The following is a 144,179-nucleotide window of genomic DNA, read 5'->3' on the forward strand; positions in this document are numbered from 1 at the left end:
AAAAAAAAAAGGAAAAACATATTATTCATAGCTTATATTCCTCTTACATTTCAATGTCTACAACATATTTATCCTTGCTGCCCTAGAACACTCAGATTATTCAAAATTTATACTCCTTTGTCTACATCATATTCGTTCTTGTCATCCTTTCTTCATCTAACAGATACAATCACCAGTCCACACAACGCTACTAATACGTCCACCACCCAACACACCTCATCTAAGACTGCACTAAGATTCTGTCACAAGACTAAAGATTGTTTAAAAGTAACGTAACTTGCGCTCTCTCTGACCTGCATATCGATGACATACAAAGATCAAAATGAGGAGACCACCTCACACCTTGTTTGATACAAAGGACTTGCTATGCAACCAGGCCTGCTAGTAATTTTTGCGTGTGCTGGTATTGAGCTGAGGCTACATGCGAGTTGTAATGGTTCTTTATTTACGTGACCATTACGGCACTCCAACTCCAGTTCTCGATACCAGTAATTTCGTACAGACATATTTTTGTGACAGTATTCACATTTGGTTTTATTAATGTATAGGTACTCCGATGTATCGATATATTGCAGTGATATGGTTCTTGTGTGTATTCATTTCTGTGAGACTGTCATAATCTTTGACTTACTTGTAACCGTTTTGGCACGAATGCGCGCAGAGCAGTCTTTGTTTCACTTTGCAGAAGTTAAGTTGTTATTTCGATTTGTAAAAGAACAGTTGAAACGTCCACTTTGAACAATTATACAGGACTGTGCTTAACCTGACACACAATATTTTTAGCGCAACGCAATCTGACTTTCAAAAATCCCTACAAAAGAATGGCCCTGACTAACATTAAACTATACCTTCCAGAAATCACTTACCTCACAAAAATCTTCATTACTCGAACTACTGCAATACAGCGAGCGCCACTACTGCCAGCTAAATAAAAAATTCAAACTACGGGAGGCACTAACTACTGATAGGGATAGTTAGCAAATGAAAGATATTAATAGAGAACAAACAATGTATTTACCTTAATAGTCATAATATATGTAGCAGTTCATGACAAATTACAAAACTCCGCCATCTCTCTCCCCACATCCACCACTGCTGGCGGCTCACCTCCAACTGCGCAACGCTATGCGCTGTTCACAGCCAGCTGCCTAACACTACAATGGCGAGTATTACAACAATGCAAAGCAGCCACAGACTGCACACAGCACAGCCAGTGATTTCATACAGAGGTGGCGTTACCAATAAAAAAATCTAAACAGCCTACTTACACAAAGTCTTGTGTTTAGTTAAAGTGGAAATTAAATATATGAAGATTGATACAAAACTGTTTTCTTGACAATTAAAAAGAAGTATATGAGAATTTACAAGAAGTTTAATAAAAATGTGGATCGTGAACACCGAGTCAAAAATTATTTCTACCATACCATTGTTCTGATCTGGGATTCTTTGATCATTAAGGATTTCCTGAAAAACGCATTTGTTAGGTCTTCAAATATTGCTAAAATACAGATCTGGACGTTCTAGCAGTCAAAGTGGAATCACCCTAGAATCAACAAGATGAGCCATAACATCTTCGACGAAATCTACGTGGGAATACATTCGAGATAAGTGCCAAAATTAGTGACTTTTTTTACAGTGACTTCATTATTTCCATTCTGACGATACCATCCACAGTCAATAACTTTGTTGTTGCCCGATAAAGCGAACATATGCTGCGTGAGCAAAATTATTAATCTGATTTCTAACCTACTTAGAAAGTGGTGGTATTGCTAGACAGTGAAGTGTCATATTAAGTTGAAACTAGTTGCGTGTGATTGTTTGGAACGGACAACCACGTATATGATGTGAGTACTTTCAACCTCCGGGAGATCTCGTGGTCGCTGGCTGCGCAGACAATGTGGACAGAGCGTGCTTGGTCCGAATTTAATCGATGTTGGGGAAGAGTAAATTTGATTTGTAATACGCGGCGTGTGACTTCGTTATCTTGTTCATGAATCACTATTTTGTACGGGAAATATTTGACTGTACTAGAACTAAGAATGTGCATGTGAAAACAACTGCCCCGGTAGGGACTTTCTGAGAGTAATGATATTTTCACGGATTCAGTTATGCTTTAACTAAACCGCAAAATTTGGGATTAGCGTGCTTAAGTATTCCGTGTGGGTCTATTCTTTTCTACTTCGAACTGTCGGGGATGTAGAAGACGTTAGGAAGCTGATGTCTCAATACGTGGGAATGTTCTTAGCGCAGAATAACATCGCGTAAGAAATCAACCGTTTTCTAGGTAACGTTTCCCGCCAGGAGTAGGATTTGGCAAAATAATTGTCAGTACTTTAAGATATCAGCAGTTTTAGCAGAAGAAAAATGAGACAGCTGTCTGTTTCCCGGCAAGAGAGGGTTTTGTGAGTAAATAAATGTTGAAAGTGCACAAAGTGTTGTGTCTAGGCAAGACAGCCTAGACACAATGCGAGGAAGCCGAAAGGCACGCGCTAAGGTAAAGCAGGATGGCGGGAGGTCTGAAACAGGATACGTAATGAATGCTATAAAGAAAAGTACGTAGCTTCTGTAATACTTAACTTTAATCCATCCTTTTGGTACATCTGGAGATTGTGGCGATACAAGTGAGACTCTTCAGATACATGCAATGTTACTAATGGCGCCTTGCTAGGTCGTAGCCATTGACTTAGCTGAAGGCTATTCTAACTATGGGCTCGGCAAAGGAGCGAGGCTTCGTCAGTATAGTCGCTAGCTACGTCGTCCGTACAACTGGGGCGAGTGCTAGTCCGTATCTCGAGACCTGCCTTGTGGTGGCGCTCGGTCTGCGATCCCTGACAGTGGCGACACGCGGGTCCGACATGTACTAGTGGACCGCGGCCGATTTAAAACTACCACCTAGCAAGTGTGGTGTCTGGCGGTGACACCACACAAAGAATATAGAGTGACGTTCATTTTAATTTGCAAACAGTATGATGCTGCCACTTCCGCCATTTTGTACCACCATGACCGCCATTATCAGCACGGCAACGCTGCAACACGCCATGAGCGTGGAATAAGAGGGATTTTGACAATCATTCAATGAACTGAGTGGCTCACCTTGCGTAACTCTCATTGATATACACTCCTGGAAATGGAAAAAAGAAGACATTGACACCGGTGTGTCAGACCCACCATACTTGCTCCGGACACTGCGAGAGGGCTGTACAAGCAATGATCACACGCACGGCACAGCGGACACACCAGGAACCGCGGTGTTGGCCGTCGAATGGCGCTAGCTGCGCAGCATTTGTGCACCGCCGCCGTCAGTGTCAGCCAGTTTACCGTGGCATACGGAGCTCCATCGCAGTCTTTAACACTGGTAGCATGCCGCGACAGCGTGGACGTGAACCGTATGTGCAGTTGACGGACTTTGAGCGAGGGCGTATAGTGGGCATGCGGGAGGCCAGGTGGACGTACCGCCGAATTGCTCAACACGTGGGGCGTGAGGTCTCCACAGTACATCGATGTTGTCGCCAGTGGTCGGCGGAAGGTGCACGTGCCCGTCGACCTGGGACCGGACCGCAGCGACGCACGGATGCACGTTAAGACCGTAGGATCCTACGCAGTGCCGTAGGGGACCGCACCGCCACTTCCCAGCAAATTAGGGACACTGTTGCTCCTGGGGTATCGGCGAGGACCATTCGCAACCGTCTCCATGAAGCTGGGCTACGGTCCCGCACACCGTTAGGCCGTCTTCCGCTCACGCCCCAACATCGTGCAGCCCGCCTCCAGTGGTGTCGCGACAGGCGTGAATGGAGGGACGAATGGAGACGTGTCGTCTTCAGCGATGAGAGTCGCTTCTGCCTTGGTGCCAATGATGGTCGTATGCGTGTTTGGCACCGTGCAGGTGAGCGCCACAATCAGGACTGCATACGACCGAGGCACACAGGGCCAACACCCGGCATCATGGTGTGGGGAGCGATCTCCTACACTGGCCGTACACCACTGGTGATCGTCGAGGGGACACTGAATAGTGCACGGTACATCCAAACCGTCATCGAACCCATCGTTCTACCATTCCTAGACCGGCAAGGGAACTTGCTGTTCCAACAGGACAATGCACGTCCGCATGTATCCCGTGCCACCCAACGTGCTCTAGAAGGTGTAAGTCAACTACCCTGGCCAGCAAGATCTCCGGATCTGTCCCCCATTGAGCATGTTTGGGACTGGATGAAGCGTCGTCTCACGCGGTCTGCACGTCCAGCACGAACGCTGGTCCAACTGAGGCGCCAGGTGGAAATGGCATGGCAAGCCGTTCCACAGGACTACATCCAGCATCTCTACGATCGTCTCCATGGGAGAATAGCAGCCTGCATTGCTGCGAAAGGTGGATATACGCTGTACTAGTGCCGACATTGTGCATGCTCTGTTGCCTGTGTCTATGTGCCTGTGGTTCTGTCAGTGTGATCATGTGATGTATCTGACCCCAGGAATGTGTCAACAAAGTTTCCCCTTCCTGGGACAATGAATTCACGGTGTTCTTATTTCAATTTCCAGGAGTGTAAATTCATTGACGCGTCACCCGTTGTGCGACATAGCCTTTGAATACCAATGGCATGTGATAGGGAATTAACTTACGTCCGGTATTCGACGGTATACGGAGTGTAACAGAAATGTAGGGCAGAGATTGGTCGGCACATTTCTCACAAGTATACGAAGAAATTATGTTATACGAACATGGGTCTAGAAACGATTTCTTTCCATGTTGCAACTAATTTTCTCCTATATGTGCGTGTCACCTTGCGACGTACGTCATTGCTCGTTTACAAATGTGTGAAACCTTATGGGACTTAACTGCTAAGGTCATCAGTCCCTAAGCTTACACACCACTTAACCTAAATTATCCTAAGGACAAACACACACACCCATGCGCGAGGGAGGACTCGAACCTCCGCCGGGGACCAGCCGCACAGTTCATGACTGCAGCGCCTTAGACGGCTTGTTAGCAGGTAACATCAACTGCTCAGTACGACCGTTGCAAACACACGAGTTGCTACGTAGAGTTGATCACAGACTTGGCTCGTGCAATGCAAAGAGGGCAGGCGCCCATTTCATGTACGAATTAGCTGACATTGTTGGTGGCTGTTTCGCAGAGCCTAACTTTCTTCCACCGAGGCTCAACGGACAAAGTTATCGTAATGTTCTGCCCGATCTGTTAGCAGGTCAGTTCCTACATAGTACATTCGGTGATAGACGGACCTGTTCCCTGGCCTTCACGCTCTCCGGACCTAAACCCACTGGACATTTATTTGTGGGGGCATTTGAACGCTCTTGTGTGTGAAACCACAGTGCAAGACGTTCGGGGTCTCCTTCCCGCATTATGGAATGCTTCGGAAGCATACGCAGTACTCCAGGGATATATCAGCGCATCCGAGTCATTACGACGGCGGGTTGACACGGAGGGCATATTGAACACCTCCTGTGCGAAAGAGTTGGATGTGATACGGTGGTGCATACTGTTCGTGTGTGTTTCCCGTGATTAATGAGTCGGAGAAAATGAGCTCTCACATGGGAATAAAACGTTTCCACACCCATGTGCACGGAACATAATTTTTCGTCTATGTGTGAGGAATGTGTCCTGCAACTCGTGCCGTACATTTTCGTTACATCCTGTATATTTATCACAAATTGCGAGGATACGCAACAGCGAGCGGATATCGGTATTCGTGACTAGTCTGCAAACCACATCGATCAGTTCAGGTCGAACGGTCGCCATCTGAGGCATGCCTTACAAGCACAAAGAGGAAGGGGGTTGTAGTACAGGGTGCTCATAAAATTTTGTTTGTTAAGGTCTTAAATTATATACAGAACGTAATACACTATGTGATCAAAAGTATCCGGACACCCCCAAAAACATACGTTTTTCACAGTAGGTGCATTTTGCTGCCACCTACTGCCAGGTGCTCCATATCAGTAACCTCAGTGGTCATTAGCCATCGTCAGAGAGCAGAATGCGACGCTCCGCGGAACTCACGGACTACGAACGTGGTCAGGTTATTGGGTGTCACTTGTGTCGTTAAATAAACAACGTAGCAGGTACAGGTTATTGTACCCTGCAGAAACAGCAAATGTGACCGCCGATTGTAACTGACAGCTGCCCCCACTCTGTGAAGCGCGCACTGCGACCTGTGTGCAGCCTGCAACAGCCAGCTGGCCAGGTCCACGGCGCATGCGGTTGCGTCCATCACTCTGCCACACACAGAGCCTGCGCTCATCAGAGAAGACAACACAACGCCATTCCTCTACCCGTCAACTCTTTCACAACACCGGATTAGCCGTACCCGGCTGTGTCGTGGTATCGCTTGCTAGAAGCAGATGTTTTCGAATCGCCTTGATGACGCAGTAACTGTAAAAAGTACCGATTTTTTCAGCCCTGCATTATTTTGGGCTGACCGTGTCGCTCACGCAGTTGATTGATACTGACGTGCGCCTCTCTCTACTGCACAGATGTGCAGAACCAGTACAACTGTTTAACGGACGCAAAATATTAATGGAAAGGACAGATGTAGTTGCATGGCGGTGCAGATTTCTGCGCAGGATCGTGGGTGTGGAATTCGAAAGTATAGTGTGGTTAGATGAAACTTGGGTCAATGCCAGCCATTCTTTACGTAGAGGCTGGAATGATGGAACGCCCGAGGGGACAATGGCAGTGCCTGTTGGCAAAGGAGGGCGTATTATTGGCTTACATGCAGGAACATCGAAAGGTTTTGTGCCAAACTGCTTGAAAATGTTTCGGTCAAAAAAGACGGGAGATGACCATGAAGAAATGAACAGTGTAGTATTTCAAGAATGGTTCGAGACATCGCTTATGACGAATCTGACAAGTCCATCAGTGATTGTTATGGACAATGCGCCTTATCATTCCGTTGTTCACGATAAGGCACCAACCTTGGCAACAAAAAAAGACGATATCATTCAGTGGTTGAAAGAGATTTAAGGAAGGCGGAACTGCTCGAAATTGTGGCACAAAAGAAACCCCAATTTCCAACATATGTAGTTGACGAGATTGCTAAAAGGCACGGGCATGAAATCGTTCGGCTTCCTCCATACCACTGTCACTTCAATGCAATTGAAGGAGTGTGGGCGCAGATAAAAAATTACATTGCTGCAAACAATAAAAAATTCACGATCTCTGAAGTGGAAACTCTCCTTCCAGCAGCTATCAATAAAGTGACAAGCGAGACGTGGGCTAAAATTGTAAACAACACTGCAAGTGCCATCAGAGAGGCGGCCAAAACCGAAGGGGTTGTGGAAGAATGCATCGAAAATTTAATTATACATCTGGGAGAGAGCAGTGATAGTTCGAGTAGTGCTGAGGAAGACAATGTCAAATCAGATTCTGACAGTGATGTGAGTGATGTTTTTCCATTACAGTAACTACAACGTATTCAGGAATGTAAGGAGGGAGTTTGCTATCGATCTACAACCAGATCTTCATATTGTGAGTACTTTCTTCAGATTATAACTCTTAATACACTGACCAATTATTCTGTAGCTTGTAGTAGAACAAATTAATAATGCTAATACTTAACAATGGAAACCAAAACTGCTAATGTTCAACAACTTGCGAAAATAGTTTTCATTTCAGTTGTGAAGTTTAACAAATAACTTTATTATGTTTCAGCATCTTAGATACTTGTACTAAATAGCTCTTATCAGTTTTCGAGTTAATATATTTCAAGCATCAACTTTAAATAAATTCACGCGTACCAATACGACTTGTATTTTGTCTCGCTTTTATTTCTGCTGCTAGAGAATGCGTGTAGCAGACACGGCGCCGCGTGCTGTGAGCCACGTTCGGCAACAGCGCCGTCTGCCCGCCGGAACTGTCACTACCAATCACTCGTCTCACGGAGTATAGTATTTTACGTACATCACTCACATACGATTCAAAGAACGTCCAACTCCAGTACAGCACACTTTACTTTACATCTACAGAAAATATAGTAACAATATTTGAAAATTTAAAGCGAAAACATAAAAATTTGAATGAACTATGAACAAATACCGTTATACCCGGTCTAGACGTGTGGCAATGTTCCACAACCATTGTAGAAGCAGTGACAATACCGAGGTTCAAATGGTTCAAACGGCTCTGAGCACTACGGGACTTAACATCCGAGGTCATCAAAAATGGTTCAAATGGCTCTGAGCACTATAGGTCTCAACTGCTGTGGTCATAAGCCCCCTAGAACTTAGAACTACTTAAACCTAACTAACCTAAGGACAGCACACAACACCCAGCCATCACGAGGCAGAGAAAAACTCTGCCCCCGCCGGGAATCCAACCCGGGAACCCGGGCGTGGGAAGTGAGAACGCTACCGCACGACCACGAGATGCGGGCCCGAGGTCATCAGTGCCCGCGAACTTAGAACTACGTAAACCTAACTAACCTAAGGACATGTCACACATCCCCGTGCCCGAGGTAGGGTTCGGACCTGCGGCCGTAGCAGCAGCGCGGTTCCGACAATACCGAGGCACTGTGCCTTGAATGTGCAGCACTCCGACCATTACTGCATCCAGCTTCCCACAGGGCAACGACGCGACCCTATTCAGATGCTTGAAACTGTTCGACAGGAGTAGGTAGTGAGCGGTCGGGCACGGTTTCGCCCTAGAGTGAATGTTGCAACTCCAGTTGCAGCCTGCAGAGTCGAAACTGCAGTGACCGCCGTCTGGTCGCCCACCATTGTTTACATTGAATGACTAACACGACTGCCGCTCAGCAGGCCTATACAGCGTGTTTGCGCCTGACTGTAACAGGACGTAGAGAATGCTCCACTCGACAATTTGAGGGAGGGACCTGGGGTCGGAGAAGCCAGCTTAAGGAGATGTGGAAGTAAACTTGTTTACCGCTTTCTTAGCATTACTGTTTTCGATCTTAATTAACACTAATTTGCGTACAAGTTTACATTTACTGTGCCGCCTACTTCCATGTACTTTCTCTATTTCCTGCATGGAAACGAGGACCAGGAACCTGATTATTCGGAGGTCGTGATGCAGGTTTTGTTTACTTTACTTGTCCATAAGGTGGTCCTGTTGTATCGTATTTACATTGTACCATGAGAGCGCGTGCCCCAAATCGACGACAGACTGTGATGTAACAAAATAAAAGTGATGTTGTTATTCAATGGAAAACTTGGAATTTGAGATTTCCCTTACTGTTTTATAAATCACAATTGCCGTAAGAATCAGGGATTGACCATTGTCATAAAATATTGCATTATGACATGTGAATAGTCTTTACTTGCGGTTTCGCGTGGCTTGAAGCAGTCACGGCTAGCGCGCTATTGATTAAGAAATTGCATTATCGTCTTTCTAATTACTTCATGATAGTAGATACGATCATACCCGGTCGTGAAGTTATTGTTATGACAAAAAAAATTTCCTAAGGGCCCAGAAAGTTCTTAAGGGCGCAAAAACAAAACGGAAATTCAATATCAAAGCTGATGCAAGTAGACGATAAAACAGTTTTCTTTTTGTCAATGTAACACGCACATTGGACTGCTGATCTTTGTTGTGGCGTAGCAAGACAGCCACGCCACGGAAGTAGCCGAATGGCACGCGCTAAGCTCACGCAGATGGGCGTGAGGTCTGAAACAGGATAAGTAATGAATGCTATAAAGAAAAGTACGTAGCTTCTGGAATACTTAACTTTAATCCATCCTTGTGGTACATCGCTCTTGATGAGACAAGTGAGACTCTTTAGATACAAGCTATGTAAGGTTACTGGCGCCTTGCTAGGTCGTAGCCATTGACTTATCTGAAGGCTATTCTAACTATCTGCTCTGCAAATGAGCGAGGCTTCGACAGTGTGCATCGCTAGCTACGTCGTCCGTACAACTGGGGCGAGTGCTAGTCCGTATCTCGAGACCTGCCTTGTGGTGGCGCTCGGTCTGCTATCACTGACAGTGGCGACACGCGGGTCCGACATGTACTAATGGACCGCGGCCGATTTAAACCTACCACCTAGCAAGTGTGGTGTCTGGCGGTGACACCACAATCTTGGTGTCTGTAATCTTAGCAAAACGCATACTTAAAATGAAAATAATACTGAGGAGATGATAGGAATGAGCACTGCCAACTGATTCAGCATTTCCAGAAGAGCCGGCGGGTGTGGCCGAGCGGTTCTAGGTGCTTCAGTCTGGAACCGCGTGACCGCTACGGTCGCAGGTTCGAATCCTACCTCGGGCATGGGTGTGTGTGATGTCCTTAGGTTAGTTAGGTTTAAGTAGTTCTAAGTTCTAGGGGACTGATGACCTCAGATGTTAAGTCCCATAGTGCTCAGAACCATTTGAACCATTTCCAGAAGAAATTTTTATTATAAGTAAAACGTATATCGTACGGTAGATTTTCATGTCCGTTTCATGTCCATTGAGCGCTCTTTTATACAGTCATTGTCCTCTTGAGTCACTCGTGCATCGTCACGATAAGTTATAACAGTTCTTTTTTTTACACTTCACTCAGACGTAACACGTTTTTATACATTTAGTAAAAATTAGATCAGACTGCCACAAATCTGCGTCCGTCTTACTTAAGAAAAACAGTACAAGTCTTTTGCGCTCAAGGCTTCATTTGTTCTCCAGCGAACAAAATAGTGAAGAATCGCATATCCATCCGTATTCTTATGTTTATATTGCCGCCCAAAGACAACGAATTACATTATTTAGGATATTCCACCGTCGCTTTGCGACATCTTATTATACATTACTCATTCTTTATAAACAAGTATTTGCCGTCTGGCTGGAAGTGTCAACTATTTGTTGTTTTAATGAAGCCAAAAATAGCGAATATCACAAGACCCATTCATTACTCAGTGCCGTTCAGAGACGTACAGTACAGTACGATGGAGCAGTAGCGGTACTGTTTCGCAGAATTCGTTGATATGATGCACCTCGGGTGCGGAGAAGTTCGTTGCAATGCTCTCACTGCTAAAGAGTTGTCCAGGGAACAATTTCCTAACAGGCATCACGACGAGTGTTTATCTGCTCTCGATCGAGCAGTGCGGGAGACTGGTTCACACGGGTGACCTGCCAGCGTGGGTTCCACTAGCGGACCCCAGTACAAGTACAAGTACTCGTGGTACTGCGCGTGAAGTGACGCGGCAAGTGCTGGCGTGTGGCGAGCGAGTGCTCCGCCCACAACGAGCCCGTGCAATGTTTGTTTTGTATCTCGCCTGGAGAGTCGGCCGAATGTAGGAAGCTAGGAGGAGCAGGTGAAGCCAGCTCTCCTTGCTTTTTCGGCATGACCGTGGCTAATATTGCTGCACAAACTACTATGGGAAAATTTGATTAGAAGATCTGCTGAGGTGCAAGACTTCCCCATTTCGTCCAACCATTTCAGTGCTGGAGAGCCGAGGGAATACTGCCGATTTAGGGGGAAAATAAGCTGAAGATGTGAGTAGAAGTTTGTTGTGGGAAGGGCATTGGAGTTGGGAAGTTTGTGCATCAATGTTGGCCATAGTGCTGCGGTGCTGTAATGGTCGGCATTCCTGCATATGACGCATGGGGATCTGGGTTAAAGCCCGGCGGTGGCACAAACTTCGATTCATATCTTCAGATTCCATCATTATCGTAGATAAAGATGAGACTTAAATGTCGTGGAGAAAAGTTAATTGTAAACAGGAATAACCCTTGACGTTCCAGGGGCGGTTTCACAAACCGGTAGTGTTTATTGTTTGTTACTCTGTTGCGTAGGTTTAAGGTAGGAGATTACAGCGTTTGTAGTTGTTCATTCCCGAAGCTTTCCTTTGTCAGTAGCCGCTTTAATGTGACGTGAAAACTATACATATCACGAGCGGTCTCTGAGACCGCACCTGCGACTTTGCGTTATAGATTCATTAGACGAGTCTTTACCTACTGTTTATGTTACTGACCCTGATTTTCGGAATACTGTTTTAAAATGGTGTGAGGACAGTTTAGAAAGTGCTGTTGGATTAGATGGTGACAACGTAATTGAAAGTGGTTAATGGAAGAGCTCGACCCCGTAGAACCAGGGTGTTTGATGTCCTGGAGGAGCAATTTGGCGACCGCATTCTGGCTCTGGGCTACCCAGAGGCCACTGGCATGAGCCTCGACTGGCCAATATCTCAAAGGTGTTCTGTAGGATTCAGATCAGGACTCTGTGCAGGAGAGTCCACTACAGCGATGTTACTGTCGTGTAACCACATCTGTATCTGAACACATGCGACTCCTTTTTGCACAGCTATATTAAGGACCAGGTGTACTGCAATAATCCTAAAACCATTGCTGAGCTGAAAACACCCATTCAGGAGGTCATCGACAGCATCCATGTTCCGACAGTTCAGCGGGTCATTCAGAATTCCGCTATTCGTCGGTGCCACATCATCGCCAGTGATCGTCAGCAAATCGAAAATGTCATAACCTAAATACGAATGTCTGTAGTTTGTAACTAATTTACATTCTTTTCATACAGATCAATATTTGTCACCCTGTATTAACGTACTTCCATGGAAACTGTAAATGCTCCTAATTGCAAACCCCCGAAAGTTTTTGACCGAATGTTTTGAAATTTTGACACAACATTGCACCCATATACGCATGTGGCTAGACAGGGTGGTCCATTGATAGTGACCGGGCCAAATATCTCACGAAATAAGCATCAAACGAACAAGCTACAAAGAACGAAACTCGTCTAGCTTGAAGGGGGAAACCAGATGGCGCTATGGTTGGCCCGCTACATGGCGCTGCCATAGGTCAAACGGATATCAACTGCGTTTTTTTTAAATAGGAACCCCCATTATTATTACATATTCGTGTAGTACGTAAAGAAATATGAGTGTTTTAGTTGGACCACTTTTTTCGCTTTGTGATAGATGGCGCTCTAATAGTCACAAACGTATGAGTACGTGGTATCACGCAACATTCCGCCAGTGCGGACGGTATTTGCTTCGTGATACATTACCCGTGTTGAAATTGACCGTTTACCAATTGCGGAAAAGGTCGATATCGTGTTGATGTATGGCTATTGTCATCAAAATGCCCAACGGGCGTGTGCTATGTATGCTGTTCGGTATCCTGGACGAGAACATCCAAGTGTCCGGAACGTTCGCCGGATAATTACGTTATTTAAGGAAACAGGAAGTGTTCAGCCACATGTGTAACGTCAACCACGACCTGCAACAAATGGTGATGCCCAAGTAGGTGTTTTAGCTGCTGTCGCGGCTAATCCGAACATCAGTAGCAGACAAATTGCGCGAGAATCGGGAATCTCAAGGACGTCCGTGTTGAGAATGCTACATCAACATCGATTGCACCCGTACCATATTTCTATGCACCAGGGATTGCATGCCGACGACTTTGAACGTCGTGTACAGTTCTGCCACTGGGCACAAGAGAAATTACGGGACGATGACTGGCTTTTTGCACGCGTTCTATTTAGCGAAGAAGCGTCATTCACCAACAGCGGTAACGTAAACCGGCATAATATGCACTATGGGGCAACGCAAAATCCACGATGGCTGTGACAAGTGGAACATCAAGGACCTCGGCGCGGTAATGTTTGGTGCGACATTATGGGAGGAAGGATAACTGGCGCCCTTTTTTTCTCGATGACAATCTAAATGGTGCAATGTATGCTGATTTCCTACGTAATGTTCTACCGATGTTACTACAAGATGTTTCACTGCATAACAGAATGGCGATGTACTTCCAACATGATGGATGTCCGGCACATAGATCGCGTGCGGTTGAAGCGGTAGCATATTTCATGACATGTGGATTGGTCGTCGAAGCACAATATCGTGGCCCGCACGTTGACCGGATCTGACGTCCCCTGATTCCTTTCTGTGGGGAAAGTTGAAGGACATTTGCTATCGTGATCCACCGACAACGCCTGGCAATATGCGTCAGCGCATTGTCAATGCATAGGCGAACATTACGGAAGGCGAAGTACTCGCTGTTGAGAGGAATGTCGTTACAAATATTGCCAAATGCATTGAGGTTGACGGAGATCATTTTGAGCATTTATTGCATTAATGTGGTATTTACAGGTAATCACGCTGTAACAGCATGCGTTCTCAGAAATTATAAGTTCACGAAGGTACATGTATCACATTGGAACAACCGAAATAAAATGGTCAAACGTACCTACGTTCTGTATTTTCATTTAAAAAACCTACCTGTTACCAAGTGTTCGTCTAAAATTATGAGCCATATGTTTGTGACTATTACAGCGCCATCAGTCACAAAGCGAAAGAAGTGGTCCCACTAAAACATTCATATTTCTTTACGTACTACACGAATATGTAATAAAAAATTGCGGTTCCTATTAAAAAGAAAACGACGTTGATATCAGTTTAACCTATGGCAGCGGCATCTAGCGGGCCAACCATAGCGCCATCTGGTTTCCCTCTTCAAGCTAGACAAGTTTCGATTTTTGTAGTTTTTTCGTTTGACGCTTATTACGTGAGATACTTGGCCCAGTCACGATCAGTGAACCACACTGTATAGATTTAGGTTCCATGTGAGGCAACAGACATATTATGCACCACATGACTGATGCAAGAGGTATACAGTCAACGTTCCAACGCTGATATACCCCAGTATGTTTTAGACGTTACGGAATAACTGCACGTACATCCTTTCACTGGTATTGGTGTACTGCTCCTACCTAGCAATGCATCTGGATTGATTATGAAATGATACAGTGTAGAGATTATCTATAGGTCTTTTATTAAGGTTTGGTGGTGCACTGGTCACTTGCACATATGGAATTGGAATTGGTGCAGTTAATAGCAAACATTTAAAAAGAACGAATATAGATATTCTGATGTATTTTGTACAGTATCGCAAATGATATGTTTTTTATATTGAGGAGTCTTTGACTGGTGTACATCTACATCTACATTTATACTCCGCAAGCCACCCAACGGTGTGTGGCGGAGGGCACTTTACGTGCCACTGTCATTACCTCCCTTTCCTGTTCCAGTCGCGTATGGTTCGTGGGAAGAACGACTGCCGGAAAGCCTCCGTGCGCCCTCGAATCTCTCTAATTTTACAATCGTGATCTCCTCGGGAGGTATAAGTAGGGGGAAGCAATATATTCGATACCTCATCCAGAAACGCACCCTCTCGAAACCTGGACAGCAAGCTACACCGCGATGCAGAGCGCCTCTCTTGCAGAGCCTGCCACTCGAGTTTGCTAAACATCTCCGTAACGCTATCACGGTTACCAAATAACCCTGTGACGAAACGCGCCGCACTTCTTTGGGTCTTCTCTATCTCCTCTGTCAATCCGACCTGGTACGGATCCCACAATGATGAGCAATACTCAAGTATAGGTCGAACGAGTGTTTTGTAAGCCACCTCCTTTGTTGATGGACTACATTTTCTAAGGACTCCCCCAATGAATCTCAACCTGGCACCCGCCTTACCAACGACTAATTTTATACGATCATTCCACTTCAAATCGTTCCGACCGCATACTCCCAGATATTTTACATAAGTAACTGTTACCAGTGTTTGTTCCGCTGTCATATAATCAGTGTACTGTAACACTGTAATCGACTGCACGTGTTTAAAGCCATTAAATCTATTTGATGGTATGGTCGTTACTACATATGAGAAACAATAACACCTGCGGTCACAGTATGAGGAGAAGTTGCATGTACACGGATGAAAGTGTCGTGAGCTGGCAGGTCACCTATATGGTGGCGATGGACAGCGGTGGAACAGCAACTGTATAACAAAGGGACGGCGGCAAATCAGCGACGAGACAAAGACGGGTCAGTGATTGGGCAGTGAAAGGAAAGCGAAAGGACAGGAATGGAAGACTGACAGGACAGTGGCAGGGGGCGATAGGGTCGGCCAGGTGGTCGATTTGAGGGAAGGGACAAGACAGCGAGGTCATCTGTCCCGTTGGGGTAGGGAAGGTTGGGGGAGGAAGTCGGTCACGACCTTACAAAGGAACCATCCTGGCATTGGCCCAAAGCGATTTAGGGAAATCACAGAAACCTAAATTGGGATAGCCGGGCGCAGGTTTGAACTGTCGCTCTCCCGAATGAGAGTCCACCTCACTCAGTGGTGATGGGGGAGCAATGGTATAGTTGTAAGCTTATCAGTCCGTCGCTGACATTGACGACTGCAAACCTTCTTTCCTTCCCGTCTGGGCAAGCTGTGCAGTGACTAGAATACATGTAAAGTTTACTGGGACTGGATAAATGCTAGCTACATTTTAATTTGATATTCCCCACAACTGACAAAATTTACATAAAAATTTGAAGCTCTTCGTCCACCCACATACTCCTGACAATGGCACATTAACAATTTACAATTACGTGCCCCTATTACCGGCAGCTGCGTTGATAAATACTCGGCCCCTCGCAAGGATAACTTCTAGATCGAGAATATTAGGTAAGTTGTTGGAAGTGGTTATGCGTTGGTGAAAATCTCGCTTCTGAGCTCGCAAAGAGCTCTGACCGCAGAACTCTGCACGGAATACGCGTTGATGCAGTGCTGCGATACAGACCGTTATATCTCCCTTCGAAGACGATGGCCAAGACGCCGTCTCCAAGTCCGCACCGCTCGATGGCTGAAGGCGAAGTCCGTCTACAATTCTCTCGTCTCCCACGCGTACGAAAACGCGGCGGAAGAATACTCAGTTTCGGTCAATGTCGAACGCCGTATCATCGCCGAAATCCCTCCACTGAGATCTACGCAATGATCGAGTAGGTCTTAACGCCCCTAGGAAAACGAAATTCCCGTCTTCGCCACATGTTGCCCAGCACAGGTGGCTCCGGATGCTGGGCTATCCCAAAAGCTCAGTATTGTCCCGCGTTTCCGGAGACCGCTACCTGCCGCCAACGGCGGCCCGGCAGGCTACGGCCATCTGCAGACTCTACATTCCACAATTCTCAACTTCCGACGCTTTTCACCAACGCTTTAAGTTAGTGGCGCAATCCTGCAGACATTCAGGCAGTACTGCTCGAGAGTGCATCATATTTATCATAATTCAGTAGAGTCATGATATGATGCCCTCGCCAGTCCCTTTATTACTAACACTAATGTTGGTATGCTAAGTTGTCTGTGCCCATGTCCTGAGACCTTACATAGTGACAGAACAGTGATGAGGCAGGAATTTGACAGCAACAGAACAGCTACAGGTCAGCAATGCATGAGTGATGGGACAGTCAGAGAACAGTGGTGGGAGAATAATGGGAAAGAATTGGGGAAGCACTGAGACAGAGATGGGAGAGCAATGGGACAGTGGCAGAACAACGATGGGACAGAGTTGGGGCAGAAACGGTACAGTGACAGGACACAGCTTGGAGAGTAATGGGAAAGAGTTGGGGAAGCACTGAGACAGAGACGGGAGAGCAATGGGACAGTAGCAGATCAATGATGTGACACAGTTGGGGCAGAAATGGTACTGTGACAGAACACTGCTTGGAGAGTAATGGGAAAGAGTTAGGGAAGCACTGAGACAGAGACGGGAGAGCAATGGGACAGTGGCAGATCAATGATGGGACAGAGTTGGGGCAAAAATGGTACAGTGACAGGACACTGCTTGGAGAATAATGGGAAAGAGTTGGGGAAGCACTGAGACAGAGATGGGAGAGAAAAGGGACAGTGGCAGATCAATGATGGGACAGAGTTGGGGCAGAAATGGTACAGTGACAGGACACTGCTTCGAGAGTAATGGGAAAGAGTTGGGGAAGCACTGAGACAGAGACGGGAGAGAAATGGGAGAGTGGCAGATCAATGATGGGACAGAGTTGGGGCAGAAATGGCACAGTGACAGGACACTGCTTGGAGAGTAGAGGGAAAGAGTTGGGGAAGCACTGAGACAGAGACAGGAGAGAAATGGGAGAGTGGCAGATCAATGATGGGACAGAGTTGGGGCAGAAATGGTACAGTGACAGGACACTGCTTGGAGAGTAATGGGGAAGAGTTGGGGAAGCACTGAGACAGAGACAGGAGACCAATGGGACAGTGGCAGATCAATGATGGGACAGAGTCGGGACAGAAATGGTACAGTGACAGAACACTGCTTGGAGACTAATGGGGAAGAATTGGGGAAGCACTGAGACAGAGACAGGAGAGAAATGGGACAGTGGCAGATCAATGATGGGACAGAGTTGGGGCAGAAATGGTAGAGTAACAGGACACTGCTTGGAGAGTAATGGGAAAGAGTTGGGGAAGCACTGAGACAGAGACGGGAGAGCAATGAGACAGTGGCAGATCAATGATGGGACAGAGTTGGGGCAGAAATGGTACAGTGACAGGACACTGCTTGGAGAGTAATGGGAAAGAGTTGGGGAAGCACTGAGACAGAGACAGGAGAGCAATGGGACAGTGGCAGATCAATGATGGGACAGAGTTGGGGCAGAAATGGTACAGTGACAGGACACTGCTTGGAGAGTAATGGGGAAGAGTTGGGGAAGCACTGAGACAGAGATGGGAGAGTAATGGGACAGTGGCAGATCAATGATGAGATGGAGTTGGGGCAGAAATGGTATAGTGACAGGACACTGCTTGGAGAGTAATGGGGAAGAGTTGGAGAAGCACTGAGACTGAGATGGGAGAGCATTGGGACAGTGACAGATCAATGATAAGACAAGGTTGGAGCAGAAATGGTACAGTGAAAGGACACTGCTTGGAGAGTAAAGGGGAAGAGTTGGGGAAGCACTGAGACAGAGTTGGGAGAGCAATGGGACAGTGGCAGATCAATGATGGGACAGAGTTAGGGCAGGAATGGTAAAGTGACAGGACACTGCTTGGAGACTAATGGGAAAGAGTTGGGGAAGCACTGATACAGAGACAGGAGAGCAATAGGACTGTGGCAGATCAGTGACGGGACAGAGTTGGAGCAGAAATGGTACAGTGACAGGACACTGCTAGGAGAGTAAAGGGAAAGAGTTGGGGAAGCACTGAGACAGAGGCGGGAGAGTAATGTGACAGTGGCAGGTCAATGATGGGACAGAGTTGGGGCAGAAATGGTACAGTGACAGGACACTGCTTGGAGACTAAGGGGGAAGAGTTGCGGAATCACTGAGACAGAGACAGGAGAGAAATGGGACAGTGGCAGATCAATGATGGGACAGAGTTGGGGCAGAAGTGGTATGGTGACAGGACACTATTTGGAGAGTAATGGGAAAGAGTTGGGGAAGCACTGAGACAGAGACAGAAGAGCAATGGGACAGTGGAAGATCAATGATGGGACGGAGTTGGGGCAGGAGTGGTACAGTGACAGGACACTGCTTGGAGACTAATGGGGAAGAGTTGGGAAAGCACTGAGACATAGACGGGAGAGCAATGGGACGGTGGCAGATCAATGATGGGACAGAGTTGGGGCAGAAATGGTACAGTGACAGGACACTGCTTGGAGAGTAATGGGAAAAGATTGGGGAAGCACTGAGACCGAGAAAGGAGAGGAATGGCACAGTGGCAGATCAATGATGGGACAGAGTTGGGGCACAAGTCGTACAGTGACAGGACACTGCTTGGAGAGTAATGCGAAAGAGTTGAGGAAGAACTGAGACAGAGACAGGAGAGCAATGGGACAGTGGCAGATCAATGATGGGACAGTGTGGGGGCAGAAATGGTACAGTGACAGGACACTGCTTCGAGAGTAATGGGAAAGAGTTGGGGAAGCACTGAGACAGAGACCGGAGAGAAATGGGAGAGTGGCAGATCAATGATGGGACAGAGTTGGGGCAGAAATGGTACAGTGACAGGACACTGCTTGGAGAGTAGAGGGAAAGAGTTGGGGAAGCACTGAGACAGAGACAGGAGAGAAATGGGAGAGTGGCAGATCAATGATGGGACAGAGTTGGGGCAGAAATGGTACAGTGACAGGACACTGCTTGGAGAGTAATGGGGAAGAGTTGGGGAAGCACTGAGACAGAGACAGGAGAGCAATGGGACAGTGGCAGATCAATGATGGGACAGTGTCGGGACAGAAATGGTACAGTGACAGAACACTGCTTGGAGACTAATGGGGAAGAATTGGGGAAGCACTGAGACAGAGACAGGAGAGAAATGGGACAGTGGCAGATCAATGATGGGACAGAGTTGGGGCAGAAGTGGTAGAGTAACAGGACACTGCTTGGAGAGTAATGGGAAAGAGTTGGGGAAGCACTGAGACAGAGACGGGAGAGCAATGAGACAGTTGCAGATCAATGATGGGACAGAGTTGGGGCAGAAATGGTACAGTGACAGGACACTGCTTGGAGAGTAATGGGGAAGAGTTGGGGAAGCACTGAGACAGAGACAGGAGAGCAATGGGACAGTGGCAGATCAATGATGGGACAGAGTCGGGACAGAAATGGTACAGTGACAGAACACTGCTTGGAGACTAATGGGGAAGAATTGGGGAAGCACTGAGACAGAGACAGGAGAGAAATGGGACAGTGGCAGATCAATGATGGGACAGAGTTGGGGCAGAAGTGGTAGAGTAACAGGACACTGCTTAGAGAGTAATGGGAAAGAGTTGGGGAAGCACTGAGACAGAGACGGGAGAGCAATGAGACAGTGGCAGATCAATGATGGGACAGAGTTGGGGCAGAAATGGTACAGTGACAGGACACTGCTTGGAGAGTAATGGGAAAGAGTTGGGGAAGCACTGAGACAGAGACAGGAGAGCAATGGGACAGTGGCAGATCAATGATGGGACAGAGTTGGGGCAGAAATGGTACAGTGACAGGACACTGCTTGGAGAGTAATGGGGAAGAGTTGGGGAAGCACTGAGACAGAGATGGGAGAGTAATGGGACAGTGGCAGATCAATGATGAGATGGAGTTGGGGCAGAAATGGTATAGTGACAGGACACTGCTTGGAGAGTAATGGGGAAGAGTTGGAGAAGCACTGAGACTGAGATGGGAGAGCATTGGGACAGTGACAGATCAATGATAAGACAAGGTTGGAGCAGAAATGGTACAGTGACAGGACACTGCTTGGAGAGTAAAGGGGAAGAGTTGGGGAAGCACTGAGACAGAGACGGGAGAGCAATGGGACAGTGGCAGATCAATGATGGGACAGAGTTAGGGCAGAAATGGTAAAGTGACAGGACACTGCTTGGAGACTAATGGGAAAGAGTTGGGGAAGCACTGAGACAGAGACAGGAGAGCAATAGGACTGTGCCAGATCAGTGACGGGACAGAGTTGGAGCAGAAATGGTACAGTGACAGGACACTGCTTGGAGAGTAAAGGGAAAGAGTTGGGGAAGCACTGAGACAGAGGCGGGAGAGTAATGTGACAGTGGCAGGTCAATGATGGGACAGAGTTGGGGCAGAAATGGTACAGTGACAGGACACTGCTTGGAGACTAAGGGGGAAGAGTTGCGGAATCACTGAGACAGAGACAGGAGAGAAATGGGACAGTGGCAGATCAATGATGGGACAGAGTTGGGGCAGAAGTGGTATGGTGACAGGACACTATTTGGAGAGTAATGGGAAAGAGTTGGGGAAGCACTGAGACAGAGACAGAAGAGCAATGGGACAGTGGAAGATCAATGATGGGACGGAGTTGGGGCAGGAGTGGTTCAGTGACAGGACACTGCTTGGAGACTAATGGGGAAGAGTTGGGAAAGCACTGAGACATAGACGGGAGAGCAATGGGACAGTGGCAGATCAATGATGGGACAGAGTTGGGGCAGAAATGGTACAGTGACAGGACACTGCTTGGAGAGTAATGGGAAAAGATTGGGGAAGCACTGAGACCGAGAAAGGAGAGGAATGGCACAGTGGCAGATCAATGATGGGACAGAGTTGGGGCACAAGTCGTACAGTGACAGGACACTGCTTGGAGAGTAATGCGAAAGAGTTGAGGAAGAACTGAGACAGAGACAGGAGAGCAATGGTACAGTGGCAGATCAATGATGGGACAGTGTGGGGGCAGAAATGGTACAGTGACAGGACACTGCTTGGAGAGTAATGTGGAAGAATTGGGGAAGCACTGAGACAGAGACGGCAGAGCAATGGGACAGTGGCAGATCAATGATGAAACAGAGATGGGGCCGAAATGGTACAGTGACAAGACACTGCTTGGAGAGTAATGGGAAAGAGTTGGGGAAGCACTGAGACAGAGACAGGAGAGCAATGGGACAGTGGCAGATCAATGATGGGACAGATTTAGGGCAGAAATGGCACAGTGACAGGACACTGCTTGGAGAGTAATGGGGAAGAGTTGGGGAAGCACTGAGACAGAGATGGGAGAGCAATGGGACAATGGCAGATCAATGATGAGACAGAGTTGGGGCATAAATGGTACAGTGACAGGACACTGCTTGGAGACAAATGGGGAAGAGTTGGGGAAGCACTGAGACAGAGACAGGAGAGAAAAGGGACAGCGGCAGATCAAAGATGGGACAGAGTTAGGGCAGAAGTCGTACAGTGATAGGACACTGTTTGGGGAGTAATGGGAAAGAGTTGGGGAAGCACTGAGACAGAGACGGGAGAGCAATGGGACAGTGGCAGATCAATGATGGGACAGAGTTGGGGCAGAAATGGTACAGTGACAGGACACTGCTCAGAGAGTAATGGGAAAGAGTTGGGGAAGCACTGAGACAGAGACGGGAGAGCAATGGGACCGTGGCAGGTCAATGATGGGACAGAGTTGGGGCTGAAATGGTACAGTCAAAGGAATCTGCTTGGAGAGTAATGGGAAAGAGTTGGGGAAGCTTAGAGACAGAGACAGGAGACCAATGGGACAGGGGCAGATCAATGATGGACAAAGTTGGAGCAGAAATGGTACAGTGCCAGGACACTGCTTGGAGAGGAATGGGAAAGAGTTGGGGAAGCACTGAGACAGAGACGGGAGAGCAATAGGACAGTGGCTGATGAATGATGAGACAGAGTTGGGGCAGAAATGGTACAGTGACAGGACACTGCTTGGAGAGTAAAGGGAAAGAGTTGGGGAAGCACTGAGACAGAGACGGGAGAGCAATGGGACAGTGGCAGATCAATGATGGGACAGAGTTGGGGCAGAAATGGTATAGCGACAGGACACTGCTTGAAGACTAATGGGGAACAGTTGGGGAAGCACTGAGACAGAGATGGGAGGGCAATGGGGCAGTAGCAGATCAATGATGGGACAGAATTGAGGCAGAAATGGTACAGTGACATGACACTGCTTGGAGAGTAATGGGAAAGAGTTGGAGAAGCACTGAGACAGAGACAGGAGAGCAATGGAACAGTGGCAGATCAATGATAGGACAGAGTTGGGGCAGAAATGGAACAGTGACAGGACACTGCTTGGAGAGGAAAGGGAAAGATTTGGGGAAGCGCTGAGAAAGGGACGGGAGAGCAATGGGACAGTGGCAGATCAATGATGGGACAGAGTTGGGGCAGAAATGGTACAGTGACAGGACACTGCTTGGAGAATAATGTGAAGGAGTTGGGGAAGCACTGAGACAGAGACAGGGGAGCAATGGGACAGGGGCAGATCAATGATGCGACAGAGTTGGGGCAAAAATGGTACAGTGACAGGACACTGCTTGGAGAGTAAAGGGAAAGAGTTGGGGAAGCACTGAGACAGAGACAGGAGGGGAATGGGACAGTGGCAGATCAATGATGGGACGTAGTTGGGGCAGAAATGGAGAAATGGCACAGTGACAGGCCACTGCTTGAAAAGTAAAGGGAAAGATTTGGGGAAGCACTGAGAAAGAGCCGGGAGTGCAATGGGACAGTGGCAGATCAATGATGAGATAGAGTTGGGGCAGAAATGGTACAGTGACAGTACACTGCTTGGTGAGTAATGGGAAAGAGTTGGGGAAGCACTGAGACAGAGACAGGAGAGCAATGGGACAGGGCAAATAATGATGGGACAGAGTTGGGGCAGAAATGGTACAGTGAGAGGACACTGCTTGGAGACTAATGGCCAAGAGTTGGGGAAGCACTGAGTCAGAGACAGGAGAGGAATGGCACAGTGGTAGATCAATGATGGGACAGAGTTGGGGCAGAAGTGGTACAGTGACAGGACACTGCTTGGAGAGTAATGGGAAAGAGTTGAGGAAGCACTGAGACAGAGACGGGAGAGCAATGGGACAGTGGCAGATCTGTGATGGGACAGAGTTGGGGCAGAAATGGTACAGTGACAGGACACTGCTTGGAGAGTAATGGGAAAGAGTTGAGGAAGCACTGAGACAGAGACGGGAGAGCAATGGGACAGTGGCAGATCAATGATGGGACAGAGTTGGGGCAGAAATGGTACAGTGACAGGACACTGCTTGGAGAGTAATGGGGAAGAGTTTGGGAAGCAGAGAGACAGAGACAGGAGAGCAATGGGACATTGGCAGATCAGTGAAGGGACAGAGTTGGGGCAGAAATGGTACAGTGAAAGGACACTGCTTGGAGACTAATGGGGAAGAGTTGAGGAAGCACTGAGACAGAGATGGGAGAGGAATGGCACAGTGGCAGATCAATGATGGGACAGAGTTGCGGCAGAAATGGTACAGTGACAGGACACTGCTTGGAGACTAATGGGGAAGAGTTGGGGAAGCACTTCGACAGAGACAGGAGAGAAATGGGACATTGGCAGATCAATGATGAGACAGAGTTGGGGCAGAAATGGTACAGTGACAGCACACTGCTTGGAGAGTAATGGGGAAGAGTTTGGGAGGCACAGAGACAGAGACAGGAGAGCAATGGGACATTGGCAGATCAGTGATGGGACAGACTTGGGGCAGAAATGGTACAGTGACAGGACACTGCTTGGAGACTAGTGGGGAAGAGTTGGGGAAGCACTGAGACAGAGACAGGAGAGAAATGGGACAGTGGCAGATTAATGATGGGACAGAGTTGGGGGAGAAGTGGTACAGTGACAGGACACTGCTTGGAGAGACAGGTGAGCAATGGGACAGTGGCAGACCAATGATGGGACAGGGTTAAGGCAGAAATGGTACAGTGACAGGACACTGCTTGGAGAGTAATGGGAAAGATTTGGGGAAGCACTGAGACAGAGACAGGAGAGCAATAGGACAGTGGCAGATCAATTATGGGACAGAGTTGGGGCAGAAATGGTACAGTGACAGGACACTGTTTGGAGAGGAAAGGGAAAGAGTTGGAGAAGCACTGAGAAAGAGACGGGAGAGCAATGGGACTGTGGCAGATGAATGATGGGACAGAGTTGGGGCAGAAATGGTACAGTGACAAGACACTCCTTGGAGAGTAATGGGAAGGAGTTGGGGAAGCACTGAGACAAGACAGGAGAGCAATGGGACAGGGGCAGATAAATGATGCGTCAGAGTTGGGGCAGAAATGGTACAGTGAGAGGACACTGCTTGGAGAGTAATGGGAAAGAGTTGGGGAAGCACTGAGATAGAGACGACAGAGCAATGGGACCTTGGCAGATCAATGACTAGACAGAGTTGGCGCAGAAATGGTATAGTGACAGGACACTGCTTGGAGACTAATAGGGAAGAGTTGGGGAAGCACTGAGTCAGAGACAGGAGAGGAATGGCACAGTGGTAGATCAATGATGGGACAGAGTTGGGGCAGAAGTGGTACAGTGACAGGACACTGCTTGGAGAGTAATGGGAAAGAGTTGAGGAAGCACTGAGACAAGACAGGAGAGCAATGGGACAGGGGCAGATAAATGATGCGTCAGAGTTGGGGCAGAAATGGTACAGTGAGAGGACACTCCTTGGAGAGTAATGGGAAAGAGTTGGGGAAGCACTGAGAAAGAGACGGGAGAGCAATGGGACAGTGGCAGATCAATGATGAGACAGAGTTGGGACAGAAAAGGTACAGTGACAGGACACTGCTTGAAGAGTAATGGGGAAGAGTTGGGGAAGCACAGAGCCAGAGACGGGAGAGCAATGGGACAGTGGCAGATCAATTATGGGATAGAGTTGGGGCAGAAATGGTACAGTGACAGGACACTGCTTGGAGAGTAAAGGGAAAGAGTTGGGGAAGCACTGAGACAGAGACGAGAGTGCAATGGGGCAGTGGCAGATCAATGAAGGGACAGAGTTGGGACAAAAATGGTACAGTGACAATACACTGCTTGGAGAGTAATGGGAAAGAGTTGGGGAAGCACTGAGACCGAGACAGGAGAGGAATGGGACAGGGCAAATCAATGATGGGACAGAGTTGGGGCATAAAGGGTACAGTGGGATGACACTGCTTGGAGACTAATGGGAAAGAGTTGAGGAAGCACTGAGACAGAGATGTGAAAGCAATGGGACAGTGGCAGATGAATGATGAAACAGAGTTGGGGCAGAAATTGTACAGTGACAGGTCACTGCTTGGAGAGTAATGGGGAAGAGTTGGGGATGCACTGAGACAGAGACAGGAGAGGAATGGCACAGTGGGAGATCAATGATGGGACAGAGTTGGGGCATAAGTGGTACAGTGACAGGACACTGCTTGGAGAGTAATGGGAAAGAGTTGAGGAAGCACTGAGACAGAGACGGGAGAGCAATGGGACAGTGGAAGATCAATGATGGGACAGTGTTGGGGCAGAAATAGTACAGTGACAGGACACTGCTTGGAGAGTAAAGGGAAAGAGTTGGGGAAGCACTGAGACAGAGACAGGAGAGCAATGGGACAGTGACAGATCAATGATGTGACAGAGGTGGGGCAGAAGTGGCACAGTGAGAGGACACTGCTTGAAGAGTAAAAGGAAAGAGTTGGGGAAGCACTGAGACAGAGGCAGCAGAGCAATGGGACATTGGCAGATCAATGATGAGACAGAGTTGGGGCAGAAATGGTACAGTGACAGGACACTGCTTGGAGAGTAATGGGGAAGAGTTGGGGAAGCACTGAGACAGAGTGCAATGGGACAGTGGCAGGTCAATGATGGGACAGAGTTGGGGCAGAAGTGGTACAGTGACATGACACTGGTTGGAGAGTAATGGGAAAGGGTTGGGGAAGCACTGAGACAGAGACAGGAGAGCAATGGGACAGTGGCAGATGAATGATGGGAGAGAGTTGGGGCAGAAGTGGTACAGTGACAGGACACTGCTTGGAGAGTAATGGGGAAGAGTTGGGGAAGCACTGAGACAGAGATGGGAGAGCAATGGGACAGTGGCAGATCAATGATGAGACAGAGTTGGGGCAGAAATAGGACAGTGACTGATAGGTCGGTGAAAGAATATTGACTCGACAGAGTTGGAAGCAGGAGTGGGACTGTGATGTAACTGTGACAGAACAGCGGCGGGGCAGTCACGGGGCACAGCCGGGTCAGTACTGGGCCACTGGCGGGACAGCGGCTGGAGGGTCGGCGAGCTGGCCGTGCGCGGCGCACCGCAGCCCCGGAGCGCAGCGCGGGCCGCCGCCCTGCTGGACGGCCACGCGGCCCACAAAGAGGCGCCGCCGCGCCTGATTGTTCGCAATTGGCGGCCGCGGGCATCCGGTGGGGCTGCCGGGGCGCGACCTCGACCCACAGCTGCGGCCGGCCAGTGTGCAGCGTGCCGTGTCGGTCGGCCGCTCCCAGCCCAGCTGCCAGCCGCCTGAGAGGCCGGGTAGCGCCCCGCACCGCCAGACCCGCGCTGTGGCCACGGGGCACTCGCTGTGGGCACCGTGCCGCTGCTCTGCGCGGGGACAGCTGATCACCGTCTGCTAGACAGGGTGTCGGTGCTGCTTCCGAGCCCGGTACAGCTGCGATTGTGCGTGACACGGAGTCGACGAGCCCTCGCTAGCTGGCCGGAGATGCACACGTCACACAATCCCAGTAAATTACAGCAGCTACGTCTGCAGGTGCAGATATATCTCCTAATAGCATCCCAGAAGTCTTCCGTCAGGTTCAGACTGGGGGAATTTCACGGCCGAGACATCAGCGTTAAGCCGTCGGCACACGGACCGTGCATCCGAACGTTGAGCGTTGAGCGTGCCGAGTTTCTGACGTCATAGCGCGGAATAGCACGTGCGGGAGTCTTTCCGAACGTGCAGAGCAACATCTGGCTTGTCAGATATTCCCAGCGTGCGTGTGAACGTTGACCAATGAGATGGCACAACGCCACCTACGTCACACGCACGCCGTTTCCCTTCAGTACAGAGTTGTGAGGCGCCATATTGGCATCCATTTCAAGCCTATACGTATATATGCCGTTTCTGAGCACCAGCAAATTGAGAATCACTGGAAAACCCGTTGTTAACTCTCTGATTCGTTCCAATAAAATAATGAGAAACATGATATTCGTGGCAAAAGAATTATTGTAACTTGCGTATTATGAGAGTAGGCTATTTGAAGGCAGCAGCACACTGAAGATACCCCCAAAACGCATTGTTCCTGGTACAATTTGTTATAATTAAATTTCAGTTAGTAACATATCTACGATTAAGGTTTGAGCAAACGGCAACATAATATGATCAGGTGGTTTGTGTGTGTGTGTGTGTGTGTGTGTGTGTGTCTGTGTGTGTGTGTATAGTTGGTTTAGCGCCCGCACGGTAGCTCAGCGTGTTCGGTCAGAGGGTTTGCTGCCATAAAAAAAAAAAAAAAAAAAAAAAAAAAAAACTGTGTCAATCGATCAACAACGAACTTAAAAGGGTGTCTTACGACGTCCGCCACGAGCACATCAACGAACAAAAGCGAACAAACTGAGATCTAAAAGAAAAGAAAAAAAAGCTTATGGAGTAGCGTCACTGTCTTGGAGCGATTTGTTCGCCGGGGCTTTGGTTCGTATCGTAACATTTCCCAATTTTTTTTTCCCTAACATTCGCGTTTTTATTAGGTTAGCATACTTTATTATTTGTTTAATATAAGTATATAGCACAATATTTGATGTTATATAAATACAAGTTCACCTTTTTTGGGGGGGTTACTTTGTTCTATTGGCTTAATCTACAGGACAGCTTGCGCTACTTGTATAAAGATATTTTGCTCCTTTTTCTTTTACGCTTCGTAATTCACATGTTGCAAAGATTCTGCTACTGGGTGGGAACAGTGATCAAGTAAGACTATCCTTGAGGTTTTACTAAAATGTGGGAATGATGAAATAATGTTTATCTTATGCGGAGAAGTGTTCCAAATTTGTACCGCACTGTTTGTAATGGAACTTTTATAAGCGTGTGTCCTTATTGATTGGACATGGTACTTTCCTTTTCGTGGACGATGGAGGAAAAGTGCGTTTTAATACAGCTAACGTGGGAATTTTACGCGCTCCCGTTAGGTAAACAGTGTGCTTTAACGAACCAGAAACATCCCTCACTTGCCGCCGGAATGTGTTGCGATCGCGTATACCACGTTGGGGCCCACGTACCGTATGCACAAGACGCATCGTTCTTGAGCGTTTAGCAGCACTTTGGACTTGGCACGCTCAACGTTAACGTTCGACAGCACGGTCCGTGTGCCGACGGCTTAACACTGTCCCCGCTGACCTACGTCCGTGGTGCGGTGCGTGTCGCGAGCACACATTCGCCAGGGTGACGGCGTATCTGGACACAACCGCCCATCTGGTGTACGAGGAACGGATTCATCCGACCAGGTGACACGTTTGCAAATGGTTCGCGGCCCGATCGCTTTGATCCTGCGCCCACTTCCATGCTATTCGACAATGGCGCCGGGAACCCGTAGGTGCTCAGCTAGATGCGCTGAACTGTGTGACCTCAGACGCTCGTGGCTGCACCTGCATCTGTACCGCACTCTGCCGTCGGATCTCCGCCTGTGCTGCTTTACAGAGTTGTTGTTGTTGTTGTGGTCTTCAGTCCTGAGACTGGTTTCATGCAGCTCTCCATGCTACTCTATCCTGTGCAAGCTTCTTCATCTCCCAGTACCTACTGCAGCCTACACCCTTCTCAATCTCCTTAGTGTATTCTCTTGGTCTCCCTCTACGATTTTTACTATCCACGCTGCCCTCCAGTACTAAATTGGTGATCCCTTGAAGCCGCAGAACATGTCCTACCAACCGATCCCTTCTTCTAGTCAAGTTGTGCCACAAACTACTCTTCTCCTCAAGTCTGTTCAATACCTCCTCATTACCTATGTGATCTACCCATCTAATCTTTAGCATTCTTCTGTAGCACCACATTTCGAAAGCTTCTACTCTATTCTTGTCCAAACTATTTATCGTCCATGTTTCACTTCCATACATGGCTACACTCCACACAAATACTTTCATAAACGACTTCCTGACACTTAAATCTATACTCGATGTTAACAGAGTGGCAGCTTCGAAGTTCTGTGGTAAGCTGTGCACAACACTGGGGTGCCTACTCGCGGTGTCACAGTCTCCAAACACTTCCAGCAAATGCTCATGACACCAGCACGACAAGAGCGTACGACCAGCATCGCCGATTCTGAGATGGTCGTTCCCAGGTACCAGACCTTAACAGTCTGCTCTTTATCTATGGCACTGATGGAAGCTGAATAAGTGAATTGAAATTTGTGCATCGGCTGGGACTTGAATCCAGCACTCCTTGGTTGCTAGGCGCGAATGCTAGCCAGTACACCGCAACAGCACTATGGGTAGCAGACCTGCACGGAGTACGTTAGTCCAATGCTATCCCTACCACAAACTTCATTTCACAACTTCCGATTAATATGGTAAATAAAGGTGAGACTGAAATGTCTCGATGAAAATTTGATTACAGCAAATATATAAATCTGGCCTTTGTCACTAACATCAGTGGATTTTCCAACACGCGGCCCCGATCGTCCGTAAAATTGTTATCGATAGCTGTATTTTCGTTGTTCGTGCAGTGATATGCATCATCGTGCACCAAGCTTCAATTTATTACGTCTTTACTGCTGCCTCTATTCGCAACACATTTCACAGATGGTAGCCACGTAGGACACTGGTTGCGCCTGCAAAATTATGTTATTTAACGACACACAGTTCAGCAGATATGATGTCATAAACATTGATCTGCGATAAAAGGAAACTGCAGGGCGAAATTCGCCGAAAATACAGACGAAACATGTTAAATATATGTGACATGTGCATATACAGGCAAACACATGCGTCAAAAGCTACTCCTAATCGAGTCGACCAATTCCGTCCTAAATTGCTACACATATTATTTACTGTCTGGGAAGGAATACTCTGGGGAGAAGAACCAACAGTCTTTTACCGGCTGATCAAAAGGTCAGTATCAATTTGAAAACTGAATAAATCATGGAATAATGTACATAGAGAGGTACAAATTGACACGCATGCTTGCAATGACGTGGGGTTTCATTAGCACAAAAAAAAAGAAAGAATACAAAAGTTCAAAAAATGTCCGACAGATGGCCCTTCATCTGATGACAATAGCAATAATTAGCATAACAAAGTAAGACAAAGCAAACATGATGTTCTTTACAGGAAATGCTCAATATGTCCACCACCATTCCTCAACAATAGCTGTAGTCGAGGAACAATGTTGTGAACAGCACTGTAAAGCATGTCTGGACTTGGCGTCGGATGTTGTCTTTCAGCATCCCTAGAAATGTCGGTCGATCACGATTCACTTGCGACTTCAGGTAACCCCAAAGCCAACATAGAAGGTATTTCAAACTCAGGCTCGACAAAGTACAACAGGCGAGAGTTTGCTCCCCTTGCGAATCAAGTTAAACGGCACACCACGCCGCTGTCCACACTATTAACCGTGAAATCACGGTGCGGCCTTCCAATCGGGCCCCACCCGGCGTCCAGACGCAAACAACCCCAGCCGAGCCGAACTGCCTCCACGCCAAGGCAGACACCTTTCTCCTCCTCGCACGCCTCCAGCTAACAAAGCTCCGGTCAGCGAGCGCTCACGGAAACAACCGCCTGACGCCAAAGCGCCGCCTGAGTGAAAACTCAGCACGAAGATCGATACGGACCTGGAAATAAGCGAGCACCGTTAACAGTTTCCACCTGTTCTGCGGTCTCCCTCTACTTCTGTATCCATCCGCTGGTTTTCACAATCCTGCAGGTTCTTGCACCTTTCACCAGCAGAACATGCCCCGCAAGCTTTCGGCCTTCTTTCAGCAACGATTTTGTGCAGTAAATAGCCATCGGAAGGACGATAGAGGATAGAGCGTTGGTAAGGGAATAAAATAAAGTCGGATAACAGAAATAGTTACGCTACGCCAAGAGACACTTGCGCCGACTGACGTACATAAAAAAAAATTGTTCAAATGGCTCTGAGCACTATGGTACTTAACATCTGAAGTCACCAGTCACCTAGAACTTAGAACTACTTAAAGTTAACTAACCTAAGAACATCAAACACATCCGTGCCCGAGGCACAATTCGAACCTGCGACCGTAGCAACAGCGCGATTCCAGACTGAAGACGTGCCCTTAGCGCTAGGATTTCACCCGGAACAAGTCCCGCCCATTCACCCCCCTCCATGCCTATCCGTAGTGTAAGGCCCTCCCCTAAACAGCCGCCAGTTCCGCGAACTGGAAGCTACAGCGAAGTTGCTATCATCTCAGTCCAACACACGTTAGACTGCGATGAAATTCAGTAATGATAAGAAATTGAAGTTTTTCTGGATAGTAATACAATATGAATGTGTATTAATAAAGAAATAAAAATATTTATAGAGAATTGAAAGCATCGCCAGCAAGAGAAAACAAAAAAATAACGTGATGTTATTTAAGGGCAATAATGACAAATTTTCATTAACTAACTCACTTATTATAATACGTTCATTTGAGGGATACAACAGAGCAAACATACGATGCGAAAACAATGGTCTTCAATCTGTTATGTTGGTAGTAAAACCACGGAAGCAGTCGAATAACTCTACTGTCTAAAATCAACATTATACAGATATAAGTCAAAGTCGTTTTGTTTATGTAGGCCCTCATAGTAGCTCACGAACATTAAAGAATATAAGAACACCGTAAAGTAGATATGCTTAATGAAAGCAGTAAGATATTTGCTTAAATGTCATATTTCGTTAGTATTTGTATGGGTAATGGGTGAATTGTAACTTGTAAATTCTTTCAATGCCATCCCTGCGCATTGTAAACAAGGTTATAAAGAATTATGGCTGTTTCTGTGTGATTAGTGTCCTATATGCAGTTGAAAACGTTTCAGGAAAATAATCTATCGTTATTCTCTGCCCTGTCTGTTTTTAACCAATAGATTTATTAATTTCGTAAATGTCATTCAAACCATTTTTACAAATAATAATGATGATGATATGTTTGTTTGTCACGGAGTAGCTATGGAGGAAATACATGCTGCAGTGTTTCACATATGTAAAACGTCCTTCATGCGGTGCAAAGTAATTTTGATGCCCTTTGGAAGTATAGTGAACATTGGTGCTTCCAGAATGAGATTTTCACTCTGCAGCGGAGTGTGCGCTGATATGAAACTTCCTGGCAGATTAAAACTGTGTGCCCGACCGAGACTCGAACTCGGGACCTTTGCCTTTCGCGGGCAAGTGCTCTACCAACTGAGCTACCGAAGCACGACTCACGCCCGTTACCCACAGCTTTACTTCTGCCAGTACCTCGTCTCCTACCTTCCAAACTTTACAGAAGCTCTCCTGCGAAACTTGCAGAACTAGCACTCCTGAAAGAAAGGATATTGCGGAGACATGGCTTAGCCACAGCCTTGGGGGATGTTTCCAGAATGAGATTTTCACTCTGCAGCGGAGTGTGCGCTGATATGAAACTTCCTGGCAGATTAAAACTGTGTGCCCGACCGAGACTCGAACTCGGGACCTTTGCCTTTCGCGGGCAAGTGCTCTACCAACTGAGCTACCGAAGCACGACTCACGCCCGTTACCCACAGCTTGTTTCACATATATTGTCTGAGTTCTGAAACTGAAGTGTCAAGTATGCTGTGGTTCCACTTTCTCCAAGCAATTTATTCTTTTAGGGTAGGGTTTTCCAGTTTTAGTTTTGGGTGCTTTTTTTTCGCATAGAAGCATGTTTGTTCATAGGCTGTTCATGTGAATACTGAGTTCTCGTATTTAAAGAATTCATTGCTAACTTGTTTTCTCTTATGTTTGCTGTGGAAGTAGCTGGCACAGCTGAGACCATACCTTCTAACTATCTGGCAAAATTTAACACCTAAGAAGATATTAATTTAGCATTCACTCCAAAAAGTCTGAACATTATGTCTGTTTGCATAATCTATTGTAAATCTATTTCACACGCAATACACGATGAAACACTTTTAACAAGCAAAACACTTCACACGCGAAATATGTTAAATAAATCGGCTAAAAGAACAATGCTCTACCGCAACGTGCAGCCGAACGCGGAAACCACATGGGTCAACTGAAACGATGCCCAGTCCACGAACAAAGACTGGGAAAACCGGGGGTGAACCGGTGGCCGGCGGGGGTGAGTGCCGGGGGTGAACCGGTGGCCGGTGGGGGTGAGTGGGCGGGACTTGTTCCGGGTGAAATCCTAGCGCTAACGATTCCTGACTGAAGCGCCTAGAACCGCTCGGTCACACCGGGCGGCGACTGTCGTATCCACGGGTGTTGGGTATTTCTGTTTTTTTTATTTTTCCTTCACTGCCGCAGGCTGCGCCGGTCTGAGTCGTTATGGCCACCCTGGCCAGTTACTGCGGGCCCATTCACGTCACACCACACCACTGGCGGGAGCGCGCGTATGCTGTCTGGCTGAGCAGATTATGAGGGCCAGCGCCCAGCGACCAATAAAGCGACAGCTGGGTGGGGGCGAGGGTGGGGGTGGAGTGTGTGTGTGTGGGCGACACGGAGCGGGCAGGGGGCAAGAGGCTCGGCACCATCCACTGTGCTTGAGCTCACTGCAAGCTACCGGTAGCTCCCTACCTGCTGTGACTATAAGAGGATCACATCTACGAACATTTTATTTAATATGGCACTAATGCGGGGCCCTGATAAATAACGCTCAATCCCAAAGCCACAACTCTCGCGGGTATACACTAGCTAATGTAACGCCCCAACGACCACCTTAAAGTCTATTAAGAAAGAACATAAAATAGGGAAAGTTATCTTGGCAGTTACGACATCTTTGCCTATGAGCAACAAAAAAATGGTTCAAATGGCTCTGAGCACTATGGGACTTAACATCAGTCCCCTAGAACTTAGAACTACTTAAACCTAACTAACCTAAGGACATCACACACATCCATGCCCGAGGCAGGATTCGAACCTGCGACCGTAGCGGTCACGCGGTTCCAGACTGAAGCGCCTAGAACCGCACGGCCACACCGGCCTGCTATGAGCTAACACGAAAGAGTTTTGTTAACAACTACATTGTACACCACTGAGCATATTTTTTTACCAAAAGAGAAAGAGTCCAAAGTCATGTCATCAGAGATAACTTTTATGTGGAAGAGAGTTGCAAGCGCGACGAAGAAATTCAATGCGCCTACAGTGCTCTTCGACAGAAGAAGTCGCTTGCTGGAACTCGTCCAGTGCAGACGTACGAGAGCAGTTCTGATCTGAATTATTCAGATTGCGAATCGTGACGAGATTGTTTTCGAGTTTAGAAGTGTTTGTTGCGCGACGGGATTCACGGCTTAAGAAACTGATTTTATGAACTGAGACAGGAACAGATAGACTCATTTAACCGTGCACTATGGGTTTATTGAAATCTAATAACGGAATTAGTGAACATTGGACTTGACTTTAAATTAGTTGGACCTTAAGGAGAAGTGAACATTCTATGAAAGAATACACGCAATTAGTCTTGAATAGGACCCAGTACACGACATCATGAAGATAAAACAATTACGCTAAAGTGTTGAGTTGTGGTAATTGCCAAGAAACTATAACTCAACCGGAGTGACTTAACTAAACTATTCCGAGTGCGTGTGGTGCGGGAGTTATAAGTATTTAGTGACAAAATAACAATAAACTGTTCGTTACCAGTTAAATACCCGGTGTGGACTACATCATTAAATAGTTTGATAAATGACTAAATCAATGACTACTCGTGAAAGACTATTTCATTGAAGTGCAAATATTCACGTCATTAGTTGAGAAGTGAACTTTAAAATATTTTCGTTTTACGACGCAATCTTACAAAGACTGAATCAAAGAGTATCTCTGGATCTCGCTGCATACCAGCACAACAATTCCACAGCAACGAGACAACAGCGTAAGAAAAAACTGTTAACTTGAATATTTTCTTGCATTCAGTGGTGTGTGCTATGCGAACGAGAGAAGAATTAATAACTACTGCAAATCCGGGCAATTAACAATACAATATTAATAATAAAAAGCATCAATTATACGAGTTCGCATAAGTGGAAACGCTGCGGACTTGTAATTGAGATACAACGACTACGCGAGGAACGCCTTTTCGGGAGCTTTTCAGGTTTTTTCCTCCCGTTAATCTACGGGGACTGACGTTATATCGCATCGTGTCTGTACTCTGCCGCGAGAGCCGTGGCAGCAGCAGCTCTACGGCGTCGACTACTTCAGCACGCGGTTGGAGTCCGGGGGCACGAGCCACACACTAAGTAAATTAAAAAAAATAACAGTTACTTTGAAATTTCATTACTTACTCATCAATACAGGGTGACACAGAAGAACGGGAACATTTCAACAATCCAATAAAACCAGAAGTGACGAAGGAAAGAAATTGCATTCATAGTAGTTGAAACCTTACAACTTTGCCACTTACGAAACATCATTGCATTTATCATTTTTTAAAAATTATGTCCTTTAGATGGCGTCCTCCTGTAGGAATACATTCGTGAAATCAGCTGTTGAGATTCCTCATTGACCGCTGCAACATCTCAGCTGCGATACTGTGAATTGCATCCAGATTTCTCTGTTTTAACTTATCCAGGTTCTTGGTCGAATCGTGTAGACATTGCCCTTAAGGTAGCCCCACAAGAAAAAGTCACAAACGGATAAATCTGGCGATCTAGGGGGCCAGGGAATGTTACCGAATCGTGAGATCACTCACACGGTTGCCGGACAATTCCCGCACATACATGCCATCGATTGCCGTGCAGTGTGTGATGTCGCTCCGTCCTGTTGAAACCAGGCTTCTTGAACGTTCGGAAAGTCGTTCAATGCAGGTGTAACGAAAGTTCGTAACATCCTCACGTAACGATCGACATTGACAGTTATTGTGTTTCCCCGTTCATCTGCGGTAAAAAACGGTCGGATAATCCCATGTGATGAAACACCAAAACATACTGTCACTTTACTAGCGTGTAAAGGCGTTATTAGGATTTGTGTAACGGTATTTCTATTTATTCGCATAACCTGTGAGATGAGAGTGTGCCTCATCTGACATCCACAAATTGTTTAGAAATTCATCGTCATTGTTTATTTTTGCTATCATTTGTTGAGAGAATCGTAATCGTAACCGGTAATCGTTGTCTTTCAATTGTTGCACCATCTGTAGTTTGTACGGATGAAGTTTTAAATCGAGATGAAGAATTCTGCGAACACTCTCCCCGGACATTCCAACCACTGCTGCTCCCTTACGAATTGAACGGCGTGGTCTCCGTAAGACAGACCCGGGTACATCAGTGTTCGCTGGAGAACGCACACTTCTCGGTTGTCCTGTTGGTTTCTTCTTGAGGACAAATCCGTCTCCTCAAAGTTATTAATCGAACATTTTATCGCGTGTTTCGACGGAACGGTATCATGATGTCCTAAATTATAAAAACGTCAAAACTCCCTCGGCGGCGCTACCAAACTATCATTGTTTTTACAAAACATTTCTATGGCCAAGGCACACTGTTGTCCGTTCCACTGATCCACGACTACTGAAATGGCGGACTGTTTACTCGCAAACTGTCACGGACCCGCAGTGCTGCCACCTGTCCAGGGTTGCCACTACTGATTTCAAACATTCCCGTTACTCTGTGTCACCCTGTACTATACGTAGTGAGAGATTACCATTACTTTTATTTAGCTGTAACAGTGAAAACCTACACTAAGCTGGAACGCGCCGTATCTTCAGTTCTTAAATTACACTACTGGCCATTAAAATTGCTACACCACGAAGACCACGTGCTACAGACGCGAAATTTAACCGACAGGAGGAAGCTGCTGTGATATGCAAATGATTAGCTTTTCAGAGCATTCACACAAGGTTGGAGTCGGTGGCGATACCTACAACGTGCTGACATGAGGAAAGTTTCCAACCGATTTCTCATACACAAACAGCAGTTGACCGGCGTTGCCTGGTGAAACGTTGTTGTGATGCCTAGTGTAACGAGGAGAAATGCGTACCATCACGATTCCGACTTTGATAAAGGTCAGATTGTAGCCTATCGCAATTGCGGTTTATCGTATCGCGACACTGCTGCTCGCGTTGGTCGAGATCCGATGACTGTTAGCAGAATACCCGGGTTCCCGGGTTCGGTTCCCGGCGGGGGCCGGCCGAAGTGGCCGTGCGGTTAAAGGCGCTGCAGTCTGGAACCGCAAGACCGCTACGGTCTCAGGTTCGAATCCTGCCTCGGGCATGGATGTTTGTGATGTCCTTAGGTTAGTTAGGTTTAAGTAGTTCTAAGTCCTAGGGGACTAATGACCTCAGCAGTTGAGTCCCATAGTGCTCAGAGCCATTTGAACCAACCCGGCGGGGTCAGGGATTTTCTCTGCCTCGTGATGACTGGGTGTTGTGTGATGTCCTTAGGTTAGTTAGGTTTAAGTAGTTCTAAGTTCTAGGGGACTGATGACCATAGATGTTAAGTCCCATGGTGCTCAGAGCCATTTGTTAGCAGAATATGCAATCGGTGGGTTCAGGAGGGTAATACGGAACGCCGTGCTGGATCCCAACGGCCTCGTATCACTAGCAGTCGAGATGACAGGCATCTTATCCGCACGGCTGTAACGGATCGTGCAGCCACGTCTCGATCCCTGAGTCAACAGATGCCGACGTTTGCAAGACAACAACCATCTGCACGAACAGTTCGACGACCTTTGCAGCAGCACGGACTATCAGCTCGGAGACCGTGGCTGCGGTTACCCTTTACGCTGTATCACAGACAGGAGCGCCTGCGATGGTGTACTCAAAGACGAACCTGGGTGCACGAATAGCAAAACGTCATTTTTTCGGATGAATCCAGGTTCTGTTTACAGCATCACGATGATCGCATCCGTGTTTGACGATATCGCGGTGAACGCGCATTGGGAGCGTGTATTCGTCATCGCCATACTGGCGTATCACCCGGCGTCATGGTATGGGGTGCCATTGGTTACACGTCTCGGTCACCTCTTGTTCGCATTGACGGCACTTTGAACAGGAGACGTTATATTTCAGATGTGTTACGACCCGTGGCTCTACCCTTCATTCGACCCGTGCGAAACCCTACATTTCAGCAGGATAATGCACGACCGCATCTTGCGGGCCCTTCTGGAACACCCAATGTTCGACTACTGCCCTGGCCATCACATTCTCCAGATCTGTCACCAATTGCAAACGTCTGGTCAATGGTGGCCGAGCAACTGGCTCGTCACAATACGCCAGTCACTACTCTTGATGAACTGTGGTATCGTGTTGAAGCTGCATGGGCAGCTGTACCTGTACACGTCATCCAAGCTCTGTTTGACTCAATGCCCAGTCGTATAAAGGCCGTTATTACGGCCAGAGGTGATTTTTCTGGGTACTGATTTCTCGGGATCTATGCACCCAAATTGCGTGAAAATTAATCACATGTCAATTCTAGTATAATATGTTTGTCCGATGAATACCCGTTTATCATCAGCATTTCTTCTTGATGTATCAATTTTAATGGCCAGTAGTGTATTATCAAGAAAATTTTATTTCGTACGAAATACACTGCTGAACAAATGTTTGGAATACTACCGTTAATTGTTGTCTACGACACTAGAGGTCGCGTTGACCCAGGCACACCATGCGTTACCCAGGTAGCGGCCAGACACTGGACGCCTTTTACTGCTGGCGCTCTTCGTGGCCCTTCCCCACTCACGTAAACACACCGCGAGCACTCCAGTACGAACGACAGCCTCGTCCAGATTGTGTTCGGCACTGCGGTATCGTGCCACGTAGAGGCGTACAACAGTTATAGACAGAGCCAGGCTGGTTGGTCGATTCGGGGGAAGGGACCACACAGCGAGGTCATCGGTCCCATCTGATTAGAGAAGGAAGTCGGCCGCACGCTTTCGAAGGAACCATCCCGGCATTTGCCTGAAGCAATTGAGGGAAATCATAGAATCAGGATGGCCGGAGGCGGGACTGAACCGTCACCATCCCGAATGCGAGTCCAGTGTGCCACCTCGGTCGGTGACGGAGCCACGGTACTGGCTTTACTTTCAGCATGAGATACGCAGCAAGGCGTGTCCGATCTGCTGTGTCTCACACAAAGCGGCGCGTCTGAGGTGTGGACAAAGTACAGAGAGGCGGGAAATGTGAACGACAGACCTCGCAGTCGTCGTCCTCGTATGACAACACCAATGCAGGAATTTTTTCCTCCCTCTACATCTAGATCTACATACATACTCCGCAATCACCATACGGTGCGTGGTGGAGGGTACCTCGTACCACAACTAGCATCTTCTCTCCCTGTTCCACTTACAGAACGAGGGAAAAATGACTGCGTATATGCCTCTGTACGAGCCCTAATCTCTCTTATCTTATCTTTGTGGTCTTTCCGCGAAATATAAGTTGGCAGCAGTAATATTGTACTGCAGTCAGCCTCAAATGCTGGTTCTCTAAATTTCCTCAGTAGCGATTCACGAAAAGAACGCCTCCTTTCCTCTAGAGACTCCCACCCGAGTTCCTGAAGCATTTCCGTAACACTCGCGTGATGATCAAACCTACCAGTAACAAATCTAATAGCCCGCCCCTGAACTGCTTCTATGTCCCCTCTCAATCCGACCTGATAGCGATCCCAAACGCTCGAGCAGTACTCAAGAATAGGTCGTATTAGTGTTTTATAAGCGGTGTCCTTTACAGATGAACCACATGTTCCTAAAATTATACCAATGAACGGAAGACGACTATCCGCCTTCCCCACAACTGCCATTACATGCTTGTCCCACTTCATATCGCTCTGCAGTGTCACGCCCAAATATTTAATCGACGTGACTGTGTCAAGCGCTACACTACTAATGGAGTATTCAAACATTACGGGATACTTTTTCCTATTCATCTGCATTAATTTACATTTATCTATATTTAGAGTTAGCTGCCATTCTTTACACCAATCACAAATCCTGTCCAAGTCATCTTGTATCCTCCTACAGTCACTCAACGACGACACCTTCCCGTACACCACAGCATCATCAGCAAACAGCCGCACATTGCTATCCACCCTATCCAAAAGGTCATTTATATAGATAGAAAACAACAGCGGACTTACCACACTTCCCTGGGGCACTCCAGATGATACCCTCACCTCCGATGAACACTCACCATCGAGGACAACGTACTGGGTTCTATTACTTAAGAAGTCTTCGAGCCACTCACATGTTTGGGAACCAATTCCATATGCTCGTACCTTAGTTAGGAGTCTGCAGTGGGGCACCGAGTCAAACGCTTTCCGGAAGTCTAGGAATATGGCATCCGTCTGATACCCTTCATCCATGGTTCGCAAGATGTGAAATAAAGGGCGAGTTTCGTTTCGCAGGAGCGATGCTTTCTAAAGCCGTGCTGATGCATGCACAGCAACTTCTCTGTCTCAAGGAAATTCATTGTATTCGAACTGAGAATTTGTTGGAGAATCCTGCAACAAACCGATGTTAGGGATATTGGTGTGTAATTTTGAGGATCCGTCCTTCTACCCTTCTTATATACATTAGCCACCTGCGCTTTTTTCCAGTCGCTCGGGACTTTACGTTGGGCAAGAGATTCGCGACAAATGGAAGCTAAGTAAGGAGCCAATGCAGTACAGTACTCTCTGTAAAACCGAATTGGAATCCCATCAGGACCTGGCGATTTATTTATTTTTAACCCATTCTGTCGGCTCGCAGGTGCCCACAACATCAGCTGCCAGAAATATTGGAAATGACTTCTCCCAGGCAACGGGGATTCGTGTCTCAGACCAAACAATGCGTAGAGGACCGTATCAGGATGGTCTCCATTCCAGAAGTCCAAGTTTTGCACTGAGCCAACGCCACCGACGCAACATCGGACGGTTGGCAAGTCTGCTGAGGAGGCCAGGATCCGCTTACGAGTGAACACTAGACGTGTCAGGATTTAGAGAAGCGTTAAACGACACCAGGAAGTCCATAAATTTGCAGGTGGCGGTGTAATGCTCTGGCCGGCAATAATGCTAGGACAGCGGACCCCTCTATTTCCCATCTACGGCATGGCTGGTACCCAATACCTCCAACAGCTCCTACAAACTACTGTAAAGCCCTACAGACGTGAAGTCGGTGACAACTTCATCCCAGTCGATGACAATGGGAGACCGCACCAAACTCTAGCAGTGTCTCGGTATCTTCAGAGATGCACCATCGACCGAATGCACTGGTCAACACAGTCCGCCAAGTGTGAACGCAACTGAGCATGCATGGGGCCAGTGCACAGCATCCGAATCCACCTGACCATCTTCACGACCTCACCGAAGCTGCAGTTGTGGAGAGGGACCTCGTACCCAGAGGTAAACTTGAAGGTCTCATCCAGAGCATGCCTCTCAGAGTGGAAGAACTCACCCACGCGAGGGGAGGACATACTAAAGACTGGTAATTATCGTCATGAGATAAAGATTTTCAATTTTTTTGTTATCAAGATTATCGTATTGTGAGAGAACCTGCTTTGTTTTGTAACGAGTTTTTGTTGCTAGCCAAAACCGTTCTTGTTCGCAGAAGGAATTACGTTTATGTTGCTAATAAGGTATTGTACAAACGTCAGTGAGTGTTCATAAGAAGTCACTGTAGTAAACTCTATGATATTCCAAACTTTTGTTGAGGTGTAGTAATGAGATAAAACATTGTAATGTCCCATAATTTATGTTAAGTGTAAAAGAGGTCCATTTCAAGCCAAAATTGTCTGCGGTTTCTGGAATTTGAATAAGATCACTGAAAATATTTGACCGTGACGCCTCTGAGGAAAATCATCGAACCTCCTCAACGTATTGTCGGAAAATGCAGATTGCTCTTTCAGATATACAGTGTGGTTCAATGTCAGTGAAGCCGACTCCACACTCTTCCACAAAAACCTTGTCTTCAAGATGTGCCACTTGTCAGAAGATATTTTCGAAATTAAGTTGTGACTGGGACTGTATAAATAATACTACGACTTTGAATGACACTTTCCTGTCAGATTACGTTTTCACCATACATTTACATTAATTCATCAGTAAACAGCAATCAGAATCAAATAAGGAATGCAAAGCGAGTCCGAATGAGAAGGCGAATGCTAATGAAAGAATCTACAATGTTTCATCACTTATACAACAATTGCGTAAAAACATTCTCGTCGCGATATCACGTAGTTTGTATTAACGCTCTGTGATTTAGGTTCTCTTTGCTCTTATACACTGAAGAGCGAAAGAAACTGGTACAGCTGCCTGATATCGTGTACGGCCCCCGCGAGCACGCAGAAGTACCGCAACACGACGTAGCATGGTCCCGACTAATGTCTGAAGTAGTGCAGGAGGGAACACTGACACCATGAGTCCTGGAGGGCTGTCCATAAATCTGTAAGAGTACGAGGTAGTGGAGATCTCTTCTGAACAGCACGTTGCAAGGCATCGCAGATGTGCTCAATAACATTCATGTCTGGGGAGTTTGGTGGCCAGCGGAAGTGTTAAAGCTCAGAGTGTTCCTGGAGCCACTCTGTAGCAATTCTGGAACTGTGGGGCGTCGCATTGCCCTTCTGGAATTGCCAAAGTCCGTCGAAATGCACAATCCACACGAATCAAAAATGGTTCAAATGGCTCTGAGCACTATGGGACTCAACATCTGAGGTCATCAGTCTCCTAGAACTTAGAACTACTTAAACCTAACTAACCTAAGGACGATACACACATCCATGCCCGAGGCAGGATTCGAACCTGCGACTGTAGCGGTCGCGCGGTTCCAGACTGTAGCGCCAGAACCGCTCGGCCACCAACAAATGAGTCCCATAGTGCTCAGAGCCATTTGAACAAATGTAAGGATGTAGAGGCTTATCTCACGAGGGGTAAGATAGATATTGCCTACAGTAATATAAAAGAGACTTTTGGAGAAAAGAGAACCACTGGCATGAATATCAAGAGCTCAGATGGAAACCCAGTTATAAGCAAAGAAGGGAAAGCAGAAAGGTGGAAGGAGTATATAGAGGGTCTATACAGGGGCGATGTTCTTGAGGACAATATTATGGAAATGGAAGAGGATGTAGATGAAGATGAAATGGGAGATAAGATACTGCGTGAAGAGTTTAACAGAGCACTGAAAGACCTCAGTCGAAACAAGGCCCCATGAGTAGACAACATTCCATTAGAACTACTGACGGCCTTGGGAGAGCCAGTCACGACAAAACTCTACCATCTGGTGAGCAAAATGCATGAGACAGGCGAAATACAAGAAGAATATTATATATATATATATAATTACAATCCCAAAGAAAGCAGGTGTTGACAGATGTGAAAATTACCGAACTATCAGTTTAATAAGTCACAGCTGCAAAATACTAACGCGAATTATTTACAGACGAATGGAAAAAACGGAAGAAGCCGATCTCGGGGAAGATCAGTTTGGATTCCGTAGAAATGTTGGAACACGTGTGGCAATACTGACCCTACAACTTAGAAGAAAGATTAAGGAAAGGCAAACCTACGTTTCTAGTATTTGTAGACTTAGAGAAAGCTTTTGACAATGTTGACTGGAATACTCTCTTCCAAATGGTGGCGGGGGTAAAATACAGGGAGCGAAAGGCTATTTACAATTTGTATAGAAACCAGATGTCAGAGTCGAGGGACATGAAAGGCAAGCAGTGGTTGGGAAGGGAGTGAGACAGGGTTGTAGCCTGTCTCCAATGCTATTCAATCTGTATATGAGCAAGCAGTAAAGGAAACAAAAGAAAAGTTGGGAGTAGGTATTAAAACCCATGGAGAAGAAATAAAAAGTTTAAGGTTCGCCGATGACATTGTAATTCTGTGAGAGACAGCAAAGGACATGGAAGAGCAGTTGAACGGAATGGACAGTGTTTTGAAAGCAGGGTACAAGATGAACATCAACAAAAGCAAAAGGAGGATAATGGAATGTAGTGGAATTAAGTCGGGTGATGCTGAGGGAATTAGATTAGGAAATGAGACACTTAAAGTAGTAAAGGAGTTTTGCTATCTGGGGAGCAAAATAACTGATGATGGTCGAAGTAGAGAGGCTATAAAATGTAGACTGGAAAGGAAAGCGTTTCTGAAGAAGAGAAATTTGTTAACATCGACTATTGATGTAAGTGTCAGGAAGCCGTTTCTGAAAGTATTTGTATGGAGTGTAGCCATGTATGGAAGTGAAACATGGACGATCACCAGTTTGGTATTGGAGGGCAGCGTGGAGGGTAAAAATCGTAGAGGGATACCAAGAGATGAACACACTAAACAGATTCAGAAGGATGTAGGCTGCAGTAAGTACTGGGAGATGAAGAAGCTTGCACAGGATAGAGTAGCATGGAGAGCTGCATCAAACCAGTCTCAGGACTGAAGACCACCACAACAACAACACAACATGCCTATACGAGTTTCTTTGGCGCTTCAGTGTATAATCTTATGGACTGAACTTGAGCATTAACTATTATTACTTGTAAGTAACTCTGTCTCCATCTGAACAGGCCTCAGAACGCCCAATGGTACCGATCGACCGCTGTCTCGTTGGCAGCTGATAGGCGTTACATCCGTTATATTCTGCGAAGGGAATGGGCTTGCTCTGAACTTTGGAAAAACGCAGTACATCCACTTTCCTCCTGCAAGGAGTACAGTTCCTTCAATAAATATAACGCATGACCAGAAGTCAGTAGCCAGGTTAGAGCACACCAAGTTGAATATTAATTGGAAAATTCATATTTTGGATATCCTAAAGCGCCTAGGTTCGGCAAGTCTTGCAATCAGAATAATTGCCAATTTTGGGGCAATAGAAATTAGTAAGCTAATATACTTTGCATAGTTTCGCTCTCTGATGACATATGGGATAATATTTTGGGGTATCTCAACACTTTGGCAAAAAGTATTCACTGCTCAAAAGAAAGTGTTTAGAATAATGTGTGGGGCACATCTTGTAGGAATCTGTTTAAAAGGTTAGGTATTCTTACAACAGCCTCACAGTACATTTACTCAGTAATGAAATTTGTTCTGAAGAACATGGACCAATTTAAAAACGACAGTGACATTAATGAAAGAAAGACTTTACACTATCCTCTACCGAACCTATTTTTGGCAGAGAAAGGGGTCAAATATGTTGCTGTAAAGCTTTCCGAAAAATTACATGAAATAAAATGTCTGACAGACAGCAGTTATAGTTTCAAAAATAAATTGAAATCCTATCTCCTTGACAAAGCCCCCTATACCATGCATCAATTCTTCAATAGGAATAAATAAATCTGTATGTATAATATATGCGTCTTGTGCCGTTTAAGGGAGTGGGCGAGGTAATAAAGAGAACCACCTTTATTCGTGTGTGCATTTCTTATGCCATTAACACGTTCCACATCGGACTGCATTTTCTTAGGATTCTTCCAATGAATCTCAGTCTGGCATCTGCTTTATCAACTATTAATTTTATATGGTCATTCCATTTTAAATGACTCCTAATGCCTACTCCCAGATAATTTATGGAATTAACTGCTTCCAGTTACTGACCTGCTATTTTGTAGCTAAATGATAAAGGATCTTTCTTTCTATGTATTCGCAGCACATTACACTTGTCTACATTGAGATTCAATTGCCATTCCTTGCACCGTGCGTCAATTCGCTGCAGATCCTCCTGCATTTCAGTACAATTTTCCATTGTTACAACCTCTCGATATACCACAGCATCATCCGCAGTGAACTTCCGATGTCATCCACGTGGTCATTTATGTATATTGTGGATAGCAACGGTCCTACGACACTCTTGCGCACATCTGAAATCACTCTTACTTCGGATGACTTTTCTCCATTGAGAATGACATGCTGCGTTCTGTTATCTAGGAACTCTTCAATCCAATCAGACAACTGGTCTGATAGTCCATATGCTCTTACTTTGTTCATTAAACGACTGTGGGGAACTGTATAGAACGCCCTGCGGAAGTCAATAAAACACGGCATCTACCTGTGAACCCGTGTCTATGGGCCTCTGAATCTCGTGGACGAATAACGCGAGCTGGGTTTCACACGACCGCCTTTTTCGAAACCCATGCTGATTCCTACAGAGTAGATTTCTAGTCTCCAGAAAAGTCATTATACTCGAACATAATACGTGTTCCAAAATTCTACAGCTGATCGACGTTAGAGATATAGGTCTATAGTTGTGCACATCTGTTCGACGTCCCTTCTCGAAAACGGGGATGACCTGTGCCCGTTTCCAATCTTTTGGAACGCTTTCTGGAGGATGCAACCATCAATGGTGCGCGGTACAGTGCCACTCCGTCGAAACTGAGAGAGGGGATTCGCAAAAAGCGGCCTGGCCTTCTCAGATCCGGCGTTGTGCTGTTGGATGACAACGCGAGACCACACACGGCGACGGCGATGCAAAACCATATTGCAACTCATGGTTGGGAGCGCCTACGTCATCCGCCTTACAGTCCGGATCTCGCACCAAGTGACTTCCATCTGTTTCCTGCTTTGAAGAAGACTCTCGGCGGAAGGCTCTTTGGCAGCAATGCTGACGTCAAACAAGCCGTTCAACGCTTCTTCCGTATGCATCGCCCTGATTTTTTCCTGGAAGGCTTTTTGAACCTTATAAACCGGTATGACAAATGTCTCAATGTACTTGGAAATTATGTAGAAAAATAAAGATATCTCTCATCTTTAACGTCTCATTCTCTTATTTTTTCCTTTTACACACAACTCTAACCACAGTCGAAAGGGGAAACTTATTTTCCAACTCCTCCATGCAATTTTAATTCCTAGGTATTTAGTTGAGTTTATGGCCTTTGTATTTGACAGACTCATCGTGTAACGGAAGTTTAACGGATCTCTTTTAGCATTCATGTGGATCACCTCACCAACTGCCAGTTCTCGCGCCATACAGTTAGTTGTGTTTTCTTAATTGTGCCTGGAGGCATTGCAAAGACGTTTTTAATTAATGTAATACTGGCAAAAGTCATATCTGGTGGGAAGACAGCCCCCGCTGTAAAATCGTCTGGTATTGCTGCAACACGTTTAGAAGGCGGCTAAACTGCTTACGGTACATTCAAACTTCCCCTGATATAGTGATGGCACCTAAAGCATCTATAATGTTTCTATGCCAAGTACACTATTTGATCAAAAGTATCCGGACACCCCCAAAAACATACGTTTTTCATATTAGGTGCATTGTGCTACGTACTCCATATCAGCGACCTCAGTAGTCATGAGACATCGTGAGAGAGCAGAATGGGGGGCTCCGCGGAACTCACGGACTTGCAACGTTGTCAGATGATTGGGTGTTACTTGTGTCATGTGTCTGTACACGAGATTTCTACACCGCTAAACATCCCTACGTCCACTGTTTCCGATGTGATAGTGAAGTGGAAACCTGAAGGACACGTACAGCGTAAAAGCGTACTGGCCGACCTCGTCTGTTGACTGACAGACCGCCGACACTTGTAGAGGGTTGTAATGTGTAGCAGGCAGACATTTGTCCAGACCATCGCACAGGAATTTCAAACTGCATCAGGATCCACTGCAAGTACTACCACAGTTAGGCGGGAGGTGAGAAAACTTGGATTTCATGGTCGAGCGGCAGCTCATAAGACACACATCACGCCAATAAATTCCAAACGACGCCTCTCTTGGTTTAAAGAGCGTAAACATTCGAAGACCGAACTGTGGCAAAACATTGTGTGGAGTGACGAATTGCGGTACACAATGTGGCGATCCGATGGCAGGGTGTGGGTACGGCGAATGCCCTGCGAACGTCATCTGCCAGCGTGTGTAGTGTGAAATTCGGAGGCAGTGGTGTTACTGTGTGGTCGTGTTTGTCATGGAGGGGGCTTGCACCACTTGTTGTTTTGCGTGGCATTATCACAGCACAGGCCTACATGGACGTTTCAACCAACGTCTTGCTTCCCACTGCTGGGGAGCAGTTCGGGGACGGTGGCTGCATCTTTCAACACGATCGAGCACCTGTTCGTAAAGCGCGGGTAAGGTTCTAGGCGCTTCAGTCCGGAAACGCGCAGCTGCTACGGTCGCAGGTTCGAATCCTTCCTTGGGCATGGATGTGCGTGATGTCCTTAGGTTTAAGTAGTTCAAAGTCTAGGGGACTGATGACCTCAGATGTCTTGCTTCGTGACGAAAATTATCGTACGCACCTAGTATTGTGAGAATATATTACGGTATAGCTTTCGTGCCGTTTATTCCAGCAAAGCTTGATATTGGTCACTGAGCGAAGCTAGCAGCGAATCGTGCAAAATAAATGACAGCTGAAGGTTTCAACATGAATTTTAACAGTTATTTGGCGGCCTACTATCCCCACCTGCAGACATACATAAACGTGTTTCTACAATACACCAGTGTAATTTAAGGCGCAGCTAATTCGTAAAAATGACGCACATGCGCCTACAATGGTCCGATGATGTCATTGTTGTTGTTGTGGTCTTCAGTCCTGAGACTGGTTTGATGCAGCTCTCCATGCTACTCTATCCTGTGCAAGCTTCTTCATCTCCCAGTACCTACTGCAGCCTACATCCTTCTGAATCTGCTTAGTGTCTTCATCTCTTGGTCTATGATTTTTACCCTTCACGCTGCCCTCCAATACTAAATTGGTGATCCCTCGATGTCTCAGAACATGTCCTACCAACCGATCCCTTCTTCTAGTCAAGGTGTGCCACAAGCTCCTCTTCTCCCCAATTCTATTCAATACCTCCTCATTAGTTATGTGATCTACCCATCTAATCTTCAGCATTCTTCTGTAGCACCACATTTCGAAAGATTCTATTCTCTTCTTGTCCAAACTATTTATCGTCCACGCTTCACTTCCATACATAGGCCAAAGAAATCTGCGCGGCGAGCACGTACTGACATGATCCAGAGGCCAAAATAAATAAATACAGACGTGATCTATCCGCTGTGCGGTCAACCATTCATTACTGACCGTTAGTTTCGTACTTGTTAGCGATTCAAATCTGACAGTATAGCGTCACACTAGGAAGTTGGACCGCCTAGCGAGTAGACGCATTGGAGTCGGGAGAGCAGTTCGGCGCCGTGACTCGGCCGGCAGGGGGACAGCTCTACTGGCGCCGGTGTTTCCAGCAGGACGCCGGCGGCTGTGGCTGTGGGGTGGTGTCGCTCTGTCCTTCCCCCGCCCTCATCGCACTAATTGCCTGCTTAATTGAGCCGATTCATTAGGCCTCCTTGTGTACGGAAGCAGCAGCCTCTCTTCCCATTACTCCGGACGCATCGCGCTTTGGCCGCTAGCAGCAGGCGATGACGCTCGGTTCTAAAAGAGCGCCTCTTCCGGAAATTTACATTTACTCCTTAACGCGTGAGTTTGTGTTAAAAAAAAAAGAAGAAGAAAACGAAATACACGACTCAAGGGGCGGCACACACAGCTGTGGTACGGGGGGTGGGGGCCGGGGAAACGTGCGAGGGCAGCGGCATTCGTACTTACACACAGCGACTTTAAAATGCTTTTTCTTTCCAGTCTCTGATCACAAACGAATTCTTTAGACGATGACCGGTTTCAGTCTGCAACGACCATCTTCAGACCTAAAATATATAAATATATACATCTAGTGAGCAGTGTGTCTTTTAGCATAAAATAGCAATATGTATCACAATATACTGTCATACACCAGGAAAATGTACAGATAAAATATGGTATAACGTACCTTTTTTACACCATGTCCTAAAGTGATACGGCCATAATGGCATCGTCAAAACATATAAATATAATCAGCATTGCATCGTCACATAGATTTAAACTATGGTGTAGAATACGCCACATCGTACACATGGTGATTATTGCCAACTAGCTACTGGGGTACAGTACCAGCCAGAAACCTGTTTGCCTACGCCATCCCTAGATGTCGCTACTGTGGCCTTGCTTATGTGTTGTCAGCATTTACGCAAAACATAATCTGATAAAAGCACATCAGATAAAATGCATGTAGCAGGCTTATTAAAATTGATGACTATCATACAAACCAAGTGTGATACATTAAAAGATGAATGCAGTTACCCATGTAAAATTATTAAAAGAAAATATATGAAGAGTATAGGTTCGAACTTTTTTTAAAGGTGAATTTACGGTCAACAATTAATATAGCGTAATACATTGCCTATGGCAACCTATAAATTGCTTATGAAAGGTAAGATGCCTATAAGACAGCTGAGAAAGAGACAGATCAGTGAACAGCGCCCTCTAGGATCTTATGTAGGCGCGCACCGATCGCAAGAACTTAACCAATAGAGAGGAACATGAAAGGGAAGCAGTGGTTGGGAAGGGAGTGAGACAGGGTTGTAGCCTCTCCCCGATGCTATTCAATCTGTATATTGAACAAGCAGTAAAGGAAACAAAAGAAAAGTTCGTAGCAGGTATTAAAATCCATGGAGAAGAAATAAAAACTTTGAGGTTCGCCGATGACATTATAATTCTGTCAGAGACAGCAAAGGACATGGATGAGCAGTTGAACGGAGTGGACAGTAAAGGAGTTTTGCTATCTGGGGAGCAAAATAACTGATGATGGTCGAAGTAGAGAGGATATAAAATGTAGACTGGCAATGGTAAGGAAAGCGTTTCTGAAGAAGAGAAATTTGTTAACATCGAGTATTGATTTAAGTGTCAGGAAGTAGTTTCTGAAAGTATTTGTATGGAGTGCAGCCATGTATGACAGTGAAACATGGACGATAAATAGTTTGCACAAGAATAGAGTAGAATCTTTCGAAGTGTGGTGCTACAGAAAAATGCTGAAGATTAGATGGGTAGATCACATAACTAATGAGGAGGTATTGAATAGAATTGGGGAGAAGAGGAGTTTGTGGCACAACTTGACTAGAAGAAGGGATTGGTTGGTAGGACATGTTTTGAGGCATCAAGGGATCACAGATTTACTACTGGAGGGCAGCGTGGAGGGTAAAAATCGTAGAGGGAGATCAAGAGATGAAAACACTAAGCAGATTCAGAAGGATGTAGGCTGCAGTAGGTACTGGGAGATGATGAAGCTTGTACAGGATAGAGTAGCATGGAGAGCTGCATCAAACCAGTCTCAGGACAGAAGACACAACAACAACAACATCTTTTACTAAAAGGACAACTTGTAAGGAACCCTACAGTGAGAATTAAGGGCTCTCCAGTTCTTTGGTGACGTGAGGCGCGCTACTTTGGGAGTAACTCAAGGAGCCCTACAAGTACTCAATAACCTAACTCCCATTGGTCAAAAAGATCCCATCTTCCCTCTCATTTAATAAAATTATAGCATAACAGCATAATAACATCAATAGTGGGTTACAGCTCGGGAGTTTGGGAGTACAGGCTCACGAGGGTGGTGCCCGCCTTGTCAGAGATCATTAAGATGAGTGGGGGCCTACAGGACGTCTCCAGGTGGGGCCCAGTTAGTAATATTGGGGCTCAGTCCTCTTGACATCAAAATGAGAGACAAGTAGCATGGTTTTGGGCCATGAAAGGGGGACATCGGGAAAACATGGGACATTTTAGGCGTTCGGGTTGGGGATAAGAGTGCGATTAGCAGAAGAAGCGGTGTGCAGGAGTCATGGGAAGTTGATGACACTGGTCGAAGAAGATTCCAACTTTTACCAGAGACGTGAGAGAACGGTCAGGTATGACGCACTTTGAGCCAACTCGGGGACTGTTCCATTTCCTCGATGGACACGGGCCCTATCCGACATCCATGTCGCTTTGGGAGGAGGGCGACGCCTGCGTGCGGCTGTGGCGCACACCAGGGAACTCCCGACCACGTGGTTTACCAGAGCTCCCTTTACAGTGCGCAGCAGCCGCCTTACGGCATCAACTACCGAACAACGACACGTATATACTGTTGACACAAGAGGTTACATTTCGTGCATTAAACACCCTAGCAAACGAGATATCGCGAAACGGTCTATGGGAATATCCGAGGGACAGTCGTGAGCAGTAAGAAATAAGCAAATGTGTCCCAGTACCTCGACCCTGTACCGCCAATGCGTGGATAGGTCGACTACCACCACAGTTGGAATCCGCCACGCACAGGACTAGGGGAACTAGGATGCAACAGTACCGAACTAAAACAAGCACCAGAATTGCCGAAGGTCAGAATGTTAGTAGGTACGACTTAGAACTAGGAAGCTGAAAGCAGGATCCTGCAGCGATATGCAGGTCATCCTTAGGCTGCCTAGTGTCTGAGGCGCGCGCAGCGGGATTAGCTCGGTGGGCAAGGCCGCCAAGCAGGTTCCTACACTCCACTCACACACCCCTCGCGCTTCAGGCAGTGTACAGGGGTAGCTATTAAGCGCACCATTAGAATAAGTAGAGTAATAATAACAGTAAATTAATTGCCCATTGTAACACTATTGTAGCTTACCTGTAAACGTTGTAAATAGGCTGTTAATAATATTTTAACATTTAAGGACTCACTAATTATGTGAGGTGGTGGGACGTATATGTACAATATAAAGATCAAGAATAAAGAATTCCTTAAAATAATCCCTAAGAGTACGAGGGGTTGCCGATCTCTTCCAAACAGCATGTTGCAAGGCATCCCAGATATGCTCAACAACGTTCATCTCTGACCTTCATTGCTTACATATTCCGCCCTCACAATCATATTCCGCACATCAAGACACTTCATTCGAACCCAAACTCGAGAAGATAAAGTCAGTGTTGTATGAATTCACGTAAACGATATGCAAATAACTAGTAAATCGCAAGTGCGCACCGAGGTTGAAATACTCGAGGCTGGCGTACACACATACATTCCAGACACGAGGGTCGCAGGGGCTTTTCGTTTGGAGGACACAAACCGCACGCCGGGGGGCCGGTCCCTTCAGAGGACGAGTCAACCTATCTATGTCGGCCGGCGACCGCCCGTAGAGCAGACAGTATTTGCCCGAGTGAAAGGGAGAATGACCCTATGTTCGGCTCAAAAGCAAATTCCGCCCAGCTTACGCATTCTTTACAAACATAGCACGCAGTTTCAGAGGTTTGGACAGGGAGACAGCAAACGCCAAACGCCGATGCTACAGATTTCCGGATTGGTCGCCTTAAAGGAAACGTCATTCTCCCATTTTAGAAGAGCAATGCAGATTGGCAGACGATATTCCTGACGCCTTGAGCTCAAGGAATAATGGAAGAGACCGAAAGATATACCCCTTCACGTCTGGCACGGAGAGGGGCCGTTCCGTTGTCGGTCTTGGAGCGAGGAACGAGTCTCTCCTCAGTACTTCACTGCGAGAGCACCTCTGTCGAGAGCGAATCGGAGTGCGACTCTGTATTGGGTCCTTGTGATTAAGCATTGTTCACTGTGTTCGCCGCCACACTTATTGTGGACTGTGAATGGACAGAGTTATAGTTAAACGACTGTGAGCGAATTTTTGAGTGGCATCATAGTGGACTGGTTATCTGACCGGTGTACCACGCCAATAGTTAGACTAGGGGCGAATAGGAGTCCTCGACTTCATCAAGGCGTAGGGAGAGTTTGATTGGCGAAGGTCAGTCCAGATAGAACGAGAGTTATCTTATTTGTCAGCAGCGAGCGGCGCAGACAGCAGTCATCACAGCTTACGGTATTGTGCGCTACAGCTGTTGCGGGCCCCATATTTCCTCCACAACAGTACACTTCACTGCATTTCACACGCGACAGCCTCGACCGTACCTAGCAACATTCTAACAGATAATTATTCAAGTTGAGAAGGTGCGGCTCTCAGCCATTCTGCCAAGTCAATGACAATCTTAAACTTTGTATAGAAATTTCATTAGCGAATCCTATCCTTAAGAGGTAACTTCACATTCCGAAAAGAACCCGGAAATAACTTGTTCAGTTCATATCTAAAAGTGCCCTTGTGATTTCTCAGAATTTTTCCAAAATAAATAATAATTTTCGTTAGTTTCATGTTTTTCTTACACTAAGTAGCACTACTCCAGTACCCAAGTATCCCACTAGTTATGTAAGAAATTTTGTGAATTTTTGTGTCATTTCCTTACAGCGGAAGACTCCAGAAGATATTTATTGCTGAAAGTTTTTCAGGCATTTCTCTTTAGAACGTTAGGAGTGTCTGACTTCTATAGTAGTGTGGGGGTGGAAATTGCATCTTGCAGGAGCCACAGGGTAAAGGGTACATCTCAGATTAATCCATTGCGCAGAATGACAGAATAGCACCCAAACTCACAAGAGTGTTCCTAGAGCCACTCTGTAGCAATTCTGGTTGTGCAGGGTTTCGCATTGTCCTGCTGGAATTGCCCAAATCCGTCGGAATGCACAATGGACATGAAACGATGCAAGTGATCAGGATGCTTACATACGTGTCACCTGTCACAGTCGTATCTAGACGTATCAGGAATTCCGCATCACTCCAACTGCACACGCCACACACCATTACAGAGTCTCCACCAGCTTGAACAGTCCCCTACTGACACGAAGGGCCCATGGATTCATGAGATTGTCTCCACACTCGTACACGTCTATCCGCTCGATACAATTCGAAACGAGACTCGTCCGACCAGGCAACACGTTTCCAGTCATCAATAGTCCAGTGTCGGTTTTGACGGGCCCAGGCATTCATCAACGGTACACGAGTGGGCCTTCGGCAGCGAAAGCCCATATCGATGATGTTTCGTTGGTTGGTTCGCGCGCTGGCATGTGTTGATTGCGGAGCAGTGAAATCTTCTGTCACGGTGAAAGATTCTCTAGAGTCGTCGTAGGTCCACGTTCTCGCAGAATCTTTTTCCGGCCGCAGCGATGTCGGAGACTTGATGTTTTACTGGATTGCAGGTATTCATGGTTGTTGTTGTTGTTGTTGTGGTCTTCAGTCCTCAGACTGATTTGATACAGCTCTCCATGCTACTCTATCCTGCGCAAGCTTCTTCATCTGCCAGTACCTGCTGAAACCTACATCCATCTGAATCTGCTTAGTGTATTCATCTCTTGGTCTCCCTCTACGATTTTTACCCTCCACGCTGCCCTCCAATACTAAATTGGTGATCCCTTGATGCCTCAAAACATGTCCTAAAAACCATCCCTTCTTCTAGTCAAAGTGTGCCACAAACTCCTCTGCTCCCCAATCCTATTCAATACCTCCTCATTAGTTATGTGATCTACCCATCTAATCTTCAGCATTCTTCTGTAGCACCACATTTCGAAAGATTCTACTCTATTCTTGTGCAAACTATTTATCGTCCATGTTTCACTTCCATACATGGCTGCACTCCATACAAATACTTTCAGAAACGACCTCCTCACACTTAAATCTATACTCGATGTTAACAAATTTTCTCTTCTTCAGAAACGCTTTCCTTACCATTGCCAGTCTACATTTTATATCCTCTCTACTTCGATCATCATCAGTTATTTTGCCCCCCAAATAGCAAAACTTCTTTACTACTTTAAGTGTCTCATTTCCTAATCTAATTGCCTCAGCATCACCTGACTTAATTCCACTACATTCCATTATCCTCGTTTTGCTTTTGTTGATGTCCATCTTGTACCCTGCTTTCAAGACACTGTCCATTCCGTTCAACTGCTCTTCCATGTCCTTTGGTGTCTCTGACGGAATTACAATGTCATCGGCGAACCTCAAAGTTTTTATTTCTTCTCCATGGATTTTAATACCTACTCCGAGCTTTTCTTTTGTTTCCTTTACTGCTTGCTCATATACAGATTGAATAGCATCGGAGAGAGGCTACAACCCTGTCTCACTCCCTTCCCAACCACTGCTTCCCTTTCATGTCCCTCGACTCTTATAACTGACATCTGGTTTCTATACAAATTGTAAATAGCCTTTCGCTCCCTGTATTTTACCCCCGCCACCATTTGGAAGAGAGTATTCCAGTCAACATTGTCAAAAGCTTTCTCTAAGTCTACAAATGCTAGAAACGTAGGTTTGCCTTTTCTTAATCTAAGATAAGTCGTAGGGTCATTATTGCCTCACGTGTTCCAACATTTCTACGGAATCCAAACTGATCTTCGCCGAGGTCGGCTTCGACCAGTTTTTCCATTCGTCTGTAAAGAATTCGTGTTAGTATTTTGCAGCTGTGACTTATTAAACTGATAGTTCGGTAATTTTCACATCTGTCAACTCCTGCTTTCTTTGGGATTGGAATTATTATATTCTTTTTGAAGTCTGAGGGTATTTCGCCTGCGTCATACATCTTGCTCACCAGATGGTAGAGTTTTGTCAGGACTGGCTCACCCAAGGCCATCAGTAGTTCCAATGGAATGTTGTCTACTCCAGGGTCCTTATACCGAGCGAGGTGGCGCAGTGGTTCGGCACTGGACTCGCATTCGGGAGGACGACGGTTCAATCCCGCGTCCGGCCATCCTGATTTAGGTTTTCCGTGATTTCCCTAAATCACTCCAGGCAAATGCCGGGATGGTTCCTCTGAAAGGGCACGGCCGACTTCCTTCCCCATCCTTCCCAAATCCGATGAGACCGATGACCACGCTATCTGGTCTTCTTCCCCAAAACCAACCAACCAACCAGGGGCCTTGTTTCGACTCAGATCTTTCAGTGCTCTGTCAAATTCTTCAAACAGTATCGTATCTCCCATTTCATCTTCATCTACATCATGTTCCATTTCCATAATATTGCCCTCAAGTACATACGCTTGTATAGACCCTCTATATACTCCTTCCACCTTTCTGCTTTCCCTTCTTTACTTAGAACTGGGTTTCCATCTGAGCTCTTGATATTCATACAAATGGCTCTCTTTTCTCCAAAGGTCTCTTTAATTTTCCTGTAGGCAGTAACTATCTTACCCCTAGTGAGATAAGCCTCTACATCCTTACATTTGTCCTCTAGCCATCCCTGCTTAGCTATTTTGCACTTCCTGTCGATCTCATTTTTGAGACGTTTGTATTCCTTTTTGCCTGCTTCATTTACTGCGTTTTTGTATTTTCTCCTTTCATCAATTAAATTCAATATTTCTTCTGTTACCCAAGGATTTCTACTAGCCCTCGTCTTTTTACCTACTTGATCCTCTGCTGCCTCCACTACTTCATCCCTCTGCGCTACCCATTCTTCTTCTACTGTATTTCTTTCCCCTGTGCCTGTCAACTGTTCCCTTATGCTCTCCCTGTAACCCTGTACAACCTCTGGTTCTTTCAGTTTATTCAGGTCCCATCTCCTTAAATTCCCACCTTTTTGCAGTTTCTTCAGTTTTAATCCACAGTTCATAACCAATATATTGTGGTCAGAGTCCACATCTGCCCCTGGTAATGGCCTACAATTTAAAACCTGGTTCCTAAATCTCTGTCTTATCATTATATAATCTGTCTGATACCTTCTAGTATCTCCAGGATTTTTCATGTATACAACCCTCTTTTATGATTCTTGAACCAAGTGTTTGCTATGATAAAGTTATGCTCTGTGCAAAATTCTACCAGACGGCTTCCTCTTTCATTTCTCACCCCCAATCCATATTCACCTACTGTATTTCCTTCTTTCCCTTTTCCTACTTTCGAATTCCAGTCACCCATGACTATTAAATATTCGTCTCCCTTCACTACCTGACTAATTTCTTTTATCTCATCATACATTTCATCAGTTTCTTCATCATCTGCAGAGCTAGTTGGCATATAAACTTGTACTACTGTAGTAGGTGTGGGCTTCGTGTCTATCTTGGCCACAATAAGGCGTTCACTATGCTGTTTGTAGTAGCTTACCCGCACTCCTATTTTTTTTATTCATTATTAAACCTACTCCTGCATTATCCCTATGTGATTTTGTATTTATAACCCTGTATTCACCTGACCAAAAGTCTTGTTCCTCCTTCCATCGAACTTCACTAATTCCCACTATATCTAACTTTAACCTATCCATTTCCCTTTTTAAATTTTCTAACCTACCTGCACGATAATAACAGTAAATTAATTGCCGATTGTAACACTACTGTAGCTCACCTCCAAACATTGTAAATTAACTGCTAATAATATTGTAACATTTAAGGACCCACTAATTATGTGAGGTGCTGGTATGTATATGAATAATATCAAGATCAAAAATAAAGAATTTTTTTAAAAGTCCATAAGAGTACGAGGGGTTGGAGATCTCTTTCAAACAGCACTTGCAAGGCATCCCAGATATCCTCAATAATGTTTGTGGCTGGGGAGTTTGGTGACCAGCGGAAGAGTTTAAATCGACAAGAGTGTTCCTGGAGCCACTCTGTAGCAATTCTGGTTGTATATGGTTTAGCATTGTTCTGCTGGAATTGCCCAAGTCCGTCGGAATGCACAATGGACATGAAACGATGCAAGTGATATGGCTGGATGCTTACATACGTGTCACCTGTCACAGTCGTATCTACACGTATCAGGAATCCCGTATCACTCCAACTGCGCACGCCTCACACTATTACAGAGCCTCCACCAGCTTGAACAGTCCCCTGCTGACACGCAGGGCCCATGGATTCATGAGGCTGTCTCCACACTCGTACATACCCATCCTGTCGATACAAATTGAAACTAGACACGCCCCACCAGGCAACATGTTTCCAGTCACCAACAGTCCAGCGGCGGTGTTGACGGGCCCAGGCATTCATCAAGGGTACACGAGTGGGCCTTCGGCAGCGAAAGCCCATATCGATGATGTTTCGTTGGATGGTTCGCCCGCTGACACTTGTTGATTGCGGAGCAGTGAAATCTTCTGTCACGCTGAACGATTCTCTAGAGTCGTCGTTGCTCCCCGTTCTCGCAAGATCTTTTTCCGACCACAGCGATGTCGGAGACTTGATGTTTTACCGAATTTCTGGTATTCACGGTACAGTAGTGAAATGGTCACCACTTCATCGCAGCCTCGGATATGCTGTGTCCCATCGCTCGTGCGCCGACTATAACACCACGTTCAGAAGTACTTATATCTCGATAACCTGCCATTGTAGCAGCAGTAACCGATCTAACAAATGCGCCAGACACTCGTTGTCTTACGCAGATGTTGCCGACCGTAGCGCCGTATTCTGCCAGTTCACATATACAGGGTGGCGCGCGAAATGTGTTACCATTTAATTTTTGAATATAATCTTTATTGTCAATACAATCTGAAAGGAATATATACTACAATGAAGAGCTGTCCGTGGAGATTTGTTTTAACTCAGCACATCCTCAATATGTCCACCATTTCGTTTCCTAACTTCCTTCAAACGAACACTGTAGTTTGTGATTACCCTACGCAACATGTCTTCCGTAATTTCACTACAAGCTTGAAGAATAAGTCTTCTGAGCTCCATTAAATCACGTGGACGTTTCGGGAAATTTTTTTCCTGCGACCTGGAAACCTGAGTGAAATGTTCCGCATGTCGAAATGCTCGTGGAAAAACTCCTAGATAGTGTTAGCAGTATGTAGCCTTGCTCCATCTTGCACGAACCACTGTGTGTTGAAGGGCAAGGCATTAGCAAGAAGCTGTGGAATGAAGCTATTGCGAAGCATGCTCAAATAACGCTCGCTGTTAACAGTTTCTTCAAAGAAAAAGGTTCAAAAATGGTTCAAATGGCTCTGAGCACTATGGGACTCAACATCTGAGGTCATCAGTCCCCTAGAACTTAGAACTACTTAAACCTAACTAACCTAAGGACATCACACACATCCATGCCCGAGGCAGGATTCGAACCTGCGACCGTAGCGGTCGCGCGGTTAGACTATAGCGCCTAGAGCCGGTCGGCCACACCGGCCGGCTAAAGAAAAAGGGTCCAATAGGTCCGTGACTGGAAATTGCTGCCCACGCTTTAATCCTCGGAGCATAATGTTGTCGTTCATAAAGCACTTGTGGGTTTTCAGTGGCCCAAAAGCGTACATTTTGTTTGTTAACCACACCGTCTAAATGAAAATGCGCCTCGTCTGAAAACCAAACGTTGTTGAGAGTTTCTTCCCTATCCTCCGCCCACTGAGCGAACAGTAGTCTTTGCTGCTTGTGTTCTTCACTGAGCTTCTGTGCACAGGTCATCTTGTATGCGTACATACGGAGCTCACTATTAAGAATGCATTGAACGGAGCGTCTGGTTATTCCCAGTTGCACTGCTGCCTTTCTACACGATTTCCCGGGACTTCGCTGTACAGCAACTCGTACCGCTTCAATATTGTCTGGTGAACAAACAGGCTTAGGCCGAGGTCGCTTCGCTTCCAATACTGATCCTTCCTGTACAAATTTATCGTACAACCTGTGGATGGTCTTCTTGCAAGGGACCCATCGTGTGTTAAACAGTTGTCGAAAACGTCTCTGAGTCACAACAAGGCTTTTCGTTTCATGAAAAAGTAACACATTTGCCAATCGTTGCTGAGTCGTCAGTCTTCCATTGTCAGCCATTGCTGCTTACTAGTCTCCTAGCGGCAGTATCGCGAATTACACGTCATTTCGTAACTCATTTGTTTTTCCAAGCTCTGCTGGTACTGCTGTAGAGATCCCAGCGGGATATCTAATGTGCGTCGTAAACTGTGAAAGAAACAATTGGTAACACATTTGGTGCGCCACCCTGCATCTGTGCTTGATTACGCATACCAGTTTTCTGGCGCTTCAGCGTAGTTACGTACAACGATTTTACTTTTGGCCAGATTACTATTGATGGATATAGGTTCAACCTTTTTTGCAAAACACTGTTTTTTCTTGCAAACGAGATATAATTTTCAGCACCCTAGTGCCACCATCAGTGGATTTTGGTTATTGGGAACTTATCTAATAGAAGGGGGCCGAAAGACAATTTTTGTTCGTTTCTGTTCTTACCGTAGTTTAGAGTGTATGGCTTCACAGGACCATCTGCGTGGCGTTCTGCAATGATAGCTTGTCATCTGCAAAGCAAACGATGCAAATGCGAATTTTATCAGGGAATTATCCTATCCCTTGATGTTTTAACAACGTGATTTTGGTGTGGTAACGCGTTTTGTGTACATAGTTGTTACTTTTTGTTGTGACTAATACTTCTCATTTCGCGTTCCGAGGGCTCCGCACTCATTAATTAAATGTACTTTGAGTATTTTCGGTTTTGTAGCCGCCTTTTCACTTCGCAAAATGCGGTGCATACGATGTTCTTGTGTGTTCTAACAAGTTTTAAGTGAGTGCACTGCGCTCTGTGAAGGCACATAATTCAAAGTATGAAATGGACTTTACAGAAAAGGCAACAAAAACAGCTAAAGCAGCTAACACACAAACACACACACACACACACACACACACACACACACACACTCACGCGCGCGCGCGCGCACCGACAAACATGTTCACACATACAGAAAAAAACAAAATTCAGACTACGCGCCAAACTCACAAATGAACACCCACAGGGTTAGGACAACCAACAACATCCTGTTAAGGAATCAAGGGATAGCTTAGTCCGCTGCTAAAATTCGAGGGATAGCTTAATCCGCTGAGAAAACTCACGTTCACATGGTTTGGTTTGCAGATGACAAGCTATTAATGTTTCACGTCATACAGACTGCCCTGGAAAACCATACAATGTGAAACCAAGCTAAGAAGAAAAACAAACAAAAACCCTCTTTAGGCCTCACTTTATTAGATAAGTTACAACGTAAAATATGTTCACTTTTAGAGCTGTATAATAAACCAAACCCACTGATGATGGCAGAGAGGTGCTGAAACATGTTTGGCTAACAAGAAAAAAGCAGTGTTTTGCAAAGAAAGCGGAACCTACATCCAATAATTTTTACTGCAAACACGGAAGAAACACAAGAGCTGCAAATCCAAAAGACGAATACCACCCAGATAACATTTCATAAATAAGAACTTACTCTTGAACAAAACAATTACCTCCCTCCAAAAAAATTAAACAGCTAATAAACTGATCTCAGGGTAATGAAAATTCAGGCTACAGGCATGAAATTCCAAACCTGGTTAATAACCAATTGTACAACAAACGAATACATCTACACCCAGAATGGCGACATCCCATTCAATACAATCAGAGCTCAAAAATATTAAGTTTCAGTCTCAAAGTGAATCAAATTTTGACAGTAAGTGTCTTAGGCCCAAAATGGCGAAAATAGTAATAATGAAAAAATGTTGCTCAAAAAAATGAGATCTTACGTAGCCCAATTTTTATCTCCAAGGTAATTAAATTTTCCTGTAAGTCTCTTTCGCACAGAACTGTGATAGAAATACTGGCAAGAAATTTCTTTTTTCTTAAAAGTTCAGATTGGCAGATTTGTTTGGCCTATGACATCATCGGACCGTTTTAGGCGCATGTGTGTCATTTTTACGAATTAGCTGCGCCTCAAGTTACACTGGTGTATCGTAGAAATACGTTTACGTATGAAACTTCCTGGCAGATTAAAACTGTGTGCCCGACCGAGACTGGAACTCGGGACCTTTGCATTTCGCCGGCAAGTGCTCTACCAACTGAGCTACCGAAGCACGACTCACGCGCGGTACTCACAGCTTTACTTCTGCCAGTACCTCGTCTCCTACCTTCCAAACTTCACAGAAGCTCTCCTGCGAACCTTGCAGAACTAGCACTCCTGAAAGAGAGGATATTGCGGAGACATGGCTTAGCCACAGCCTGGGGGGATGTTTCCAGAATGAGATTTTCACTCTGCAGCGGAGTGTGCGCTGATATGAAACTTCCTGGCGGATTAAAACTGTGTGCAAAGGTCCCGAGTTCGAGTCTCGGTCGGGCACACAGTTTTAATCTGCCAGGAAGTTTCATATCAGCGCACACTCCGCTGCAGAGTGAAAATCTCATTCACGTTTACGTATGTTTGCAGGTGGGTATACTCAGCCGCCAAATAACTGTTGAAATTCGTGGTGAACCTTCAGCTGACCTTCGTTTTGCACAAGGCGCTCCACTACTGGTTTTCGTCAAATGAGCATTATCGAGCATAAGCCTGAAACGAGAAAATAAAATCAAAAGAGAGTACACTGTTTACAGGTAAACAGAAGTGTAAATAAGGCATTACCTACAGGCACGAACGGCTGGGAAGCCGTACCATAATGCGAATAATTTGCTCTTCTGAGCTCACCATAGTAGTACAATTTTTTTTGCAATAAAAGCTGTGTACAATAGATTTCATAAATAAGGAAAGTCGCACACTGATTGATGTGAGTCCGCAGCTCGTGGTCGTGCGGTAGCGTTCTCGCTTCCCGCCCCCGGGTCCCCGGGTTCGATTCCCGGCGGGGTCAGGGATTTTCTCTGCCTCCTGATGACTGGATGTTGTGTGCTGCCCTTAGGTTAGTTAGGTCTGAGTAGTTCTAAGTTCTAGGAGACTGATGACCATAGATGTTAAGTCCCATAGTGCTCAGAGCCATTTGAACCTTTTTGATTGATGTGATCAGGAAACACATTCAAGAATATTGTCAAAGACCTCCCCATGTCGAAAATAAAAACTACAGAAAACAGCAGTATCAACTGAATATGAGGTACATTACAGTTCTTGGTAACGTGTAAACATTACACATTAATGAACTAAATCGTGAAACAACAAATGTAGATATATAATATGTCCAAAAATGTCACATTGGCGACTTTTTCAATCTGAAGTACAACAAACTATGGAAAACAGATTGGCTGAAGATCATAGGTCATTTATTGACATCAGATAGAGCCACACTGATGAATTTTGTATATTACAAAACATAGGAAAATAACATGTACAGCATGAATAACATTAAACCTAACCTCTCACAATAACTTACACCAAAATATACTATGGCAGTAACTGTATTGCTTTTAAACATATAGATAAAAACTTTAACACACTTCTGATTCCACACACTCAATGAAAAATGCAGAGGGGGAGCTTTTGTAAAAAGCAGAATATTACATGTTTTCATTTACTGTTTTTCTTCTTTTACCCCCTATTTTTACCTTATTTCCTTATTTTCTTATGTTTTAACTTTTATTTAATTTTATTATGTATACATAATTTCAATTCTTTCTTTGTTATTTACAAAATACAGACCCCTGTAGGAAGTACCGTCCAAAATAGAATCCTATATGACCTAGGATACCAGTGGGTGGCGAGAGGGCTCATGCCTCCATCAGAAAATCTGTAAACAAAGTAGAGAAACTAAAAATTTACATGAAACCTATGCTAATTAGTCAGACTGGGCCCGACGTGTATCACTTATGCAATCCAAAAACCATCTAATATTACACATCTTGTGAAGAGAGATATCATACATAACCAGTATCTGTTATGTTTACGAAATATATCCTTCAATTCAAGCAAATGTTGCATTTAACATTTAAATATTAGTTACCAGAAAATAAATGGCTGTGAGCACTATGGGACTCAACTGCTGAGGTCATTAGTCCCCTAGAACTTAGAACTAGTTAAACCTAACTAACCTAAGGACATCACAAACATCCATGCCCGAGGCAGGATTCGAACCTGCGACCGTAGCGGTCTTGCGGTTTCAGACTGCAGCGCCTTTAACCGCACGGCCACTTCGGCCGGCAGTTACCAGAAAATACTTCATTTTCAAAGAAGAAGTTAAATAACGTATAGTAAAAAATAGTATATTCAAAAAAGTTATAACACACTTCTGCACACTGAGTCTGGAACGAGGCAAAGATAAGGACCACATACATGCCTACAGCTTATGCTCAGTAGTGTCGCTTAATAACAGAAACTCTGGTCACCAGACGTCTCCACAATTTCAGTAGAAATAAGATTCCGTCAAAACTGTACAGGACCTGCGTTTATCCACGTATACGTGCGAGTGATAGCGGTTTTCCTACGTCATATCAGGCATAGTCAAGTGTTGTTCGTGGTGCTTCCATATTTTCATCCGTACCTTATAGTGAACACCGTACCAGGTGTAGAAGCTCGAAACCGGAACTTGGCTGCAAGAATTACAACTCTGTTGTTTGGGACCCATAGACAATATTTTATTAAAAATAATCCTTACTGCTATTTAGACATTTCTCCCACATCTCCGGCAGGCTATATATATCATTTGCTGTTGGTAGCGACAGGTGTTAACGGTTTCACCAGCTCATAATAGACGACACCCACCAGACACGGACCATTGTCTTCTTTACAAAGCGAATTGGTCTTTCAGAGGATGTCGATGGTTTCCCTGGTTTCACCCATGATTTGTGCCAATTAAGATTCCAAAATATATCCATTTTTCATCACCTGTCTTCTTTTGTATCTGGCGGGCAGCATTTCACAAGTGCTCTTTCTATTTGCTTGCTGTCTTTCATTCACTTTGTGCGGAACCCATTTCATCACTTTCTGCACCACCTCCCTCCTAGCATGCTCGCTTTCCTCTGCACACTTCTCCAGAGTCTGGGATTACAAGAGCACCGCATGGTCTGCACACAGCAGTAGCCTACCGATCTCTCGTGCAACGTAATTCCGAAGATATAGGCTGGAAGTTATTTCTCTACAAACCCGGAAATTAAGCGCTTATCCCGTCTGTGAAGACTACGTGAGAACGCAAAACAAATAGAGGAAAATGATATTTCCAGTCACGAATACAGATGTCCGTGATGTAACAAATTCCAAATCATCCCTATAATTTACAAAGTCAACTAAAGTCTAGAGAACAAGCAAACGTCTCTTTCGCGAGCTAGGTGCAGGCACCACAATCGATGTTCCCTCAACTAAATAAAGACCCGAAATGTGCAGAAGCAGTCAATCGAACAATTTACATCGGAGGGAATAATGGTCCAGTGTAAGCACACCTACATATTCAATCTTCTCAAATTTCCACGCGATCACGAAAGCTGCGCAACACATACTAAGTATTAGTTCACTGTTGTGCCCTCTAGACGACGACAAAGTTAACTCAGATACATTCCTGCATTCCAACAGGCCTTTGCATTTGGACGGCTTCTGCCATTAACGGGAAACGAGATTCATTCCCTCACAAGTCGGCGGCGCTGCAGGCCAACCAAGTACGCATAGACAGAATGATCCTACAAAATGGTCTACATATACATTTTATCCCTGTACTTACAACTAAATGTAACCATCGTGGTCTCAGTTCAGTGACAGTAGTCAATGAACCAAGTATCGGAAATACACCCCGCTGACGGCTGTGCCTCTGGAAACTGAAATATCGGTAACCATTCTTATGAATGTACATACTCTTCCCATGCTATCACAGTACTCCACGTCGAATCCATACCTTCCTTACGACTGGACATAGTCACCTCCTTTGCACATGTCAGAACACAAACACATACTTTATAAGCCTGAGCTCAAATGCAATATATCACGCACCCCCTACTACTAAGTATAATACTTCGTCAGTAACTGATTGCTGACGATACGAACTGATACTGAGAGAAAATCAACCATGGGTGGACATGTCTCATAAGTTTTTCTTGGGAGTGCTACCATCGTGACCTAGAAACAGAGGTTTAACCGCCAGATGTTAAAAAACCCCGATCCCAACAACTGCTGTATGTTACCGTCCCAAGTGGGGTTGGTTCTGCAGGTGCATACAAGTATCAATGTTAAAAGCTATACACGCTTTACAAATCGAGGTACGACATTACCTCTGAACGAGGTTTTTTTTTTTTTTTTGTCCAGACAAATACCATGCCGGCGATCCCACGAGTAAATAGTATCCAACCAACAGCGTGCTTACGCCTCGCTAACAGTGTAGCCTCGTAATAAAATTACCCAATTTAGAAAGCGATTCAGCTAAGGAACGTGGTATGAAACCAGTATCTGCGAATCCCTCACGCCAATGCAGTATTTGTAGCACATTCTGTCTCGATCCAATGTCAGAGGTTTGGTGATATATCCACTGAGCTACAGGCGATGGTTGATTGAAAAGGATCACAAACTGTAGTAGATGGTGTGCTGATTGACGTCATAAGAAAATGTACACTAGCTTTTCAGATCTCTAGGGTTATGCTATCCGCTAGAAATGATGTCTGTGATTTGGAATCAGGTCTTTCCATTGAAGCACATTCCTGCGTTGGAACCTTAATGATTAGAGCTGCAATTCAATCATATTCCTGGCACACCCATATCTCGAAAAGGGGCACTTTCTCGAACACGTCTGCTACAGTAAAAGCCCAACGTGGTTTTAGTCACCCCCTACACATCATGCAACTGCTCCCATTTCTACACCTTTGCACATGTGATCATTGCAATTTAAGTTGGAAATGAGCAAAAGTCAGAGAAAGACATATCCACCACCTTCTGCAAGCCGTGTAGCAAAAGAACGGCCTGAGTAGGTGTAACAGGACCGTGTTTTGACCATTCAATGGTAATGCGCGAAATGTGGTGTGTCTCCAAACTAGATACAGATACTACAGTCCGAAGCAGATCTGCGTCCATTCATATCTATGAGTCCAACATGCTATCGTCGTTATTCTGTACCATCCAACAGAGGAAAATTAGGAACTATAAACTGTCCACTACCTTCATCCGATATAGAACTCACCTAGGCGCCGTTGCATGCGTCGATATTTCTTTCTTAGGTTTGTAGAGATAGTCCAATTGACTTTTCTTTGCCAAAAAAATTCAAACTTCGTGGCAGTTCCTAGGAAGAGGTGGCGGTTGGATGACTTAGGTTAATGGAGGTAGCCCAAGTGACCTACCTTCGTGCGATTTTCTTAGGCTGGTAGAGTTAACTGTGTTGTGATGCATTATCCTGTTGGAATGTGAACTTCCAACCATTTTTCTTGGGAAGGGGAGGGGGGGCTAGGTTAGTGGAGGTTGCCCAATTGACCTGTTTTTCTACCAAGTTCCGCCATCTTGGATGACGTCATCGCCGCCATCTTGGATACATCTAGTAACATAGGAAAGAGGGGTAGATCTGATTTTGCCCCAATACTTAGGAGCAGTGGAGCATCGATAAAAGAACGCAAAGGTGACCTCAGAACATGTACACGTAGAGTTGTCAAGAGAATTCGCAAGTACATTCAAGACATAGGTAAATCAACTTTGAAATTTATCTTTTGTCTATTGCTAAACACATTTTTGTTTGTTTCGGATACTTTCTAAGAGCTGTATCTCTGTAGCGCACGAAATTCGGACGCATGTTATGTGAGCTATTTTACACTGAAGAACCAAAGAATCTGGTACACCTACCTAACATCATGTAGGGCCCCCACGAGCGTGCAGAAGTGCCGCAGCACGACGTGGCATCCACAGGAGTGGATGCAGGTGGTCAGACAGGGTGCTTACGGACGTGTCTCCTGCCAGAGTCGTATCTAGACGTATCACACACCCCGCACCGTTACAGGGCCTCCACCAGCTTCAGCAGAACCCTGCTGAGATTCCGGCTGCATGGATTCATGAGGTTGTCTCCACACCCGTACACGTCCATCCGCTCGATAGAATTTGAAACGTGACTCGTCCGACCAGACGACATGTTTCGAGTCATCAACAGTCCAATGTCGGAGTTGATGGGCCCAGGCGAGGCCTAAAGCTTTGTGTCGTCCAGTCAACAAAGGTACACGAGTGGGCCTTCGGCTCTGAAAGCCCATATCGATGATGTTCCGCTGAATAGTTCGCACGCTGACACTTGATCGCCCAACACTGGAATCTGCGGGAATTTGTTGAAGAGTTGCACTTCTGTCACACTGAACGATTCTCTTCAGTCGACGTTGGTTCCTTTCTTGCAGGATCTTTTTTCGGCTGCATCGACATCGAAGATTTGATGTTTTACCGGATAAATGCTATTCACGGTACACTAGTGAAATGGTCGTATGCGAAAATCTTCACTTCGTCGCTACCTCGGAGATGCTGTGTCCAAGCGGTCGTGCGCCGACAACAATGCCACGTTCAAAGTCACTTGAATCTTGATAACTTGCCATTATAGCAACAGTAGCCGATCTAACAACTGCGCCAGACAGTTATTGTCTTATAGAGGCGTCGCCGACCGCAGCGCCGTATTCTGCCTGTTTACGTATCTCTGTATTTGGATACGCAATCGCATACCAGCTTCTTTGGCGCTTCAGTGTATTTTCTATTCCTCAGATACCTCGTATAGTAGGCGAATATCTACACTCCTGGAAACTGAAATAAGAACACCGTGAATTCATTGTCCCAGGAAGGGGAAACTTTATTGACACATTCCTGGGGTCAGATACATCACATGATCACACTGACAGAACCACAGGCACATAGACACAGGCAACAGAGCATGCACAATGTCGGCACTAGTACAGTGTATATCCACCTTTCGCAGCAATGCAGGCTGCTATTCTCCCATGGAGACGATCGTAGAGATGCTGGATGTAGTCCTGTGGAACGGCTTGCCATCCCATTTCCACCTGGCGCCTCAGTTGGACCAGCGTTCGTGCTGGACGTGCAGACCGCGTGAGACGACGCTTCATCCAGTCCCAAACATGCTCAATGGGGGACAGATCCGGAGATCTTGCTGGCCAGGGTAGTTGACTTACACCTTCTAGAGCACGTTGGGTGGCACGGGATACATGCGGACGTGCATTGTCCTGTTGGAACAGCAAGTTCCCTTGCCGGTCTAGGAATGGTAGAACGATGGGTTCGATGACGGTTTGGATGTACCGTGCACTATTCAGTGTCCCCTCGACGATCACCAGTGGTGTACGGCCAGTGTAGGAGATCGCTCCCCACACCATGATGCCGGGTGTTGGCCCTGTGTGCCTCGGTCGTATGCAGTCCTGATTGTGGCGCTCACCTGCACGGCGCCAAACACGCATACGACCATCATTGGCACCAAGGCAGAAGCGACTCTCATCGCTGAAGACGACACGTCTCCATTCGTCCCTCCATTCACGCCTGTCGCGACACCACTGGAGGCGGGCTGCACGATGTTGGGGCGTGAGCGGAAGACGGCCTAACGGTGTGCGGGACCGTAGCCCAGCTTCATGGAGACGGTTGCGAATGGTCCTCGCCGATACCCCAGGAGCAACAGTGTCCCTAATTTGCTGGGAAGTGGCGGTGCGGTCCCCTACGGCACTGCGTAGGATCCTACGGTCTTGGTGTGCATCCGTGCGTCGCTGCGGTCCGGTCCCAGGTCGACGGGCACGTGCACCTTCCGCCGACCACTGGCGACAACATCGATGTACTGTGGAGACCTCACGCCCCACGTGTTGAGCAATTCGGCGGTACGTCCACCCGGCCTCCCGCATGCCCACTATACGCCCTCGCTCAAAGTCCGTCAACTGTACATACGGTTCACGTCCACGCTGTCGCGGCATGCTACCAGTGTTAAAGACTGCGATGGAGCTCCGTATGCCACGGCAAACTGGCTGACACTGACGGCGGCGGTGCACAAATGCTGCGCAGCTAGCGCCATTCGACGGCCAACACCGCGGTTCCTGGTGTGTCCGCTGTGCCGTGCGTGTGATCATTGCTTGTACAGCCCTCTCGCAGTGTCCGGAGCAAGTATGGTGGGTCTGACACACCGGTGTCAATGTGTTCTTTTTTCCATTTCCAGGAGTGTATTTCTGGCACTAATACGAGGGCATTTCGAAAAGTAAAGATACAATGGCTTGCAGTCCTTAAATAGAACATTTATTTACAAAACGTCAGTTACATCCTATTAACTGGATTGTTTGTTATTTTTCGACATAATCACCCCTGTTATCCAAACATTTGTTAAGTCGCTGCACAAGCTTTTGTATCCCACAGTCATAGAAGGTTGCCGCCTGTTGTCGGAACCACATTTCAACTTCATCTTTGATCTCTTCATCGTCGCGGAATCATTTTCCACCGAGACGTGACTTCAGGTAACGGAAGACACGGAAGTCGGAGGGCGCAAGGTCCGGGCTGTATGGCGGGTGGTCCAATACGTCCCATTTCAATTGTATGGGTAGTGCTTTGGTTATGAGCGCTGTGTGAGGTCGAGCATTGTCACGAAGCAAGCGGACTCCACTTGTCAGCATTCCCCTGCGTTTGTTTTGAATTGCCCTTCGAAGACGTTTGAAAATCTGGCAATATGCAGCAGCATTAATTGTCGTTCCAGGAGCCATAAATTCCAACAGAAGAGTGCCTTGTCTGTCCCAAAAAACAGAAGCCACGATTTTCTTTGCTGAAATCGACGTTTTGCATTTCTTGGCTTTTGGTGAATTCGAATGGCGCATTGTTTGTTGCTCGGATTTAGGTGTATGGTGATAAACCCACGTTTCGTCACCTGTCACAGTGTGGTCAAGGAACTCATCGCCTGCTTCAGCATAGCGTGTGAGGAAGTCGAGTGCAAAACCCATCCTTTTCTTTTTGTGTTCTTCCATTAACAGTTTTGGAACCCAGCGCGCAAACAATTTCTTGTACTCTAACTTGACAGACACAACGTCATAAAGAGTGTCATTGACACGTCCGGTACGATCTGATGCAATTCTTTCAATGTGAGACGTCTATTCGCACGAATTGCTTCCTCAGTTCTCCGAAAAAGGGCATCAGAGATCACAGATGGCCGACCTGTTCTTTGTTCATCATGAACATCGGTCCTTCCTTCAGAGAAATGACGACACCATTTCGTTACATTTTGTCAATTCATAATGTTCCCATAAACAGAAACAATTTCTTTGTGAATATACGCTGGTCGCTGACCTTTTGCACGAAGAAAACGTATGACAGAGCGCACTTCGCATTTGGCGGGATTCTGAATCGGGGCAGCCATTTTAAACACGACCTACTCCAACCAGAAGCAACGTTCAACTGCCTTAACGACCGCGAGAAGAAAGCTAACGGTTCAAGGATGACACCAGTGTTGCCAACTTGCTCGCCAAAACTCTTCTGTTCCTCTGACGTACGGTGCTCCTTTACTTTCCGAAATACCCCCGTACATTGTTATTTCGTCACCCCTCTGGCTCTGCGTCCCTCTGTGTGACGGTGGCAGCTACTGCGGTCAGAAGCAGGTCGTCCTTGGTCGATTCCTCGCCAAAGAGTCCGTTCTAAAGGCGTCCGGAATCTGCCCCGCATAGCGCTGCTAATAGGAATTCCTCCCCGAGAAAAATCTCGGTCTAGCTGCACTGGGCGACTACATGTGGAAAGGCCACACGGCCGCTATTCGTAGCGCTTGTGGCTCCACGGCGCCTCCGCTGTGTCGGTGTCGCGAGACACGACGGCGTGTTAAGTGTGGCGTGCTCCGCGCAACCTCTGACCATCGAGGCGCTAACTACACTAACTACACTAACCGGTATGTGAAAGCCCGCAGCCGCCAACTGTGGCCACGTTGAAAGTAGTCGGCATTTGAGACCCAGAGTGCCGAAAGCTCCCTAACATTTTTATTCTGCGAGACACTTCAAGGTGTGTGGCGTAGGGTACATCTGGTACCTTGAGGCAGAGAAGTTGCTTTCCTTGACACAGAGAAGTTGCTGTCCATGCATCAGCACGGCTTTAGAAAGCATCGCTCCTGCGAAACGCAACTCACCCTTTATTTCACATCTTGCGAACCATGGATGAAGGGTATCAGACGGATGCCATATTCCTTGACTTCCGGAAAGCGTTTGACTCGGTGCCCCACTGCAGACTCCTAAATAAGGTACGAGCATATGGCATTGTTTCCCAAGTATGTGAGTGGCTCGAAGACTTCTTAAGTAATAGAACCCAGTACGTTGTCCTCGATGGTGAGTGTTCATCGGAGGTGAGGGTATCATCTGGAGTGCCCCAGGGAAGTGTGGTAGGTCCGCTGTTGTTTTCTATCTACACAAATGATCTTTTGGATAGGGTGGATAGCAATGTGCGGCTGTTTGCCGATGATGCTGTGGCGTACGGGAAGGTGTCGTTGTTGAGTGACTGTAGGAGAATACAAGATGACTTGGACAGGATTTGTGATTGGTGTAAAGTATGGCAGCTAACTCTAAATATAGATAAATGTAAATTAATGCAGATGAATAGGAAAAAGTATCCCGTAATGTTTGAATACTCCATTAGTAGTGTATCGCTTGACACAGTCACGTCGATTAAATATTTGGGCGTAACATTGCAGAGCGATGTGAAGTGGGACAAGCATGTAATGGCAGTTGTGGGGAAGGCGGATAGTCGTCTTCGGTTCATTGGTAGAATTTTGGGAAGATGTGGTTCATCTGTAAAGGAGAGCGCTCATAAAACACTAATACGACCTATTCTTGAGTACTGCTCGAGCGTTTGGGATCCCTATCAGGTCGGATTGAGGGAGGACATAGAAGCAATTCAGAGGCGGGCTGCTACATTTATTACTGGTATAGGTTTAATCATCAAGCGAGTGTTACGGAAATGCTTCAGGAACTCGGGTGGAAGTTTCTGGAGGAAAGGACGCGTTCTTTTCGTGACTCGCTACTGAGGAAATTTAGAGAACCAGCATTTGAGGCTGACTGCAGTACAATTTTACTGCTGCCAACTTATATTTCGCGGAAAGACCATAAAGACAAGAGAGATTAGGGCTCGTACAGAGGCATATAGGCAATCATTTTTCCCTCGTTCTGTTTGGGAGTGGAACAGGGAGAGAAGACGCTAGTATGTATGTAGATACACCAAAATCAGGTCGCCCGTTCTCTGTTCCTTTCGCGAATGACGAGTCGGAAAACTTGTAAACCTCTGTATTAGCTCTAATTTATCGATTTTTCTCGTTCTCAGAAATGAGAAGGAGCGGTATATCTTATTCGGTAAAAATTTCCTACAGCCATGCTCGCATACATCTAGATCTACATCTACATGGATACTCTGCAAATCACAATTGAGTGCCTGGCAGAGGGTTCATTGAACCACCTTCACGAATCTGTATTATTCCAATCTCGTATAGCGCGCGGAAAGAACGAACACCTATATCTTTCCGTACGAGGTCTGTTCAAATGTGTGTGAAATCTTATGGGACTTAACTGCTAAGCTCGTCAACCCCTAAGCTTACACACTACTTAACCTAAACTATCCTAAGGACAAACACACACACCCATGCCCGAGGGGGGACTCGAACCTGCGCCGGGACCAGCCGCACAGTCCATGACTGCAGCGCCTGAGACCGTTTGGCTAATCCCGCGCGGCGTACGAGCTCTGATTTCTCTTATTTTATCATGGTGATCGTTTCCCATTATGTAAACCGGCGTCAACAAAATATTTTCGCTTTCTGAAGAGAAAGTTGGTGGTTGGAATTTCGTTAGAAGATTTCTCCGCAACGAAAAACGCCTTTGCTTTAATGCTGTCCACACCCCAAATCCTGTATCATTCCAGTGACACTCTCTATCCTATTTCGAGATAATACAAAACGTGTTGCTCTTCTTTGAACTTTTTCGATGTACGCCGTCAATCCTACCTGGTAAGGATCTCACCGCGTATCAGTATTCTAAAAGAGGACGGACAAGCGTAGTGTAGGCAGTCTCCTTAGTAGATCTGTTACATTTTCCAAGTATCCTCCCAATAAAACGCAGTCTTCGGTTACCCTTCCCCACAACATTTTCTGTGTGTTCCTTCCAATTTAAGTTGTTGTTAATTTTAGTTCCTATGTACTTAGTTGAATTTTTGGCCTTTAGATTTGACTCATTTATCATGTAACCGAAGTTTAACGGACTTCTTTTACCTCTCATGTGGATGACCTCACATGTTTTGTTATTTAGGGTCAACTGCCAACTTTCGCACCATACAGATATCTTTCCTAAATCGTTTTGCAATTTGGTTTGATCTTCTGATGACTTTACTAGTCGATAAACAACAGCCTCATCTGCAAAGAACTTAAGGCGGCTGCTCAGATTGTCTCCCAAATCGTCTAAATAGATAAGGAATTTTTTTCAACTTCTCGAGGCGTAATGAATAGTCCATTAAATTTCAGGCACGCGGATGTGCAAATAAAATTTCCTCCGCTGATATTTCGGCCGCGTATCGTCCTGGCATCCTCAGAGTGAATCACAAGGCACGAGTCTTCTGACTCACTCTGAGGATGGCCGAAATATCAGCGGAGGAAATTCTATTTGCGCATCTGCATGCCCCAAATGTAATGAAAGGAAATATTTCTTTATTTAAAAACTGGTATGTTGCCAGCACGCCGCATGGCTGCTGGGAGAGAAAGGAGTCCATAGAGGATTCCCAACGACATCCAGTCATCGAAACAAGCAACACGGGTTATAACACAGTGACACAATGATATTACAACTCAATATTTGTTCAAATAACACATAAAACAAAAAATTCAGGAAACTTTAGCGAAACAACAAGCGTAACGTTTAAGAATATATATTTTAATTTAAGTCAAATGTAAGTGACTTCCTTCAATAAAAGATTTTTTTTAAGCTTGGAATTTATGCGACTGCTTGTCATAAAAGTTACTTGCAAATTATTTAAGAAGAAAAAATTAAAATAAAAGAAAGAAACTAGGAAGTTTTAAGAAAAGACTTTACTTATGTTCCACTTGTTGAAAGCAAGTACTGTTGACAAAATTATTTGACAGGGAACTAACAAGCCTGTCTGCTTCGAAAGGGTTTGATATATTTTGAACAGTATAAGACGGCAAAAAATATTATTTATAAGCTACAGTTTGAAAGACAGAAAAATGTTTCTTAAAGGCAGAACACACGTGCTGCTCAGACGTGGCCGCTTTCCGCAGTCCAGAGCGACTGAGTCGCACTGGTGACGCGCCGGCGCACGCCAGTCTGACGCCGACTGTGAAGCCAGCCAACCTTTTGCATGCAATGTGTTAAATCAGACATTAACGCACAGCCTTGCAAACGGTCAATAAGCCCGAAGTTCTTGAAGCACTTTAAAGCACGTAAGACACTTCCATCGCAACTTTAACCATCAAATGGTTTAAGTAGGAAGCTTATTGAAATGCTTTGGCAGTGCTCAAAGCAGTAAAAGCACTCCGTCTTCAGGCGACGAGTGGCCTACCGGGACCATCCGACCGCCGTGTCATCCTCAGTAGAGGATGCGGCTGAAGGAGCGTGGGGTCAGCACACCGCTCTCCCGGTCGTTATGATGGTATTCTTGACCGAAGCCGCTACCATTCGGTCGAGTAGCTCCTCAATTGGCATCACGAGGCTGAGTGCACCCCGAAAAATGGCAACAGCTCATGGCGGCTGGATGGTCACCCATCCAAGGCCAGCGACGCCCAACAGCGCTTAACTTCGGTGATCTCACGGGAACCGGTGTATCTACTGCGGCAAGGCCGTTGTCTAAGCAGTAAATGAACCGCTTTCAAAATTACACCTTTAAAATTACAACTGAAACGGCATTGCATAATTTGAGCTGCTCGCACGCAAAGTAGAGTAGAGGTAACCGAGTACTGCAAGAGCCAACGTTACCACGAATTTTACTGACTCACAATTAAGACCATACACGCTGCTACTCAATACGATATACTTCAAACAACATAAAAGACTTTACCACTCTCGCGCTTATAGAACTTTCCAGACATTGGGCTTTAAATAAACAGACATAACTCCAGCAAAATTTCCCGGACGCCAGCTCTATACGGTTTTGAACAATTTGCACAGCTTTCGTAAGTTATGCAAGCTCCCAACGACTGGTATTTAGATCGTAAATGTCGTTAATTCTCCCTGTCTGTGGCAGGCTGAGAAGGGAGTTTGCTTAATTTTATCAGCAGGGATTAGTTTTATTCATTTTTATATAAGCCGGCTGTGGGGAAGGATCTTATGCATACTTTTTCTCTCTCGGCAGCGTAACCTTCCCTGACCATTCTGCCCGCTTTAGACTAGATGTTTAGGCCCATCAGAGTTCAAAGTATAATCTTATCGATTGAATTTGAGGTCGCAACGGATAACGCAATTGTAATTTTAGGGGTGGTCAGAGAAAACTACGTCCTGCACGATTAATTTTAGTAAAGGGGCAGCATGATTAATATGATTCTCTTTTCTTAGGTATGGTTTAAATGAGCAAGCCGAGAACGGAAATTACTTCGAAAAACAAAGTTAATTTTATTTTAACCAACATTAGACAATAATTAACGAAATTACTTCATAACAATCTTTTGAATACACATTTAACTAATTCTGCTTTGAATTTTCATGTAACTATGGATAAAGATTATTCAACTATGCACATAGGTTATTTCTCCTTTGAATTGCAAGCCGTGTTGCCTTTGATTTGCATCGTCCTGTGGGGGGAAGGAAAATCTTGGAGAGCCCGTGGTCACAACACTACTATGCTGATACATACACATGCACTAAGTTATCACTGAAATGCAAATATTGTAATTATTTCTCTGTGCAGATTTTCTATGTACAGTGGCTGGCATCTAGCAAGACTCGTGGCTGGTATCTCCAGCGCGAACTGCTTGAATACGAAACGATTCATCTTAGAAAAGCTACACTCGTTACTAAATTTTCAATAAGTTGTTAAACATCAACACACGCTAGCATAAACGTTCAGAAATCGCAAAAACTGGCTACAACTCCCTTTATTAGCTTTCTCGGCTGTTGCAGTTTGAAACTATGCACCACGTGGCGCGTCGTAACGGATATCTCGAACGGAGAAGATTATTCTTATATCGGATAAATTGAACAAAAATCAACAAATGGTTCTTAATTAATCAATCGCGAAAAAGCCTCTGATAAATAAATTTAAACATTCAAATACCTTTGCCCTGATTTCGACGCAGCGTTCTGAAGGAACGTCTGGTCGCTTACCTGTCTTCCAAAAAACTCCCCAGTAACCGTTGCGAGGCTCTTTCTCCCGAGCAGCGTGAGGTGGTGGGGGAAGCCCTTGACCAACCTCTGCTAAGAACTGCCGCACCTCTGGTCGAACCCTCCTTTTCCTGCTTTTTGCCTTCCACTGTCTGTGTTAAAAGAAGATTCTGAGACCAACTACATCTCTGGTTCGTCTGTTACCACACACAAAACATTCACACCTGACCACATACTTTAAGGAAAGGTGGGGAAATGTAAATAGCGACACAGGGCGTGCATATTGTAATGAGAATAAAAGACTTTGATCCATAGTTGTTTCTACATGCATGTAATTTGGGGCTGAGATGGTAATTGAATTTACGCTGATAATATCTATCAGCTGATAGCAACATATTATAACACTGATTTTAACTATATAATGAAACCTATTGTGACGTTACAGTTAGACCCAAAAATTACAAGTTGTAAGCAAAATGTAACTTACAGGGCGAGGAACTCCCACACACAAAACGCGATAGCACGTTTCAGGTACCACAGCTACACGTGAAAGCCGTAAAGGGGCGCCGATCAGCTAATGGTGCGAGAGCGATCGTGGGTGGGTAGTGTGACGGTACGTCACATAAATGGACATTTGGAGAAAGGGAAAGGAAGTTTTTGTTGTGAGACGTGTGAATTATAAATTATATCAAGACTGTGTACGTGTTCGCGATCTACAACAAATAGTAAAGAACGTAAATTATTATTATCAAAACACAAATATCGATGTAATTAACAAAACACAGTTTTTTTGGTATAATCTCTGTGTAACATGGGCCATGAAGATCAGAGACAATGCTTTGATTGAACTAGCTCTCCTGTTTTGTTTCGTCTAGCGGTAGGCTGCCATTGTAGTACTGTCTGATAATTAACGTAAGGTTTATCTGTATTTTGAAAAATATAATAGAAATTGTTATTAGAAAGTGTGTATTATTGACTTAGTTGTCACCTCTCATGATCGCAACCATTGATTATAATTAACAAAGTTTTTACAGAACTTCGCAGTACAGGGAGCTCATCTCCCGTAGCAGGATTTAGTTGGCCATTACGCTGACTGTATTATTTAATTAAAATATCATGTCATAATATTAAATGTAAATGCGAGAGACTTCTCAATTTTGATCCTTCATTAATTTCAAAGTTAAAAAGAGTCAAAATAGATTTCGTTTATTAATATTTAGAATACTGAGTGCATTCAGTATGTTTCATTTTGGCCGCCTAACGGTAGACGAGATTCTCTCCAGTTTTGCCTTGCAAATAATGAAAAATAAATATTAAAAAATCGTCACATTACGCAATATATCAGTTAATCTTTGTGTAATTTGGCACATAAATAACCAGTTGCCCCTGAGACATATTAATAATTACAGTTTGCGTAAGAATACGCATATTTTGTTTTCTAAATAGCAGCGCTCACGCAAACTATTTATTAGAAGGCGGTGAGTCGCGCGCTGTGTTTAAAAAAAATATTATATCGTGCGTACTTCGGGGCAGCCGATGTCCGTACGAGTGTTACCGCGGTATAAGTTAATTAAAAGTCTCATGCTAGCCCACAATATTTAAAGCCACCCCAACCAAAATCATAAAATATATAATTATAAAAATAAAAATATACACTTATACCGTGATAGTAGACAGCTTACCCAGCAGACAGACTGATGTCTCGGCACGGTGTCAGAGTGCAGAGGCTCGTATTCAGCCCCCGCTCGGCTGTGGTGTCCTTCCCAGTCCCCATATCAGACTCAAGTCTCACGCTGCGTCGTCCGCTCACGACAGAGGCCGTAGCATATTTTCGGAGATTCTCGAAACTTTGTAACTCGGCTTTCACGGGATAGCTGCAGGTTTTCCTTCAACCGTCTAGCAATTTAGGCTCTTCAGCAAATAACACCACGCTCTCCTGTAAGTCAAACACACCTTTCACCATTGATGCTACCCTTCTCTGTTGTTGTTGTTGTGGTCTTCAGTCCAGAGACTGATTTGATGCAGCTCTCCATGCTACTCTATCCTGTGCAAGCTTCTTCATCTCCCAGTACCTACTGCAGCCTACATCCTTCTGAATCTGTTTAGTGTATTCATCTCTTGGTCCCCCTCTACAATTTTTACACTCCACGCTGCCTCCAATACTAAATTGGTGATTCCTTGATGCCTCAGCACATGTCCTACCAACCGATCCATACTTCTAGTCAAGTTGTGCCACAAATTCCCCTTCTCCCCAACGCTATTTAGTACCTCGTTACTTAAGTGATCTACCCATCTAATCTTCAGCATTCTTCTGTAGCACCACATTTCGAAAGCTTCTATTCTCTTCTTGTCTAAACTATTTATCGTCCAGGTTTCACTTCCATACATGGCTACACCCCATAAAAATATTTTCAGAAAAGACTTCCTCACACTTAAATCTGTACTCGACGTTACAAACTTCTCTTCTTTACAAACGCTTTCCTTGCCATTGCCAGTCTACATTTTATATCCTCTCTGCTTCGAACATCAGAAGTTATTTTGCTCCCCAAATAGCAAAACTCATTTACTACTTTAAGTATCTCATTACGTAATCTAATTCCCTTGGCATCACCTGATTTGACTCGACTACATTCCATTATCCTCGTTTTGCTTTTGTTGATGTTCATCCTATATCCTCCTTTCAAGACACTGTACATTCCGTTCAGCTGCTCTTCCAGGTCCTTTGCTGTCTCTGACAGAATTACAATGTCATCGGCGAACCTTAAAGTTTTTATTTCTTCTCCATGGATTTTAATTCCTACTCCGAATTTTTCTTTTGTTTCCTTTACTGCAGGCTACAACCCTGTCTCACTCCCTTCCCAACCACTGCTTCCCAATTCATGCCCTTCGATTCTTGTAACTACCATCTGGTTACAGTACAAATTGTGAATAGCCTTTCGCTCGCTGTATTTTTCCCCTGCCACCTTTAGAATTTGAAAGAGAGTATTCCACTCAACATTATCAAAATCCTTTTCAGAGTCTACAAATGCTAGAAACGCAGGTTTGCCTCTCCTTAATCTATTTTCTAAGGTAAGTTGTAGGGTCAGTATTGCCTCACGTCTTCCGACATTTCTATAGAATCGAAACTGATCTTCCCTGAGGGCAGCTTCTACCAGTTTTTCTGTTCATCTTTAAAGAATTCGCGTTAGCATTTTGCAGTAGTGAATTATTAAACTGATAGTTCGGTAATATTCACACCTTTCAACACTTGCTCTCTTTCTGATTGGAATTATTATATTCTTCTTGAAGTCTGTGGGTATTTCGTCTGTCTCATACATGTTCCTCACCAGAAGGCAGAGTTTTGTCAGGGTTGGCTTTACCGAGGCTATCAGTCAGTAGTTCTAATGGAATGTTGGTTACTCCTGGGGCCAGATTTCCACTTAGGTCTTTCAGTGCTCTGTTAAACTCTTCACGCAGTATCATATATCCCATTTCATCTTCATCTGCGTCCTCTTCCATTTCCATAATATTGCCCTCAACTTCTCTGTATACGTTCAATATCCCCTATTACTCCTATTTGGTACGGGTTCCACACACTTGAGCAATATGCTAGAATGGGCTGAACAAATGATTTGTGACCGGTGTCCAGACAGCATTTTCCCAATACCCTGCTAATTCTAATGACGACTGAGCCTCTGTGACCATTCCCTTTTGTGTGGGTAACTACCGTATACGAAAGTCATGGGGAAATACCGTGACCTGGAATTTGTGTCATCGGTTGCTGGCCAAAAGTGTTTATCATGTTCGAGATACATCATTGTGTTTGAACTAAGAACATGATGCTAAAATTCTACAACCGATGGATATCAAATGTAGAAGACGGTGGTTATCCGGATCACTTCTCATACCGTTCGCATAGAGGCATGGTCGAGCATAGAACGGGGAGGTCGGGTCTCGACCTGGCGTATGGAGTGTTTCTTTGGAAGACGAATGGCGACTTCTAAGTAAAAAGGAGTTCCAGTTCCAACCCTGTTAAAAACCTGGATAATAACGACATTTAAATCCATTTTTGTGTAAAAGAAACTCCTGACTACACTATATCTTTCCCTTTCCCTGGGAGCTAGGAGGTGGGCCGGGGGGCACTGCCTCCTCGCCTCTATGTATGCGCGCCCTTGACAGTTTGTCATCCCTCCACTTGGCCAGAACTTCGTGCCGCTGTGGTAGCGATATCCGCATTGCTGCTCTCAGACGATAGACACCGTGAAGTTAAAATTCAGCCCGTGGGCGTCACCGAGGGGAACTCCGGATTACCAACATCAACTGAGTCTGCTAAAGAAGAATTGCGGCGTTGTTTCAGGTGCGGCCGAACAGGGAATTTAGTTCGTACTTGCATTTAGCCGCGGACACCCAGACTCAATAAAAGACGCCCGGCTGGGCAGCGACCCCAGGGTCGAGCCTTTAAATCCTGGTGTGCCCGTGTAGCTGCTCCGTCATCAATACCACTGCCTTATATTTGTTCTCGAGTATGTGGTGAACATATTTGTGCCCTTTTGGATACTGGTAGCTCCTTTTCATTGTTGAGCTTGGAATGGTTTCTTGAATTTGGTCATCTTGCGAGACTAAGGCCAGTCCCTTCTTCGGTGCAGAGACGTCGGGTTGCGAACGGGCATGTTTGGGTTCGAGGGAGAATCTTGGTTGGTGATTACTCGTGGTCTTTGTCTGTGGCCTTGCTTAAGGAGCTGCCAGTCGATTTGGTTTTGGGATGTGATTTTATCGGTAAAACTGGTCTTCTCTTGGATTAATGGGGGTACACCTTTTCCTTTAAGTTCGCTTATGGTCAGAAATTTGGGTTCTGTGAGTGTACTGAACGTAAGGTGCATCGAGATACTGGAATGATGGCTGTTGATGCTAAGGTTAATTTGATCTCAGCCAACATTCTTCCCAGCACGCCTCTATTTATTTGGAGCCCTTTTATTTAGTCGTTGAGTATATTTGTCCCAAAACACCCGCACTGATCCGACTGTGGTCATCTGACACAGGCCACAAACATGTAAACAACTCCTAATTTCACCACACAATAGCAAACTGCTCTTAAATAAGGCGGTACACAATATCAGCAGACGAGCTCTGTGCTCTTAAACTCTCCAAATAAAGCACCGCACAGTGCACAGACATGCTCGCAAAATAGTCCAACAGACGCGCCCAAACACCACCAGCTGCCAAACCGACCAAAAGTCTCTGCTCGGCCTCCCCCAAACACGACCTCAACACAGTCGCATTCGCACCTATCACCGGAGAAACTGATATCGCCTATGCGCCTTAGAATACACTCCAAGGAAGGCCGCGCGCGCGTGCGGTCGGCGGGGAAGGAGATTCCAGAGTCTCCAGCCAAGTTCATCTTCCGAGCGCTCGTGACAGCCGGCACATGTGAAAGCTGCATTGTTCTTCTCATGTATAGCGCCGGCGTCTCAGGTCTGGACCTGCCTTCACGTCTATTCTCAGAATAGCTCATAGCTCGTTGACACACTCGATTAACGTGGTCGGGAAAACATTTACTACTCGCATGCAACCGAGATGGTGACGGAAAAACCAAATCACTCTGATCTGCGCTGCAGGCGCGTGTAATCATTGAGAACACTATTTATTTTTTTCGAACAACTTATTTAACCATACAGTGTATCTATCACGCTATCACAAAACACCCACCCAGATGTGCCCTGGGCCATGTTGCACTGCCCACAGACACGCACCGAACTCATAATTTCAGTATACACAATGTTAAACTGCCACTAAATAATTCCCCACACAGATGTGTAGATGCGCTCAATACTCGTAAACTATCCAAATAACGCATAGCAGAGCCTGCAGAGCCGCTCGCAAAATAACTCAGCAGACGTGCGCAGGTACCCCCACTCTGCGCCCTGCCCACAGGATCGTGAAGTCACGCATCCGCCTGTTTTCAGACCTCGCACAGCCCCTGCTTGGTTTCCGCAAGCGTGAGTTGGCGCGGTCGACGCGCTCGTCAGCTGTCGAAGCACACACCGTCGTCCGCCCAGGACCGCGGTCCGTCACAACCCCGAGCTGCGACCAACGAACGTGGGTGAAAGTCAACATTATATCAACGTAGCATAATTCGAAAGGGCAGCCTCCATACGCTAGACACATCACAGCAGCAGCACATGTCTTTACAGCCTATGACACTATAGCACACTGCTCATTGCTCCTTACAAGACATTACACGGCCCTTTAACTAAAGATAACTACACAGCCCTGCTCTTGCCTCGTCGCGTGACCGGCCTTCTAAAAACCTTCTGAATATTATTCCTACTTTACAACTTTTTAAAAAAAAATAAGTTCTAATTTACACCTCCCACCGCACCTAACGTCACACCCATCCCACCATCAACATACGCAAACGTCCTCAACCGTATCTTGACACTCATATATCACCCCACAAACAATGTCCATGAATCAATTCACCATTCTCATCCCCTCTTTTCGAATTACAAACGTAGCCTCTATCTAAACACCAATCAACTCATCTTTCTCGCATTTTCAACAGTAAAATTAATTTTACACACACCCAGAAATACCAAACCCAATTAATGATTCAAACTCTTACACAAAGCATCAAGCACATACGACAATATTCAAAGCCTGGTCCTTGATCTCCGACTTTTTGTCGGAGAAAGTCATATCTGTTACCTTCTGCAACCTGTCTATAAACAGAACGATCTCAGTTACTACAACAGTACCTTGTTTTGACCATTCGCCGGAAATCCGCGCAATGTTGTACACCTCAAACTAGGTACAAGTACAACAGATCCTCAACACCCTATCATCTTTATCCTCTACCATCAAACAGTGAAAAAGTCAGGAAGGCACCAAATTCCACCCATTCGGGGGATCAATTTGCTACCTCAACCTGAAACGTCTTTGCACTGTAATCACGGAATTGCACTTCGCAAACTCGAGAACACAAAATGATTTCTGCTGTGGAGTAGCCATTTTAAATACATGACGGTTACCAAGCAAAACGGAAGAGAACTGACATCTAGCGGATATATTAATATAAACTAGACCGGGTATTCGTTTGTCCAATAGCGGAGCCGAAGCGCAGCGATCGATAGTTTGGACAAAATAATTGTAATACCTGTATTTGAGCCGTGTCTCGACTCTTGCTACACCTTGTATTTAGACTGCATTGGTTTTCTTTTTCTTCCCCTGACATGTTGGTTTGATATGTTGTCTGTCATTAAGTGGCTGCTTGGTTGTCTTTTCCCTCTGCTATCGATATCTGCGTTTTTGCGTCCGGGAAACTGCTATGGAGGAAGTGAGATCTTTGACCGGTTGTAACTCCGTGTGGTGGCGCGGAAGTAGAGTTGCGCGCAGAGAGAGTGTGGTGGACACGGGAGGGCAGTGTGGCTCTCCAGCGCGAAGCAGGCGTGGTCGGCTGTACCGAGTCGCCACGTGACGTATGTCGGTTGTGTGTAACGAGCGGGTCGAGTTGACGGAAGAGCTCCCCGCGTGTTGGTTGTATACAGAATCGCCCCACGAGTAGTTGCTGTTCATTTCGCCTCGGTGGGACGTTAACAAGCTTCTGTAAGTCCTCCGTTTCAACACTGGAGTTTAATAGGAGACACCTAACACGTTGCAGGGAAGACGAGGACTCCGGTGGCAGAGCGTGTTGTCGCGTGACCGTGGCGTGTCGGGTACGCTGGCGACGCGTGCGCGGTCGGATGTGTGGATCCTGGCCATCGGAGGTCGTGTACTGCCTGTCCGAGCATAATTGCAAGTTAAGTTAGTGGAAGGTTTAATCATTAAGCAATAATTTTGCGTAACCAGCGTCTCTTCTGCCTTGTGGCCTCCGGCGACCGGGTTTCCTGTCCCCGGCACCGGTGTAGTTGAAGACAGTGATCTTTCCTCCTCCTCTCATTACTGTCCGATGGGAGGTGTAGTTTTGGCAGTTTAATTGTTTCGCTATTTTGTCGTGGGTTATGAGTAAATTTGTGCTTCTTGTTAGTCGATCGTGTGGTCGCTCATTCAGGACTGTGTGGTGTAATGTTTCCTTGCACGAGGTTAGCTCTAATTCTGTCAGCAAGTTAAGCCGTCTTATTACAAGTTTTCGCTGGCTAAAAGTCGGTGAAGTGACCAGCCTGAGAGTGGCAATTGTGTTTACGGGCGTATTTAAATTGGCCAGTATTCTGCCCAGCCTGAGCATCCCTGAGTGGGTGATTTGTGGCCGTCTTACACGGGTCCGCCATATCTGCTATGTTCTAATGATATTCCAGGACACTTTTGTTTAAAAACTTTTTTAAATTCCTCCATTACCTTATTGCCATTGATCGTGTGTTTCCTGAGACCTTTCATTTTTTTTTATTGGCGGTGTTGGAAGCTTCACTACCCCACTGTACTTTATTAACAAAGTTCTGTATTTACTTTAGTAGCCTATTTACTAATGTTCTTTAAATTTTATTTAAACTGTTGTATTGCTAGAAATTACTTGATTGGCGTTAGCGGCGTGTTTTGAAAGGCTGTTATCGCCGCACTGTTAGCTTCTGTGTGTTTTTTTAAAAATTTAAACCTGTATTACTATATGACTTGATTGCCGTTTTTAAACTGTTGCATAGCTGTAAATTACTTGATTGGCGTTAGCGGCGTGTTTTGAAAGGTTGTTGATTGCCGTACTGTTACTTGTGTTTTTTTTTTAAAAAAGAATTTTTTTTAAAATTGTTGTATTGCTATAAATGATTTGATTGCCGTTAGGGGCGTGTTTGAAAGGCTGTTTATTGCCGTACTGTAGGTTTCTGTAAGAAGATATGAATAAAACATTTCTGTGTGAAAATCTCGACACTAAACTACTAGAAATCTGGCCCCGTTTCCCAACTTGTGGTGTGGCTTGTAGCAACCGTAGCCACCGTGTGTGTCAATATTCATTTTGAAACAAGCTGTATTTTCGCCATTTCAGAGGGCCGTGTACTTGCTGCTACTCACACTGTCTGAGCAGGAATTATAGAAATGGCCTGAGCCTTGGTAAAAACTGTTGTTTTGAAGAGCGTGCCGCAGCGCGTAGTGTGAAGCAGTCGCCCTCCGCTTCTGGCGGTGGCGCCGCTGTGGCAGTCGCAGCTCTTTGGTGTCTCCCTCTGGTGTGAAGAGGGAAAAGGTTGTCCGTTCACGTGCATTTGAGGGTTCTATCAGTTCGCCAGCTAGGCAGTCTGGATCAGTCTCTCGTCCTCAATGTGCTAGTCTGTCTCTGGTCCGAATTTGTGAGGCAGTTAATGTCTGTCTGTCGTCCGAAGTGCTAGCATGTCTTTCGTTCGGATCAACCTTTAAAGCCGGATAAATGAGAGTCTTTCCACCCCGCCAGTAAGAGAACTCAGCGAGTGGTCGCCCGGTCGGGGCTTAGTTCCTGCGTCTGAGTCTGCGCGTTAGGCCGCCAGTCTGCTCGAGTTGCCCGGGCGACGGTCAGAGCCGTCCAACCTCGCCTTGTCAGATGGTAATTACCCGCAGGTCGGGAACCGCTGGATTGGTAGTTCAGAAGAAATGACTGTTTTAACCGTGTCTCTAGGGTCAAAACGAGGTTAGGAACCGTTATTTAGACTGACAGTGTGTGTGCAGCAGGTCTGAGAAATAATCCGGGTCCGACAACAAACCTCTCCGAGGAGCGACACGGTACGTCCTTTGGTTTGATTCGCACACCAGACACGCGACCACGGACTCTGGCTGGACTACACCAGATGCTGCGGGAGCCACAAGAAGACACAGAGGAGCAGCACTCTCTCACTTCCTTTTCTCTCCGCGGCTGTAATACATCAGGCCTGACAATATGCCCAGGACCCTCGTGTAACAGACGGACGTCAGCTGCCATTCCCTGCAGCCGTTCTTCGCTCTTTGTAAAGTGGGGGTGCTGTGCGCGCATTCCCACCCACAATAACAGGAAAGTGGGATAAAAACACGAGCGAGTGGTTGATACGAATGTCGGGCCGTAGCTGCTCTAGATAACGATGGCACTCGAAGCGCTACTGGGTAATTGGAAAAATTTAATGTGCAGCATGACGTCATCTAGACAGGTCCATCTCATCGTAAATTACGTAATCCAGGGCTGCAGCAGCTCTCCACGCTCGCTGTTATCTCTCCGATATGGAGACAGCACTCGAGATGAACTGCTCTCGAGGCGACGGAGCCTCATCGAGCAATGCGCTTCTGCGTGTCTCCCGATAGCGCTGTCTTAATTACGCCCATTATCCCCTCATAAACACTCAGAGCGGCTCTTGAAACGGGAGACGCACGTCACTCGCCCGCCTATATATTCACCGTAGTGGACGGCAGCTGTCAGCTGGACACCTGGCCCGCGCATCCAGAAGCCGAGTCGTCTTCCAACTGGAGCCTCCTGTTCGCAGCTTCTCTTCGGCAACAGGTATGCGGGGAATATCCAGTATCAGCATCTGACTGTACAGTATTTCAGGATTAATGTGTAAATATTTTGGGAGGCGGTTGTATAGACTAATCCCTTTAAAAACACTTCATCGGCCAGAGTTCGACAGTCTTCCACAAAGCCGCTAGCGCAAATACGATTTTTCGTGGGCTAATATCTCGGGTTCTGTTGATCACAGAGATAACGGGTAAAGTATTTCACCTAGCTCTTGGCCTAACGACCATTCGGTATAACTTTTGGAAAAAAAGCTGTCCTCTAGCTATCCTAGAGTACAGGGTCGAAATATAAACATTACATACGTCCTCCAGCCCAGGTACATTGAGCAAATCTTTTGAGGTATGGTCTATGGCACACATTAGTTGCTTTACAAAAGAACATTTGTTGATCGACGGACCCTTAGAAAGCCTCCAAAAATCGTAAGTTTTCGCTACGAAAAGAATCTATTGTGGGGATTTCCACATCCAACTATACGTATGTTCTTAAGAAACTATTTTCTGGGAACTTGGAAACTTTTTCGATATCATTTGTGTTACCAAGATTCAGAAATTAAAAAGTTACAGCACTTACGTACAAAATGGCAAAAATCGGTTTTCAACCGTTTTTGCACCATGGTCTGCTGTTATCTAAATAACTAACCACAATAAAACTGTCAGGTTTTGACTACACACTCTTTAGAAATTTGTGTAGAAACACCATTTACCCATTTTCGACAACCTGAATCCGTTACCGAGATACCCCAGAAAAATCACGAATTTTGTGCACCAAAAGTTGGAATTGTCCAAATGGTCATGAACCGTATTTTATAATCAAAAAATATTCGTAATAATTTGTTCCACTTACTAGCGACTCATCAAGAACATTAACACATTTAACCACACTATGTGGGCGTTGAAGTAGTTGCCAGTGAGTAACTGATGAAATCATAAGCAAATTCCTTTTTAATAAATGGTAATTTATTCACTTTAATGGTGCCTAAATCTTTTTTTAAAAAGAAACAAATTTGAAATTATAATCAGAAAGCACCTTCTAAATATCAAGTTACAATTTATTCAGAGGCAGAAGGAAAGAACTGTTTGACTGAATCAGCTTTCGGGCTGAGAACCTTGCCGCTCCCTTTTGACACGGCCGTAGTTACGACCTTTCAGAATAACCTCCGAAAGACTACACTGGTGCAAATCTGCAACGCAGCAGATTACTTTAAAGTAAAAGTTTTAACAATTCACACAAGTACACAACCTATGCACCCCGTAGGATGGATGGAAATGGTACAAAACACTAAAATTAAAATATTAACTTTGCCACCGAAGGTCCAAGTTGATTTAACTTCTAAGAAAAGTCTTACGGTGGAAGGGTGGCAGCTTTATATACTAAAATGACCATTTAAATAAAAGCCCATTAAATGCAATCTTATGTAAAATTCTACAAGGTTGGCCAAACAATAGTTAAGATGTTCTACAGTACACAGATACCGCCTCTCAAGATCATAGGCAATAATAATTTTCCAAAGATCAAAACATATTTCAGGTATTGTGCCGTTACACTCCAAGCAATAAATTCGTTAATACACCAAATCCGACAAATATGACAGAGGCACCTACTAACGTACGGCAGATTGATAGGGAAATTACCGAACAACCCGAACCGCAGGTTGCTCTAACCCGCCCCTACTCCACAAGGGCAAAACGGACCACACAATTTGTAAACAACCAGCTTCCCGCGGGTGAGCAAACGGAGAAGAATGGTGGGACGATCCCAAAACAAAGAGGCTGGTGACCCCACCAAGAAAACAAGTAGAATTTAACAAGAAAATGAAACAATATATAACCAATCACTTAACTTCTAATAAACTGCAATTTCTGGAGAAGACCTGGTGCAGAACCCCGAAATCGCTCTCCCGAACCGTCCGCTGCCAGCCGCTTCGCCAGACGCAGGAAGGCGCGCCGATCTCCCGTCTCACGGCGTCGCAGCTCGCACCGGCCAGACCGACGTCGTGGTTTCACTCCTGTTGCTCTCGTGTCGACCGCGAAGCCACTACCCCTCGCTATACGGCGCGGCCCACTGGACTCACGTGGCGACCTCACATGCGCCGACGCTCAAGGCGGACAAGTCATCTCGTGTCTCAGTGCGCGACCGACCAACCGACCGATCCAACCGCCAATGACCATTGCCCGAGCAACTCGAGCAGACTGGCGGCCTAACGCGCAGACTCGGATGCAGGAACTAAGCCCCGACCGGGCGACCACTCGCTGAGTTCTCTTACTGGCGGAGTGGAAAGACTCTCATTTATCCGGCTTTAAAGGTTGATCCGAACGACAGACATACTAGCACTTCGGACGACAGACAGACATTAACTGCCCCACAAATTCAGACGAGAGACTCATCCAGACTGCCTAGCTGGCGAACTCATAGCGCCCCTCAAATGCACGCGAACGGACAACCTTTGCCCCTTTCCCACCAGAGGGAGACACCAAAGCTGCGACTGCCACAGCGGCGCCACCGCCAGAAGCGGAGGGCGACTGCTCCACACTACGCGCTGCGGCGCGCTCTTCAAAACAACAATTTTTACCAAGGCTCAGGCCATTTCTATAATTTCTGTTCATGGTGAAACACCAAAATTTTTACAATAAGTCCTTAAGATGATTTTCGAGAAACTGTGAAAGTTTTTTCGATATCAGTGTCCGTTACCCAGGTCCAGAGGTTCAAAGTCACCGTACGTATGCAAGCAAAATATCCACGTGATATCGAATCTGAAGCGTAAATATGGTTTTAACGGCCGTAGCGATCACATAGCAAGGGTTCTGGGGTTACAAAAAGATCTCTGCGATAAGTAAACTATGTTTTCAGTGATAATTCTTCACCAATAAAACTTTAAAAGCCTCTGTGTTTGTATAATGGGCAGTTCATGGGTATACAGCCTGACTCGATATAGAAATTATTCGTTCGTGCCACATGGCAGCATAAGCACCTGACAAGATATTGTTTTGTCGTGCAAAATTCTTCGTGCTTGCATACCGAACACAACATATCCGGCTGGCGTCCCAGGTTGCAGAAAACACAAGGAGGAAGGAAACAGCATTACTTATATTTGCAGTCACTGTTATAAGATTTAATTGTATGTTTAGTTTCATGCAGTGGTAATAGTTTAAGTGGCTTGGATATGCTTATCTGCATATTGGTTGATTGATTTGGTTAGGGAGTAATTTTCGAGAGGCGTCCCCCACCTAAAGCTACGCTTTAGCGAGGAAATGCTCTCTCACAATTTAGTGGTGTTCTTGATGGAATTTTCCTTTGGTACAACTCTGCACGGCGCTTTGTGCAGCTTCAGACTTCTCTACACGCTAACAAGTAAACAAATATGCTCAGTCCGGTCACATATTTCGTTTGGCACCAGATGTGGCTGTACTGTCGCTGGTTAGCGAGTGTAATGCTGGTCGGGGCTGGAGGAATCCCTCAGCCCCCAGACTGCCCTGTCCGGCGGGGACGGGGTCACTTGTTTGAACTCAGGATACGTTCCGATATAACACAACAGACCGGCGTAGGGATTCCTTTAAGCCATAGAGCCTCGTTCGGTTTTAGCGATTTCAGCTATTGTTTTATTTTACACTCACTTTCAATTAATAGTAACTGTTAGTTTGAAAGCAGAACTCTTGTTTTTCATATGAGAATTAGTACGTGGGTCAACACACTTTAGCTGCTCTATTTGCTTCTTGCAGGAAGTTAATACAACACCAAAAACAGTGCGATGGCAGACTTCAGGAAGAAGAAACTGATGTACGTCTTCCACGTATTCTTCGGTGAGTCATCTGGCATAATTATTGCTTGTATACAACAAAATTGCTACAATTACCTGCATAATTACTTCATTATTGGTACAACTGAGGCTTAGGAAATGACAAATTTTCTGGTCACAACAGATAATTTCTTTTTCATGCGGCACCTCATTTCCCACACGGGGACGTGGTAAAAAGTAAAGCCCTCGAAATTGTCATGTGAAAATTCTTGACCCTTTTTTTTTAACTAAATAAACGTTACCAAGATTTTTAAAAGAAAAAAACGTCAATAATGTTCCTTATCTTTATTTCCAGTATCTACATATTTTAAGCCCTCTACCACGAGAGGGCATGGAATTATACCGCGTAACACCGCGGTGCGTAACGTAAATCTGTCGGTGCGTGAGAAACAACGTGTTGTAATCGGGTTTTGACTTTGAAGCCTTTGTCCACACATGGATCAGCCTCACCTCCAGCACGATAACGCCAGACCACACACGATCGCAGCCTTATCTGCAGCTATCCGATGCCTCGGGTTCACCGTCGTCGATCACCCTCCACACAGTTCCAACTTGGCCCCATCAGGTTTTCATCTGTCTCCAAAACTTACGAACACCTTCGAGGAGCTCACTTTGACAGTGACGAAGCGGTGCACGCAGAGGTGAGGTCGTGGCTTCGTCAACAAAGTCAGGCATTCTACAGTGACGGTATCAACAAAATGGTCTCTCGTTGGGAGAAATGCGTTCGTCGCCAGGGTGACTATGTTGAGAAATAAAGATGTACAAGTGAAGACTAAACATGTAGAATGCTAGCAACGTTTGTTTTACTGAAAAGCCTTAAGGATTTTTACATAAAAAATTGGAAGGCATTACTATTGACCTCTTTCTCGTGTTACTGTAATGAATGCCCTCCGTCTCGATATTATAAATACTCATGTTCATAGTTTCAGTGTAATAAAAATTCTCTACTTACTACCACCTTCCTTAGCGACAGCCTATTCCGCTCTTATTTACTGAGAGTCTCAGTTTATCTCTCTGTTATTACTTAAATCTGCCTCCATGCATATCGCAACATTTACTGATTTTAGCTTTCTCATTGCATTAATAATTTTAGCTTTTCGTTGAACTGTAATGACCTTTCGAAATTTCACTTCGGTCTTCTTCACAGGTTGTTGAATGTACAGATGACATAACATCGCAGATAAGCTACAACCCTGTACAAGTCCATTCCTAGCTAATGCTTCCCTTTCATGCCTCTCAACTCTTACAACTGCCATCTGGTTTCTGTACGAGTTGTAAAAACCCATTCGCTCCCTGAATTTTATCCTTGTTGCATTCAGATTTTCAAATAGTGTATTCCATCAGCATTGTGAAAACTTTCACTAAATCTGCAAATACCTCGCTAGTTACAGCATCTCTCTGGAACCCAAACTGATCATCCGCGAGGTCGGCTTCTACCTGTTTCTCCATTCCTCTGATTATTTTGCAAGCGTGAGTAATCAAATTGATAATTCAATACCGATCACACCTATCAGCAATTGTCTCCTTTCGAATCGGAATTAATTAATTGTTCAAGCGTGTTGGTATTTCTCCTCTCTCATATATCTGTCACACGATCTGGAATAATTCAGCCGTGTCTCCCAAGCATCTCAGCAACTCTGGAGGGAGCTTCGTCTGGTTCAGGGACCTTGGTCGACTTAGGTCTTGCGGAGCTCCGTAAAATACCTGGCACAGCATCATACCTATCATTTCATCACGCGTGTACTTGCTCTTCTCTTTCTATGTGGTTGGGTCCCAGTTCATTGGCCTTGGGCAGCAGCTCTCTATACAGGAGGGAACCTCAAAAACGCCACACATCACCACGCCTAATGCAGTGTAGGGAAACCGCTGGCATTCGAAACATCTTCCCATGGCCTCATGGTGCATAAATACTGGTCCTGCATGGCTTTCAAGTCACTCTTATGCCATCCCTCCCGGAAAATATAGGCAAGTTCAGACTGAGAGGAATATCGTTCACGCACTCTTCTCTCAAAAGTAGATCGGGTTAATGTGGTGGCCAGGTGAGGTGTTACGATTCATCCTCGGGCTCACATGTCAGTCCTGGAGAGTGGGAGAGGTGTGGACATGGGCCGTGTCGTCTTGGGACGCAGCACCGCCATTGGGGAACAAAATGGTCAAACGATCCTTGGCAGTAGTAGGACCGTGGAGAGCGTGACCACGTGGCCCACGGAATACCGCGATGTGGGTGTCCACGTCATCAGCCAACCCTACAGTGCTGCACACGTGGGACGTACACTCGACCAGAAGTCGGAAGCAGTCTGGACCGAGTGTCAGACGAGCACACATTCTCACGTTGCTCCACACTCCAGTACGGGTTCCGTCCTCGTTGTTTTGGTGCTGACAGCGTTTGCGAGTGCGATATTCAGCTTTTGCAGCAGTCGGACCGTTGTTTTACATCGCAATCTGTCACAACATCGGCACTTGTCACAATAAAAGAATCTTCTAAAATGCGGGATTCCGTAGAGTTGTCATCCAGGGGGAAGGGGCGAGGAAATAAAGGAAGAGTAATCTTGAGTAAGTGGAAAGCAGTTTGGTTTCGTGCTTAGCAAATATAGCCACAGCTACTGAGAAATACAGCATGAAGCATCTCATTTTGACTCTTTTTTCCAGATGTCAACAGGAGCGGCACGATTGACAAGAAGGATTTTGAGATGGCCATTGAGGTAATTATATTTTATTTATATGTGCTGAAGAATTTTCTGCTCCAGTCAAGGGGATATTGCCAGAAGTTTTGAAATTAATGACCAATCTGACATGAACCAAGTAATTATAAATATCAGTGTAACAATAAATAGAAGTTATAAGTGATCTACATCCGAGGGCCACTATTAAAGTTAACCTGTAGCAAACAGTAACGAGACTAAACTCTTGGGCGTGTGGATCCAGAATAACATCAAGTGGAGCATGCCCGCTGTAGATGCTAACACAAATTTGAATAAAGGCCATTATATTCTAAGGATCTTGAAAATGTGCACAAATAAGCAGATGTTTGTGGTTCACTAACAGATATAAAAATGGCTACGTATCGTATGGGGCTAAAATTGCACAACAAGCGTGCAAAGCCATTTTGGTTTTTGTTTCGGTAGATCTTAGCAGATCCCTTTTCGCAACGTGTAACTCAAGTCATGGCAAACAAACAAACGCTGCTCGTAACGTCTCTCACGTGACGCAGAGTAACGACAGGAGACGTTTTAGCGCGCCCATTGGGTAGACTGGAGGAAGCTGAGCACAGTGACTTGTGGACTACCCCGAATAACTTTTGGTCTGGAAAGAAATTTTGATTAGCTGCAGGGAAACATCAGCCAGCATGACTTGTAACTTTGTTCGTTACGAACCCATGAAGGGCTGTGCATCTTTTGTAAATAGCAACCTATTTCCTTTGGTATTCCCTCTGCTCAATACCTGTTCAAAACCTTACCACAGTCTACCGTTCACGTAAACATGACGTTGTGATCCACGCAACCTAAGGCCGACTTTGCTCTGCCAACACACTGTGCAAGTATGTGATGTAAAGCAACTCGTACACTTTCCGGAGTTGACAAGTAAACGAATCGAAACAGAAGGGAAATACACTCCAGTCATTCAGTCAGCCATCTCTAGTTGAGGGTTTGTGTTGTGTACATAATTCCGCGTAGTCAGCGCGTACACAACTTTCCCACTAGAGCGCGCCCCGCTAAGCACAACAGCGCAGACGCAGCGCTCGTCCGTCTCCGCCCTACGAGATGGCGCTGCCTTAGAGACGGACCAAATTCTGCTTCCGCCGATCCGCGTATTAATATGTAATGCAGCCAATTAGATTGCTGCTAACGTAGAACCTTTTCTCCTCACGGATCACACTCGCGCAGTGGTACCTGAACGCTCGAGGTATTATAACGAGTGTACAGACCTCCGAGTAGTCAGTCTGCATTAGTCTGTAGTCAAGTTTCAGTCTGCGCCTGATAAGATTATCATATTCCTCTACATAGCCATGAAGATAAATGTATAGACACTTTGTCAAGTATCAGAGATATGTGAGAATATGATTAACGTACCAAGACCCAAAGGAACCTCAGACTGTCAATTGTAAATAGCATCCAGAACCAAGTTAAGATATTTTTATGCTTGTTATTATTTTAATAAATGTGTGTGAAAATTAATCAAGTTCTGTTTAAAGTTGTTCACCGTCAATCTGCTACTCTAAGTGCGCAATTGGCATTTCTGTCATCTGACCTAACGGCAGAAGATAAACACGCCACGATAAGACCACGAGACATATTGCTGACACTCGCCTACTTCGTTGGAGCGACAAGTCAAATAATCTGATGGTGTGTGTACTGAAGGTCTTACAGTATGCACACCACAGTTTGTCTGACAAGAATTTCCAACAACGAAGAGATGGTAGTAATGCTACTCACCTTCAGAGAAAATAAGTTAGCAGGACAGTAACAACAATGTTTTCTTGTCTGTAATACGAATTCACAACTGCAGTTCACACTTGCACAGACAACTAACTGATAAGCAACTCCACAAGTGCAGAACTGGACCGAAACAAAACCTGACCATTAGGACTCACCAACTCACTGACTTGACCTTTTGAATTCTGGCTACCAGCTGACGCTAGCTTTGTGCACAATGCCTGTTTAAGGATAGGTGGGTGGGAGATACTACAAAGAGGTAATGTGCATTAGATACTAATGTAAAAGACGCAAACAGTAAAAAGTACATAAACATATTAGAGACTGAACTATATTTGTGTAACTACGTGCTGTATCTTCTTAAATTTGTAAAATTGATTGGTACTGTCTTGGAGGGGTCAAAAGCTTTGGAGCGCAGATGGAACCACAAAAACCACCCAAGAATGATCTGCAAACTCTTTAGTTTGTAACTGCAGTATTTCCGATACCAACATGTTATTCTAGCAAAGTTATATATTTTTGGATAGAGCAAGTTAGGTGACTCAAAACTATAATCTTAAATTTCCAAAAGATTATATCTTAAGATTGAAAAATTCTAGAATACAGTTAATTTGAGTAACAATAACTTTCGAAACGGGAAGCTTTGGGTAAACATAAAACGTTTGTTTCCAAAAGGAGAATGAAGTATTTGTTGTAATGCACTACTAGGAGAAACGATTATAGTCAGGGTTGAATTGATAAGAGTTTGAGGTGAGTCATAAAGTTAGAAAATTGCATTACAGAAATATCATAGAAAATGTATCTGCATGAACTATTAACACGATTGTCATCAGGTGTCTGTCCTGAATGGCAGTTGAAAACACAAACTTCATGTAAGAATCCGAGGATTTCGTATATTCAAGTTACAGCATTTTTTTAGTTTCTCTGGCAATTCAGGAGACATCAGCTTGTAAACTACAACAGGTAGAGGAAAATTTTGGGTCTACATATCAACCAACAGAGTGTCACTGGGAGTTTCGATAGGTGGTACACATTGTGGCATAGGTGCACTGTGGGCTCGGCACGTCAGAATGAGTAAAGCAATCGTTTGCTCCATACCGTCACATTGATTAAAAAAAGAAAGTTCACACCCCAGACAGGCAACCCAACAAAAACTCATCGAAAGTGGGCTGTCATCGTGCCTTACCACGCAATCGGTGACAGCGAAATGGAGGACATTGACATTTGTCGCATTGCAAATGGTGGCCATATACACAGCCTGTAAGGCGAATTAGAAACTTGGAGACACACTATATTCACTTACAAGTGTCTCTTTTCTGTACGTCTTGTTCTTTTTACGGCAGTCGACATCTGAAACCCTGGAAGTACTTATCAGTGACGCTGTTTGGAGTAGAAAACAGAAAAGGATAGTAGTCGTTACTTGAGAGGTAGGTTTATTTGGTGAGTGGAAGTGTTGCACCAGAGGTGGGCAGGTGGGTGTGACCGCAGCTGTGCCGTGTTCCAGAAAATCTGCCGCAGCCGCGGCTGGGCCGAGGGCAGCGCGGAGCAGCAGAAGACACGGGGCGCCCTGCTGGAGGTGTGGCAGGCTCTGCAGCAGAGAGCGGACGCCGACAGCGATGGGGAGGTGAGTAGGCTGGAGGCTGGAGGCTGGAGGCTGGAGGCTCCAAAGCAAAGTGCACAGGCCAGGTCGGGGGCGGGTCTTGCCCTTGTGTATCAACACCGTCTAGTGGGCCATGCCACTCGCCATAACCACATTATTGTCCGAGTGAGGCCATACCTGTTATTCTGTCACGCCTTTGTTCCCAATTTTTTTCTAATTAAAAACCTCTGATCACCTTTCCCATTTTCTACAATAACTGAGTATCTCAGAATAATAAAAATGTTGAAATAAACAGTAACTGTTTTGATGTTTAAAGCTTTCCCGGCGTACTGATTGTTCCATAAAAACATGGGAGAACTGCCGGATATCAGTAACTGATATCCGGCAGTTCTCCCGTGTTTTTATGGAACAGTAACTGTTTTTCTAAAAAAACTATTTATTTAAAATAAAAATGTTAGCACTGCTGCTGTGGTAAACTGACACATCGGTTTTTAACATGAGTTATTAGTAAAAAGTGAAAAAAGAGCTGAGACTGTACAAATCGCGAAAAACAGCGATTATTTATAACTTAAATACCGTCATCACTCTCAACGGGTCAGTTTTCGCATCTCACACTGCAATAATTTCTGTCCACTTCTGGAATTTCCGGGGCTGCGCAGTGTATAGCCATCTTGTGAGTGAGATGTTCTGTAAGACTTCGTTCTTTCTCTCTTTGTGTCACATAATTTACTACCTGACGTTTCGGGCACGGTCGCAACTGTTGCATGTAGTTGACTACACCTGTCTGTGTTAACTGTTTCTTTTGTGTCCACATGTCGATAGCTGATATGCTGGCCGGGGGAATACAAATACTGATGACTTGCTAATGCTACTAGTATGAGTACCTGCAGGTACTAACCGGTCTAGAAAAAACATATTACTCCTAACAGCTGTAGCAGTTAGGTTGCCAGTGATGTAAACACTGCTGTAAAGTTTTGCAGTATGCTGCGACATGGGTAGTTATCCCCCAAACATCCTGTGTATGGTCAGTTGGAGCATTGATTTGAGGAAAGGGCCCAAACAGCAGGCCATCGGCCCCATCATGCTAGGGGAAGATGGGGAAGGAATTCGGCCATGCTTTCTCACAGTAACCATCGCGGCTTTTATCTGTAGCGATTTAGGGAAATCACAGAAAACCTAAATGGGGATGATCGGAGGCGTGTAGAACCGTCGTTCTCCTGAATGCGAGTACAGTGTGTGAACCTTCTCGCCCCCTTTCTCTGTCCCTGTATATGGTTGCTTCCATTTAAGTTTTCGCCAATATGAACACCGACAAACTCGAAGTTTTCTACGCTCTTTATTATTTCTTCTTGATGCACTAGATTAACAGGCAGTGAGGTATTTTTGACACTACAAAAGTGAATGAACTACATTTTTCAAAGATTAAATCTAGGCCTATTTTGCGACATCAGTCAGTAACTTTCACAAAAAATTCGTTTACTGTTTTCACAATGTATACTTTTTTGCTCACCTTACCATAGCGCTTGCATCACCTACAAACACCAACACGCATTAACTTGGAAACGTGTGCAGTAGCCGATATTTCCATCGAGCGGTGGCAGCAAAACTAATTTTCGTCACACGGAGAAGTCACAGTCCTTTTCCCCTTTTGTTTACCACTGGCCACTGATTGCCTGGCGTGTGCCCACTGACAGGTGAGCGAGGCGGAGTGGATCCAGATGTGGGACGACTTCGCCAAGGGCGGCGACTCGGCGCTCCAGTGGCAGAGCCGCTACCGGGACTTCATGTTCCAGCACGTTGACGCCTCAGGTACAGTAACGGGCTGGACGAGTCCACGGAGAAGGTTCCTCCAGCAGAACCCTTCTTTCTTGCATTTATAATTGTGCTGCTAATAATATGGATAGAAGCTGGATCAATGAAATAACATTTGTGCCTAAGTCAGGTCTTGAACCCAGGTCGTCCGCTTACTAGACACAGTGCTAACCACTACAGGGCTGTGACACTATGGCTCACACCAAAGGACACAATGCCCTAGTCGAAGGCTCTCCCTAACACAAACCCTAAGTCACGCCTTCTGCACTGGTGTGGCGGTTGGCACATCTGCCTGTAAGCGGGAGACCCAGTTTCAAGTCCTGGTGTTGGCAAAAAAGTTTAACTCTTTACTTCAGCCCCTATCGCTATCGAAGATAAAGTTGAGACTCATATGTCTGCAGGAAACTGTAATTTAATCAGTTATCAATACGTCATACCTTATAACTTTCACAAAACACGCATCATCCTAGACATAAAAATCTTGATTACTTTTGAATACACTGTGGGACTTACAGTGATCAATGTGTTACAAATATTTACTGTTAAAAACAGTCTTGATCACGATTTATTTATTAAGGTGACCGGTTTCGACCACTACTGTGGTCACCTTCAGACCATTGAGTAGGAACCTCAATCTGCTGGAGAATCACTCAGTGGTCTCAATGGTCTGAAGATGACCACTGTAGTGGTCGAAACCGGTCAGCTTAATAAATGAATTGTGATCAAGACTGTTTTTAAAAATCCTGGATGAGTAAAACCATCATAACTTCCAACTTTCCCCACAAGCTACGTACCTGTGTATCATAATGTTTAGCTTTCTGTACAAAAGATTTCATGTACCTCAGCAATGCTTCAGTATCTGTGTCTTGGGATGACTTTTTAGCATGAATTACAACTATAATTCGCAGAATTGTAGGAGAAGGATGTAGGACCTTTGAGCCAAATTTGAATCTTATGTGTCTCAGTGTGGAAAAATGATGGGGGTCTTAAGAAAGGCAGCCTTTAATTCTTTTGCCTTGTGCAAAGTGAAAATTGTAAATAACAATTAATTTTAGTGCTTATATTATTTTTGGTGAACTTGAAGATGCTTGGAGTTACTAATTACATCTTCTGGACCAGGTGCCCCAAGTTGGTATATGTGCAAATTAAAACACGAATTTCCATTGAATCCACTATAATTGCTCTTCCACTCACATATTCTAAAACAAAATCTCTCCACATAAAATACGTTTACAAGAACTGACACAAGACTAGTTCTTCACCGACAAATGATACATTATGAACAGTTTAGACATTTTGAAGCAATGTAACAAACGCCACCTAACTGGCATGCCTTCAGTCTTTCTATACACTATTTCCTCGTGGAAATCTTCGACAAAAACAAGGACAAACATATCAAATTTCTAACAACTTTCTAAACAAAGCTGAATTCAGATAAATGTAGATATATTTTGACATTAAAATTGAAATGTAACGAAACGATAGCTTCAGTTTTTCAATTAACTTCTCATTTAAAACCTAAAGTTCGCAGAATACATGGTGTATTTACATAGGTTAAAACTTATATGTGTTCCATTCTTTTATGATAGGTTTTTGATCAATGAAATTGCACTTTTGTATTCAGCAAAGTGAAAACTAAAACTTAGTAAGAAATTTCTATGTATAAAAATTCGCATTAATTTTTTGGCAGATTTGTAGTTCATCTTGTAGCAAATATATCCAATTAATAATTTCATATAAATTAAAAGTCTTCCCTTGTATGTGTTAGCTTCTTCCAAATGAAATAATAGGATATCCATCTTGGTTTGAGAAATACTATATGTAGGTATTGTGCCAAATTATAGCTGAAAGGATCGCTCAAATGAGCTGTTGTGGGTGTGGCTATGGTTATTTCTTCATTAGCCCAAGTATATGTCATAATTTAGCCATAACCATGTAGCAAAACTATGTCTTGGGTACAATTTGTGCTTGCTGTTGGGTGCTTCATATTACGAATTTTGCCATCTTCCCAGTGGTTTACATAAGAGAAAGTTTCGTGTTACTTGCTATAAGCATGCAGTACAGTGAAATTGATTTCTTTTACACCTCAGCACTAGGATTAACTAATCTCACTTTGTCGTGGCTCTGTGGACGTAACTCGTCATTTTAGCTGCTTTGCTGTGTAACACGTACTCCTTCGGAGCTGACAGTTGCCACCTTTTCCTTTCGACAGGTGACGGGAGTATCGACCTGGACGAGTTCGTCAAAGTCTACACCAGCTACGGCATCTCAGCAGACGAGTGCAAGAACGCCTTCAGCAAGTTCACCAACGTAAGTTTGGTTCCGACGACAACAAGTGAGGCAGTAGAGTAGCCCACTGCACTCACAGCGGCTTAGGTCTGGAATCAGAGGGGAGGACACACTCTCACTGCTCTTCATCACTTGTAAGGCGCTCTGTGAAGGCGTCTCATAAAGCAGTCTGAACGTTATGTCTGATAATGTGCTTGTTATAACATAAAGGAATTGATGTAGGTTTCACCACAGGCTGTAGCGGTTCACACATTACAGGCGACACTCGCTGTTGACACTGTCAGTAGTGTAGAGTGTAGACTGTCTTCAGAAATGAACAGCTGTAGCTGAATGGTCGCATGTCACCGTTTTATACATTCAACCTCCAGACCCAGTCTGCTAGCAGGCTACTCCCAGAAGTAAGCGCCTCAATTGCTTTTTAGTAATTCGAGGACCCTTTATATATATCTATTTACATGATTTTAAGCCTTGACATTTAGCTAATATTCTAAGTAATCGCCATTTTCGTCGATGCCTTTTTTATATGCTGTGACAGTTTTTGTATGCTCACGTCATGACAGCTCACCACACATCGCGGAGAAAGGGTCGAACATCATCTTTCATCTCATCATACGAGTGGAATTGCCTTCTGGTGAAATGTTTTTTCAACTTAGGGAACTGGAGGCAGTCAATGTGTGGAATGACTCGACTCTAAAGTGGACAGCTGGGTGAAGAATTTTCGCACAGACTTTGCCAGAAGGGCGACGGTTTCATAGACAAAGAGAGCTCAATTGTTCATCTGGAACTGTTACACCCTAGCATAACATTCCTCTTCTCCTCTTCTAAACTGCCACTTGAGTCTTTTCAGTATTTGGCAGTAGAGTCCATGCAGAATATTGCAGCCAGTAGATGCGCATTCGGCAGGGCATGCATGGAGAGGATGGTAGTGGTGGGGGTTACGTGCAGGCCTTGGAGGGGAAGTGCAGAGCGCTGGAGCGGAAGTGCCGTCCCAAACTGAAGCCCACGCTCACATTTTTTGTAAATATTAAGTGGGGCTCCTCCACGGTCGCACGTGCATCGTGACAATCCAAAAAGGTCTGCTGCCGTCTCGGCTTTGGTGGGTATCCGAAAAGAATCTCGTCAAAAATGCAGCATTTTATTTTCGCATGGCTTCTTAAAAATTTGTAACTTATGAGAGAAGCACCACGAGTGGCGAATTTTGAGTAAAACCTGCACATTCCTCTGGTTACCGTGTTAAAATTAGCTTCTTTTGCCAAAAGTCAGCGGAGTTTACAGAGGCTCGGCTCACCTCACTGACATGTGCAGATGCAGTTGCCAGGCAATTATGAAACAGTGCTTTATTAAGTTTATTAGGAGAGGAACTGTGTAAAAGTGAGTTCAGCATCTTACGAAAAAGCACATCCTCAGTACAAAATAAATGCGTAATGTCTCCACTGTGTTGTTCCAAAACCCATAGCATTTGTCGTTTCACGACCTACTGATGGCCCTTAAAAATTACATCCTTTCATCAGAAAAGTTTCTAGTTATAGCAATAACACAGTAGATAATGAAGTTTCGCATAACAACCATATGGTAAAATACTCTCCTCTTTGTGTACTATAATTTGCCAAAATCTCATTTCGATATCTCAAACCGTTTATGAAATATGAGGTTTGTTGTGGATATTTCACTCTGTCTTTATCGCTGTCGGAGTGCGATCGCAAACGAGTGTGCTACGTCAGATCAGTTTCATGGAGATTGGTGACACACAGAGACCTTCTCCCAAGTCTAAAAAAAAAATTGAATATGTTACCAAAATTTCATACACTGCAACGTATTATGTAATATGCACTAAACCCAAAATCATAGTGACCATAATTTTTCATGGCAAACTTGTTCGAATTTCTGTCAGTGTCTTATTTCCGTGTAAATATCACAGTAGCTATGATCATTAACGAAACGATGAACCTGACATACAAAGCTACAAGTGATACACAAATTTTATTTATTTATTTATTTTATTTATTTATTTCATTTTTTTGGTGAATAGTTTCTGTGATATCGATTGAGAATGACTGCAGGGCGTGCGCATAGATTCTGTCATAGTCTACCAGCAGAAAGGTGGCAAACACTGTCGGCCTCCCCTTCTGAACAAAAGAATGGACTCGGCCAGCGCTCTGGACGAAAAATGGTCGCTGCACATCGGCCTCCGTATCCTGCGCACCTTCTACCTGTCAGCGTTGTTGTCGGCCCAGCAGCTGCGAAGGCGACCGTTCAGTCCAAATACACAGTTACCAGAACACACTTGTCTTTGTTGGAATTTGCAGGACTTAATTGAAGACGCTTCCCTTAGCTGGAGCCTTTAAAACAGTTTATTAACTAGGTGCCAAACTTTGACAATAAAAGTCCATTTCATCTGCTTAAGCGAACTCATAGAAAAAGTTAAATCTGGTAAAAATAGTAGTCTTCTTTTCTTATATGCAAGGTGCTCAATTCTGTTATTGACCAATTATGTGACTTGATGGATTTCTACTTTTCTTATAACCTATCTTTCGAGTGCCTCTACTCTGTTGAGATTATGGGTCATCATTAAGGACTCAAATACACAGAAAGAAACCATCGTCAACATCGTGATATAGCGTTTTGTATTTGTACTTCTATAGATGCCTTTCTTGTTGTAGATATTTTGATTTGACCACTTGCTCCTTTCATTTCACTACATCTTACATCTGTTGTAAACTGTTATCTGTTCTTTTTTATTCTTATTTTTATTTTTTTATATCTGTATTAACTATTTTATCATGAATGTGTATTTGACCACGCAGAAACAAACACACAAATGTTATGCCGAGAGCTGAATTTCGTGTGTCTCTTACAGAATCAAACTGTGAAGGTTACACCGCAAGTCTTCGAGAAGCTGTGGAGTGAGTTCTTCTCTTCAACGGACCCTCAAGCTCCAGGAAACTTCATCTTTGGCAAAACTTCATTCGATTAGGCTTGTGTAGGAACTGAGAGAGAGGAATAGGGAAAATGATGATGGAGGAGGGATGAGAAATGAAGACTTACAGAAATGGCCCTCTCTTATGGATGTGCACAGCTGAAGATCCGCTACTCTCAGTGTCGGCAGTTACTGCTCTGCTGTTATATGTTATGAGGGACAGCAATGGTATCCATTGGTCACCAGGCAGGGCCATCTCCTCTGCTGTATGCTCCACACATCCATGACCCAGACTCTGTTAAATTCATGCAACAAAAAGGAGAAGACATATAAGAGCTTATTACTGTCATAGACATAGGCCTGTACAAATTATCACTATTGTTTTCATTCTGTTATCAAAGTAATGTTCCCCACGCAAGTTCCTCACACACACACACACACACTCCGTTAACTTTATCTGGACCTGACACACAATTATTCCTCAATTTCCTCTGTTAAAATGAAAATCGTTTTTACAAATATAACAGATAATTATTTTATTTAATGAAGAAGGTGGTGCAGATCATGTATAACTCTGTGCTGAACAATATTTTGTATTTATATGAGTTGTTGAAAATAAAGAAAAGACATGACCAAACAAATATGGTTTCAGTTCCTGTCACCATTCCTGTAAAATTAAACAAGAAACAGGTGTCATTTGTGTTACCCAAACATACCACACTGAGTGATTTACAAAGTAATATGGACACCCTGGAAGGAACAATTCAGTTCTAGAACTGGTCTGGTGAGTTAGCTATCACACAGTGACATACTTCTCGTTTCTCTAATGTCCTGTGATGATTCTGTACTTGTCTTCAAGTAGTGCGATGTTTGTGTGGCGTAAGGTGGCTACACTGATCTGCTGTCACATCAGACGTCTGACTTAACTGACTACCAGACCGTGCCTGCTCGGATGGTGCATGCACAGCACCAGAAGAAGGTAGCCCAAGCTTTAGTCACGAGACGGTACAGGTTCAGAAACAATTACTCACTGAGAACAAAACTCAGCCTCTGTACACACAGGGCCCTGTGACGTGTGCAAGCTGGCCACCAGGGACATTCCAGGCTTCCTGGAAAACATTCGACACCGTAACCTGCGAAAAGAGCTCCAAACACAGGGAACAGTTTCACGACAAACGTGACTGGCTCGAAGACTATTTGCATGGTGGATTCGAGTACATTGTCCTCAAAAAGGTAATTATGGAATTCTCCTAGCTAGCTTAAGTATTGTTATATAAGTGACACAGGGCTTCCACAGTGTTCAGTCTTGGGTCCCTTTTTGTTCTTAATACCCATTAATGACTTGCCACTTTGTATTCATGAAGATGCAAAGCTAGTTCTCTTTGCTGATGATACACCTAAAAAACAAGAATTAGCTGAGAAAATTGTTAATAATGCCTTTCAGGAAATTATTAGGTGTTTTTCCGCAGTTGCACTGCCAATAAATTTTGACAAAACACACTATATACAGTACTGTACACTAAATGGTATAAAATAGTTAAGAAATATAGACCTTGAGCAGGAATTTGTAGCTAAGGATGAATATTCCAAATGTATGAGTATGTGCATTGATAAGAGACTGAACTGGAAGAAACACATTGGTAATCTGCTGAAACATTTGAGGTAAGCAACTTGTGCTGTTATGGTCATAGCAAATTTTAGTGATAAATGTATCAGTCGATTAGGTTATTATGGTTATTTTAATTCACTGCTTTCATGTGGCATCATGTTCTGGGGCAATTCATCTGTGAGAAAAAAGGGATTTGTTATACAAAAGCATGTAATAACTGAAGGCTCCACAAGATTATTTTGCAGATATTCACTTAAGGAACTAGGGCTACTCACAACTGCTTCACAATAAATATAGTCACTTATGAAGTTTTTTTTTAATTGATAACCTGTTCCAACTCCAAAGTAACAGATATGTATATAGGAAAAAGGCTGATCTCCGCTACTCTGTATTAAACCAGACTTGACACAGAAAAGGATAAATTATGCTGCCAAAAAAGGTCTCTGATCATTTACAAAATAGCACCAAAATCTAAACAAAAGTCAACCAGCATTTTAAAACAAATTAAAAGGTTATTCTGACTGACAAATCCTTCTGCCCAATCGACGAATATGTAGGTAATTATTTATTTACAATTTTTTTAAAGAAAAGTATCAATTATGTCATGTAAAAATATCTTTTGTTAAAATTACCTGTTGCACATTGTTACGAAGTGTCGCATTCATGATCTATCAAACAACTATTAAGTCACATTGGTTATAAATGTCTAGGCATGGCGTGAAATGGGAACTCACGTAACACACAACAGAACAAGACAACGACGCACCGTGAAGGAATTATCCGAACGGTACGGAAATCGGTAGATGTTCTGACAAACAAATTATCATCATTTCAGAAAAAAAATGGATAATTTATTCAAAAGAAAGATCATCAGAAACTGAGTGAATCAATAATGCGTTGGTGCACATGTATCCATTACGCAAGCAGCTATTCGGCTGGGCATTGGTTCACAGTGTTGTTGACTTTCTTCCTGAGCGATGTTATGCCAGATTCTCTCTAATTGGTCCGTTAGATCGTGAGCATCGCGAGCTGGATTGAGCTCCCCGTCAATAATGCTCTAGGCCGTCTCCGGCGACCGCCGTCGCCACCGTGCTGACCAAAGCAGGGCTGGGCAAGCACGAACACGAGCTGCAGGAACTCTTGCAGTATATGGGCGGGCATTATCTTGTTGAAATATACGTCCACGATGCTTTATATATGTAGGGCGTCAAAACCGGGCACAGAGTATCGTCGGCGTTCTGCAGTGCTGTAAGGGTGCCGCAGAAGTCAAGGAAACGGGTTCTGCTACGAAACGCACGGCACCCCAGACCACCAGACCGCCAGTCCTGGCTGTCGGGCGACATCCAGTCTGGGGCCTCGAGTAATATTGTCTTCAGTGATGAGTCCCATTTCAAACTGAGCCCCGAAGTCCTCCGTGGCAAGCCGTCCTGGCCTTAAATTTCAACAAAATTTTTACGATCTGACGAGCCAATTGCGCAAAAGTTGGAACAACGTCGCTCAGGAGGACATCCAAGTCAATCAGTCAGCGCCACGCCAAACGACTGCTTGCACTAGGGCCAGATGTGGACCAAAGTGTTATTAACTGCGCGAATTTTTCAAAATTGGATATTTAAATTTATTTTCAATTTTTTGACTACTTGCGCATCTAAGTACTGCATATAAGCTATTATTTGACTCTTCTCTGTCTTAGTTTGTCTGTAACATAACGTGTCCGTATGCACGCGCTGGGCACTCAGATGCATGTGTGAAATATTTTCTGTGATATTGAAATACATTTGAAGATATGTTTTATTAATCAGATTTTTAATATAAGTAAGGCAAAATTTGGACAAAATAATTCTTACAAACCAATTTATAACACCATACACAAAATCATTCAGAATCATTTGTTTTTCTGCCTTTCATGGTACACTTCAAAGCATTCTAGACACAGTCCTACATCAAATTTCCCACATTTTGAGCAAACAGCTGATGATTTCTGTTTGCAGTACAAACTTACACATCTTCTCTTCTTCTCAGTTTTCTTGATATAGTGCTTCATGCCATCATATCTGATATTACTTGGAACACGCAACTTGTATCCACACTTAGGACTGATAGACGGCCTGCCTACTCGTTTTATGGGATTCATATATCTTTTTAGGCAAACTTGTACAATTTCTTTTCTGAATTCAAGTTGAGTAGTCCTAGGATCCGTTCCGTTCTTCTGCTGCCACACGTTATGTACAGATACGTCAATCAGCGAAGAAAGTAAAGCCCAGTACCACTTCTTGTTTCGAATGTTTATTCTGCACATGCCAATGTTTTCATTCATCCTATCCACTCCTCCCATGTGTTTATTATAGGCTGTGATAATTTGAGGACGTTGTACTTGAACTGTCTTCTTCTTCTTTGCGGAATATCTTTTTACAACTCCTTCACAGGTAGAAGCTACAGTAACCACTGAATTGTCCACCCATTTTGTGACTATAACACCATCATCCTTGCAAAGTGAGGATTCAAAATACCACCTTTCCTTTTTAACTAGCGCTTTCTTTGAGGAAACTGGGCACGATTTGGGAACTCTGTTTTCTCTGATACTGCCTGTTGCTCCATAGCCCTTTCTCTCAGATGTGACAGAACAGAAAAACCTGTAAATAGGCTGTCAAAGAAAAAGTGGAATGGCAGTAGCTTTACATTCAGTGTCAAATAATCTATCATCTGAACGAGTGGGGCAGTAGCCTTACCAAACTGTGCTTCATATACTGTATTTGGATTGGGTGATTTTCCTTGATAAAAGGAAAAATTCACCAGATATCCAGAAGTAGTGCATAAACACCATGCTTTATAACCAAATCGTATTGGCTTCCCCCGATAAATTGCTTGCAAGAGTGTCTCCCAAAATATTTTATCATTGATTCATCGTAAGACAGATGTTGCTGAGGAACAAACAGCTTATTACATTTGTCTCTTATTATTTCAATAAAGGGTCTAATTTTCCACATCTTGTCCTTTTCATCAAATTTGTTATTGTCGTTACAGTGCAGAAATCTAAGAATTTGTTCAAAACGATTTCTCCTCATGGCATTGCATACAAAATCGTTTTGTGTGTCTAAATTGGAATCCCAGTAAAACCTCTTATTAGGGGAGAGAGTTATAACTACTTAGAGTGAGGATCCCCAGAAAACACCTCAGTTCTTCACAAGTTATATTAGGATTTTGAAAGTTCTTAAAAAGTGCACCATGAACCCAGGTTTTTTGCATATTTCTGTTATTGTAATCTATATTTCTGAAATCTGTTTCTGTGTGTGTGTGCCTGTTAATCTTATTTCAGCTTCAGCCCGGAGTTGTCTAGGATTGAGATTATTCCTCCTTCATCCTCATCTCCCGAATCCTCATCCGTGAGGACTGCTGTATCAAGGGGCGTGACTGGATCAGGGGGCGTGATGTAAATTCCATCAGCCTGAGGAGCTGTCTAAAACATCCTGCGTAGTCAAACAAGGCTCTAAAGATTCTGCCAGACCTCTGTTATGATATAAAAAGAGAAAAAGAAACGAAATCATTTTTGCCCCTGCAACTGCCCAGCGTCTCCATATGGACACGGCTGAAATAATCACTTCATAAACAGAAACTGAATCGATGGATAAGAACTATCCTCAAATGAAAATCTCTATAAACGTATTTAGATATACTGCAAACAGTTTCACATGCCAGAATGAAGAAGTTCTTTACGAAACATTACACTGCGGACGTCAAAGCATTCCCTGAAATACAGGTTGTCACAATCACAGTGTAAATGGTAAACATGAAGTGTTAAGGCAATGTACGTAAAATTCAAACCCTCCCTGAAAACATTATGTGACCGCCAACGCTAAAAATAATTGTAAGCCAACAATGATGTAAAAACAAAACTAGTCAACAATTGTGTCCATAAGGTCACGCTGGGAAGTTATGGGTTAATTTGTCAAGGTTTTTTACGTGGATAAATCATCTAATTTTTTTTATACTGTAATTATTTGTTTCCCTGTAGATGTACATAACATCTATCGATATCCTTCCGTCGTGGTGCATCGTGTTTTTGTCTTAGAGTGTATTATACCAAAATTGATGACTTTAGAAATGATTAACACAGCACGACGAGTTTTGCAGTGTTTAGCTTCGGTAGCTAGGTGACGTTAACAAACGTAACAAAACAATTTTATCCAGAATTAGCTCTTTAATAAGTAAGGTGAAAAATCATCGAGTCACCATCAGGTAAGGCCACAATAAGTCAGACAGCACCAGCTACAAACAAGACAAAACTTGACTTGTGACCTCTGTCAGTGACATATTTATAGTTTCTAAGTTACACTTATTTTGCACCTCTGTCGCCCAGTATTAGTTACAAGAGATTTAATTACACACAGAGAACATCAGATTACCTGTGATGAATTACACTGTCCAATAAATTTTCGCTGAAAATTTGTAAAGAACTTAAATTTAGGAGTTCCACATCATGTACAGCAAATGAGTTGCCGACTGACGGTTTCAAGTTCGATATTTAACTCATAATTTTGAAGAGTATGTGACGACGCGGTTAATAATTCACCTACTTGTTCTGCAGCGACGCCTATCTTGTTAGGAAATGGGTAACGTTTCTCGACTGGAAGAACTGTGCCAGAACCAGCTGCATTACATGTATCTAATGGGTGCTTGTTATGATTTCTCTAGTTCCAAAACGACTGAGCTATTCCAACTTCTTTCATACAAAACACTGCCAAGTTCTTGCTAACTAGACGTTACAGTTCCGATATTCATTCGCAATCACAGTCACAGCTTATGCCATGTAAGCACCTGTTACCGATGTTTACAAGATGGGGTGTCAGTGACAGAATGCTCGCTCTAGTATTACACAAATCGATCACTTCGAATATTCAGTTCGCCGTCACGAATTATATAACACGCCACAGGGATTTTAGTTACTTCAACAGCCACAGTTGACACAGAACAGCAAAATTTCTATATTACTCGTTCGCGATTACTTCGCAGCACTCCACGGTTAAGTTTAAGTTATAATTCCACAAAATTAGTAACATTTGTTCAGAGCCTCTGGTATAAACCTCATGGTGGTTGAGATACAAACTGAATCTCGATTCCACAAAGCACTTCTCTAACCCACATAATAACCGCTGATCATCTCTCTTCTCATTGGCTAAGAAACATCATAAAGAATGATCTGCCGTTACTAACCCAAGCTGTCTCGCGTCTTTTTCTGCGAAACAATCAGGACATAATAGCTCTTATGAGCAATTTAGTAAAAGAACAAATTCCTCAAATCCACAAATAACAAAATGCTCCTTTCGATATCCAACTGAATTGTTGTAGTATGTTTGTTGTTTCCCCAGCACAGCACCATTATTTTCCTTTTATTGTTATTTCATGCCCCACGCCCCATTTGGGTGGGGAAAGCTGGGCTACAAGTGATAAAATGCTCTGGTCTTTGCCAAGAGTACTTATAAAGAGATAATGAAGATATAAAAATAACAATTTGTGGACTGTTTACGTTTTAAGTCAAAAGGATTAATGAAGAAAGCTAACAGTTTAAAAACTCGGTTGCAGTGACGTGACACTCCTCTCTGCAAAACAATGCAACACTGCCCTTTCACTTAACATTTGAATGACCTGCACTGGGTAACAAAGTATTTCGGGAGAAGACAATATGTTGCATAGACGTCAGGTGTCTGAGTAAGGAAATAGGGGCATGTTAGGTGGGGAAACATTGGAGATGACAGGCAGGAGGTGAAGTAGATGGAGGGAATGGGAAACTATGTAGATGACAGGTAGGAGGTGAAGTAGATGGCGAGAATATAGACGACATGAAGGACAGTAGGTGAAGAGGAGTAATGATGAGTGGGGAGGGTAGTGGTACAAGTAGAAAGGGGTACAGGTGGGTGGAGAGAGAATAGGAGAGAAGAACCCTGATGTGGCGTGGAGTTAAAATTGATAGGATGGATATATATCGGGAGGATGTCATTGTCTGGGAGAGGGAGTTGGTTGAAGTTGCGTTGAGGTAGGATATGGAGTGTTTGTTGTTGTAGGAATGGATGGATGTGTTTGTAAAAGTGCAGCAGCATACCAGGGTTAGCGATCAGAGGCGAGATAATGGGGCTGGCAGAATCTACACTCCTGGAAATTGAAATAAGAACACCGTGAATTCATTGTCCCAGGAAGGGGAAACTTTATTGACACATTCCTGGGGTCAGATACATCACATGATCACACTGACAGAACCACAGGCACATAGACACAGGCAACAGAGCATGCACAATGTCGGCACTAGTACAGTGTATATCCACCTTTCGCAGCAATGCAGGCTGCAATTCTCCCATGGAGACGATCGTAGAGATGCTGGATGTAGTCCTGTGGAACGGCTTGCCATGCCATTTCCACCTGGCGCCTCAGTTGGACCAGCGTTCGTGCTGGACGTGCAGACCGCGTGAGACGACGCTTCATCCAGTCCCAAACATGCTCAATGGGGGACAGATTCGGAGATCTTGCTGGCCAGCGTAGTTGACTTACACCTTCTAGAGCACGTTGGGTGGCACGGGATACATGCGGACGTGCATTGTCCTGTTGGAACAGCAAGTTCCCTTGCCGGTCTAGGAATGGTAGAACGATGGGTTCGATGACGGTTTGGACGTACCGTGCACTATTCAGTGTCCCCTCGACGATCACCAGTGGTGTACGGCCAGTGTAGGAGATCGCTCCCCACACCATGATGCCGGGTGTTGGCCCTGTGTGCCTCGGTCGTATGCAGTCCTGATTGTGGCGCTCACCTGCACGGCGCCAAACACGCATACGACCATCATTGGCACCAAGGCAGAAGCGACTCTCATCGCTGAAGACGACACGTCTCCATTCGTCCCTCCATTCACGCCTGTCGCGACACCACTGGAGGCGGGCTGCACGATGTTGGGGCGTGAGCGGAAGACGGACTAACGGTGTGCGGAACCGTAGCCCAGCTTCATGGAGACGGTTGCGAATGGTCCTCGCCGATACCCCAGGAGCAACAGTGTCCCTAATTTGCTGGGAAGTGGCGGTGCGGTCCCCTACGGCACTGCGTAGGATCCTACGGTCTTGGCGTGCATCCGTGCGTCGCTGCGGTCCGGTCCCAGGTCGACGAGCACGTGCACCTTCCGCCGACCACTGGCGACAACATCGATGTACTGTGGAGACCTCACGCCCCACGTGTTGAGAAATTCGGCGGTACGTCCACCCGGCTTCCCGCATGCCCACTATACGCCCTCGCTCAAAGTCCGTCAACTGCACATACGGTTCACGTCCACGCTGTCACGGCATGCTACCAGTGTTAAAGACTGCGATGGAGCTCCGTATGCCACGGCAAACTGGCTGACACTGACGGCGGCGGTGCACAAATGCTGCGCATCTAGCACCATTCGACGGCCAACACTGCGGTTCCTGGTGTGTCCGCTGTGCCGTGCATGTGATCATTGCTTGTACAGCCCTCTCGCAGTGTCCGGAGCAAGTATGGTGGGTCTGACACACTGGTGTCAATGTGTTCTTTTTTCCATTTCCAGGAGTGTAGTTTGCAGATAGTATAGGAGATCCGGAGGTGTTGGATGTGGGTGAAGAGGGGAGAGAAATTGATGAGATGGTAGAGGATCCACATGGAGGGAGGTAAATGGATGCAGAAAGTGAGACAGAGGGCATTGCGTTCAAGGAGCTGGAGGAACTGACAGAACTTTCCCTGGGCAGGTATCCATGCAACATTGGTATAACAGAGAATGGGTCATAACATGATTTTGTAGATATGGAGAATAGCGGAGGGGTATAATACTCAATTTTGAGTTCTTAGTAGTTTTAGTCTATTGTGGGATTCCTGTTGGATCGTTAGTTGGTGCAGTTTCCGTTTTAGTTGCCAGTCGAGAGTTAGTCCAAGATATTTTAGTGTTTTAGTTAACTGGATAGGATGGTCATAAATGGTCAGTCATGGAGGCGGATGATGAGGGTCGTTCGTCCAATAATTAGTGCCCAGGTTTTGGAGGGACTGATCTTTAGAAAGCAATGCTTACCACAGGAGGTAAACTGGTATGGAGAGATCGTTCAGATTTCTTGAGTGTAGGGTAGAGAGCTGGGAAAGTGGTGTCATCAGTACACTGAAGGAGGTGGACTGGTAGGAGCGGTTTGGACGTATCAGCAGTGCAGAGGATTGGCGATTACATAGAAAGAATGCAAATGGCACATAGTTAACTGGAAGTCCATATGCCTGGAGTTTGAAAAGGAGACCAGAATGCCTTGCACAGTTGTAGGCTTTCTCCAGGTCGACAGACACAAAAATAGCAGATCTACAGGAGGTTGAGTTGGTGGGATATGAGTGATGAGGTGCAGGAGCGGGTCACCAGAGGAGAAACTGGGACAGAAGCCACACTGGTTACTGGGAAGGAGGTGGTGTTGATTCAGTAGGTGATGGATGCGTTTGGAGAGGATGGACTCGAAGACCCTGCTGAAGACTGTGGAGAGGCAGATGGGGCGATAGGAGGAGGCATCAGTAGAAGGTTTGTGCGGTTTGAGGGAAAGTAGGATTCTGGAGGTTTCCCAAATCTCAGAATAATAGCCCGAGGACAGCGGAGTGGTATAAAGGGTTGCATGGGTGACGAGGAAGGAGAACACATTCCTTGATGTGGCCATAGGTGATGCGGTCGTGACCAGGGGATGTGTTGCGTTTTCTGCGAAGCCCATATTGTTATGTCATGTGTCCTTTAACAAATAAAAATAAAATAAAATAATAATAATATATAATAATAATTTGTAAATAATAATTATTATTATTGTATTTGTTTGTTGTTTGGATAAGTAATTGAGAGATTAAAATTTACGCCGTGATTTTATCGAGCTTCGCACGTCCGAAGATGTATGGAACATAACCAGGGCTCATTATATATTGTTTGTAGACAAAGTCTGATATCCGACCTCAGCTTCAATCATGATAATGGGGTGACTAAAACTACTAAAACAGAGAAAAGCATACGATTAAATAAAACATATATTCGTTTCTACATATACATTACGATATGAATGACACTTACGTAATTTTAGGTAAATAATTGCAGATAATTCACAAATGAGAGCTACTTATAATTCTGTGCCTCTTTTCTGCAGATAAGTATCAATATGGCTAACTGCGGACCCACACAAAATATTACGTCCTTCTAGGACAACGAAAGACATAAGAGTGTAGATGCCTACTGGTTGCGACAAGAGAGCGATGTTAATTCCTTTATTTTGCTTTCTCTTGTCTTAAAAGATCGATACATATAATCTAAGTTCAGTAAATTAAATATCGTCGGTGCTCGAGTGCAAATGCTTCCTTAAACTGCCCCCCCAAATTGCGAAGGCAAAGGTGTACCACCTGCAGCTGAGCAATTTGTTGACGTATTTTATTTATTTTCCATGTCATGAATCATAAGTTATTATGCATCATGTTTCACATATTCAACATACATAAAATATCATAAATCTATACAAATAAATAAATAATATTTACATACAAGTTAAATGAAAGTGAAAAGAAAAAATAAAAACATCTAAATCTGTGCAGAATTGAACCCACGGGCTTAGTTACTAGGGTCTCGTGTGCTACCACATAGCTATTCATGCTAGCTGAAGTAAGCCTCGTTATACGTATACATATACTGTAACATTCATTTCGCAGTTTGTATTCGCTTGTCCTTAGTCACTTTGTAAAAAATTGTTGGGTATAAAGTCCATTGTTCTCTTTCGCTTCAAAATGTTATTACACATGTTCATTCAATAAATAAAATTAATTAATGTTTTTTGTGCATATTCAGAGATATGTGAACGTATTCTCTTTAAAATGTCACTTGTTACAAAAGGTTTATACTGTGCTAAAGTCTTTACATTTTAAAATAAATATCAAGTGTCACATGTTTAGTTTATGTTGAGACGGAAGTTCTTGAAGAAATAAGTTGGAGATCAACAAAGTCGCAATGGAGCGTGCTTTGGAAGACGTAGTTAAAATGTGGTTTTGTCTTGGTAGGAATACATGTAATCCATACTGACCAATCCGTGTTAAATTTACTCAATAACCTCCATATTTCGTCTTCCGTGAGGCGTATGTCGTCTCTTGGATAATGTGTCGTCGTTTCGTCGAAAAGTGTGCGGTGGTTTTGCGACTCACGTCACCTGTAGTGTCCCATCATGAGCGCAGTGAACCGTTTTTTAACAATTTGCACACAACTTTTTCATACATTGTTCGTTGTAAAACAAAATGTTCATTCACAACAGAGAGCACAAAACATAACAAATATCACTTCACATTGAGTACAGTGTCCTATTACATATTTACATAGATATAAAAAATTTTCTGTGAAACATGTACCTACACATTTAAATGAAATTGTTTGGTAATAAATATACGTATTTTACATTTTTCAATTGCATTAAAGTAGATATTTATAAATACGTATGGGTCAGACATAGAAAAAATTATCTTATAGGGTCAGTGTTTTTTTGAATAAAGTTTTCCTTTTGAGTATATTTTCCTTTACATCAGTACTACACAATAAAAGTTCTTCCTCATTAAATGCTTCCTGCAACATAAACTTTCATAGTAGGTTAGAAAACATCTTGGAGATGATCTGTCCTGAAAAGTCATAATTACAATAAGACACGACACGTCACATCCACAGTCAATTCCAAGTTAGCACACACACAAGTATCATTTACAAATAAAGTAAAGTATATAGTCTTGCGCAATTAATCTCAGTTGTCATTTTCTGTAGAGTGTTTTTTGTGCACGTTGTGTTCATGTGGATTGTGGTGTGAGTGTGAATAGCAAATCTAGTGTCTATCATGCCAATTAATTTATCTGGTTCAAGGCAGAAATTGTCTCCAGTCATTTAATCTGTCAGCTTGACTGCAGGGTATTAATAAATATAATCAGTAGTTGTGCTTTGCATGAAAATTGTTATTTCTTCCTGTGTCTTATCTTCTTGCTGCTGCTGTTATTGCTGGTGCTGTAAAATGTAGATACTTAAGATTATAGCTTATAGGCCTGTCTTCTTCTTCTTCCAGCTTGAAGTACCAGATGTGACTTACCTTGTTGTTGTATCAGCATACTCTGCTAAGGGCTAAAAGTTTTCTAATCTTTGTGAGGGTACAAACCTAAAATTCTCTTATTCTTGGGGTTTTGTAACAGATATGCTCCAGGGTGTGGTATATCAATGATTGTGTAAGGACCTTCATATAATGGACGCCACTTAACATTACGTTTTAGAGGTGATGACGATTTGTAGTGGGTCTTAAGTAAAACTTGCATGCCAAGTGTAAAGTTTTGCCTTCTTTTAAGATTAGCACCATAGTTCTTATTTCTAATGTCAGCTTGTTCAGTAATTGCAATGAGTACTTCCCTTACCTCTTCCTTGTGTGAAGGTTTGGTGTCAGAAAATTTTGGTAGTGGCTTGCTCCATTCATTAGTTTCCTTTGTGTCAAACATTATTTCTCTGGGAGTATAGGGTGCGTTGTATATATTTAAATTGTTGTGTATTTCCTCAAAAAGTGCTAGGTAATGTACCCAGTTTGTGGGCTGTGTTGAGGTATAAGTTCTCACGAATCTGTTTAATTCTCTAAAAATTCTCTCACAAGGGTTGGCTGATGCATGAAACTTTGAAATAAAGATGCTCTTAATGTTATTGTCCTTTAGAAATTTTCTCCAGGTGAATCCTGCATAATACGTAGCGTCATCTGATCGAATGACTTTAGGTTTTCCACAGTATGGCAGGTCATCATTTGTGAATCTCCTGATGATGATGTTTGCTATGGGTGACTTTATGGCAAAAAGTTTGATGTGCTTAGAAAATATGTCATAAAATGCTAGAATGTGTTTACATCCACCGATGCTAGTGGGATGAGGTCCGCTAACATCTGTACAAAGTATCTCTCTAGGTCCAGTGGGTAAGATAGAGTGCAAATCTGTTTTGGTGGATTGATTTTGTGGCTTGTATTTTTGACATATGAGACATTTGCTGATAACATCATGTATTTTTCTTCTCATGTTTGGAAAATAGCAATATGTATGTAACTTGTTTAGACATTTCTTTGTTTCGTAGTGTCACCAAACCGCGTGAGTGTGTGAAATGAGATTGTGTATAGAATCTTGTGGTATGCAAACGCACCAGTTAGTAGCATTTGTGTGTCTTTTGTAGAAAAGTATGTTGTTGTGTAACATGTATCTGTCTTGTAAAGTGTTGTTATACTATGATTTGTTATATTTTGTACCAGTGTGGATCTTAATCTTGTAGTGTTGCCATGTTCTTGCGTAGGTATTTGTAGTATTGTGTAAACTGTTTGTCTTGCATGAGTAGTATTCTGTAATCGTGTGTGTTCTCAAGGTCTGTATTCTTTTGGTGTAATCCGTGTCAGCTATTATGTTGTCTTTTCCCTTGATGTGCTTAATTTCAAAAGAGTAATTCTGTAATGCAAGTGCCCATCGTGTGAATCTAGGATGAATGAGTTTATATGACAAAAGGAAGGTAAGTGCTTGATGGTCAGTATGTATAGTGGTATGTCTTCCATACAGATAATAATTAAACTTTTTAAATGCCCATACAACAGATAATGTTTCCAATTCTGTGGTGGAGTAAGATCTTTCACATTCCGTTAAAGTCCTACTGGCAAAACCAATGATCTTAATATGTTCTGAAGTTTCTGTTTTAACAACTTTGAATAAACAACATCCCAAACCAATGTTCGATGCATCACAAGCAATACAAAAGTCCACATTCAAGTCTGGATTTTCCAGCATCTTAGAATTTACTAAGGCTTCTTTGATTTTAGTTAAGTCATTTTCACAGTCTTAGTTCAAAATCCATATCTGGTTGTTCCTTAATAAGTTTAATAAGTATCTGCTATTGAGTAACTGTTTAGGTATGAATCGTCTGAAAAATGAGCATAGACCGAGGAATGATTTTAACTGTTTCTTTGTAGTGGGACTGGGGAAATGTCTGATAGCATCTAATTTTGAAGGGTCAGGTTTAATGCCTTGTGTGTTGATGATGTGTCCTAGGTATTTGATCTCAGAACAAGCAAATCTAGATTTACAAAGATTGGCAGTGATACCAGCTTGTGTGAATCTGTATAGTAAAGTGGTCAGGGTATCAGTGTGTTCCTTCCAGGTTTCTGAGGCAATCAGTATGTCATCTCCATAGTGTGTAACAGTTTCTAGTAAATCACCACCGAGTACAGAGTTTAATGCAGCAATGAATACTCCTGACCTTACATTTAGGCCAAATGGTAATACACAAAATTGATAAGTTCTACCACCAAACATAAAGGCTGTATACTTTCTAGATTCTTTGCTTATTGGCACCTGCCAAAACAAATTTTTAATGTCTACTGTAGAGAAATATTTTGCATCCAAGAATTTCTGAAGTCGTTCATCAAGATTCTCTGGTTGTGTCCTCACGGGTAAGATAATTTGGTTGATAGCTCTTGCATCTAATACTAATCTGATACTTCCATTGTGTCTTTTCACTACATGCAAAGGGCTACAATAGGGAGATGTTGATGGTCCTATAATATTCCATGTAATCATTTTCTCTAGTTCTTCCCAAACCGGAGGTCGCAGAGTTAGAGGTACATTGTATGACTTATGGTAATAGATTTGGCGAGGCTTGACTTCAATCGTATACATATATCTGTTGATCCTACCTGGCTTACTACTGAAAACATCCTTATTCTTAAGTAAAATATGTTTAAGCTGGGATGTCTCCTCTTCATTAATAGCATCACATTCTGATAACTTAGAATTAATTTGTTTAAGTACATCATTCACTACCTCACTGTGTGATACAGGTTGTTGTGTGGAATCTACGTGTCTCATGTATAATCTGTATCAGTGCTTGTTATGATCTACTAGTCGATTGTCCAAGTTCAAAACTATGTCTCTGCCTTCATACTTAAAAAAACAAATGCCTTTGGAGAAGTCTATTGTGCAGTCCTTCTCGCAAAGAAAATCAGTGCCCAATATACAATTGGCAGCAAGGTTTTGGACAACTAGGAAAGGCCATTGTACGATTCCATTTCCCATATTAACAGTCACAAATACCTGCTTATTAACCCTAATGCAGTTAATATAAAACAGTTTTGAACTGGGAACTATGGTATCTTAGAAGTTTCCTTCATCATAGTATAAAAATTGTGAGAAATCACACTGACAGCAGCTCCTGTATCAATAATTATGTCAGTAGGTATACCTTCTACGATGCCTGAGGCGGAAGACAGTACAAATCTTTTCTTTGCATTGTGACATTGTGTGTTGTCATATGTCAGATCATCAGCTAAGTTTCCACTTTCATTATATCTTAAGAATAGTGTAGGCAACTCTTGTTGCGTAAATGTAATTTTTTCTTGTTTCACAGTTTCACTAGCAAGTGTGTATTCAAACATAGTTTCTAAATTTAAGTTGCCCCCAAATGTTCCTCAGTCACGACCTGGGGCTCAGTAATGACTGGTTCTAGTTTACCTGGTTTGTCTGGTCATTGGTAAGTGTAGTTTTAGTTTCATTAGCTACCTCAATAATATTTACATTAGGATATTGTCTTTGCCAATCTCCTGTCTGTTTTCGGTTGGCTGATGTCATTTGTTGGTTTGTGTTGCTTGTTTGTGCAAAATTCCCTTGTGCCATCTGAATATGATCTTGTGGTGGTGGCGGTTGCTGTGTTTGCCACTGTCTCACATAATACTGCTTGTTGTTCCGGTTAAAGTGCGGTGTAGGCGTTCCATTTCTTGTGTAATCTGTGTTGTTGTGTCTTTGCCAGTGTTTCTATTTGGCTTTGTGTCCGTTATTCCTTCTTGAATTAAAATTGTCGTTTCTTCGTTTTTTGTACAGGTTATCTCCCTGTGTATAGTCATAGTTGTTGTTTGTGTTCAGCTGTGAGTTTTCGTGATTGTTTTGCATGTTTACTGTGTGTTGTGAATTTTGCTGCGTGTTTGGTAATGTAGCAATGTAGACATGTTGCTTCCTACTGCGTGAGTTGTGTGTTGGTTCTTGTTCCTCATACAGTAAATCAACAGCATCTAACTTTTCCAAAAAATATTCAGGATCGTCGTCCGGTAAGTACAGTAATTTCTCTTTAATATTAAAAGGAAGTCTTGCTTTCAGTGATCGGATCACATGTTCTGGTTTTACTGGTTCATTATGGAAGTGTATCATGTTTAGGTACTTCTCGAAATACCGGCGCAGATTGCCGTGTTTAGGATTGAAGTGTTGGGATTCAGTGAATTGGTTGCGGATACGTTCCTGCACAGTGGGTGACCAAAACTTATTCAAGAAGGCGGGTTCAGACTGCTCGTGTGTTACACATCTGTCGCTTTCATGGTAAGCCAAGACAGCAGCGTCTCCTTGAATGTGATCCACAACGTGTGCAATGCGTTTGTGGTCGCTCCACGAACGTGGGAATGCGTTCCTATAAGCTTTTAAGAAGATGACAGGGTGTACAGTGTTTTTGCTTGGTATAAAAGGTTGGAATTTACGGTACTTGAATAGACTTTCTTCTTCTTCGTTACGTGTTCGTCTGTTTCTTTCCATGTAATCATTGAATTCTTCCCTGTGTGTACATGGCTCTTCATCAAAATGATAATTGTATTTAATTTCAGGTGATGGGTATCTGTTGCTATGCGTGTCAGTGTATTGTGTATTTGAATGTTGAAATTCGTGTGTGTACATGTGTTCATTTCGGAATCGAGATTTTCTTCTGTGTGTGTTAAAATGTGTAGTGGTTGTACTATTCTGTTGTGCTTGGCATTGAGTTGTCTTTGTTTGCAAATCGTCGTCGATTACTTGTCTATTGTTGTTCATGTATTCCACTACAGAATCGTGCACAATATGTGGCAATTTGTTTTGTATACATTCTTCAAAAATTTGGTCTTTGTGTGCTGTGCATTCTTTAAATTGTGAATTAATGCGAGAGAAATGGGGTTTAACCTCTCTCTGTATTGTTGTGTGAATCTGTTTGTGAATTTCAGCTACGTTTGTTTCTATTGAATTTACCTTTAAATTAATTTCGTCACACGCGTGCGTGTTTGGTTCTAATTTGCAATTAATAATTTCACAGGTTTTTGTCAATTCATGGATGTGATTGGCATTGTCGCTTTGCCGTAACTCTAACTTTTCAATTTTTTCCGTAAGATCGTCGACCTGTTTGGAAAGACGTGTATTAATTTCATCTACCTTTTGAGTCAGTGTGGCGAAGTCTGATTTTATCTCATTTCTGAAAGCTGCATTGTCTGTCATTAATTGTGTGAATTTTTCGTCATTATCTTGCTTAATATTGGATATGCCTTCCAAAATTGAATTCAGTATAGCTTCAAAATTTTGATTGCAAATGAGCTTGCCCCCACCGCGTCATTAGAAGTGACGTGGGTTCTCAGGTTTGGTTCTGAATTGTTCCTTTCGGCGTTTGTGTGTGTGTGTGTGTGTGTGTGTGTGTGTGTGTGTGTGTGTGTAGCGGGTTATTTTGATGTGTTTGCGTGTCTGTATTAATTTCTGTGTCTGAATGTGTCTGTGTATCCATGTTTGCGTTACTTGATTGCTGTTCCATTGTGTACTGGTGTCGAGTTTTTACCATATCGTCAATAAACTGTGTGCAACAAAAAAAGTTGTTTAAACGCGTAGTGTGAAAATGTACTGCCTATGTGTGTGTTTAAATGACTGAGAATGATTTGAGAGATGACTTTACAGATCGAAAGTAGCATACGTGTTAATGGTGACTAGCCATGTTGCTTGAATCTTGTACAATGTCGGCCATATTGTGCAATGTAACTTGCGAATTGTTGGATCGGAGTGTAATCATCTGAATAATGAGATTTCGCGGAATTTGGAAAAATTACTGAATGGAAACTGAATATTGAATTTAATTCTGAGGAAAATAATTTTGAATGAAAAATGTGCTTGGAATCAATTGTGGATGCGCGAGTGCTGCGTCTTACCGTACATGTCGTCTTGATGCGAAGACTGCATTTCCAGTCCAAATTGTCTCCAGATTTTATTCGTTTTCTTCAATATTCTCGCTACATAGGTTATTGCCGGACAGGAAGTACATGAAAAAAAACAATTAATTGTAGTACAGATGCAATAATTAGTCCTGGCACAAAGTCGCCAGTTTAACAAATAAAAATAAAATAAAATAATATAATAATAATAATAATAATAATAAATTGTAATAACAGTTGTTTGGAGTTTGTTGTTTGTATAAGTAATTGAGAGATTAAAATTTACGCCGTGATTTTATCGAGCTTCGCACGTCCGAAGATGTACGGAACGTAGCCAGGGCTCATTATATATTGTTTGTAGACAAAGTCTGATATCTGTCCTCAGCTTCAATCATGACAATGGCGTAACTAAAACTACTAAAACAGAGAAAAGCATACGATTAAATAAAAAATATATTCGTTTCAACATATACATTACGATATGAATGACAATTAGGTAAAATTTTAGGTAAGTAATTGCAGATAATTCACAAATGAGAGCGACTTATAATTCTGCGCCTCTTTTCTGCAGATAAGTATCAATATGGCTAACTGCGGACCCACACAAAATATTACGTCCTTCTAGGACAACGAAAGACATAAGAGTGTAGATGCCTACTGGTTGCGACAAGAGAGCGGTGTTAATTCCTTTATTTTGCTTTCTCTTGTCTTAAAAGATCGATACATATAATCTAAGTTCAGTAAATTAAATATCGTCGGTGCTCGAGTGCAAATGGTTCCTTGAAGTCCCTAGCACCATCAGCTGGCTGATCGTACTCTACAAATATGCCCTGATAGTGTGGTTCACTCTCTATATACGAACCCAATTAAAACCCTACCCCCTAATCGGTTAACAGACATAAAACATGAACAATAATTAACAAAGCACATGATATTAACAGAGGACAAAGTTTTGTTTCCAGAATACATGGGTTTGACTGTGTAGGGTTTCACAGTCTGCACGACAGCGACCGTGCTCGGCCGCAGCTGTCGCAACTCACAGCTAGCTCGGAATACCCATATGTCACTGTTTGTATGAAGCTGCTTGCTACCGTATCATTACTGTAGGCATTACGCCCCGTTTTTGTGTGAAGTGCAGCACTAGAATGTTTCACCAGATGAGAAGCTATTGCTACGTGAAGTCAAGCGCTTAAATATTTTCCTGGTAAGGTTACTACTGGAATACTAACAAATCAGTAGCTGTACTAGTTGGTGTGCTCATATGTTAGTGATGTAAGGGGCCCAGTGAGTGAAATTGTGCTACCTGATCGAAGGTTCCAGTTTTACTGCATTTTTTATTAACCTTGATGGACGTGAGCAAGTTCAAGTAATCAGTTTCGCTAGTCGAGTCTTATCAGAATGTGAGAAGTCGTATTCTGTTACGGAGCTCGAAGCCCTTGCCATCATCTGGTCATTCAAAGATTTAACTACTACATCTATGGTAAGAAGATAAAAGGCTTTTCTGATCATCAGGCACTCTCTTTTCTTCAAACGTGCAAGCTTCAACATCCCCGCTTAACCAGGTGGTCCACGTTTCTCCAGAAATATGATTTTCAAATAGTATATATTAAAGGAAAAGACAATATCATTGCCGACGCTTTATCCCGATCACCAGAAGGATTGCCTGAAACCAGCGAGTTAATGGAACAAATGTGTAATTACCGGATACTCTTAATGAAAGACCCGATCCACAGAAAACATTTTCTTCAGTTGTGTAAAGATATCCGAGCTCTCCAAGATACTGATCCAAAATGAAGAAAAGTTAAGCAGATCTTCACAGAAAAGCCTAATCATAAAGTGTGTCGAGATTTTACAAATTGCATGATCAGGTTCTACTTCACAAAACTTGCGGACCGACGGCATTCAGCAAATTTTAATATCCTATTACCGACCTCAATCGAATCCGACTGAGAGAATATTCAAGAAATTCAATAGATTCATTAGGTCCCATGTTCCTAACGGGCAGACTAAGTGGGTCGAATTTGTTACTCCGTTTGAAGAGATTATTAATAATCTGCCACACTTGTCAACAGGCTTCACTCCGCATGAACTCATGTCAGCCAACAAAGAGCGAAATGAATGGATCAATCCTCTTCCTAAGGTGGAAGACCAAGAAACTAGACACCAAAATCAGGCAGGCGTTGATTTCACTGACAACGTATGCAAACCTCCGTAAGAAAGCATTTGACAAAAAGGTAAATAAGGTTATTGAATATGGAGAAGGTGAGAGAATCTTACTAAGGACTCATTTTAAACCATCGAAGGTACGAAAGAAAAATCGTAAGTGGCAGCGCGTTTATGAAGGCCCATCTGTTATTGTCGGGAAGCGGCACACAGGAAGTTACTTGCTAGCCGACCCCGTCACTGGAACCGTTAAAGGTCTGTTCCACCATAGTGACTTCAGAAAATTCCACAATGGTAACACAAGAAATTTTACAAGTATTAGTAGTACGAGGCAATTACAAAGCATCATCAGAGAACAAGGTAAGTCGTCGACGTCGAATGATAACTCAAGGAAAATGACACGCCAATAGTTAATACGTCTGAAGGTCATTATACAGTGCTGACTGTATGAGGAATGTTTGTACCGATCTGTTAATTGAATACAGGTAAAGGAAAATGTCAAAGGGAGAACTTAGTACTAGTTTTAAGTTAGTATATAAGTATATGATGCATGCTCAAATAACTGATGATGATCGAAGTAGAGAGGATATAAAATGTAGACTGGCAATGGCAAGGAAAGCGTTTCTGAAGAAGAGGAATTTGTTAACATCGAGTATTGATTTAAGTGTCAGGAAGTCGTTTATGAAAGTATTTGTATGGAGTGTGGCGATGTATAGAAGTGAAACATGGACGATAAATAGTTTAGACAAGAAGAGAATAGAAGCTTTCGAAATGTGGTGCTACAGAGGTATTGAATAGAATTGGGGAGAAGAGGAGTTTGTGGCACAACTTGACTAGAAGAAGGGATCGGTTGGTAGAGGGAGACCAAGAGATGAATACACTAAGCAGATTCAGAAGGATGTAGGCTGCAGTAGGTACTGGGAGATGAAGAAGCTTGTACAGGATAGAGTAGCATGGAGGGCTGCATCAAACCAGTCTCAGCACTGAAGAAATGGTTCAAACGGCTCTGAGCACTATGGGACTTAACTGCTGAGGTCATCAGTCCCCTAGAACTTAGAACTACTTAAACCTAACTAACCTAAAGACATCACACACATCCATGCCCGAGGCAGGATTCGAATCTGCGAACGTAGGTGGTCGCGCGGTTCCAGATTGTAGCGCCTAGAACCGCTCGGCCACTCCGGCCGGCAGGACTGAAGACCACAACAACAAACAACATGATGCATGCTCGTGTGGTAATCAGCCCCCGAGATGCATAAATCAAAGAGGAAGCAGTGATCAGTGCCCTTCTCTCAGGTCTTATAATGAAGGATTTTGTTGATGTTGAGAAACTAAAGTCTCTCGGAGGGAAGTTTTAGTCCTGTGTAAAATAAAGGGTCATAACTTTTCGTGACTAGAATCAAAGAATAACACAGGATATCGTAATGAGAGCGACACATTACCTTAAAAAGAAAGAGTAAATTATAATATACTAAAGAACATGTGTAAGATCCGATGCTTAGAAGAAGTAATGTATGTGGAAAAGTTCATTAGGAACACAGTTTTAAAGTCTATGGCAGATAAATTATGTTGACGCAAATTCGAAAGTGTAGCAAGTAAAAGAAGAGGTAGAGATAACACGATAAGTTCCATGGAAACGATATACTTAAGAAATGCCAGCAGCAAGACTGGATGTAGTGATTAATAACAGGAGTCCGCAATGCTTTAAAGAGTATTGCCACAGAAAAAAAATGAATGGATGACAGCTTCTTGTAGAAGACTACAGAGTCAAGTAACAAAGTAAATAATTGATTAAACAAGCACATGCACAGTGCATGTAAATTAACCAATTATATTTTCTAAGTGAATGTCACACAAAAAGCAATTGCAGCAGTACAAGCGTTCGCATATAAATGTTTCTTGTTTAGTATGATAATTTTTATAATGTCCAGATCATTTAAATGCTGATTTTTGTGTTCCATTATAAAATCTTATCCAAAAAAACCGACCCCTGATAATCCTTCAAACATCCTATTCCAAGGATCAGCTCGTAGAGATTTACTTGTGCTGTCTCAGGGAAGCAAACTCATATGAAAAGCGTGTAGGTTCGCGACGAGATCAGTCAAATTTTGCTTGTTGAAGCAAATTAGAGTCAAGCCATTGGTTGTTGTTGTTGTTGTTGTGGTCTTCAGTCCCGAGACTGGTTTGATGCAGCTCTCCATGCTACTCTATCCTGTGCAAGCTTCTTCATCTCCTAGTACCTACTGCAACCTACATCATTCTGAAACTGTTTCGTGTATTCATCTCTTGGTCTCCCTCTACGATTTTTACCCTCCACGCTGCCCTCCAATACTAAATTGGTGATCCCTTGATGCCTCAGAACATGTCCTACCAACCGATCCCTTCTTCTTGTCAAGTTGTGCCACAAACTCCTCTTCTCCCCAGTCCTATTCAATACCTCCTTATTAGTTATATCATCTACCAATTTAATCTTCAGCATTCTTCTGTAGCACCACATTTCGAAAGCTTCTATTCTCTTCTTGTCCAAACTAGTTATCGTCCATGTTTCACTTCCATACATCGCCACACTCCATACAAATACTTTCAGAACCGACTTCGTGACACTTAAATCTATACTCGATGTTAACAAATTTCTCTTCTTCAGAAACGCTTTCCTTGCCATTGTCAGTCTACATTTGATATCCTCTCTACTTCGACCATCATCAGTTATTTTGCTCCCCAGATAGCAACATTCCTTTACTACTTTAAGTGTATCATTTCCTAATCTAATTCCCTCAGCATCACCCGACTTAATTCGACTACATTCCAATATCCTCGTTTTGCTTTTGTTGATGTTCATCTTATACCCTCCTTTCATGACACTGTCCATTCCGTTCAACTGCTCTGCCAAGTCCTTTGGTGTCTCTGACAGAATTACAATGTCATCGGCGAACCTCTAAGTTTTTATTTCTTCTCCATGGACTTTAATACCTACTCCGAATTTTTCTTTTGTTTCCTTCACTGCTTGCTCAATATACAAATTGAATAACATCGGGGATAGGATACAACCCTGTCTCACTCCCTTCCCAACCACTGCTTCCCTTTCATGCCCCTCGACTCTTATAACTGCCATCTGGTTTCTGTAGAAATTGTAAATAGCCTTTCTCTCCCTGTATTTTACCCCTGCCACCTTCAGAATTTGAAAGAGAGTGTTCCAGTCAACATTGTCAAAAGCTTTCTCTAAGTCTACAAATGCTAGAAACGTAGGTTTACCTTTCCTTAATCTAGCTTCTAAGATAAGTCGTAGGGTCAGTATTGCCTCACGTGTTCCAATATTTCTACGGAATCCAAACTGATCTTCCCCGAGGTCAGCTTCTACCAGTTTTTCCATTCGTCTGTAGAGAATACGCGTTAGTATTTTGCATCCGTGATTTATTAAACTGATAGTTCGGTAATTTTCAATCTGTCAACACCTGCTTTCTTTGGGATTGGAATTATTATATTCTTCTTGAAGTCTGAGGGTATTTCGCCTGTCTCATACATCTTGCTCACCAGATGGTAGAGTTTTGTCAGGACTGGCTCTCCTAAGGCATCAGTAGTTCTAATGGAATGTTGTCTACTCCCGGGGCCTTGTTTCGACTCAGGTCTTTCAGTGCTCTGTCAAACTCTTAACGCAGTATCGTATCTCCCATTTCATCTTCATCTATATCCTCTTCCATTTCCATAATATTGCCCTCAAGTACATTGCCCTTGTATAGACCGTCTATATACTCCCTCCACCTTTCTGCTTTCCCTTCTTTGCTTAGAACTGGGTTTCCATCTGAGCTCTTGATATTCATACAAGTGGTTCTCTTTTCTCCAAAGGTCTATTGAATTTTCCTGTAGGCAGTATCTATCTTACCCGTAGTGAGATAAGCCTCTACATCCTTACATTTGTCCTCTAGACATCCTTTCATCAATTAAATTCAGTATTTCTTCTGTTACCCAAGGATTTCTACTAGCCCTCGTCTTTTTACCTACTAGATCCTCTGCTGCCTTCACTACTTCATTTACATAGTTTGTTTATATATACTTATGTATTCTTAAGCTAATGGTCACGTCCGGTACAGAACTGCAGTCGATCATTTTCTTTATGTCTCTCTCTCGCTTACCAGTTAAAATTTACGTCTTCCACTTAAGACTATTTTTCAGTCTCCTCTTATAAATTCAGCTACCAGTCACTGGTTTGGCATGCAGTTGAGTTTGTTGTCTTTGTAACACGCGATTGGTCCGTCATCGCCGGTATATTTTTAAGCGAATAGCATTCAGCATGGAAAAGGAGGCAGTCTCTCTGTCTGGAGGCTGCCCTCAATTTAAATAACACAGTAAACACAAGTTAATGTACACACAAAAGAAAAGAGTGGTAAAAAGAGGCGTGTCAAAGAGGAAGTCAATTAGTTTGTCTTTGAGGTATTTAAAAAATGTAATAAGAATTTGACAGTAAAGAATAAATGAAACTGGTAGCTGAGTTTATAAGGGGAGATTGGAAAATAGTCTTAAGTGGAGGACTTAAATTTTATCTGGTAAGCGAGAGAGAGCCGTAAAGAAAATGATCGACTGCAGTTCTGTGCCGGACGTGACCATTAGCTTAAGAATATATATGTATATATAAACAAACTTCGTAAATATTATTAGTCTAGGTATCTTGAAAGAGAAAGTGAGATGAAGGACGACGTTAATTCACGAACGCCTATCAAAGTGAAAGTGAAAATTTGTGCGTCGAAAAGCGAGTCTGTGTCACGACTCTTTAAACCAGACCTTGTGTGCATCAGTTTATTTTTAACGTGTGCAACGGTCAGTGAATAAGTATCGTTCGCCATGCAGCCCACGCAAGCCAGCAGAATAACTTGTATTCACTCACCTGTGAGTCCTTAACAGCCAGTTGGCGAGTGGTACGGCGAGATGACTTCGTGCAGGCTCCCTCGGTGACGCAACAGCAGCAGCCCTCAAACAACGTGCTTTAAACGCAGCACGTTGCCGGCGGACAACACGACACACACCCAGTCTGCGATAGCGCGCGCCATACTGGCCGGTGTTGGTCTGTCAACATCGCCGCGCAGCGGCGTCTGACGAAATAATGGATATTGGAAACTTTAATGGCCAGGTCCGCGTGGCTCGCTCCGGCAATAATCATACTACTTTGAAGGACACTGTTCTATATGTACATAGAAAACATCATATTTTAGAGACTGATAGAGAACGATTTGTACTAAGCAAATAATAATACGGTCACGACTAGAATAACTTTCGGTCACGGTCAGAAGGAGGTTGCTATTTGACTTAACCGCTGTCATAAACAATTGCAGGAATCAGTGCGAAATGAAAGAAAGAAAGAAAGAAATGATTCTTACCCATCCTGAACCCATTGTAATTAAACCGATAATTTTAAGTAATACTAATGCAGAGTATTCGCTATTTATGTTCCATATTCGATGAGTTGACGAAGATGGCAAACTCCATTCACTGAAGTGGTGGAAAAGCGACTCCCATCACGAGAGATGCTTGACAAACAATTCGACGGCACAGTGTAATCCACGAACCATGTACAATGTGTATAAAATAAGAAAGAATATTACGATGGAATAAACACGAGCCTATCGAGCTTGTAGAGACATTGAAAATTTGGAAACCGATTTAAAGAATAATGAAAATGTCATGTCAATTTCATAGTTTGTAGCATTTTAGGATTATATGGGTACTTCTATGTGTATGTATTTTTTTCTCTATGACAATGCCTGTCATCTCCATTTAATGTATATAGCTCTTTATTGTGAATAGTAATACTTTCCATGTTGTTGTAGATGTTAAGAAACCCTGTGACCAAAACACAGATGCAAATGAACTGCACAAAGACAGTTTTTACTAATGTTCTTAAAAATCAATGTTTTCTCCAGCGTGGTAACTTTATGGAACGTCAACTGTACAGTACTACTATATGACTACTCAAATTCAGCAGTAGACATGTATTAAAAGCTGCTAATATTAAGAGTGACATAAGGATGGAAGTAATACCTCCGGTATTCCTCTCCTCCTCACGGGAGGCAGTGTAATATTAGTACCCGTTCCGATAGCTTACATAAACTTACATTCGATAGTCTAACCATGCAGACTCATAAAAACCATACAATTTGTATAAAGGTTTCTTAGATCGTCGCTGAGCAGCGACCACCTGATATTTCAAAGAATACCTTACGCGCCACGGAGCGCAGTACGAATTGTTCACAAATTGTATCGATAGAGACGTTTTGCATTTCTTATTTTTTGATAGCTGAAGAATTGTAATCCTCTTCTGTTACCACAGTCGTGATATTTTTTAAAGACGGCGGACGCGTAAATGGCGTGATCCGCAATCACTAATTAGTTAGTATAAAATATTACTATTGTGCTGTGCTGTGTAAGAATTTGTGTGTGCACCTAAGATGAAATGTCGAAAATAATAAAGGACTTTATTTAAAGAAACAACCAGCAAGATACAAAATTGAAATGTACGAAGCCTATTGTTAGAAATACTGACTAAGGCAATTAAATTGGTTATTGTGCTCTCAAATGCTGTAGTGCCAACTTATTACTTAAAGTATTTCTATGCTATCCATCTCCTATTAATAGCAACAGAAATAACGGTGGGTTTATAGTTTTCATACAGCTACCAGGGACCCACTGCATGTCGGCAAACGTCGTAGTTAAGGCCGAAGGCGCATTGCTATTTTACCTTGATTGTGATTTAAATCCGACTACTTTTAATGTGTGGTGTAGTATAGCAAAGATAATTTCCAGCTCTGTCTGGTCCCTTAGGTTTCTCTGTTCGTAGTTGCTATGTCTCATATCCGGTCTTGATCGTTCATGATCGTTCATGATCACGACACAAAGAAATTAAGTGGCAATGCGAACTCTGTTCTTAGTCTTGATTTCAGGTGAAATATACACTATCACTTACAATACTGAAGTTTTTTGAAAAGTCTGCTCTTTCCTCCAAGAAGTGGTGCAAAACGCACAACTGATTTCTGAATCTTCACAAGAGAATAATAATTTGATCAAAATATAAATATCTTTTTTAAAAAAAGATAGACACCACACCGTGAACATATATAATGTGTTTGCATAGTACTATCTATAATAATAATAAAACGTTAGAATCGTCGCTTCTGTTTATCTGCTTGAACACGCTAGCCTCCAAACCTGCTATCCGAAATTTCCTGGGGTTTGCAGGTAACTTGAGCGAAGTTTGCGGCAACATATGGGCTTTGTTCCATCAAGATCGGACCTAGAAAAAAATATATCATGATTTAAAGTTTTATTTGAAATTGTCTTCACAGCTTAGTAATTCGGAAGTTTAAACATTATCGTGTATTACACCACAGAACGACCAGATGGTAGTCAGCGAAAACATTTTTCAGTTGTAATTCTTCAGGCTTTCCCGGCGATCTAATGACATGTTGGGTTGTCGGGTGTTCTGCCGGATATCAGCGTCGTACTTGCACGATCTTTCGGTCACGTAGCTCGTAACCTTCATCAGGTGCGACCTGATTGTTTAGTGAAGTTCCTGCTCGGGTTGATGGGGTATCGTGGTGCACGCTATTTACAGGGCGGTCCACTGACAGTGACCGGGCCAAATATCTCACGAAATAAGCATCAAACGAAAAAAACTACAAAGAACGAAACTCGTCTAGCTTGGAGGGGGAAACCAGATGGCGCTAGATGGCGCTGGCATTGGTCAAACGGGTATCAACTACGTTTTTTTTTTACTAGGAACCCCCATTTTTATTACATATTCGTGTAGAACGTAAAGAAACATGAATGTTTTAGTTGGACCACTTTTTTCGCTTTGTGATAGATGGCGCTGTAATAGTCACAAACGTGTAAGTACGTGGTATCACGTGACATTGCGCCAGTGCGGACGGTATTCGCTTCGTGATACATTACCCGTGTTGAAATGGACCGTTTACCAATTGCGGATAAGGTCGATATCGTGTTGATATGGCTACTATGATCAAAATGCCCAACGGGGGTTTGCTATGTATGCTGCTCGGTATCCTGGACGAGATCATCCAAGTGTCCGGACCGTTCGCCGGATAGTTACGATATTTAAGAAAACAGCAAGTGTTCAGATACATGTGGAAAGTCATCCACGACCTGCAACAAATGATCCCCAAGTAGGTGTTTTAGCTGCTGTCGCGGCTAATCCGCACATCAGAAGTAGACAAATTGCGCGAGAATCGGGAATCTCAAAAACGTCAGTGTTGAGAATGCTACATCAACATCGATTGCACCCGTACCATATTTCTATGCACTAAGAATTGCATGGCGACGACTTTGAACGTCGTGTACAGTTCTGCCACTGGGCACAAGAGAAATTACAAGACGATGACAGATTTTTTACACGCATTCTATTTAGCGACGTAGCGTCATTCACCAACAGTGGTAATGTAAACCGGCATAATATGCACTATTGGCAACGGAAAATCCACGATGGTTGCGACAAGTGGAACATCAGCGACCTCGGCGGGTTAATGTACGGTGCGGCATTATGGGAGGAAGGATAAATGGCCCCTATTTTATCGATGACAATCTAAATGGTGCAATGTATGCTGATTTCCTACGCAATGTTCTACCGATGTTATTACAAGATGTTTCACTGCATGACAGAATGACGATGTACTTCCAACATGATGGATGCCCGGCACATAGCTCGCTTGCGGTTGAAGCGGTATTTAATAGCGTATTTCATGACAGGTGGATTGGTCGTCGAAGCACCATACCGTGGACCGCACGTTCACCGAATCTGACGTCCCCGGATTTCTTTCTGTGGGGAAAGTTGAAGGATATTTGCTATCGTGATCCACCGACAACGCCTGACAACATGCGTCAGCGCATTGTCAATGTATCTGCGAACGTTGGCGAAATTCTCGCTGTTGACAGGAATAGCGTTACACGTATTGCCAAATGCATTGAGGTTTACGGACATCATTCTGAGAATTTATTGCATTAATATGGTATTTACAGGTAATCACGCTGTAACAGCATGCGTTCTCAGAAATGATAAGTTCACAATGGTACATGTATCATATTGGAACAACCGAAATAAAATGTTCAAAAGTACCTACGTTCTGTATTTTAATTTAAAAAACCTACCTATTACCAATTGTTCGTCTAAAATTGTGAGCCATATGTTTGTAACTATTATAGCGCCATCTATCGCAGAGCGAAAAAAGTGGTGCAACTAAAACATTCATATTTCTTTACGTACTACACGGATATGAAATAAAAATGGGAGTTCCTATTAAAAAAAAAATACGCAGTTGATATCCGTTTGACATACAGGAGCGCCATCTAGCGGGCCAACCATAGCGCCATCTGGTTTCCCCCTTCAAGCTAGACACCTTTCTTTCTTTGTATTTTTTTCGTCTGACGCTTATTCCGTGAGATATTTGGCCCGGTCACGGTCAATGGACCACCCTGTATGTCATGTACGAGGGGAGTTGCTGCTGGGAGTTGCTGCTTCGTTTGGGTTCATTCCTTTCTTTTCGTTGCGTTAGCGGAAATACACCATTTCCCGCCACCAGTAACAGTACAGGACAGGAATGGTCGGCGTTGTTCAGGAGCCAGTTGATGACGAGCAAGCAGAGATTGTCAACACCGATTTTTATGATTTTGGCTTAGATCATGCGGTACCCATACACCCGATTCTCGAACTTCCCCATTGCATGAAAATGTCGCACGATTGTAGCTCATAACTTTTGCCAATTCTCGAGTACAGTGACGTGGACCATTGTGTATAACGATCTTCATCAAACCACACAGCTCTTCCTGGAGAGTCACTAACGTCAAAACGGTCCTCCTTAAAACGAGAAAACCGTTTTTGCCGTGCGCTGTCCATCGGCATGATCGGCAAGCTACAAATGTCCTCCGCCTGCTGTCACCCCTCTATTAAACTCAAACAGAAGAATATGTCACAACTGTTCCGGTTTCTCCACTTTGCACCCCATCCTCTGGATGATGATATTTCGTTTGTGGGGCGCTCAACTACGCGGTCATCAGCGACCATACAAAGTCCTAATTTTTTGACAGTCCAATTTTGCCACTGTCACTAATGATGACGATGATGATGTTGTAATGGTGAGGACAGCACAAACACTCGGTCCACTGGAAGAAAAAAAATCAACAACCCGGTGGGGAATCGAACCCACGACCCTGTGATCCACAGGCAGCAACGCTAGCCACTTTTTTTTCCCGTTAGTGATCGTTGTGTTTGGTCGTTGCGGACGTCGCAATACATCCTGTTCGAGTTCGGTGGTTGATCCTTCCACTCAGTTTTTTATTACAGAGGCCAACCGGCTCTCTGACCGAACACGCTGAGCTACCGTGTCGGCTGCCACTAGACCACCTGCTCTGGACACAGTTACCTCTAGGCCACAGCTCCAGTCATTGTCTGCAAATGACAAAATGACACTGTGTAAACTGAAATAGCATCAGTCAACTAAAACAAACACTTAGCAACCGGAATGCCGACATGCAAAACAAAATCGGAACGAGCTTATGAACCAACCTAAGAATTTCACTCCAGTCGGATCCGACACAGCATTTCGTGCACAGAGATATACAGCCAGAACTCCACGGTGAATCTGTGTGCTGTTCCGACGTATTACCCACAGGAACGGTATGTTGCTGCGTACAACCCTGGAGTTCGTTTCCACTTGCGGCGCAGGTTCGCTCGCTCACTCTGACGCACAAGTTAGATGGACCGCAGCTCAAGTCCGTCTGCAGCAAACCCGGAACTCGCACTTCATTCTGACAATGCGACATCCGTGTTGCGGTGTGCTCTTAGCGTGGGACCACACGTGTAACTTAGTTTTTAAGTCCCCTCGTATACGTACTGCGTGTAGCGTAAGGTTGCTGTCGCCGGGCCGGCACTGTATACTGGCAGTAGGCGTTCATAGGGGTTCATTAATTGTAGCCTGTGTTGCCAAGGATTCGGTGGTGGTTTCTTCCACGATCGCCCAAAGCAACGGTGAAAATATGTAAGATTTACAAGATGATCTGGTAATTGACTAGTACTGACGACTGGAACATCACTGTGATATGGTAATAGTGACTGAATTTCTGCTGCCTTCATTGGCACTTCACACCGTTTTGTCGTATTCACAGTAGGACGTTCCGTGTTCTTCACGGACACTGCGCGTTGTTTAGCGATCCAGGGCGTGTCGTCTTGTATGAGAAACGTCGAATTCTATATAATCATAGGCCTACATATGCAACTGTCAACAATATGTAACCAATCGTTTTCATTATATGTTTTCTAATAGTTTGTAAGCGCTTTGCTAATAAGTTAAATGTGGTTTTTTTTACCGTCGAAAGCTACTTTGGACCTCCTTCGTTTCGAATAAAGGTTATTCGGTTTCAGATGCCAACAAAAACTCTTAATGAGGAAAAAAACAGTTTTGACACTTATTTGTACGTGTTCAGTATTTAACAGCTATCATACTACAGCTCAGCCCCGGAAACTGCCACGCCCAATGAAGTAAACAAATCCCCTCGATTGGGCCGATGATATGTATTTTTATTTTTCGAATGTTTCATTAACAGTGGCTATTTGCTACGATATCTGAGAATTTTATTACACGTTTTCCTTAGCTGTCCCATACATGTATGCTCCTATGTGCGGGCGCGGCATCTGATAAGCGACGTGCGGGTACGATTACGCAATCACACTGCCTCCCACTCTGTGTTCGATTGTTTTCTAGTTCTACGTTCCACTTGTTCCTGCCGAATCTTGCGGTGGTTTCGCCTGTGTGTCCATTTTCATTTCGCCTGCACACTTTGGTCCAGTGTTGTTTACAGAGAAGATGGTCGCGGACGGTGTAAAGACTGCCTGCGATGCTGGATTTGCGGTCCAGCGATCGGATTCGGAGGTCTTTTGCAAGTAGTTGCACTGCGAGAGGGCTCTGATCAGTGCAATGAATGCCGAGACTTTTGAGACAGTTACACCTCCGTACAATGAGAAATTAGCTAGGACCCGTCTCCCAATCGCACTAACTAAAGTTCAGAATCGAAAAGAACTTTCTTTGAGCATTTATTTTTAAAATGTCTGAAGATGCACGATATTTACTTTTTTTCGTCCCATTATTGTGAGTAGTTGTCAGTGCACGGGGAGTGCTGCCTACTGATCTTCGTCAGGAATGAAAAGTAACTCTGCGCATTGAAGGTAGACCCTCGTTACAAAACTCGCTTTCTCTCCACCATTGCTGTTCCTCGAGGCATTTCCGTCACCCACGCCCTGTACACTCACTTAGAATCAACCAACTTAAATTGTGTACACACTATACTTAGTGTCTTAAGGGGGGTAGGGCGTCAAACGGGCCGACTTGGAGCAGGAGAGCCTCCACAGGACATTTCAATTTCAAGTGTCTATACTTTTACAAATAAATTCATAAAATTTTGTCAGCATGACCAGGAAGGATTCAGAATTAACACTCGTAGCAGCGGAAGTTCCAAACCATAACGAAGTAATTTTTTTACGTGTGAAATTTCATCGTTTTTTTCACTTACTAATGGCAGCATTTGTTGCTATAGGTACACTTACATAAGTAAGAGATATTCTTCGATGAATTTTGCGCAGCATACAAACCATACTTAAAGGTGTATGAAACTCTAGAATTTTCCAAATCTACTAAAAACTGTGGGGAAAATTGAGGTAATCAACTATAAAATTTGTGTTTTTTCTAAACATGAAGTTTAAAATATAACAGTTTATTTGTTTTTTTTTCATAAATTAAATAAATTCTAGAGTTTCATACACCTATTAGTATGGAATGTATGCTGTGCAAAATTAATCGAAGAATTTCTCTAGCTTATGAAGAAAAGTGTACCTTTAGCAACAAATGCAGCCGTTAGTAAGTGAAAAAATGATGAAATTTCGCTCGTAAAAACATTTATTTTGTTATGTTTTCGAACTTCCACTGCAATGGGTATAAATCCTGAATCCTTCCTAGTGATGATGACAAAGTTTTATGAATTTATTTGTAAAAGTGTAGACACTGGGAATTAAAATGTTCTGAGATGCCTCTCCTGCTCCAAGTCGGCCCATTTGACGTTCTACCCCCCTTAAATCACTTTATTTTTAATTCTGAATTGGATGAAAATGGAAGACTTCAGACTGCCAATGTTGTGTGTCTCATCGTTGCCACTGATAATATGGATAAGAATAGACTAGCATGAAACTCGACGCACCACGAAGGAATTATCTGAATGGGACACAAGTCGGCAGATGTGATGTACGTGTGTAGGCAAACAAATGATTACAATTTCAGAAGAGCTGGATAAATTATTCAGGAGAGAGAGCTTCACAAATTGGCCTGCTAGGTCATCAGTCCTGACCGTCGGGTGCCAGACAGGCTGGTATTCCAGGGCTTGTGCAGACACATCTACGGCCTGGAACCTCATCGATTGGAGTAGAATGACCTTCAGTGATGAATCCTACATCGAGCTCAGCCCCGACGTGTCCGGAGCCGGCTACCGAGCTGACCTCCCGACAGCTGCTCCGGAGCACCGCTTCTATTTACAAAAGGACCCCTTCGGCGGCCACCTGAGCCGCCCTTACAGCACAGCGGTACCTCGACTGCACTCTAAGCCCCGTTACGTTGCCCTCCGTGGCAAGCGACCCTCCACTAATATTTCAGCAGGATAACGCTCCCCCGCCTGCAGTATCTGCCGCTTGTCTGTCAAACCCAACGTTAGCCGGCGAGATTGTCAAATCTCTTCCCCACTGAGAACGTTTTGAGCGTTATGGACGGGGCCCTGCAACCAGTTTGGGATTCTGACGATTTGTTTGTTGATACAGTCGCGGTAGTGTGTTTGACTTTGTTGACGGAGCCACAACGTCACCTCTGCTTGCACCGCCTCGTCACTATCAAAGTGAACTCTTCGGAGTTGTGATTTAAGTTTCTTAAACAGATGAAAATAGGATGGGGCCAAGTCGGGACCGTAAGTGGGATGACCGATCGCGGTGAACCGAAGGCGTCGGATTGTTACAGATGTCGCAGCTCTCGTGTGTGGTTTGGCATTGTCATTCTGTGTGAGAGGGGGCTACACGTGTGGAACAACTCTTGGAATTCGTGCTTCCAGTTTCCTGGACTGTTTCTCACGCACTGGAATGCACTGAGGTGTCAATTGTAGCGGGGTACCTGCTAATGTCACGGCGGTCCTCCTCCTGCCCAGCTTAGTTCGGCACAAGAATGGAAAAGAATACTGACGGTGTGTTAGATGACGATCGGTTTGGCTTTAGGAAAGGTAAAGGCGCGATAGACGCGGTCCTGACATTACGGTTAATAGTGGAAGCAAGACTAAAGAAAATTCGAGACACGTTCATAGCATTTAGGACCTGGAAAAAGCGTTCAAAAGTGTAAAATGGTGCAAGAGAAGGGTCATATGCAATATGTACAAGAGCCAAGAGGGAATAATAACAGTGGACGACCAAGAACGAAGTGCTCGTATTAAAAAAGGGTTTGAAAGAAGGATGTAGTCTTTCACCCCTACTGTTCAGTCTGCGCATCTAAGAAGCAATGATGGAAATAAAAGAAAGGGTCAGGAGCGAAATTAAAATTCAAGGTGAAAGGCTATCAATGATAAGATTCGCTGATGACATTGCTATCCTGAGTGAAAGGCAAGAAAAATTACACGATCTGCCGAATGAAGAGTCTAGTGAATAGAGAGTATGGATTGAGAGTAAATCGAAGAAAGATGAAGCTAATGAGAAGCAGTATAAATGAGAACAGCGAGTAACGTACCATCAGAATTGATGATCACGAAGTAGATGAAGTTAAGGAATTCTGCTACCTAGGCAGCAAAATAACCAATGGCGGAAGTTGGAAGGAGGACATCAAAAGCAGACTAGCAACGGCAGAAAGGCCATTCCTGGCCGAGAGAGCTCTGTTGTTGTTGTGGTCTTCAGTCCTGAGACTGGTTTGATGCAGCTCTCCATGCTACCCTATCCTGTGCAAGCTTCTTCATCTCCCAGTACTTACTGCAACCTACATCCTTCTGAATCTGCTTAGTGTATTCATTTCTTGGTCTCCCTCTACGATTTTTACCCTCCATGATGCCCTCCAAAGCTAAATTTGTGATCCCTTGATGCCTCAGAACATGTCCGACTAACCGGCCCCTTCTTCTTGTCAAGCTATGCCACAAACTCCTCATCTCCACAATTCTATTCAATACTTCATCATTAGTTATGTGATCTACCCATCTAATCTTCAGCATTCTTCTGCAGCACCACATTTCGAAAGCTTCTATTCTCTTCTTGTCCAAACTATTTATCGTGCATGTTTCACTTCCATACATGGCTACACTCCATACAAAAACTTTCAGAAACGATTTCCTTACACTTAACTACACTCGATGTTAACAAATTTCTCTTCTTCAGAAACGCTTTCCTTGCCATTGCCAGTCTACATTTTATATCTTCTCTACTTCCACCATCATCAGTTATTTTGCTCTCCAAATAGCAAAACCCCTTTACTACTTTAAGTGTCTCATTTCCTAATCTAATTCCCTCATCATCACCCGACTTAATTCGACTACATTCTATTATCCTTGTTTTGCTTTTGTTGATGTTCATCTTATATCCTTCTTTCAAGACACTGTCCATTCCGTTCAATTGCTCTTCCAAGTCATTTGCTGTCTCTGATAGAACTACAATGTCATCAGCGGACCTCAAAGTTTTTATTTCTTCTCCATGGATTTTAATACCTACTCCGAACTTTTCTTTTGTTTCCTTTACTGCTTGCTCAATATACAGATTGAATAACATCGGGGATAGGCTAGAACACCGCCTCACTCCCTTCCCAACCACTGCTTCCCTTTCATACCACTCGACTCTTATAACTGCCATCTGGTTTCTGTACAAATTGTAAATAGCCTTTCGCTCCCTGTATTTTACCCCTGCAACCTTTAGAATTTGAAAGAGAATATTCCAGTCAACATTGTCAAAAGCTTTCTCTAAGTCTACAAATGCTAGAAACGTAGGTTTGCCTTTCCTTAATCTTTCTTCTAAGATAAGTCGTAAGGTCAGTATTGTCTCAATATTTCTACGGAATCCAAACTGATCTTCCCGAGGTCGGCTTCTACCAGTTTTTCCATTCATCTGTAAAGAATTTGTGTTAGTATTTTGCAGCTGTGAGTTATTAAACTGATAGTTCGGTAATTTTCACATCTGTCAACACCTGCTTTCTTTGGGATTGGAATTATTATATTCTTCTTGAAGTCTGAGGGCATTTCGCCTGTCTCATACATCTTGCTCACCAGATGGTAGAGTTTTGTCAGGACTGGCTCTCCCAAGCCATCAGTAGTTCTAATGGAATGTTGTCTACTCCCGGGGCCTTGTTTCGACTCAGATCTTTCAGTGCTCTGTCAAATTCTTCACGCAGTATCGTATCTCCCATTTCATCTTCATCTACATCCTCTTCCATTTCTATAATATTGTACATCGCCCTTGTATAGATCCTCTATATACTCCTTCCACCTTTCTGCTTTCCCTCCTTTGGTTAGAACTGGGTTTCCATCTGAGCTCTTGATATTCATACAAGTGGTTCTCTTTTCTCCAAAGGTGTCTTTAATTTTCCTGTAGGCAGTATCTATCTTACCCCTAGTGAGATAAGCCTCCACATCCTTACATTTGTCCTCTAGCCATCCCTGCTTAGCCATTTTGCACTTCCTGCCGATCTCATTTTTGAGACGTTTGTATTCCTTTTTGCCTGCTTCATTTACTGCATTTTTATATTTTCTCCTTTCATCAATTGAATTCAATATTTCTTCTGTTACCCAAGGATTTCTACTAGCCCTCGTCTTTTTACCTACTTGATCCTCTGCTGCCTTCACTACTTCATCCCTCAGAGCTACCCATTCTTCTTCTACTGTACTTCTTTCCCCCATTCCTGTCAATTGTTTCCTTATGCTCTTCCTGGAACTCTGTACCACCGCTGGTTTAGTCAGTTTATCGAGGTCCCATCTCCTTAAATTCCCACCTTTTTGCAGTTTCTTCAGTTTCAACTTACAGTTCATAACCAATAGATTCCGGTCAGAGTCCACATCTGCCCCTGGAAATGTCTTACAATTTAAAACCTGGTTCCTAAATCTCTGTGTTACCATTATATAATCTGTCTGATACCTTCTAGTATCTCCAGGATTTTTCCATGTATACAACCTTCTCTCATGATTCTTGAACCAAGTGTTAGCTATGATTAAGTTACGCTCTGTGCAAAACTCTACCAGGCGGCTTCCTCTTTCATTTCTTAACCCCAATCTATATTCACGTACTATGTTTCCTTCTCTCCCTTTTCCTACTCTCTAATTCCAGTCACCCATGACTATTAAATTTTGGTCCCCCTTCACTACCTAAATAATTTCTTTTATCTCATTATACATTTCATCAATTTCTTCATCATCTGCAGAGCTAGTTGGCATATAAACTTGTACTACTGTAGTAGGCGTGGGCTTCGTGTCTATCTTGGCCACAATAATGCGTTCACAATGCTGTATGTAGTACCTTACCCGCACTCCTATTTTTTTTATTCATTATTGAACCTACTCCTGCATTACCCCTATTTGATTTTGTATTTATAACCTTGTATTCACCTGACCAAAAGTCTTGTTCCTCCTGCCACCGAACGTCACTAATTCC

General features: G+C 44.0%; 1 protein-coding gene across 2 annotated transcripts; it reads left to right on the forward strand.

Moving 5' to 3' along the window:
• The first annotated feature begins 27,479 nt into the window (after positions 1-27,479).
• LOC124552684 (calexcitin-2-like) lies at positions 27,480-106,308 on the forward strand. 2 transcript variants are annotated; one of them, XM_047127007.1, is made up of 7 exons: positions 27,480-27,587; positions 92,602-92,682; positions 95,328-95,380; positions 98,616-98,735; positions 100,406-100,520; positions 102,736-102,833; positions 105,670-106,308. In XM_047127007.1, exons 2-7 carry the CDS (start codon positions 92,631-92,633, stop codon positions 105,784-105,786), a joined length of 555 nt encoding a protein of 184 aa, XP_046982963.1. In that variant the 5' UTR covers positions 27,480-27,587; positions 92,602-92,630; the 3' UTR covers positions 105,787-106,308. The 2 variants fall into 2 exon arrangements, with proteins under 2 accessions (XP_046982963.1, XP_046982962.1); XM_047127006.1 differs by lacking the exon at positions 27,480-27,587 and adding an exon at positions 88,778-88,870.
• The last annotated feature ends 37,871 nt before the right edge of the window (positions 106,309-144,179 follow it).

Source organism: Schistocerca americana, chromosome 10 (genome assembly GCF_021461395.2).
Source record: "Schistocerca americana isolate TAMUIC-IGC-003095 chromosome 10, iqSchAmer2.1, whole genome shotgun sequence".
NCBI lineage: Eukaryota > Metazoa > Arthropoda > Insecta > Orthoptera > Acrididae > Schistocerca > Schistocerca americana.

Coding starts and splice junctions, on each gene's coding strand:
- LOC124552684 (XM_047127007.1), top strand. CDS start 92,631: ATGGCAGACTTCAGGAAGAAGAAACTGATGTACGTCTTCCACGTATTC. Junction 95,381..98,615: donor ATTTTGAGATGGCCATTGAG/GTAATTATATTT, acceptor GCCGTGTTCCAG/AAAATCTGCCGCAGCCGCGG. Junction 100,521..102,735: donor CCAGCACGTTGACGCCTCAG/GTACAGTAACGG, acceptor TCCTTTCGACAG/GTGACGGGAGTATCGACCTG.